The sequence below is a fragment of the Silurus meridionalis genome, chromosome 17 (assembly GCF_014805685.1).
Source record: "Silurus meridionalis isolate SWU-2019-XX chromosome 17, ASM1480568v1, whole genome shotgun sequence".
In the NCBI taxonomy this organism is placed as follows: Eukaryota; Metazoa; Chordata; class Actinopteri; order Siluriformes; family Siluridae; genus Silurus; species Silurus meridionalis.
The window spans coordinates 22,787,092-22,909,495 of record NC_060900.1 but is presented as its reverse complement, the minus strand read 5'-3'; the positions used below and the strand labels follow the sequence as shown (position 1 = coordinate 22,909,495).

The window sequence follows — 122,404 nt, the reverse complement described above, 5'->3', positions numbered from 1 at the left end:
TATTATTGCTTAACTGATTTGTCATATATTTTATAATTGATCAGAAAAAAAAAAAACTTTTATACAAAGCACTTAATTCCGTGCATGTTATTGATTTATATGAATCCTTTTTATGGAAATATTTCCCCGAGTGCAAACATTTTATGCAAATTCGCACCAATTTCCGTGACTCATTTCAAGCACAATCCAAAAACTTCGACGTCGGAGCTCATCACATTGAACTAATGCTTGACGATTCAGCTGCTGATTCTAAAGTTGTTGTTTTGTTTCTTTTTCTCATCATTGTGTTGAATTGTTAGTAAGGAGCTGCTGTGGCTTTATAGCTGCCAAACGCATGCAGAAACAAAACTGTATTTCCCGCTGCCTGGTTTTTTTTTTTTGTTTGTTTGTTTATTGCGATCGCTGGAGCAGCAGCTGAATTGGTCCTGCTTTTCATTGCGAGTGAACTGTGAACAGCATCATCTCGCAAGCTTCCCCGATCTGATCTACTTCCACAGCATTCTGACGTGGCTGTAAGTAAAGCTAGTGCGAGAACAGTTTCCTCGAAATAACAGTGTTGTGATGTAACATGCTTTAAGCTGTGTGTAAGGAAATTTCCTGCTTGTACTCATTGTATGTTAGATATTTAACATAGGTTTTGCAATATGTAATTATCGGTGTGTCAGTCACGATCCATTCACTCCAGTTTTAAACAATAAAAATCATTTCCCCAGAATGTCCGACTCATCGCGTTTTTCTTTGTGGTTGTATTTTCTCTCTCTCTCTCTCTCTCTCTCTCTCTCTCTCTCTCTCTCTCTCTCTCTCTCTCTCTTTTCTCCTTCCTATTTGTTGTTTCTTTACCTTTTATTACTCCTTTAATATTTTCCCCTCTTTTCCATTTCTTTATTTTTATTTAGATGTTTTTTAATAGTTCCTTTCTGCCATACCTCTCCTCTCTTCACTTCATTCACTTCTTTCTCATCCTCTCGTCTTCTATTTTCTTCTCTTTTCTGCTCTCATCTTTTCTCTTCTCGTCTCCTCTGTTATTTTCCTTTGCATTTCCCAATTCTCTTGTTTCTCATCTTCTCTTCTCCCTTATCTATTTTCTCTTCCCATTTCTTCTCTATCTCCTCTTATCTTCTCTCTTCTTTCCTTTTTCTTCTCTTTTCTCTCCACTATTTCCTCGCTTACCTTATTTTCCTCTTCTCTCCTCTGATCTTTTCTGTCCTCTCCTCTGCTCTTATCTTCTTCTCCTCTCTGTTTGTTTCCTTTGCTTTTCCCACATCTCTCTTTCCTTTTCTCGCATTTTCTCTCTTCTCCCCTTTCTTCTTTTCTCATTTTTACTACTTTTTCCTCTTCTCTTATCTCCTCTTTTCTTCTTTTGTCCCTTCTCTCCTTATCTTCACTTCTCTTCTACTCCTCTCCTTTCAGCTACTCTTTTCTTTCCATTGCTTTTACTATATTTAACTTTTTCTTTTTATTCCAAGATGATGATTGCTTCTCTAAATTAGAAATTATTTTTCTATTTACACGCTACAAAAATGTATGCAATAAATGTAGTAAACACTAGATGGCGCCAGAAATTGATGGTCATAATACAGATCTAATCTGCAGCTGTAAAAAAAAAAAAAACAGTATCCTTTACACACACACACACACACACACATATTGTGTTTAATACGCCTGAAATGTAACGTTTGGATTAACTTTGCAACGGATTTTGTAATCAATAGGTAATGAACACTGACTTCATATCCATAATCACTCATTTAAGTAGTTTTGGTGTCATGGGCTGTGTCCAAATTGCTGCATTCTCCTAATCCAAATGGGTTTCAGTTAAAAAATTCTGCCTCTAATATCGCTTTATAATTTTATTCAAAATCGGACAAATTCCAAATGACTTGTGTGGCTTGAATTCTGGTCTGGGCCAAACCCTAAATTAATCCAAGTATCAGACTTTGATTTCTCAATTCTCCTTAAAACCATCACTTTCCTAAAGACAGATCAGTGCCCCAATAAAGTCACTGTTCTTTATTTTTTTTTATACAGAATTGAGTAAGTGTACCAGAGCTCCTAATGGAGGACTGAAATGAGGAAACGGAAAAGCCGAAGCTCTTCTCCTGTAATCTGTTAATCTAATTAAGGTGGTGAATGGCGTCAGGACACTGTAACTGCTGTGCACTTTTGTAATCCAAACAAATCCTATAGACAAGACTAGGGCTTCCTTCTGACAGCTGGAGAGGTCTTGAGTAGATCACAAGTTCTTTTTCTTGCTGCAGGCTAGGTGTCAGTTGGATTTGGCATGGAGGAGAAAGCGCTCCTGCTGTTCTGCCGCTGACTCCCCAGGCTCTGACCTACTAAAGCAGTTCCAAAGATAACCAAAGATCTTAAAAAATGTAAATAGTGTCTATGAAGACATAGTAGAGGACGTACCACCATGGATCGGGTGATGACCCGCTGCCACTACCAAGGCTGGATGAAAGTGATTGGTAGGTCTGAAAATTTTTCCCCTGACTTCTCAGCAGGGGGAAAGTCTTGTTTTATTCAAAGCTTTAATCAAGTCCCCGAACTGGATTCTGAATCCACTTTGGATCTTGTAGATCTTTTGCTGTAGAAAATAACTAACGCTTAGTAGACTTGTGTATGTATGCGCTTCTTCCTCAAACTGTTGACTTTGAATGTGGTAGCATTCAATTTTCCATTCATTCAAACTAGGAGACCCAAACCCATTTTCTAGCATGCCTTTGCCCCAGCTCCTTTGAGATATGGTTTATTGTGGAATGAAAGATCTTGAGATGCCTGCTGTAGAGTTCTGACCTCAGCCCTGTTGAACACCTTTGGGATGAATTGGAACACTGACTGCACCCCCCAGGCTTCATCACCTCACCAACCTTGTGGTTGAATGAATCTCAAGAAATGTCAACAAGTGCACTCCCATATCTAGTGGAAGATGTTCTCCGAACTCAGAAATACCATTATTAAGTCACGTACACGTTTGCGTTGCAGATATGAGCGGTTCGTCTGTGCACTGGATTTCTCGTGGGCAGCCGCTGATGGAGCCCGTGAGCTGGAAGGTGAAGCTTTGCCTCCTGACTAAATGTGAGCTGGTGCTGTTTGACAAAGCAGAGGTGGGTGGTCCATGATTGTATACGTTTCTCTTAAGGAAGTGCAATAGGGTGAAGGATCCTGAGGATTCGGATTGAAGTGATTGAATGCATTGTTTGCTAAGAGTGAGTTCTTCATTCATTCATCTGATTATTCTCTATTCAAGAGGAGGTTGAAATTAGCAGGAATAAAACTGAAGATTTCAAGATTGTAGTGAAACTTGGTGTTATTATAGAGAAAAAGGAACATGCAACACTTTATGGACATAACTATAAGATGTCAAAATTTTCAAAGCTTGTAGCTGATCATTAGAACCTTCAACGCTGCTCTAAATGTTGATGCTCGTGTAATAAAGTGCATGTGATGCTTTTGTACTCTAGGGGGCAGCAGATCTTAAACTGACACCTCAGCAAACTAAGCGATTAGCTTCTCCTTGAGAAACTGAATAAAGAAGTGATGTTTCTCCTAATACCTAATGTTACACCTTTTCGCAGATCAGCTGGTTACCCCTGGGAGAGCGACCAGCCGAGTTGTGCACAATGTGGCTCCTGAGACATGACCCCAGCACCTCAAAACAACGACAGCTGTGTAAGGATAAGAGCACCCAAACCCCACATAGAAGTGAGTGCATGAATCAGACACCTCAAGCATGCAAATCCTAAATCTACCCACTTTCGCATCCCGCTGATGGAAAATTCAGTGTGTTTGCTCAGTCAGGACAAATAGTAGCTTGTAAAAGCTAGTTAGCAAATTGTTTTCTAATGCTTGATGTAGTATATTAAGTTAATGCTGTTAATAATTGATGGGTCAGGACTGTTTTTGGCAATTTCCATAGGAATAAACAGGAATTAATGGGAATAAACTTGGAATTAATCAAAATAAACTGGGAATTTACAAAATTACAGGTGACCGAGAACTTAAATGTATTTGAAATAATTTGATTCGTTCTTGCGATCTCCTGATGATGATAAGTTCCTCAGGAGCCTGTGATTGACAGTTACTTACATAATCATATGTGAAAAGTAAATTCTTTGTAAAAAAAAAAAAAAAAAAAAGGTACAAATTATTTGGACAATTAATAATCTAGAATTGGTCCCCTGGTGGTCTAGTGGTTAGGATGCGGCGCTCTCACTGCTGCGGCCTGGGTTCGATCCCCGGTCAGGGAACCGACCCCAGCCACTCTTAGTGCCGGTCCCAAGCCCGGATAAATGGGGAGGGTTGCGTTAAGAAGGCGTAAAATCCAGCATAAAAACATGTCCCAAATCAAACATGTGGATGATCCGCTGTGGCGACCCCTGATGGAAGAAGCTGAAAGAAAGTTTTTTCAATTAATAATGTAGAATGCTGTTTTATTGACTACACTAGGACACACAACAGAGTGTGTATAAAGGCTCCAGACAGAGTGAATGCTCTGGTGCTTTCTATCTGTCTAGTTGGATCTCCGGCCGGCCAAAGAGCTCTAATCTGGAGTGGGTGGAATAATCACACTGCTGTCACAGGATGCCTTTGTTTAACAATCTAGCCTGCCTGCAGCGTTTCTCCGACTCTACACAGACTCGTCATTTTTTGAAGCGGCTCCTCTGTGAACCATTTGCAAAGCTGTGTCCAAGCTGTGAGCTTTTCAAATTTCAAATCGTGGATCAAGATGAATCAGTCGGTGCATGTGCCTGAGAAGAGCAAAGATTGTGAAACTGTAGATTCAAGTGAATATTCTCCAGCCTCTAAATAAAGTTTAAATTCACAGCATATAACTTTCACATATATTTTGATCCTAAGTAATGAAATCATCTAAAAAAAAAAAAAAAACACAAAAGCATGTTTCACACTATTCAGGTATAACATTATGACCACCTGCCTAATATTGTGTTGGTCCCCCTTTTGCTGCCAAAACAGTTCTGACCCGTCGAGCATCAACAGCATTAACTTCTTCAGCAGTTTGAGCTACAGGAGCTCGTCTGTTAGATCGGACCACACGTCCAGCCTTCGCTCTCCACGTGCATCAATGAGCCTCGGCCACCCACGACCCTGTCGCTGGTTCACCACCTTCCTTCCTTGAAGCACTTTTGAAGAACATCCCACAAGAGCTGCAGTTTTGGAGATGCTCTGACCCAGTCGTCTAGTCGTCTAGTCGTCTACTCACTCAAATCCTTACGCTCGCCCATTTTTTCTGCTTCTAACACGTCAAATTTGATGACAAAATGTTCACTTGCTGCCTGATATATACAGCACCACATACTAACAGGTGCCATGAAGAGATAATCAGTGTTATTCACTTCAACGGTCAGTGGTCATAATGTTATGCCCGATCGGTGTATTTGGGAAATATTATGATTTGCGCTTTACACACTCTGCACAAATTATATAGTTAATGTCTAACATTATTTAGGTTTCCTGGTGGTCTAGTGGTTAGGATGCGGCGCTCTCACCGCTATGGCCCGGGTTCAATCCCTGGTCAGGGAACCAACCCATTAGGGTTGCACAAGCCTTAGTGCCGGTCCCAAGCCCAGATAAATGGGGAGGGTTGCGTTAGGAAGGGCATCCAGCGTAAAAACATGTGCCAAATTGAACATGCGGATGGTCCGCTGTGGTGACCACTAATTGGAGAAGCCTAAAGAAAGTTTAATGTCTAACATTATTTATAACCATAGTATTCAAATATTTCTAGCTTTTACATTTTTTCATATTTTTATAGCACCAGCACACAATGACAAATCCCTTGTACATGTAACCCTTGATGCTTGGCAATAAAAGATGATTCCGATTCTAGTTAATGAGAAGCAACTGACTCTCTAATAATCGGTTTATTTTAAAGCAGCGATATGTTGTTTTTAGAGCTTGTGACCTGCAGTGCAAATTTTAACTTTAGAAGCCTAAAAATAACGAAAGTAGCCTGCTTTAGTGAAGGGTAATATTTTACCTCATAGATATCTTTAATGTGAGGAGATTATTACAGGTCTAATAACACTTTTAATGTTACAAATGGACGCTTTAATGCATAAATAATAACGCATACACTACCTCAGATTCAGTTCTTTTTTCCGAGGATTGAGTCTTGCAGCGTATTAATGCTTGCGGTTCGGGTTAAGGAGGTTGAGGTGAAGCGCGCGGAAAAGAAAACCCTTGGTTTTTATTTATTTATTTATTTATTTATTTATTTTTTAACGATCTCTTCGAGCAGGGATCTGATGCTTTCAGACGTTGGAGCTCTTAGAGATTTTATGTTATGAAAGCCATTTGCTGGGCCAGTCTGGGTAATGATTTGATGTGCACTCAGGTTGGGCAAAGATTCTGAGCTGATGTTGAGGCAACAGTCTGTTTAAAAAAAGTAAGAGAGGACGACAGCAAGCGATCGGGAAGGGCGAGAGGGAAGGAGTGTGGGAGGGCGAGAGGGAGGGAAGAAAAGTGAGGGGGAAAAAAAACAGGAGGCAGGCAAGGAGAAGGAGGGAGGTAGAGAGGGAGAGATAGAGAGAAAGGCAAGTGCTGTGTCTTTAAGAGTGCTGGTGCGAGAGTTAGGATAGAGAGGGCCCCTGAGAAGCGGCGAAGATCGGCCTTGTCCCAATCCATTTCCCTTTAACTGTCAGACGCAGCAGCTTGGTGAGTGGCTGAGCTGAGCAGAAGCTGAGCAGAGGCTGAAAGGAGGCAGCACGCGACCTGTGTGGATAAACAGACTTCTCGGATCACTGAACTGCTCCAGCACTATGTCTGATTCTCATTTCACACAGCTTTGAAGTTATGGAGCAGGTCGACACGGCCGTTCTGGACACCCACCATGGTAAGAGGAGAAATGTGGAATCACTTTTAATATGACCAGTGAACTGTTTAGGAGCAGGCAACGATGTGCACTGAAGTGTGTGAGTGAGCGTGTGTGAGCGTGTGTGTGTGTGTGTGTGTGTGTGTGTGTGTGTGTGTGTGTGTGTGTGGGTTTAGGTCAGTAAAAGAGCTCACTGGTGCAGTTCAAGCCTTGTGCTTCTCATGCGAGTTTCTTTTGTCTCGACCAGAGTAACATTAGTTGGCTGCACGCAATGTGTGTAATTACATCCTGGTCCTTGTCGAGCTTTTACTGATACTGTATGTCAGAAAGATCCAGGACATGATGGGAATGTTGGGGGAAAAAAAACCCACCGAGAACATTTTCCTTGTTCTCATCACTCTAAAAGCAGGTTGGGTTCTAACAGAGCACTACATGTTCCCTAAACAAATAAACCTTCCCTCATAACTTTCCAGATCTTAATATTTGGTCTTCAGGAGAGCCATAATCATGGGGTACAGTAGGCATACAGAATAAAAACGATAATTTCAGACGATTAAAAACGTTTCTTGATACAAAGTAAAAAAAAAAAAAGAATAATTTTTTTTTTCCCCAGATGATCGTATACATGGCAATAGATTTATTACTATTTATATCATGTTACATTTTTTTAGGATTAACGTTTAAATGTTGGCACATTAAAAAAAAAAAAAAGTTAGCATTTTAATGGAAAGGAAAAAGACACGTGGAAAAAAGTACAACATTAAATCTCATGTTAAATATTTTAATTGTTTGCTGTTAATGCACTTACAATGAGCCTCAAACTTCTTTTTTTTCCATAATTCCATAAAAATGGTAAAAAAAAAAAACTTTGATTTTATAGATTATGGATTGTGGAACAGAAATATAAAAACTCAACTTAATAGACGTTTGTATGCGTCTTTGGAAGCTGAACAGCTGCAGTGGCTGAGCCACGCTATTGGAAGCCTTAGTTCTGGTTGGTATACGAAGACGGCGAGACAAAGGTTTCCTAATGGGATGGTGTAAAATGAACCAGGATTGGTTTTGAATCCTTTCTGTGATCTGTACGATGCAGCATGCAGTGATAAAAGAAACTTTTCTGTGGTCATGCAGTAGAAGAGTGACGTCCTTTCTTTTAAAATGCCACCATTGAATCACTGAGTGTTCTGTGACGCAGGAAAAGGTCAGGCTGGTGACAGTCATGAGGATGGACCACCAATTTCCAGCTCACAAACAAACAAAAAACATCATCCCAACACTGACTAAGCTCCTCAGCTGATATTTGAACAATTCCACAATTCATGTTCTGTCAGATTGTACAAAGCCGTTCAGCATTTTCCCCTCACCTTTTCTTCTCATTAGATAAATGTTCTTGTAAAACGGTGGCTTTAGCCTCTCTCGTTCTCTGTCAGTATTTCTCAGCTACAATATCGGAACAAAAGTATTGGAACTTTTCCAGCCATATGTGGTTCTTCCTCAAACCTTTGTCTTTGGATGCAGTAGCAATAGATTTTCCATTAACATGAACTAGGAGACTCAAACTAGGAGTGCACAAAGCCAGCTTAATGAAGATATGCTTTACATGGGTTTGAGTCGAAAATCTTGTGTTTTTTTGTGTTTATTTTCCCATTATACCATAGCATTTACTATTGCAATTGTTTACTAACAGCTCTTTTTTCTTTCTTTTTGTCTTTTTTTTTGTCTTTTATGATTAGGTTTAGTGTTGATAGTGTCAAAGGTGTAAAGAACATCAAGTTGGTTCCTAGTTCACAGTGACTATAGGAAGTGGTATCTTCATGGGTAATTAATTGGACTTAAATCTGAAAGTCTTGAGTTCAAATCCCAGCCACACCAAGCTGCCTCTCCAGGGGCCCCTGAGCAAGGCCCTTAACCGCATAGTTGCTCAGTTGTATGAATTGAATCAGTGTAAGTCGCTCTGGGTAAGGGCATCTGCCAAAATGGCATAAATGTAAATGTAAACGAGCTATACATTTCACAACTCAAATTTTGTATTTTATTTTATTTTATTTTATTTATTTTTCATTTATATCTGAATTTAATAGGAAAGTTTCCTAGTTTGTATATGGGTTCTGGTTTGGACGCTTTACTGATTTATCTTACTTGACTAGCACTGGAGACTCCTTTCATAAACCATAGGATTGCCTTATAGGAAACTTCATCATATTAACAATAGTTTAGTCCCAAACATCCAAAATACACTTCCCTGTGAGTGAGCTGTTACAACAGAAACAATGATATTTGAATATAAACACACTTATATCAGAACTGCTGTTATGTTAGATTATTATACACATTATGACAATCAGAATGAAGTATAGAGCAGCACTGTGGTGTAACATTATGATTAATTGTCACCAAACAGAAGCAAGTTGATTAACCCTTAATAAGCCAGATAGTGGTGGGGTATTATATTTAAAATTGCGTATTAATTTATATATTAATAAATAGTAACATTAAAATTATTAAGATTAAGGACTAAATCTGAACTAAAACTGACATCTGTATACTTTTTCATTGTTTCATTAATTTTTTACTTTTTTATTAGATTTTATTTATTTAATTTATGATGATTTTTTCTACTTTAATTTATATTCTTGTTTATTAATAATAATAATAATAATAATAATATTTTATATATATATATATATATATATATATATATATATATATATATATATTTTTTTTTTTTTTTTTTTTTTTAACACATATTCCATTTTATGTCACAGACCAGCCTTAAAAACATTAAAGGTTTCAATTAAATGGCTGGTGGAGTTTAAACAGACTCAGACGATCTTGCCTTTCAACTCTAAAATGTTTAGTTTGATTAAATAATTAAATGGATGTGTTCCAGAGATGTGTGGCATTTACAGAAATCCTCCTGTGGCTCAACGTCTCACTGAACCAATCAAAGGAAGTGCAGCACTGCACAAGTACTTTTCTTGGAGTTTAAGAATTTGGCAATAAGGTGTTGAAAGCTGTTTGTGCCGAATCTTGTGGAGATTATAATCCCAGACGGGAGCTTCAGGATAGTCTGTAATCCTGATGGCATGGAGATGAGCATAGTGGTAGTGTAACATCAACCTACACTTTGCTTATTTCCTCTGTCCTGCTTCTCATTTAGCTCTTAATTCAATATAAATACAATTTTACTTGTATAGCAATTTTAACAATGGCCATTGTCCCAAAGCAGCTTTACAGAATTGAGTAAATTTCCAATATACATTTTAAAATATTTCCTTTAAATTTGTACATAATGGGGGTTTCAGTGGTGACTGTGACAAGGAAACAATCTCTGAGATGACATGAGCAAAGAACTTTGAGACTCGACCAGACTGCGTTTTTATAAGGAAATCCAGCAACACTGTGTCTCATTGGTTGTCCTCTACAGAGGTGGTAACAAATCAGCATGAATCGTTGTAATGTTTGTGGAGTGGAGTGGCATTTTTCAGCAGAATTGGATGGCTGGGAAACTCTATTCATGGTGAAAGCTTGGATTTTTAAGAGAGCCTGAGTCTGGGCACTTAAACGTAATTACGTCTATTATGACCGTTTTATAACAATGACTTGGTCAGGTAGAGAATGTGTAGAAAGAGGTATGGTTTCAATTTAGGAGTATTTTTTTTCAATAGTGTCTTGTGCAGAGTTCTGACAGAAGGAAGTCTGTCAAGATGTTTTAAAATAATAACGAAATATACAGTATTTAACAGCAGCAAAGTGGCAAGTCTTGTTCTTACACTCAAACATGTTATTTTAAACCCACTGACTCTGGTTAGATGGTGAAAAAATACACACCCAGGAAATCACATGCTATACAGTTGTTTAGTTTGAGTAAAGTAAAGTACTTTAAAGTATTGGACTAAAACTACACTATATGCACAGTTTTGTGGCAACGTGGCTGTAAGATTGTGGAGATTTGTGCTCATTCACCCGCAAGAGTGTTAAAGTCAGGTACTGATGTAGCATGAGGAGGCCTGGGGTGCAGTCAGGGTTAACATTCATCCTGAATGTCTTCAGTAAAGGTTGAGATTAGAGTTCTTTACCAGGCCACTCAAGATCCTCCACTCCAACCCATGTAATCTATATATTCGTAAAGGTGGTTTTGTGCACAGGAGCATTGTCATGCTTGAACAGGTTTGAGTCTCCTAGTTTAAATGAGGGAAATTTTTAAAGCTACAGCATCCAAAGACCTATTAAACAATTGAGTGCCTTCAACTTTGTGGTAACAGTTTGAGGAAGAACCACATATGGCTGTGGAAAAGTCAGGAATCCAAATCCTTGTGTGTAAAAAGTGTAAAAGAAAAAACTCCCAAGAGAAATTGTTGTGAAAAGAAGGAGGAAGACAGTGAACTTACTTGGTCGGCTACTGTTTAGATACAAGCCATTGTAACGCGTTGAGTCTGGATCATGGGAGAGCTCACTAACTCCAGTTGCAACAGAAATCATATAAGCACAGACAGGTTTCCAAAACTCGTGCTTTTTTATTTTTCTTGGCAACAGTGTTACGGGTTAGTCAAAGAAACTTAGAAATGAGCATCAGAAAATAATAAGGACATATTCCTCGTCTTGCACACATGCAGTAATACCGGAAAAATGCAGTGCAGCATGCAGCAGGCTATTCCCAAAATACGGCTATGCTCCTAAAGGAAGCGCAACATATTTCACCAGTTACACCGTGTGTAACGTGTCTTTCGTTAAAGCCTGTGTAAAGTACATTAGTGTAGACGCCTGCGGTTTACAGACAGGTGTGGCTTATTTATGTTAAAAATAAAAATATTTGTAAAATTCAGTGGGTGCGGCTTATATATGGGTGCGCTTTATAGTCCGGAAATTACGGTACATAGGAAAAAAAGTTCTTCTGCTGATTTCATAAAGGATTTGAATAAAATCAAGTTTGAGTAAGCGAGAAATGAGTGTGCAATGGGATGGTTTCAATAACATTTGAACTTCCTTCCTCTGTAGTTATTACTTGGCACTCGCTCAGTACCCTCTGTATATCAAGTAAACAGATATACAACCTTCATCTGAGAGATTTGGACACGTTCCGAAAATCACATTATGTCCTTATAGTCTACTAAAAACCTTATAAATCATGGATGGATACATTTAAACCCTGTTGCTCAAATTGCTGAGAAGTGGTGGACAGTGTTGGACAAAAGTCCTTCATCAACTGGGTAACAAAAGTGCTTATAAATCTGTAAGAACTGGTTAATGTCGGGAATAAAATATAAATTATTTATTTATACCACAGCAGTATTTTAATGATGCCAATTAAAAAATAAAATAATAAAAAATTATTTGCACTTTTTATCCATTTAGAGGTACAATCAACACACACTTTATTACTTTGATTCCAAAAGCTAAAAACTGTCTTATTAAGTTAATAAGACAAAAAAAAAACACCACCACATAAACATTAAACTATTACAAAGCACTGACACTGGAGACTCCTTCCAACAAATGCTTACTAAAATAACACTCTACTCATATCAAACATTTGGAAATGTTTTCGATTCGTTCATGTTTTGTTTCTATAAACGATTTGTTATTATAAAAATGGTTGAAGTAGAAAAGCTTGAAAATAAATCAATACCTTCTGACCAATCAGATTTGAGAATTTAGATGCGATACTGGATTTTCTTTGTCAGGATTCAAAAGTATGCTTGTAGGAAACGCTTGTGTGTGTGTGTGTGTGTGTGTGTGTGTGTGTGTGTGTGTGAGCATTATTTCACAGATCATCCCTGATGTCATTACTGTGCACTTTATTGTGCACTTTTGACTCGTGCTCCCTTTCAAAAAGTCATTATGTAACATTATCGATTCCTTGATCGCGACAGTCTGCTCTTCATCCAGCAGATAAACGATCTTTGCTCAGACGCTCGCGTGATGATTGCACGGCCACGTTTCCTGTGTGCATTAGCTCCGGAGTACTGCTTTATCTTTAAAGCCACTGTCGCGGCTTCCGTCATTATCCGTAGCAAGGACTGGTTTCATTCGGATATAAAATGATTGTGCAAAAGTTTACACAAAAGTTCACTTTGAAATGTAAAACAATTTAATAAGTATGTACGCTTTGCATTATCGAAAGAATGAAAATGTGTGGGATGTTGATTAATATAGAGTGGTTGGTTTAATACAGAGCAGGTGCACACATTTGGGCAAAATACCTTAGACAGGACAATTCAAACTCAATTCAGTTTGATTTGTGTACTGCTTTTAACAATGGAAACTGTCCCAAAGCAGCTTTACAGAAATAAAGAGGTTATATGAAATGTATGAGTTTAGTGCCTATAAGTTTGTTTCTTAGAAGTTTATCTTTAATGAGTAAGCCAGTGGTGACAATAGCAACGAAAAACTAACTGAGATGGCATGAATAAAAAACCTTGAAAGGAACCAGACTCAAAAGGGAACCCATTCTCATCTGGGAAGCACCGAAAATCCATTCATTACAGTTCCATCATTGTTGAGGTGTAATGTTCAGTAATGGGCGCTACATGGAAAACAAATTGCATTCCGAAGTCATTCGAACAGACGGTTGATATATCAGGACAGGAATGGATACCGGAGGAAAAATGAAGATAAATGGCACAACAAACAAAAGCACATTTACATTTACCGCATTTATCCAGAGTGACTTACAGTGGGGGAAAGAATTATTTGATTCCCTGCTGCTTTTGTGAGTTTACCCCCTTACAAAGAAGTGAACAGTCTAGAATTTTTATGAGAGAAAGAATTTTTTAAAAATCCAGAAAAAAAATATTCACTATTATATATAAATTAATTTGTATTTGATTGAGTGAATTAAGTATTTGATCTCCTACCAACCAGCAAGAATTCTGACTCCCACAGACCCAAATTATTCCTGTGTCTTTTAAGAAAGTTCTCCTAAAATCAACTCGTTATGTGTATAAAAGACACTCGTCACAGAATCACCCTTTTCCATTCAAACCTCTCCACCACCATGGGCAAGACTACCACCACCATGGGCAAGACCACCATGGGCAAGACCAAAAAGCTGTCAAAGGACATCAGGGACAAGATTGTAGACATGCATAAGGCCGGCATGGGCTACAAGACCATCAGCGAGAATCTTGGTGAGAAAGAGACCACTGTTGCTGCAATAATCTGGAATGGAAGAAGTACAAGATAAGTCAATCGTCCTCGCGCTGGAGCTCCATGTTCAATCTCACCCTTATGAGGTAAGGATGATTCGGAGAAGGGTGAGAGATCAGCCCAGAATTACACGGGATAAACTTATTAATAATCTTAAGGCAGCTGGGACCACAGTCACCAAGAAAACCATTGGTAAAACACCAAGAACAAAACACACTAAGCCAGAACACTGAAGATGGGTCGTGGATGGTCTTCCAGCATGACTATGAAAAAAAATCGTACGGCCAGGACAACAATCTGATGGTCTTGTAGCCCATTCCAGCCTTGTGCAGGTCTACAATCTTGGTCCATGGTGGGGGAGAGGTTTGAATAGAAGAGGTTGATTCTGTGACAGTTGTCTGATATTCACATAATGAGTTAATGGAGATCTTTTCTAAAGGCATTGCACTAATTTGGGTCTGTGGGTGTCAGAATTCTTGCTGGTTGGTATGGGATCAAATACTTATTTATTAAATGTTTTTTTTATGGATTTTTAAAAAATATTCTGTGTTTCTTTCTGTTAAAATTCTAGACTGTTCTAGACTCACCAAATCAGCAAGGGATCAAATAACCTTTCCCCCACTGTACATTTATCTCATTCATACAACTGAGCAGCTATGGGGTTAAGGGCCTTGCTCAGGGGCCCAGGAGTGGCAACATGGTGTGGCTGGGATTTAAACTCTTGACCTTCAAAGCAAAAAATCCAATGCCTTAACCACTAAGCATAGACAAAGAGCAAGCTGATACAGCATTTTCTGAGAATGGATCTGCTGTGTGATGTGGAATTCATGCCGCATTCATTTTATAATGGTGGCCTTAAACACATACGAATGTTTTTCATTCTTTCTCCAGTTCTCCAAAAGATAATCCAATTCCTATTGTGAGAGCTCTTCTTTCCGATCTCATTCACTTTTGACTTTGCGAGTTTGTGCAATGTTTGTATCCAACATCCTGATATTCATGGTTTATAGCAGGTCACAAACATATTCAACCCTTCGAGTTTTGTCAAAAAAAACAAAAACAATAATGGATTAATTACAAGAAAAATATTTGAAATTAATCTCGTTTTGTAGAAAATAAAGGGAAGCGCATACAAACTTTTGCACTTGATACTGTACAAAAATTGTACAATATTAATACAAATGTGTATGTATTTCTATTTGATATCAAGTCTCGATATAGTGTGTGGGTCAACAGGCCGTGGAGACATAAACAGCACATCGGGGTTGAAGGTCAGTGATGCGTTGTCTCTCTCAGCCCTGTGACATTTAAGACTGGAATTCTTTTTTCCCGGGGGCTTTGGTTCCAGCTGTGTGTCAGAGTGCTGCCGCTGTGCTGACCTCATACGCTGCACACGAGTATCTTTGTGTGAATCGCAGCAGCTGTCCAAATCTCCAGATCTTCGTCCTCTCTCTGTTGTGGAGGACTCGGATGTTTAGGCTAGTGCACAGTACAACCGGTCATGTTTCACGGCCGGCTGAGCGTGTGATCGCTTCATCAACGTCTTCGTGACCTCGAGAAGCGAAAGAGCGTTAGGAGAAAAAGTGCTGACTTTTGTGCTACTCTTTCCACGCCCTTAAAACGTAGGTAACCTTTCGAGAAGGAACGCATCGTGGCTTTTATTCTGTAAAAATTTGTGCAACCTCAACAGCGTTCAGGTAAGGAGCAAAGTGTGAGTGTGTGGGATGGAACCTTACATGAAGCAGAATTAGGGTTACTATCATTTTCTTCTTAGACCAAATTTCTGCCAGTGATGATCATTGTAATATATTAAAACACATGTCAGACTTCTTATTTATTTACAGGTATATGGACAAAAAGTATTAGGACACCTGTCCTGTGATTTTCCCCATATTGTTACCACAAAGTTGGAGGCACATACCGTATTTTCCGGACTATAAGCCGCTACTTTTTTCCCCACTCTTTGAACCCCGTGGCTTAAACAGTGAAGCGGCTAATTTATGGATTTTTTCTGGGTTTTTCCCGGTTTCACAAGCTTCATGCAAAAAAACTGATCCCCATGAAAAAACGCACTTCACCTGTGTTCTGAGCTGCACAGCATCAGGGGAAAAGCTTTACCGATGGTGATTTTTAAGCGCATGACGATGCCAAAAGAAAAACTCCCGAGAGAAGTTGTTGTGAAAGGAAGGAGAAAGACAGTAAACAATAACTTTCTTGGTAGGCTACTGTTTAGATACAAGCGTGTAACAGACACTGTCTTTTGTTAAAGCCTGTGTAAAGTACATTAGTTTCAGTGTAGACACCTGCGGCTTATAGACATGTGCGGCTTATTTATGTTCAAAATTAAAATCTTTGTCAAATTCAGTGGGTGCGGCTTATATTTTGGTGTGCTTAATAGTCCGGAAATTACGGTAATTGTAAAATGTCTTTGGATGTCTTAGAATTACATTCTCCCTTCACCTAAACTAGGAAACTCAAACCTGTTCCAGCATGACAATACACCTGTGCATAAAGATATGGTTTACATTTGTTAATCAACCTGATTTAAAAACCTTTGGAATAAATTGAAAGGCTGACTGCACCTCAGACCTTCATACCTCACCTACATCAGTGACTTTACTAACACCCTTGTGGCTGAATGACATCATACTCCCCATAAGCACACCTCTCCATAATCTAGTGGAACAGCTTTTCAGAAGAGTGGAGGTTTTCTAACAGCAAATGGGGACTTAATGTGGTATTGAATGTTCAAAAAGCACATATTCATCTTCAGGTGTCCACAAACATTTGTCCAAATAGTGTTGTTGATCTTTATCGCTGTTATCATGTTACTGATAAACTGCAAAACTGTATATATTGTTCCTCTCAAATCATTAATAATAATTAGAATGCTTGCTGTTACAAAGCGCTGATCCTGCACATTTTTTTCCATTAATATCAAACAAATATCTCGATTTAGCTCAATAAATTTGTACTCATTTTGCAGTCATTTTATATGCCACAGGAATTCCTGTGTAGTTAAATATAGAAATGATCCCATTATTAGAACAAGTGTATTTTCCTCAACAGCTTGATCTACTGTACTATTGTATTATAACAGTCTGAACAGTTTAAAAAACTGAGCAGCACTGTAATGTAATTGTTTTTTTTTTAAGGTTGACCTAGAATGCACGTCTGCGATCTGTTGTTCTGCTAAGCTCCTCCTTCCTAACCGCGAGTCACTGAAGCTTCCTAACTGTTGCTAGGATGTTCTGTGCCCGAGGCTTTTAGCACTGTGGAAACTTTGTTTTGACTGTTGTGCGTTTATGTGCTTCGTTAAGACTGATGGATGGTTTTCATTCTGGTTAATGTGAAACAGGTGTCACCTGTTTATGCTTCCTAAAAACACGCTACACGTCACTGGTGGTGCCTGGTTATGAATTATAGATGACATGAGCTATTGTCACAGAAAGATGCTACACATGATGTAACGGTTCAGGTTCCTTAAAGCAGCGCTGAAGAAGACGCTAACCCGTTAAAATGCTATAGCAGCAGCTTGTTGAAATGAAAATGGAGGAGCTGAAGTTCATACCCAAACTCCATTGCAGGTCTGGGTGGAGAGCATCATCACTGCTGGTTTTCATTGTAGAAATAATAGCGGACAATTATTGGAAGCTATTTACTGTAATTCAGGCAGGACATAAAGCAAAACAATATAGTATACACAATATACCATGTTTATATCATGTAGTATATGTAATCTAGTTGATGTTTTGCTGAAAAAAGGCCACCTTAGGTTCCTCAGCTCCTGTATAATTAAATAGCGACCGATTACTCACTCTTTCAGTTTAAGGAGCGTGTAAATCTCGAAACAGGAAGTTAAATGACAAGCTCAAACAATCCCATTATTCAACACTTAGCCCCCGTAACAGATCATATTTATGCATGATTTATTCTGCAACAGATTTCACTTGGAGAGAATCCCAGACCAAGTGGACCAAAGATCGGTTTCCTGTATTTAAAGCTAGATTCAAAAACAACTTCTACATTTGAATAAACAGCACAAACTGCAAGTGTGTAAAAATGGCTGTAAATAGAGTTTCTCTCTCTCTCTCTCTCTCTCTCTCTGACACTGCAACCCCCTTAGTAACGGACCTAAACGACTCCCTAGTAACCGACATAGCAACTTCCTAGTAATTAATTCAGATGCTTCCTAGTAAACAACACAGTGAAACCTCAGTAACTGACATAGTGACCCCCAAGTAACTGACATAGTGACTCCTTAGTAGCTGACATAGTGACTCCCTGGTAAATGAAATAGTAAGTCCTAAGGAACTGACATAGTGACTCCATAGCAACCGGCATAGTGACTCCCTAGTAACCAAAATAGCGACTTCTTGGTTACTGACGAATAACTACTTAATAACCAAAATATCATATGACATATTAACTCTTTAGTAATTAACATTAATAGAGCCTTATGTTCTACTGGGGTCAGTGATAACAGAAGCTAAATGATTAAGTATTATTAAAAGTTTTTCAGATTTAATTTGACAGTACTCATTGATTTGTTCGGCTCTGTGGGCATAAGGTTCAGAGAGAAAGATGTTTTTTGAGTCTCCGGGCGCATGCTGAATGAAAGCTGTGGCTGTTTGGGCAGTGTGGCTGTAGTGGTGTGTGTGGTTGTGGAGGTTCTTCCACATTGTTGGCTGATTAAAGAGTGGGAGAGCAGGCTGGGCCTCTGTTCACCACACTCCACAGAGCCAGCACTATGATTGGCTAACATTCCTGAGGAATTCAGGCCGCCAAAGTGGCTCGTCCTCAAAACAAAAGGGAGACAGAAAGAAAGCTGTAACCAGGTCTCCTAGTTGGTCATGAAGGAGGGAAAAAAATTTGCCACTTTCCCTCTCTCTCTCCTGTTCTTTCAGTCCTTTTATGTGTCGAGAGGGAGGGCCGACTTGAGCAGCCCTGAGCCGAGGGCACACTTTGGGGATTTTTGTGGTGCACACTAAGGCAGGACACTGCCAGCTGTGGGCTTGAAGAAGCAGGCTGCTTGTGTTTGTTGGCATATCTAAGCCTGACATTAAGCTTCTTTCAAGGAGATCTACCTGAATGGCCTGCTTGTAAATCTTCCCTGGTGTAGAACTGATCGGGTTTAAACCAGTTTCCGGCATCCTGCAGGACATCCGAGGTGAGAATCTACTGCTAGAAGCTCAGGTGAGCAGCTTATTCTGTGTGAATACTGGTTTTGGAGGAAGAAAGAACTGTAAAAGGTGCAGTGGTATATATGCTTGCATCCTTTTTGCAATTAAAACTCTTTCTTCCGTGCTGGTGGAGGACCGTAATTGTGGTGCTCCAGCGTGCGGTGAAATCATGATCCATTTTAAGGAGTTGCATTCTGGTCTTTGAGACAAGCCACAGAAATGTGCTGGAGTCGCCATAAATTTGTGGTTAAACATGGAACAGAGTCGCCAAGCTTCTGAGCTGCATCAGCAATTAGCACTTTTTTATTTAGATGTTTTGCTCTGGCTGGTGAATAAATTAGGTCTGTTTGGCAGCTGTTTTTCATTTGTTTTTTTTCCCCCCTCTGGCTTTTGTACTTTCTCACGCTCTTTCTCTCTCAACCGTCATTTCTGATTGCAGGTATTCCCAGGCACAGCAGGCTAAATCTACATTGGCTGGATGATTTATTTATTTATTTATTTGGTCAGCCAAGAAAAGAAATGAACTCTTTGTAAACCCTTCAGGCTGAAATCTGTGGATGAATGCTGCATCATCCCTCACACTGTTGCTAATCTTTTTTTAAACAAATTAACTGTAAACATTGTCTCATAAATTTGAGTGAGAAATGAGAGATTTTTTGTGCCAAACCGAACTGTATGATAAAGTCCCTGTAATAACGGGTTCTCTCCGGTTTTTTCTTCCTCTGCTACATTTCTCTTTTGAGTGCAAAGCGCTTTTCAGTTTTCGGCTTTTAAACGCGCAGCGACGAGGCGGCTAACATAGTGCTTTTATTGATCTTTTCTCCAGGCAACATCACATGACGGCTGAATAAAGGACAGAAAATAGAAGCGGTACTCGACCAACGCGCCTTCAGAACAGTTAAATACAGACTTGCTCCGGCCCTGAGTTTTGTGTTCTGGCTATAGTGGCCTTTTGCATGGCAGCGGGTTCTCGGGCCTCAGACAGTTTCTAGGTGCTATCGTTATGCTAGTTTGATATTTGGTCATGGTATTAATTCAATTAAATTCATTTTAATTTGTATACTGTTGCACTTTTAACAATAGGTATTGTCTCAAAGCAGCTTTACACAGGTAATGTGTTAATAAATAATGAATAGGATTGTTCTTTATAATTGTAAGTTCGTCCCTAATGAGTGAGCCGGTGGCGACTGTGGCGAAGAAAAGCTCCCTGAGATGGCATAAGGAAAAAACCTTGAGAGGAACCAGACACAAGGGGAAACCGATCCTCATCTGGGTTGCACTGAATGTCCATTGATTACAGTTAAAGGTTGCTGAGGTGTGCAGTGATTGTGATCAAATGCAACCTGTAGTCCTGAGTCATTGCAGCACACTTTTGACATTAAGGACACTCCAAATCCATCCTCAAAGCTCAAAAGATGATATTAGATGTGGAAATCAATAGGGGGATTCACTCTGTATAATACGTTTCTGGCTTAACTGTCACTAAGAGGCTGCAAGAATGTACAGTCCTACTTTATATCATTCTTATCGCCATTAGTCGCGTTGTTGCGTTTGGTTTTGCAAAGGTTTACAATAATCCACAAATAGTCAAAATTCCAAAAATGGAAATGACTATTTGTTTATTTACTTTTTTCAAATTCTGTCCCCTGCTGTCTAGGGATATCTAATCATAGAAGGCATCTTAATAACAGGACATGCCTTCGATCTCTACTCACATAAGGATCTCGTACAGCTTGGCAGGACTTTGCGCTTGGGTTCAGTCTGGCTGCGTTAATGCAGCTCCTGGCATGCCTCAGAAAGCTGCTGGAGGGAGCAGGTGTTGTTTGGCACATTTCATCCGTGACACTTTGACAGCAGTTCGGTGGCCCATTGTATGGGCAATAAATAAGCAGAAAGGAAAGAGAAATGTTGTTCTTTATAACCGAGAAAGCAAGGCTGCTGAGAGTGTTGTGTGGGTGTGTGTTTTTATGCTCTTAGTCTGCCAAAATGCCACGTAACTTAACTCTGTCTTCATGCAAAGTCACTTCATCTATTTCAGGGCATTTTTAAATGTGGCTTTTTCTACCAGATTCTAGGCCCATAGAGAACAATGTCACCACATGTTAATGGATTCCTAGTATGTACTTTTTCAGGGATGATATGAACCTGATTGCTGAATCTGTATATTGTGAAATGTCCCGTCATTGGTTTGTTGCCTGACTGTGCTCACCTGTTTTGTGTTTAGTTCGGATTAGCTTTACACCATGTTGTGTCAATGTCTCAAAGTCATTACATGACTTTATTTGTTATGTCCAATCCTTGTTTTCTTTGTTGTTTAAGTTTCTGTATAGTGTTTCTTGGTATGTGTTAGCATTGGTGATTATGACTACTGTGTGTGTGTTGTCAAAAATTTTTTTTTTCTTCACCTTTATATACACAGATAGTCCCCGAGTTATGAAGGTTTGACTTATGATTTTTCAATCTTACCAGCATTATATATATATCTATGAACAATTACACAACATTGTGACACCTGACTTTCTGAGCCATACAGTGGCTCTTGGTGGTACACAAATGTATAGAATATATAGGATTTGTATATTGTATAGGATGCGGAGCATTAAATTTACCCTTCACAATAACTAGGAGAGCCAAACCTGTTCCAGCATGACAGTGTCCAAGCTAGCTCCATGAAGATATGCTTTCTATTGGTTGGAGTGGAAGATCTTATGTGACCTTCTATAAAGATCTGACTTCAAACCTATCGAACACCTTTGGGATGAATTAGAATGCATCTAAATTTAATAATGTGACTGAAGGAGCAAAAATCTCCACACCCACACTCCAAAATCTAGTGAAACATCTTTCCAGAATAAAGGAGGTTATTATAACAACAAATAGGGGACTAAATATGTAATAGAAAATATAAAAAGCAAAAATCTTATAGTGCATTTGTACAAAGACATCAAGGTTTCCAAGAGAAACACATCATGTGTGCAGCTTAAAGAGGCAGAACTACAGAGAAAGCAACGACTGCTGATTAGACCTAATTACCTAATTGTAGGATGTTCTTATTATTTATATAAAAATAGCAATAAGACTGCCTGGCAGTTACAGTTTCACTGAATGGTAATACATTGTATGCTAATGTGGCTCAACAACACTAATTACTGAGGTCTAATGGATAAAGACTGAGACTGGAAAAAAATGTTTTAATAGAAATGAAATAATCAACACATTCATGAAATCTAGTCCAGAGTTTGTGATTGCTGTTGAATATATATTCACCCGAACAGTGAATACGGCTCTGGTATTTATTATAGTAACAGCAGTACGGCATCTTAGAGCAGAAAAAACGCTTGGCTATGATTCCAGGAAATTAATATTACATAAAATTGGGGTTATGATATATATGGTGGTGTGGCAGCTGCCTGGCGGTTATGGATATGTGGTGTTGATCAGATTTTGGTGTCTGCTTGGCACACGCCTGTTGTTAGAACAGTGCTGGTGTCGAATTAGAATTGAATTCGAATTTATTGATATAATAAACTGTTGCAAACTTATATAAAAATGAACTAATATTTCATTAAGATTTTACTATGGTACTTTAATAATCCAATAAAGTTCATAACCCAGAGTAGATGGGTGTGAGATTCGTTGGTGTCTGAATGCAGTATATTTTCCAAAGAGCAAAAAAAGAGCGATTCAGGAAAATGAGCCTCAGGCTGCTGTTTTTGAAACAGAACATGCAAAATGCATATGAATCCAATACTAGTACAATAATGGAAACCTAATCATGACAGCAGTGTTTTCTAAAACTTATATACTAACACCTGTTTTTTTAACTCTATGTACAACATATAAAGAATAATTCAGCATATTCCTAAAACCACTCCCTTAGAACTTAATGGTATAAACTTACTGTACCGAACCTTTCAGTGGTGTGACGTGGAAATGGGTCGTGTCTGAAGAATGAAGCTTTTTAAAGCTGTAAATGTGCTTTTGAATTCTACTGAATATGAATTTCCAAAATGCGGCAGTGATTTCTTTAACCTTGATTGGTTCATTGAGGAAGAGCTGTGAAGAGTTTGCTGCCCGTGTGTGTGTGTGTGTGTGTGTGTGTGTGTGTGTGTGTGTGTGTGTGTGTGTGAAAGCATGAAAATATATAAAAAAATAATAATAATACAATTATATATACACATACATACATACTTTTATATATAGGGTTTATTTTGAAGGAAGGAAGGAAGGAGAGAGAGAGAGAGAGAGAGAGAGAGAGAGAGAGAGAGAATTTGTTCAGTATTTTTCAGAAAATATTTCTAACTTGCCCCAAAGCCCAAACTGTTTATTCCACTCGACCTAACATGTTTATTTTTCCTTCTTGGCTCTTTCATGCTTGCTTACTTTTTTCCCTCCCGCCTCCTGTTTTTATTCCAGATCCATTTCTCTTAAGAAGAGAAGCGTGTGTGTCAGTCTGATGCAGTAATAAGAGGTAAAGGGCTGCCGCTGACACGTCTACTGCTGAGTCGTTTTGCAAAGTGATTTCAGCTGCCTGTTTTTGTTGGTGTGATGAAATAATAACAGGGTTTGTCTCTAGCGCTTGATAGCCTGGGCGGAGGTGGGCAGCCTCAGAAACGGCAGTGTGGCCTAAAAAACTGCAGGGATTGATTTTGAAAGAGTTAGGGAGAGGTTGTTCCTCGGCTGCAGGTACCTGCTAGTATTCACTGGGCAGGTTAGTGTTGTGAGCTGATAGCAGTACTGTCTGAAGGGATTAGGGTTTGGACTGCATCTGCATGCTTCTTTCCACTGGTTGCTGTGTGTTTAAACTTGTGTCCTGTTCACTACTCTGCAGCCGAGGTTGCAAAAGTATCCAAAATCTTTAAAGCACATCGACTAAGTCATTCCTGTGGTGAAAGTTGATGTAATGCTTCAAATTCTTTCGAAAGTACCAGAAAAATTTGCTGAAGAAAACGACCTCTGCTTCAACTCCCGCACTGATTCGCAGATACGCTTTTACTGAAAAATCATGCTTCGTTTACTAAAAGGACAAAAATGAAAGGAAACATTAGCTACGGCTGAATCTACAACTAGGGCTCAATAATGCTGGAGGGAAAAGGTGTGTAGTCACAAGTACCAGTTGATTTTACTGCACAATCTTCAGTTGGCATTCAGATATAAATAGAAAGGAGCTTTTACATTTTAGCCCAATAATGAACTCAAAACGTACATCCAAATCAACACAAGAGCGGCTAATCTAAAAGATGATCAATGTTTTTAAACAGCTCAGGCAAAGCCCAGACCCTAATCCAATTTGAATTGCTTGGCGTGACCTGAAGTGGGTTGTGTATTTTACATTTCTGGTATTTGGCAGATGCCCTCATCCAGAGCAACTTACAATTATCCCAAGGGCCCAACAATGGTGGCTCGGTGATGTTGGGATTTGAACTCTCAACCTTCCGATCAGAAGTCTAACAGTTTCCACTGAGCTTCCACCTCCTGCTGGTAGCACTTCCTGCGCACAACAGAACAGCCTTACAATTTGTTGGGTCTAGAATGTTGTTGCATTAGAAAATAGGGAAAATTATAACCAAGTCAGCAGAGACTCTTCCCCCAAAAGACAAAGTGGGGTAATAAAGGAAGCTTTAACGAAGTACCGGTGTATTTTTCCATTTAAAAAAAGCTACAGATTGTGTTTCACTTTGTGGGAAAAAAGTTCTGACTTCGATTTATGATTTTTCTCGGTTTCATTATTTACCGGGAAAAAAAAAACATGCCATTGTAACAGGGCTGTGTAAACTTTTCATATCCACTGAAAGTCCTTGAGTTTCATTCCCAGCTCAGTATTCTGCGTGTGCGCCTGCTCTATATGCTGTTATTGTTTGCTTATGCTTTTTATAAATCCTGAATCAATCAAGTAGCATTCAGCATACTCAGCTATTTTCAGTATTTTACACTATTAAGCAGAGTACGGCTCTCTGTTTCGGCAGAATCGCGATCATTCAATGTCGCTTGGATTTTTATCACGAAGGATTGGAAGATATACGCATATCTTTTATAAGGAGAAGTAGTTTCACGGTGAGTGTGATAGATTTTGTATATTCGTCTATGTGCACTGTACCCAAATGTATTCCTGTGGGATATTAATCAATGTGAAAGTTTCCAAACACAATTAATCACACTATATAAACAAAAGATGGGACACCTGAGTTTTTCAGCCAAATGTGCTTCTTCCTTAAAATGTTTCCATAAAGTTGGAGGACACAATTATATAGGATTCCATTTTTCATTTTTAGGAGACCCAAACCTGTTCCAGCATGACGATGCTTCTGTGCACAAGCCAGCTCCATGAAGATCTGGTTTAGATGGATTGGAGTGGAAAATTTTCTCTGGCCTGCTATAGAGCACTGACCTCAACCCTATTGAACACATTTGGGATGATTTGGAATGTTGACTGCACCCCCAGGCTTCTTCAACCTACATCAATACCTGATTTGACCGGAGCCCATGTGGCTGTTGAGGACTAAATATGAAATGGGATGTTATGGTCAGGTGTCCACAAACTTTTGTTTTTATAGTGTATAACAAACAATATGACCTGAATCAACCTTGAATTTATTTTGCCAACTGTATGCTTTCACTTCTGTACTACTGTAGCAACACTATGCAAAGTATCACAGATTGTGAGCACATGATACGTCTTTCTCTCTTTACTGCATCTCAGTTTGGGATGAGAAGCTTAGCATAACCTGATCCGTCATAATTTGGTATGATTAAATTAAATATTGAATATATATTGTTTCTATTGGCTGAAAAATCCAGGTGCCCCAATACTTTTGTCCATATAGAGCAGGGGTCATCAATCCGGTCGCCCGCAAGGACCACAATAGTAGCTAGTAATAGCCTTTTCTCACCAGTGAGCTGCATCACATTTTTTTTTGTTGCTATTCTAGATAGATAAAACTTATACTGTAACTAGATATTTTCACCTATGTCAGCATTTTCTGTAGAAAATCTGGCTTTTCTGGTTTGTTGGAAATTCATTCTAAAACACTATCATGTATGTTTCCATTGCACGTGTGAATCCATCATGCTGTGCTGTTTATTCCTGAATATGTGTGTGAAGTAAAAATGAAAATTTTTTAACACAGGTCCCCAGAGTCCACAGCTTAGGAAAATATTGTGGACATGGACATTTACTGGACTTGAGTAAACTTTTCATTAGGTTTTTTTAATTTTGGGATACTTTTCCTTAAGTACATGTTAATGTTTAGTATCTGAATGATTACTCCAGTGTGTTTCAGACTCAATATTATCAGTTCTGATTTCTTATTAATAATCAATAAACGTTAAAAACTGACAAAAGGTGTGTATTTTAATTATCATCTCTGTTTTATGTTATTTATAAATGAGAAAAATATAAAAAGAATTCTTAAAATCAACTTTAAATGAACTATACATAAAATTTTTCCTTCGTGTCACTGAGCGTAGATCTCGCTGGTTGTGTGGACTTTAATGTGATGCGCAGTTCCTTCATCAGCCAGAAGAGGGCACTGCTTGTAAGCCTTTAACTCCTTTAACGTTCCTAAACCAGGATTAGGTAACAATCATTGTTGAGTTTCGAAATAAATGGTAAACTCATAATTACAATATAAAGACCGTATTTAAGGTTACTTTTTAATTACAATACGTCTAATGAAATCAGGAAAGCATTAAGATTGATGATTAAAAAGTTCTGTAGAAAGCATATTTCAATATGCATTCGAAATGGTCCTGTTCATGACCCTGTTGGTGCTCATCATCACAGCAGAAACAAGAACTCAGGAATGTTTGCTTGTATCGCTGCAAGTCCCACAAGCCAACACTCATAATAACGTAGACGTGTTTTTGTGCTCCCAGCAAAACAACAGCTCTGAGCTGAAACCTCTGCAGCTCATGAGGCGATACTTGGCATTATATACCCACAAATACATGCATACATACATACATGCATACATACATTCATTCATTTATTCATTCATTCATACATACATACATACATACATACATATCTCCTAAATCTGATTGTCTGCTGGATGAAACTTAATTCAGTTCTATTTGTGTGCTTCCATGCTTTTAACAATGAACGTTGTCCCAAAGCAGCTACGTTACCAAACAGATTGAATATAAATATTAGCAACATAAATTAGCTTCTATAAGTTTATCCCTAATAAGTGAGCCAGTGGCAGTAAAAAAAAGCTTTGAGACGTTATAATGAGAGGAACCGGTGGTCAGTAACGAAGTAAATGCAATATGTTACTGTATTTAAGTATTTTATTTTTCACGTATTGTACTTTTCTGAAGTTAAATATCGTATTTTTTACTCATTTCGAAAATCAGTGGAATTTATAAGCGAATAAAAACTTAACTGGTCAAACACGCAACCTATAAGGGTAGAGCGCACGCTCTGTTTTAAACTAGTTTAGATTGTTACTTGGCAGTGGCGGTTCCATGCACAAAAATAATAATTGAATCGCTCATTTGCGCGGTCGCATCAATCATTATATCATGTCAAGGTCAATGAACGTGGTCAGGACTCGGAGTGTTCACCCACTGCCCGTTCCCTCACTCATACACTCAGAAAGGAGAGGCGGGAGTTGGGTGACATCACATCACTAAGGAGAAACTAATCAACGGGAGGACGTCGGGCCGTGGCGTGGTTCACCCAGGGCCTCGTTTAAACTAGTGGTGTATTTACTTATCACCAGCATACAGTTCAGCATCAGTTCAGCAGCAAGCAGAACACCTAGAGAGGAATAAATGATGGAAGAAACTACCGACTTGAACTTGCAACAACACCCATGGCCTTATTTGCTTTTTTTAAATTTAATTTAATAGATATCAATCAGTGTTTGCCTCATTAATATCATCAGATTGGTGTGCTAAGAGTAACATTAGAGTCACATTAACTGAGGTGATTAAGCAGCAATCCTATGATAAAAAATTCCAATAAAACATTATAGCCATAATGAATCATATTACTTGGATACTGAAGTACATTTTAAGGCAAATACTTACTTTTACTTGAGTGATATTTCACCTAGTGTATCTTTTACTCAAGTACATGCTTTGTGTACTTCATCCGCCACTGCTTAAAAGCAGCCCATCCTCATCTGGGTGGCACCGGATGTCCATTCACTACAGTTCTATCATTGTTATCAACCGATCAAAATCGTTCATGCCAAATGTAGCCCTAAACCATTGTAGGAAAATGCACCTGTGGTCTACATATAAATATTCCTGTAGGTATTCCACATGTCCTCAGCTTATTGATAAATATTGCCATGTTGCTCATTTCAAAATCCAACACAACCTCCTACGCCTAGCACTTACGCAGGTGCTAAACTGTTCATGCACCACAGGAGCTGGCAAAGAAAACATCCCTTCAGTAAATCATTGCGCTCTACTTAAAGAAAGCATTTTATTTTCTTGTATTCATCCGCCACACCTTAAAGGCCGGTTCGTGAAAATAGTGTCTGACATTAAACCGGTCCGTGGCACAAGAAAGGTTGGGGACCGCTGGTGTAAAAGGCTCTAAACATGCAGTACATTATGGTGATGGGATGAATATCCGTGAGGAAAAGTTATGGCTCTTTACTGCCTTCTTGCCTCTGATAAGCATTCAGGCTGTTTAATGTTAACTCATTGGTTAAGTTGCTGGTTTCAACAAGCTGCCACTGCTGGGCCCTAGAGCAAGGCCCTTAACCCTGGAATAGGAACTCACTCAATTTTTTAAACTCATGCATGAGGTCGGCAGTGAGGTGGACTTCTATTCCATCAAGAATACTGGAGTACTCCTGAGATACTCCAGTGTTATTGTAATACCAGGACCTCCAGAAAGAGCTAATTGAACATCAGGACTTATATCTGTTGATATTTTTACTTGCCAAGATTCGTTTGGTTTGGTTTATTTAGTTTTAGGGGGTTTTTTTGGTAGTGTATGGAAGTGTAAAGGAAGCAGATGCAAGAGCTCAAAAAGATTGTTTTATTTTAAAAAAAGAAAAGCAGCAAACGAAAAAAATTTAAAAAGACCGCCTTTACTGTTTTATATATTTATATATATATATTATTATTTTATATTATGCAGCCTGAAACTGCAATCTTTTTCTCATTAATCTACACTCAGTACTCCATAATGACAAAGTGAAAACAAAATGTTTGTAAATTTATTAAAAAGAAAAAAAAAAAGAAAAATACCACCACAGCATGATGCTGCCACCACCATGCTTCACTGCTTTTGGGAGGTGATGAGGGGTGCCTGGTTTCCTCCAGACATAACGTTTAAAATTGAGGCCAAACAGTTCAATCTTGGTTTCATTGGACCAGAGCATCTTGTTTCACACAGTCTGAGGGACCTTCAGGTTCCTGTTGGCCTGTTGAAGGACCTGATGGGAACTTTGTCCCATCTCCACACACTTTTAGGAGCTCACAGTGACCATTGGGTATAAAAAGTCATGTGACATGACATGTCAGAGTGCAGTGGCTTGTGGGATATCTATCCCATATATGTGTTTTCATTTTATTCTATCATTTTATTGTATTTTAACACCTATGAAGTGGCGAGAATTTGTAGTTTGGAGGAAAGTCTGAGGAATGGAAACATTTTAATACAGCTTGTTTTTCTGTTTCTGTTCTGATTAAGACTTTAAGACAAAAACACTACAGGTTGAAACTATTTTTGTCACGTCAGCTGTTTTCAGATTGTTTCTCAGCATCCCATCTCCCTCAACACATCATTTTTTAAACTTTAATACAAATATCTCAAACCACAGAAGAGCTTCTTGTGCTGTTCTTGTCTATTATCATATGCTATTTTTTTATAGCAGTGTTAAGCTCCGCCCACTTTGCAAGTCCACATCCCAAACCTCATGCAATCCACATAGCTATAAGCAATAGAGTACAACACTATATAATATTAGTATTTTCTTGTACTTGTGTTGTTGTTGTTGATTTGGAATGCAGCTTCTGTGACTTCTGTTTGTTTGGTTGGTTGTTTTTAATGGTAGTTAACTGTCCGACTTCCATTTTTACCCCATAGTGATGTTGGAAATTAGATCGAGTGCTTTTTATGCTTTTGGGCAAGCAGGTTTCATCCAGAACTACATGATAATTCTGTTATTAGTCATCCATTCTGATATGAGATTTGTTCCCGAGCACCTCGTCTCCATTCCCCGATTCATTATTAACGATGAAATCGAAACATGGGTGAGTCCAGACTCTGATTGGATGCTGTCTGAGGCATTTAAACACATCATCTCTGCAAAGGCTTCTTTTAGATCTCCTTGTTGTTTGTCTTTTTCTCTGTTTTATTATGATATAACATTCACTCCTGTTACCATGAGCTCGTACTGAGCAGGATGCAGCCGATATGCCGAATATGCAGACGCTTTGTATTAATGTCCGCATGCAAAGCAGGATGCTATTCGAATGGCCGCTTTCATCATTGCGAAGGCGGCAGTCTTTTTTAGTCCTCCACTGATGCTGTCCTTTAGCTGCATTCGGAGACTGAGGTGGATCATGTGCACATGAGCAAAAAAAAGTGCAACGTTAACATCTTTTTTTTTTTTTTTTATGTCTCCTATCTCATATTTCAAGCGAAAATGTCTAGCAAAAACATGGTCATCATTAGGCGAGTTTCGCTTCAAATATCTGCATAGAACTCGAAAAAATGGAAATAAAGCATTCGCTGAATTCATTTATTTAAGTAAAGAATTCAAAATACGTTATATGGGCAAAAGTACTGCGATATCTGACTTTTTCCAGCCGTAACAGATGTTTGGGTGTGGTAGCATTAAACAATAAACCTGTTCCAGCATGACAATTCCCCTGTGCACAAAGCCAGCTCCATGAAGATATGCTTTACATGGATTGAAGAGAAAGAACTTGAGTGTTCTTCTATAAAACTCTAAACTCAAACCTACTGAAGCTTTGGGAAGAATTGGATTGCTGACTGCACCCCAGGCCTTCTCACCTCACCTACATCAGTATCTGACTTTACCGACTCCCTTAAGGCTGAATGAGCAAACACACACTCCAAAATCTAGTGGAACATCTTCTTGGAAGAGTGGAGGTTATTATGCAAATGAGAACTAAATGTGGAAAGAGTTCAAAAAGCACAAACTACAGTAATATTATAGACTAATTTTGAGGTGTCCACAAACCTTTTGTCCATATAGTGTATTTTGGCTTAGGAATTAAGTAATCGATCACCCGATTACTTAACTACTATTAGAAATAGAGGTGTACTGGGTTGTCCGATTAAAAATTAGAGGTGCAATTAAATATTTACAGTTCAGTTTAATTCATTCTCACCAATTGGTTTGGTATGATTTTATGGATATTTTTGGGAAAAAAAAAAAAGAAAACAAATCATGATAAAAATACAAAGACTTATTATTTTTTTTATCTGTACTACAAAATATACTACAGGTTCAGCATATCTTAAAAAAGACATAGCCAGAAGTCAAGCCGAGGTAAAGTATACTACAGTGGCATTGTTCTGGTGTCATTTGAAAACTTCTGCAGAGCAATTTTCCACAGGTATAACACTTATATACCTGTATAACCTTTAACAGTGTGGGTCACTACACATGTGCAGGTGAATCCCAGTATCTTTGGATTCTCCCAGTCAAATAATGTGATCATGTGACCAGTATTCTGTCTATAAATGTGAACCTAACAGGGTGCAAAGATGGGGACATTGGGAACGTCATAATGCTTAATTCCTATGTGGAAAGTGAAACAGAAATTCCACAATATTAATTGGCATGTTCCACATCGCACAGCATCGCACTTCCATCCCATAATAAGCCATATGTTTTTGCCAGAAGTGGATCGTGTCTTGTATTAATACATGTGGAACTGTCATCTGAATTATTACATATTTTGCGGGCAGCGATGTGCCGCCGATGTGTCTCCAAAGTCTCCATAATGAAGTTCAAGATCGTAGGTAAATGTAACATATGCTGTACAAATATTCGCATTGTATTTTTTTATATTTGGCCAGTGTGAATACTAACACAGCATTGCAGAAATGTGCAAATGAGCTCATTAGCTTTATTGTACTTTATGAATAAATTTTCCTGTCCTTCTTTCAGTGGAGGGGTTGTCTATCTGTCTTTCATACTTGCCAACACGTTCTTTACTTGTTCTCTTTCTTTTCATTCTCTACATCTCTCTACGTTTAATTGTTGTTTTTTATGACTCTCCATCCCTTTTTCTGTATTCTTTTTGTCTTTGCCTCTCTCTGTCTCATAATTTCTCTTTGCCTCTCTCTCTCTCTCTCTCTCTCTCTCTCTCTCTCTCTCTCTCTCAGGGGGTCATGCAGGGGTCAGGAATCTGACGCTGTGAATGAAGCCGGCTTATGCCACTTCTCTTGACATGCAGAATTGCTCAGTCATAGTTACAAAGGCACAGCTTGCCACACTGCCGTGCTTTTTCTCTGAGAAAATATACTGCCACCTGACTGCTATTTCAATAACACAACCCTCTACTGTCATCCATCAGTTCCCATGCCACTCTCTCACTCTTTCTCTCTCTCTCTCTCTCTCTCTCTCTCTCTCTCTCTCTCTCTCTCTCTCTCTCTCTTGCTCCCGTTCTCTCTTTTTTCACACACTCACACTCTCTTACACACACACACACACACACACACACACTGCTGTTAGACTGTTTAATTATTCTCTGTAATCCTTGCACTCTGTCGAGCTTCAAGTAAACTGATTGGGGTGTAAAGTTTTCGCAGCTGAGCAGTGAGTCAGTAATGCAGATTTTTTTTTCTACATACTTTATACTTTTACTATACTTTTATACTACTTATACTATTATACTATACTATTTACTTTTAGTTTTTATTTATTTAAATTATTTATATTTTATTTATATTTCTATTACATGTTGGACAGTCATAAAAGCATTTCACTACATGTCATACTCTGTATGAATGTGTATATGACAAATAAAATTATATGTGATTTAATAATCAATGATGATTTTGAGGTCACAGAGAAATATTGATGACCAGGCTTGAGGTTATAGGGAAATAATGAAGGATGAGACTTGAAGTTATAGTAACATAATGATTGACAAAGCTTAATGTTATAGAAAAATATTCATTGACGGGGGTTGAGTTTATAGGAAGTTAATCAGTGACCCAGTATTGTGATACAGCCCAAATTAGAGTTACTGTCTTCACCCTGAAGTTGGTCATTTTTCTATAAGAGCACAGCCAGAAGGGTTTCTTATTTTTACACCACAGCAATTTGCCAGTAAATACCTCACTAAATAGCAGTTGACACATCTGTGTGATCTGATATAAAACAAATCTTCTGAATGGTCACATTTCAGATTTACTGCTGTAAAAACTAAACAAAATCACCATGAAATCAGAAACCATTCAAATCCTATCATAGGACACTTCATGTGCTGTCTCAATTAGTCAGAGGAAATTAGCCAAAGCAATACTTTAATTGTTACCAGGACATTTTTTCAGCATAGAAATCTGTTAAAGTAGATCTTGTTGCCAGATCAGTGCAGTGGGGTTTGTTGATCGTGTCTGTTCTTGTAAAGGTAGGAGATTGCCAGGGCCGGCTCAGTTGTGCTCCTGGGCAGCATGTAGCGTGTTATGCTATGCGTTATAGCTTAGCGAGACCGAACTTGCAGTGGTGCTTCACAGCATGTTTCATCTCTATGTAAAATCTTTTATCCATGGCATGAAGGTATGATAGTGGTCAATGGGGCCTTGAGTTTAGACTTTGTGCTGTCCTCTAGCATGTTTGAGATTTCTGTGATTTAGTTTCTCTCAGGAAGGAAACCGAAGTTTTTTCTAACATTAACTTGAACTAATGCTGGAACCTGTGAGGAAACCTTGTTTAGAATCGAAGTGTGTTTGAGTCACCAATAATTAGACATAGCCATTTTCTTTGTTTTCAGCAGGTGTGTTGACCTGAAGTAATGATGCCTCTAAGTCAAGCTGTGCTAATAATTTAATTTATTCATCTTCTTTAACCATGTTATTCTGGTCAGGGGTCATGGTGGAATCGAGCCAATACTGGGAACACTCAGCGTGAGGTGGAGATTATTTCCAATCCACCGTGCACACATGACAGGGGCAATTTAGAATGTCTAGCATGCTTTAGGAGGGCAAAAGAAAGAGGAGAACCCATCTGTAAATTAGGAAAACCTAAATGACTCCACACAGACAGCAAGCCGAAGTCTAGATTGAACCTTATCGGACTTGGAAACTCTGAGGCTGCATTCTACCTGCTTTGGCATCATGCCAACCTAAAGTAATTTAATATATTGACATTATGGGAATCATAAAAACACACTACAAGAATGTTTATCTTTGGAGAAGTGATATTATCACATGCCTGTCATATTCCAGAACACGCCTTGTAATTATTATTATTATTATTATTATTATTATTATTATTATTATTATTATTATTATTATTATTATTATTTTATTATTATTATTATTATTTGAATGTGCTTGCTCCAACATGCTCTTTTTTAATTGTTATAGTTAGTATTCCTGGATAGGATCCAGATACACTATATTTTCCAAGTATTGGGTCACCTGGTCTTAAGTATGGTACTGTATGTGATTTTTGAACATTGCAGTCCACATTTAGTCCCAATTTGCTCTTATAATTCCCTCCACTCTTCTGGAAAGATGTTCCACTAGATTTTGGAGTGTGCTTATGTATATTTGTGTTCATCAACTACAAGGGTATTACGAAAGGCAGGTACTGATGTAGGTGAGGAGACCTGGGGTGCAGTCAGCTTTCCTGTTCATCGCAAAGGTGTTCAGTAGGGATGAGATCAGAGCTCTATAGCAGGCCACTCAAGATCTTCCTCCCCAAAGCATGTAAACCAGATCCTTCAGGAGCTCAATTTGTGCACAGGGGCATCGCCATGCTGGAACAGGTTTGGGTTTCCAAGTTCAAGTGAATGCAAAATTGTATTATAGCGCATCTAAAGACATCCTGTACAATTGAATGCCTCCAGCTTTGTGGTAACAGTTTGGAAAAGAACCACATATAACAGGAGAGGTCAGGCGACCCAATACTTTTGGAAATATAGTGTAACTATTCTCATAATCTCTCATAATTATTTTAGTGTTGGCTTATTTAATAATCAATAAAACGTAATGTTTCTACTACAGAATTGGTTGTGTTTACAATACAACATGACCGTTTTGAAATGTGCTGCATTCTTCAGCATTGCAGGTGTTTTGTTCATCTCTAACGATTATCCTTCATTCTTAAACAGCCTGCTTTTGCATTTATCAAGCTTGGAACAAGCTGTTTCTGACTTCTTAACTGTCTGTCAGTGTGTTCAGTAGTCATTCTCAGAGTGCTGTTCGTGTGAGATAAGTGTAACATTCCAGTATCATTAGTAAATGTGTGTACTCGCATGTGTACGTAAAACACAATGGCGACATGCCTTAAAGGCCTGAGTTCCGATGTCACAGTAAAAAAATAAATAAATAACACGTTTAGTATTCAGTGTGTGTGTGTGTGTTCTTCAGTCTAACATACCACAACAGTACAGCGTACATTTCCTGTGGTTCTTCTCTGCTCTGACTCAGCTCATGCTGGATTTGATTTGGGAAAACACTAATTAATACTGATGAAACAGCTCAATAAAGCAACCAGATGCTAAAACTGTGTGTTTATTAGTGGATTTGATATAAGGATTAGCACTAGGTTAGATAGCCAATAATCTATAGAGTCCTAGAGCAAACCTGGAAGCAAACTTAACATCTAAGAAATGTATATATAAAGCATAATAAATTATCCTGACTTGAGTGTAGCTGCAATTTTAAGAAATGCATCTGGTTTAGTGAAAAGCTCAAGATGTAATTGCTCGAATAAATGAATTCGAAGGCTACCTGATTTAATACGATTGAGTTTTTTTCTCTACATAAAATTAAAATACTCTGCAGTGATGAGGGTAACTATGAAGGGATTCACTGGATGCAACTGTGAACCAGTTTTATGAGTATTAAAACCATTTATTAATGATTCAGTAAATTCTTTGTAATTCAGTAGATTCTGTAATTCTCAGTAAATAGAAAGATTTGCTCTGAGGCCGTGCATGGTAAATGAGTAGCGCTTTACATCTGTGTATACATCTTGAAAAATCTATTTATTAAAAGACAAATAAATATTCAGCCATGGTTGTTGTGGGTCCATCCAATCCGAACTAATGCTTCATTTGTAAATAAACCACTGATTTTGCAGCTAAATATATATAAATAGGGGGCTGTAGTTTAAAAGTCAATTTTAAAACTTTTTTGCTTACCTCACGATCACCATCGATTATATTTCATAATTTAAGGGTGCAGAATAATTAATTAAATAATAAAAAATCTATAATTTAGTCCAATTATGAACTGGAGTGATGTAGCTGAGTTTGAGGAACTGTCGCGGCTAGAACTCGCGCACCACGAACCAACCACAGTGCTGGCACTTTCCACCGCGACGGTTTTTGTGATTCCAGGGGGATAGTTGTAGTTGTGAATCTTGATATTCCAAAGTTGTAAGGGAACCACTGATTGGTTTTGCAGCTGTAATTTAAAAGTCAATAACCATCAAATGTTAGCCAACTTTCGAACTTTTCCGCTTACCTCACCATCATCGCAATTGATTCTTTTAATTACTTGAAAGCTCCAAAAGTTGTGTTGCGATGCACTTTTCTTTATTAGAAGAGTTCACAGAGGAAGTGAGTGCTGCATGAGTTGTTTGTATTTTTCAGTCCTATTGTATTTGTTTTTACTGACCTTGCGCATTGTCCTTGAAAAGGAAGAGGAAGAGATAGGAAAAAACAAAACAAATGCTTGGATTAAACATATTTGGAAATGATTTGAGGCTTTTGTTAGCGATTGCATGTTAGTCAGAATGTCTAGTAGAGTGTGACTCTGCATTACACACACAGGTTCATGGAGTGATTTATGACCTTCCTGGAGTTGTCAAGAGCGCACCAAATACCTCTCCCTCGGGCCTCGGCTTGCAGTGGGAGGAGTAAGCGTTCCTCTCATCTTCCTTTCTTGTCTCTCCTCGGTTCTCTCTGTGATACAGGAGCAGTTCTGACTTGCAGGAGATCTGAGGTGTCAGGTGAAGTGCCACAGTAAGCTCAGAGGTTTTTATTTTTTCTGATCCGCTCTGGAAAAACTGGAGACTGGGCTCCACTGTGCTAGGGTGAAAGAGAGTGAAAGTGTGTATCTGATTGTGTGAGATTGGAAAGGCCATGTCTGCGGTGGTGAGGAGAGCACTGGGGAGGAGGTGTCACTACTACGGGCTGTTGGCTCGCACCAGGCACTGGAGGCAGGGCCGCTCACGCAGCCGTAGCCGAGCAGCCAACAAGGGTAAATAACGCTTTAGTCATCCTTCCTGCTCCTCCTGGAAGCTAGCGTACACTACTGATCTATAGTGCACAGGAATAACAATACACATAGCAGCTTTGAGTAGACTGTATGTACTTAGTTTTGCTTCCAGACTTCATAGATTGGTTGCAGGATGCAACAAAAGACAACCACAAGTCTATATATCTTTCTAAAGTGTGTATATGATTTATAATAGGTCCAAAATCTCTCCCATAACCTAAAGTCAGTAGATCATTGTTGGTTGGAACTTGGATTTTGGTTGGATTCTGGATAACGTTTCATTAGTAATGAAGGTTTGATTCAAGCCTATGTCCATTTCATTATGCAAAACTTCTCTAGTTGTGCAGCATGGAAGAACAGCTTCTTCAATTGCATTCAGATGTAGCTTGAAATGTTCTTGACCTGTTTGCCTTGATTCTGTTCTGTAGAACGGCCAAGAGCACTTCTTCAACATTCCCTAGTGTTAAGAGTACAAATGCTTAAATGATCGGTTGATTTATAGTCTGGCACACATCCTTTTAAGTGCACAAAGACTGTTTCATCAGGCACCTGTCAGTGATCAGCAACTGGGTTCTAAGGGAAAGTTAGCTTGGGATCTGGATCTTCAGAACCAACTGAATTTCGGATTTCAGTTGGAATTACATTGCATTATGAATAAGCTTAAATCCTCTTTTGTTTTATTTCTCCTTAGTTTTTACAATGTTCTTGAATTATTCTTGTTTTCTGGTGCTTCTCTTTTGACTTGCAATTTGTTAACATTTCATTTGAGATAGTACAGTTTTCTGCATGTACTGGACAAGTGTGCACATGAACTGTATTTTGCATCTCTCAGAGTTGCAATAGAAGATTAACTCCACTGCTTCGAGTCTACAAGTTTATAGTAGGATTTGTGAGATATGGTAGTATGCAGAGATAGCATGTAGCATTATCATATAGATCTACAAGGATGCAGGATGATACATAGCGTTAAGTATTTCATTCATATACAGTGTGAATATATAATTTAAGTACCGTACAGATAAAAGAAAAATCTCTTTTGCCAGAATCAAAGACTTCCCTTGGCTGATCTACAAAAAACCTGATCTACATGTTCACTGGAGGGGGAAAAAATGGATTTATACTGTTTGTGTTGCTGGATTAATTTATAACAACACCTTTCTGATCAGAGGATCTGTTTGATGACACTATAAAGCACTTCTGTAAGTCACTCTAAATAAGAAAATCAGATAAATCAAGTCTGAAAGTTGTAAATTATGGATGTGACCAAGTACGGTTAAAGGATTGAACAAATAACGTGTTCTTAACAGTTGCAAAAACAGTACAGTAGAATTGGCTTGTCTGAAAGGTTTACTTGTAATCTGGATTAGACTACATTTGTGTGTTGGAATGTTGCCCCAAAAAAAAGTCATGCAAACTAGAGGTATGGTCAGATATGAGGCTTGAAATTCCACCATGTACACTATGTATAAAGCATTTCACTGCATGTCGTACCCTGTATGTATGTGTATGTGATGAATAAAATTTGATTTGATTTGATTTGATTTGATATGTGAGATGGTCCGTAGCTGCTTGTTTGCATGTATTTTGAGAAATAGAACCAGCCACATTTGTTTGAAAAGCACAGACAAAAAAATGAAAAAAATGTTTGTGAGAAAAAAAAAAATCTCTAATTAAAACCAATTATGAACTGGAATGATCTAGTTGAGGAACTTTCCCAGCTAGAACTCGCACCTTTTAAATATCTACTAGATGTTCATTCATTCTATCTTTACACAATACAGTACAGTTTGATATTCCAAAACCATGCAGTGCAGTTATTTTGACTTATCCAATAAATGTTTACACTTTGTACTCAGTGGGACCACGTGTTAGGAGTGTATTACCAAGTCCACAAATTCTACCCATAACCATAGTGACTAAAATAATAAATAAAAATTCATATAAATAAAAATACATTCATAAGTCCTATTGATACTCATGTAGTTTAGTCGGAATTTTTTGTTGCCCGATCTTTCCCACAAATTCCTCCCCTTAAGGAAAGCACCTAATCAGTGGGAAACCAGATTTGGTGGTTGCAGTAGAATGTAGTGTAGGAGGTTTTAGCATGCAGGAGGACTCTAAAGTGGTAAGACTGGATGTAGCATGCATAGTTTCTAAAGTTTTCCTGTAATGTTGGCATTTCAAAGATGTTAGAACAGTGTGAGAATTACCTATGACCTCATGTGTTTGGCTGTTTGCCATGTAAAAAGAGAACGAAGACGTCATGAATCCATCAAGATGAATAGATGTATCTTCAGCCTACATCACTTAAGTGAATCTTTTGGGAATTTCACAAACAAACAGTCTCTCGAGTTTAACTACAATAGTACAAAAGAAAGAATACAAAATACTAAAGAACTACTTTGCGCACCAACTCTTTACAATCATGATGTGTATAAAAGCATTTTAGATTGCATGACACATTAGAATTTGAGGCAGACAGGACACAACAGTGACAGGACACAACAGTGCATTGGCGTTCTATATTATAAATCACAAACAATGAGTCTACACAGGCTTTATTTCATGAATTGCAGAAGATTAGACTTTGGTACCTTGTAACCACAACATAATTACTTGTTAATTTTGTAGTGAATTAGCTCACATTAAAGAAAACACCCACAATGTTACTCCAGAGACCATTTTTGCTCAGTTGTAGGTTTGTTTGTTATTTTGGCTAGCTTATTTTCCCCCTCAGTCTGTTTTTTGTATTCTTTGAGTGTCTCTCTTCTCTCTCAGCACACCATGGTCTCTTCTGCTGAGACTTAAACACAGCTCCTAAGAGTCTTGCTTTCCTCGTCTTATCACCTCAGGGGATACATTCTTTTCAACAACTACACTGATTAGAGCTTTCCTCAGCCATTGTGTCTGAGTGTGTTTTGTGTGTCTGTGTTTCATACACTATGAGGCAACAGTTGCGCATGTACAATACTGAAAAATTATTTTAAACTTACCTTTGATTTTAGTTTAAATACACTGCATGTGTCAATTTAAACAAATAATGTAAAATAAATTGCTGTTTATCTTTTTGTGAAGTCGTCCTCTTCCTCCAAAAAAAAAAAAAAAAGCTTTATAAATTGCTACACAATGACCTTTATTAAAAATTCCCAGCTCTATAAATATACAGGAATGGGCACTGCAGGTCCTGGTGTCCCAAATACACTGTGAATAGCAGGATTGAGTTAGTCAGCTTAGTTAGATTGAACTGTTATATACATATACACACACACACACACACACACACACACACACACACACACACACATATTTAGATAATACACACACACACACACACACACATATATATATATATATATATATATATATATATATATATATATATATATATATATATATATATATATATAAAACCATCTTCTCAGAATTTCAAATCAAATGAATGTAGATATCTAGACTATGAAGTGAATCCAGTCCAGAATGTTCCAATATACCATCATATTCAACATTGCATTTGCCACTAACATTAGCTATTGTATATATAGACACAATTGTATAGGATGTCTTTGTGTGGTGGAATTGTATTTTCCCATCACTTGAACTAGAAGACACAAAACCAACTAGGAACATATGCTTTTCATGGGTTGTAGTGGAAGAGCTTAAATGACCTGCTGTATGGCTCTGACCTCAAACCCTATTTAACATGAATTGAATAATATGAATTGGAACGCTGACTGCACCCCAGTCCTCTTTACCCTACACCAGTACCTGACGTTTCTAACGCCTTTGAATGAGCACAAATTTCTATAAACACAGTCCAAAATCTAGTGCTTTAAAGCTTATGAATTATATTGTGATATCTACCTAAAATGCAAGTATATATACATTATTCCTTCCAAGATTAAAATTAAATGCCATTTTAATGCAATTTCTCCTCTTCTTAATTGACTCTGATCCCTCAGACTGTCCACACCCCTCAAAGATGAATTAAAAATTAGATTCATTTCCACGCTTCATAACACACTCCCAATGCATAAAAACATCATTGTTAAACCTCACCAAAAGTTCCTGCACTTTTTAAACCTGATGAAGACGTTTGGAAGCGTGTGTACTGTATACAGTAAAAGAACGAGGCCTAATGACTGACGAGAGCAGACGTCTCTTTGATGTTAAGTAGTTACAGTGCTGTATGTGATCGAGTGAGAAAATAGGCCAGATCCAGCTGGAGTAATTGACTTTTCAATGCTGCGTTCCCCATCTGCTCGCTCTGCTGCACTGCTAATTCCAGCTGCAGGGAGCTTGCACTCACTACGCTTGTTTGTTCGTAAAATTGCTTGTCTAATGACACTGTACCAAATAAAGCTCTTGTGTGTGAAGCCAAACACTGCTAAAGGACTTTTTAAATCAACAAAACAGTTATTGTTCTTCAACATACCTGTTATCACTACCGGTTATACCACAGTGGTGTTGTATTTGCAATCCTGATTGATCATAAAGGTGTCAGTAAATTCTAGATAATTCTATATAACTCTTTTTAACCGCTCTGATAGTAGTTTCACTCTCTCCAAAACTCATACATTTATTAAATCCACATTCGAAGGGCTACTGTTCATCCGTACATAATAGCATCCTTTTATCAAACAGCCATCTGACATCTTGCATTTCAACAGTTTTTTTGCTTCTATATTGAACCGTAAAATTTGCAGTGTGGAGGCAGTTACTTTTTCACAAAGGCCAAGCAGGTTTGGACAAGAATCACAATTTAAAAATTGCAAATTGTATTTAGTCCGGTTATAAAAAATAAAAATAATAAATAAATAATACATAATAAATAACAAATAAAAAAATCTCTCTCTCTCTCTCTCTCTCTCTCTCTCTCTCTCTCTCTTTCTCTCATATATATATATATATATATATATATATATATATATATATATATATATATATACATTAATCTCATGATAATAAAATGACTTAAAATGGATTTGTGTTAACGTGTATATATATATATATATATATATATATATATATATATATATATATATATATATATATATATATATACGTTAACACAAATCCATTTTAAGTCATTTTATTATCATGAGATTAATGCAGCCTGCATTTCTGTTTGACCATTTTTATTATAAATATAAATAAATAAAAATATAAGAGCCGAAATTCAAACCTTCAATGCAACACATATTCATTCACATTTATTCAGATATATAAGAAATGAAAAAAATGAAAAAATATTTTGCTTTACTGATCAGCACCAAAATCCGCCATGATGCGCACATCCGGCAATTTAAACCGTCTGTGTGGAAACATAGCAAAAGTTCCGTTTGATGTCCCGATGATTAACATCAGTTAAAACACCATAATTACGTTAAAACATTTACAAAATTATTTTGCCTTCATCCTCTATGTTGAGTTTGGTTTCACTAATAATAAACATACATCATAAAGCATCAATATTTGTCCATGGTCATTAAAAGAGTATTAAAAACCTTTAATGTAAGGTACATTTAGAATGGATAAAAATGTACGTTTAAGTTGATATTAATCACATATATATATAGCCTGTTTTTCTTCTACATCTTTTTTTTCTCACCATCTTAGCAGCAATGACTCCCACAAGACAAGTATATTTGCTTTCTTTATTTGCCGTGTGCTGCAACAGCTGTGCCTGTCCACAAGGCAACGTTCCTCCTGCCTAAGCGCCATCCCTCAAAACAATGTGCTGCTTACACTGAGCTGTACTCACATCACTGCAGCACCCATCTGCTCAATTCTTACTCATTCTTCTTGCCTGCTGCATTCACTGCACTGGACTAGAGCTTCTTAACCGCTGTGTTGTGATGGAGTATGTGGACAATTCTTCAGCTCCAAATGGATAAGCATGGGTATTTCTGCTTTTGTTCTATCCCATACCAAGTGAAACTTCACCATGATCTTTAGAATGACCTCCTTATATATCCAGGTAACACTGGAGACTATTACTCATCTCCTTCCAGAAAACCTCAGGTTATTAAATTTTCATTCTTAAACAGGAGTTTGTTTATCAGTTAGTTCTTAGACTTCGGTTGTGCATTGGCTATACAAATACCCATGCACATATTTACATCATAAATCGAATCCCTTAAAATCATATATAAACCAATGGCATTTTTGCCTTTGAAAGAGAGGCCATGTGCATTTAAGTGCAATGAGCCAAGTGTGAGCTATGGCCTTGTTGGGCAGCCGAATCAGGGCATGTGACGTAATTGCACTGCAATTATTTTCAGAATGACTTGACCCTTGCTCAGATCCAGCATGTCCTACTGCACACTTCCTCTATACGTCTTTCTCTCCTACTTCTCTTGGGTCATGCGTCTTGATCAGAGGAGATTAATGGGCTTCTAGCAGCAGGCGTTTGTGCTGCTGTTTTCTGATGGATGGCTCGCGAAGCCGCCCGAGCTCGGCGTGATTAACGCGTGTGTGGCATTACTCGCTCCTTTGTTCTCACACACTGTAATTGCGACATGTTTCTACAAAATCTTCGGAGAGGCAACGTGGTTCGTCTCTACCAAAAATGAAAAGATATGAACAAATGAAGACAAAGGCAGTTTGTCTTAAAATAAATTCTTTTTTTAATTCATTTACCACTTGGAAATGATGAAATGGTGAGAAAATATTTCCCTTGAAGGAGACAGGCTTTTCTTTCTGAGACATCATTTATCCCTAGGAGAGATTTTATTATATATATACATTTAAATAGCTTCAAGTGAACTGTAAGCATAGAAGATGGAGAGCTCAGTAATGAAGCGTTTGCATTATTTTATTAATATCAGAAATTTTTATTATTCATTGTGTTTACATTATAAAAAAATCGAATGGACCTCTTCTATGATACCTATTTGCTATAAGCAATATAAAAAGAATTGGTAAAAAAAGAAACTTTTATTTGAAAATAATGAGGATGGAAACCATATTACTAATATAAAAACTCTCACACGCTTCTCCTCAAACTTTATACACCACAGATCAGTTTCACGGAGCACGGACCAGACGATACGATACATTAAAGATACATAAGCAGTTTCTGATGCGATGCGATTCACCAATGTTACGATGCAGTGTGATCCAATTTCGATTTGATTCAACACAATGCGATTCAATGGAAAAAATACAATGCTATGAAATTCAATACGGTACAGATAGTTCGCTTTTATTTGATTTGGTTCAGACAGACAGTAAATCCTGAATTTACTTTAGTGCCTTTTGACTTCTTACACATGACCCTTTCACAAAACAAGCCTTTGTAGTGTAATGAAAACTAAAACAAAGATTAAATAAAGCCATTTTTTTACTGTTTTGTCTCCAGAAAGATGCAGTTCTACCTCTGCCATGTTAATCTGTAGTCCATGTGACTCTCAGGACATGCCTCGGTCTTCGTAGTTATACATCATATTTACGTAAAAGCAGTGGTGCTTGAGAAATCGATCTACATAGAAAATATTGTTCAATTTCCAAAGTATACCACACCTTCTAATAATTATATCTAAATATAGATTTTACCGATGCAAATATGTTAAAACAATGGCAACCGATGCATCATAGTGCAACTTTTCCTGTGTTGTCAGCATGTTTGATGTGGGTAAACATGATGTAAGCTGAGAAGAATCGCTTTACCTGGGAGGAAAAAAAACAAAAACATTTAGACACCGTTGTATCTGCTTATTACGCGAGGAAGCTTGCAAGTACTCAGTGCCTTATCCTGCTTCTAATTGCCCTTTAACGATTCACATTTGCACAGAACTTTATCTGTCTCGACTGAGAGGCTTAATGACAAAAGAACGGTGGAACCAATTAAAGCCGTGCATGCTAATATCGGTGTCACGCTAATCACACGGGAGCATGTAGCAAAACATCTGCAGCATGGTTAGATTCCTGTGAAATCTTGGACACGTGTGTATACATGCTGGACATTCTTTCTCAGCACGTCGCGCAGTCTGGAATTTAATTAAAGTGCTTGGCTATTTGCGTCGTCCCGACGAAATGTTTGCAAGTGTTTCTTCGCTTGTTCTGAAACGTCATATTTGTGCGAACGAGCGTTTCGTTATCGTTTGATTGCATTCAGGCCCAAGGGGTGCCAGACTGGTCATGACACCACACTGCGCATATGGATTAAGATGTTGTGATAGCAGCCGTGCTAATTAAGATGATAAACAAGAGTTGTTGCTTGGCATCTTCTTCCCATGCATTTCAATCTGTTCGTGTACTGAAAGGAAGAATTGGGGAATGCTGAAAGAAACACACATTCACACAGTACTATGACAGAACAGCCTTGCCATGCAACTCATGCAATATTCTACAGCTTTATAATAGCTATAAGGGCTGGGTATTTTTAGACTGCACTGAGAACATCTGTACTGTACCTTCTTCAGTGTTCTCCAAAAGAACTTTCAAAAGTCAATACAGAAAGCAAATTACAATCAAGAAAATTCATTTTATTCTAATCATAAATTTATTTATTGATGTGAAGTGACGGATTGGGTGCACTACATTAAATCATTTATTAATTTATTAATTAATTAATTCATCCAATCATTTCAGTTGTTCAGTAACAAATTTATCCTGGTCAGGGTTTGTGGTGGATCCAGAGCCAATCCCAGGATCACCCCAGATAGGAGGCTAGTACATTTCAGGACTTCCCGAATGTTCTTTGGGGGTCAGAACAAACCAATCAATGAAAAGGGAACTCATTCACACCAAAGGAGTATGTATAAAACTCAACAGAATGTAACCTACACTCAGGATCAATCAGGGAGTCATCAGTGTTCCCCATTGTGTCACCTCTAATACAACAAAAAAATTATTTTACCAATAGCTACTAAGCAAACTTCTGCATCGGTTTGAAAGACAAGTCACAGAAGCTTGATTTCAAAGTTGTCTGCTTGTCCTGACAAACAAAATGTTTTATTGTAAAAGTTATTAGCAGGATTTACACTGGGTGTCTGCTGTGAATATTAATAACTTACACATAAAGAACATCTTATTCATTCTTTATCACCACATTATCTGTGTAAAGCTACTTTGAGACAATGTTCATTGATAAAAGCGCTATACAAATAAAATGAATTGAATTAAATTGAATAAAAACGGGCACAACCCAAACCGGCAGTGAAACGGAAAGGCTTAGTACTGGGAATACTTTCTAGGAATATAAAAGGATTTTGTATAAACATCTTGCCAATGCTAGCAATGATAATTCTTATTATCACGTGTTATAAAACCAATAAACAGTTATTGATGCATCGTCCTTGTTCCTTGTTTCTTGTTACCAACACAAAAAAACAGCATGTGATTTTCGTGAAAACACGAAAGGTAAAACCATTCATCCCAGACTGTCAGAGAAGGTTACAGCTTGATCTTTAACTTGTTAAAATATATTGACACTCGTGTTAAATAAATTTCTTTTCTCACAGAAAATGGCAACATGTTAACACTTTTTTCTGTAGCCCATTTATGTGGAGCATCCGTTACCTGTTACTATGGAAACAGTAACGTATTACAAGTAACAAGTGAATTAATTATATAAAGAAAACCCTGCGATTTCCCTTGCAATTCTTTAGAAAATTAATCAGCACATTATGAATGTTCAGAATTGAGAATGCGACAGAATTGTGGTATAAATACCTCTTGGGTAAAAAGCATAAAAACTGTGGACAGATTTTGGACAAATTTTTCCAAACTATCAAAACTTCTGAACCCCATAACATATCTGGAAAGAGCTTGAGGTACACAAGTCAAGTCCTTTTACAGTACATATATGACATTTGGAAGACAGCATTATTCAGAACGAGTTACATTTATACAATTAAGAAGTTGAGGGTTAAGGGCCATGGTCAGGGCCACAGCAGTGGCAGCTTGGGCTTTGCTAGGCTTTAAACTCAAAATATATAAAATCTTCTACTCAGAATATCTTTTATATTCCTTACTCTTGGTGCATCACTTCTTCTGTTCCAGTGTTAGTCAAAACAATCCTTCTTACAAGAGAAATCGAGAGCGAAAGCCAGCATCACCCCAGATAGGAGGCTAGTACATTTCAGGACTTCCGAATGTTCTTTGGGGTCAGAACAAACCAATCAATGAAAAGGGAACTCATTCACACCAAAGGAGTATGTATAAAACTCAACAGAATGTAACCTACACTCAGGATCAATCAGGGAGTCATCAGTGTTCCCCATTGTGTCACCTCTAATACAACAAAAAAATTATTTTACCAATAGCTACTAAGCAAACTTCTGCATCGGTTTGAAAGACAAGTCACAGAAGCTTGATTTCAAAGTTGTCTGCTTGTCCTGACAAACAAAATGTTTTATTGTAAAAGTTATTAGCAGGATTTACACTGGGTGTCTGCTGTGAATATTAATAACTTACACATAAAGAACATCTTATTCATTCTTTATCACCACATTATCTGTGTAAAGCTACTTTGAGACAATGTTCATTGATAAAAGCGCTATACAAATAAAAATGAATTGAATTAAATTGAATAAAAACGGGCACAACCCAAACCGGCAGTGAAACGGAAAGGCTTAGTACTGGGAATACTTTCTAGGAATATAAAAAGGATTTTTGTATAAACATCTTGCCAATGCTAGCAATGATAATTCTTATTATCACGTGTTATAAAACCAATAAACAGTTATTGATGCATCGTCCTTGTTCCTTGTTTCTTGTTACCAACACAAAAAAACAGCATGTGATTTTCGTGAAAACACGAAAGGTAAAACCATTCATCCCAGACTGTCAGAGAAGGTTACAGCTTGATCTTTAACTTGTTAAAATATATTGACACTCGTGTTAAATAAATTTCTTTTCTCACAGAAAATGGCAACATGTTAACACTTTTTTCTGTAGCCCATTTATGTGGAGCATCCGTTACCTGTTACTATGGAAACAGTAACGTATTACAAGTAACAAGTGAATTAATTATATAAAGAAAACCCTGCGATTTCCCTTGCAATTCTTTAGAAAATTAATCAGCACATTGTGAATGTTCAGAATTGAGAATGCGACAGAATTGTGGTATAAATACCTCTTGGGTAAAAAGCATAAAAACTGTGGACAGATTTTGGACAAATTTTTCCAAACTATCAAAACTTCTGAACCCCATAACATATCTGGAAAGAGCTTGAGGTACACAAGTCAAGTCCTTTTACAGTACATATATGACATTTGGAAGACAGCATTATTCAGAACGAGTTACATTTATACAATTAAGAAGTTGAGGGTTAAGGGCCATGGTCAGGGCCACAGCAGTGGCAGCTTGGGCTTTGCTAGGCTTTAAACTCAAAATATATAAAATCTTCTACTCAGAATATCTTTTATATTCCTTACTCTTGGTGCATCACTTCTTCTGTTCCAGTGTTAGTCAAAACAATCCTTCTTACAAGAGAAATCGAGAGCGAAAGCCAGCAAACTGTAGTCCCCAATCTCATTAGTGTCTTATCTCTTGCAGTGGGGAAGTCAGCGGGGCAGAGCAAGTTTTTTGAAAATCTGCAGAAAGATATAAAAGGATAAATTGTATAAATCCTGGTCTTTGGAATGGCTTCACACATTCTCACAATTTTTTATACACTTCTGTGTAAGTAATTGCTCTTACTCTCCTCTTGTTCTCTTCATCCCTACCTAAAGAGTCAAAGGCTGGGCGGACTTAAGGGACAAAAATAGCATGATTAGCCATTATTGATCAAGTGTGTAGCCTGCAACTGTTGTGTAACTATTAGGAGGTTTTTGAAGTTTAACCTGTAAACAAGTGTCTATGATGAAGCATGGCAGAGAAAAAAAACATCTAATAATGTAGCCTTACTGAATATTACAGTTCAAGTGCTTAATGCAAGGAGGACACAGTTGCTAGGCAACTTGAACTTATAGAGCTGAGCATAAGACAAGTCAGAAAGAAAGAGAGCATTTTGTTATCTCATCCACAAGTACACTGAAATGGATTGCTAGGTATATCCTAGCTTGTTAGTATGATGGGGTCACAGCTCATGGTCAGCCATGACAAGGTGCTTATGGAGTACAGATGGTTCTTGAGGCTTACAGATGAAACCGACTTCTTGGCATCTTGCTCTAAAGTACCATTACTATATATATTATATATATAATACTGTATATATTTTAAAATGTTGTTTGCTGAACTGTAAGCCACAAAATGGGAAAGTTAAAAAACATACACTTTAACTGCTAGCAAAATATGCATTCAGAGTATAAGCTAAAACATGACTGCTGCTAAAAACTTAGCTGGAAAGCACAATGTAAAGGTGCAGTGACGTCGTAAATAGGACAGATTCATCAGGAATATCACAATTTTTCTTGCTAAATTACAGGAAAAGGCTCAGTAGTATGTAAAAAACACACTCTAATGTAACATAGCATTGAGTGCTAGCTAAACTTCCACAGTCTCTGCTATACTAAAAAACCTTGATTAAACTGTTCACCAAACCCAAGTTGGTCAAGTTGATTGTGTTTGGTTTTATAGAGCTTTTGAACATTCACAAGCAGTTTGTTCTAACTAGTCAGGCTAGAAGACCATTTTCGGCTAGTCGAATCTGGTTTCATTATTGATCTCTTTTCATTTAGCTGAAAGCAATGTCCTGTATTTTAATACCGAATAAAAGAAAATACACACGTTTATTTGATTAATATGAGTATGTGTTGTTTTAGATTATGTCAGTATGCTGGACACAGGTTATAACTATATAGTACCCTGTAAAGATTGTTTACAGTTCAGGTAATAAATGCAATATATTTTATTATTTTACATTTGTTATGCTTAGAATTGCAATTAGGCTTCTAACTTTATTTTAACCATTTTTGCTAATAGCATAATCAATTCCACAGAGCAGTGTTTTCTTTCATATACTGTACAGTATAGGTATATAACTAAATAATGCATAAAATAGAGGAATTGACAATTTTTCTCAAATTTTAGAGTCACCCTCTGAACGGTTGGGCCGTCGGCGCAGCATGCCTGGCACCACCACAATGGATAAAGCTTCATCCACAATTGAGGAGGCCTCCTCTGCAGCCCTGAGAGTCACGGTAATCCTACAAACACTGTTTAAAAAAAAACATTTGTTGCAATGTTGCATTGCTACCCATTCACTGCTCCCCCCTGTGCATTCTTTTAACACAAATGTTCACACAGAAATGGTTTTACAAAACAAAATCCCACTATGGCATTATAGGAGTACTGTCTGTCCTGCAGCACCCTGTACAGGGTTTTTCGTGATTTTTTCCTTGTTCATGATGATATGTGACCCTGAGGGCAGTGTGTGTGACTTATAGGCTTATACCTCACCTGGGTTCACATGAGTGAGCTGCAAGGTTAATCCCTGCAGATGTGGTGCATCAGGACAATGCAGGTGTCATAAAACTCACAAAGCCAGAAAACAGACGGTCTTTTATGGCCTTCACATTTTATGTCCCTCCTGCTGTGAGCCTACTCTGCTCTGAACCCCGGGACTGCCGGCTTTCAGGTTGAACCCAGCCTCAGCTGGTCTCAACAACCCTGTGGGCAGCCTGAGGGGCAGAAATCATTTGGTGCACTGACAGCCTTAAAGGCATAGTGCAATTGAAATTCAATTTGTGTGATAAAATGGATCAGAGGAGGCAAAAGTATCCCTCGGTTAGCATGATGTAAATCACTGCAAGTGGGGTTTCATTCGATTACATTGTGGTATTATATCGTTTATAATGCTACGCTTATTACATTGTTGCCCTGATATCATAATAATTGAGGTCATATTTTTTCAGAACCTTTTTGGATTGAGTGTTTGCTCATTTTCGCTTTAAAACTGCAAACAATATTTGGACAAGTGAATCTTAAATACTATCTTGAATACTGATAAATATAAATTTTTACCTTCATTATAAGATTATTATGAAACCAAAAAAAGATTAGATTAGTTGGAACATAATTTTAAGCTTAAACGGAGGTTCTTTCAGCAGACATTCTTGTTCTGCATTCATTTAAACGAAATTAAAAGCAAAATGATGAACATGCTAAATTATGCATGATGTCAAAGACTTCTACATATAATGTGGAGGTCAGCGTGTAGTTTTACCAAAAGGCTGTATAATGAGGGATTTGTAGTGGAATAAACACAAACGTCTGATTTATTTGTCTTAATGCAAAATCTCCTGTTAAGCTCAAAAGCTTGTGCGTCTGTTTTTAATTAGTTTTTAATTCGCGTTTACATTCCTTTTTTTGTCCACTTTTTTTGTTGCGTGCCAAATAAAACCCTTTTAACATATTGAACATCAGAAATCAATGCTGAACAACACAAACGGAGAAACAGAGGGTGATCTTTATTTCACACTTCCTGTGACTCGATTCACACTGATGTTATTCATTTACCCGAGAGAGAATCTTCATTTCTATACCTTTTTATTTCAGATAATAAATATTATAAATAATTATTATTAAAGTCAGATTATTACCATATGCCTTATCACTGTGTACTATCAAAATAAACTGTCTCAGCTCAACAGACTAAAATGTGGTGCAATAAGACACTTTTTTTATGAAGTGGTTTTAAAATGAGTTATTATTAAAGTGATGCATCACTGAACAAGGAAAGACCACTGGGGAGGGTCTTTAAATGAGCAGATTTATTGAAAAACATCACTGACATCTGCACCAATGTTTATTCAAATTCTTACAAAATAAGTATAATAATATAATGTGAAAGTCCTTTTCTTATAAAAATGTTAAAAACGAAAAATTCAATATCAAAATTTTATTTAAATAAAAAGATTCTGAATTTTTATATACTTACCAGTCAGATTTTAGACATTTGGTAGAAACTGAAATAAAACCCTTTTTTCTCCTTTCATGAACCGTATTTCATATAAAATAGAGTGCGTCTCAGCATTATGAGAGAACATTATAAAATTATTGCATTATAAAAAAACATTCAATTGCTTTTCAGAGTTTTTTCTTGCCACTGTTGCCAATGACTTGCTCATTAGGGTCATATTTTTAGGCACTAATTTATAATGCAAAAATTTATAGTCACATTCTATTTATTAGTGTAACACAGCTTTTCTATCGTTAAAAGCACTATACATAAAAATAAAAATAAATAATAATAATTGAATTAATTTTAAAAGTTTTTTATTGCGTTTATTTATTGAGTTATCAATTTATTTGTTTGTTTGTTTGGTTATTTATTTATTTGTTTTTGCAATGTATTCCTGGTAATATCAAGCTTTGTATTTACACTTCCTTGCTCAGGTATTTGATTCTCTGTAAAAAAAAAAAAAAAAAAAAATCTGTATATGCTTCTTAAGCTCAGTAAATCTAATTAAAAAATATATATATAATGATTTATTTAGAATATATAAAATGTCATATATAGAACAGAATCAGTAATTAGGTTTTTGACATTTGATTTATTTAATGCTATGTTTGGGTGCAATGGTTATATTTTATATATTTATATTATTCAATATATTTGTATTATATATCACAATAAGAACATTATTAGGTATTATATATGTGTGTGCGAGGATATGTGATGGCTCAAGGTGTTTATTTAAAAGACACTCGGATTAATTGTTAACCAGATCATTAAGGAGAGCTACAAAATCGTTTGTGTAGAATGTATACTTGAAGACTGCTGCTGTTTGTTCTGCATGAGTCAATAATATTTAGAAGCATTTTAATTCAAGATATTTTAGGTAATTTCCATTTAAATGGAATTTATTTAAAAATAATTTTATAGGCCTAGAAAGAGAGCGAGAGAGAGAGAGAGAGAATATATATATATATATATACAGTATATATATATATATAAAATGTGCACAGCTGGTTGCCTGCCTTTGCTGCTTGCTTTGTCTTGCTGTCAGCAGCACGTCCTGCTTTTATGGCCTTCTGTCAGTCGTACCCATCAGGATGGAGAGAAAGCCGGATACTTAATTGTGTGTGTTACGTAAGACTGCTTTTTGAGTGAGAGAGGGAGAATGAGAGCGTCCTGCATCACAGTTGGTTACCATGATGACAGTGTGGACAGATTTGTTTCAGCTTCATTTGTCATATATTTGTGCATTGTGGTCGGTGCCACAATAACCAGCTGAAATCATTTTTCCTTTTTAATATATATTTTTTTGAGTTATTAAACAGAATTTCACATGCTGCTCTTTAATTTCCCTGGATGTCTTTTGTTTTTGTTTTTTTTCACATTCCAAAAGCTGAATGCATTTCTCTGGAGTCCTTCAGAGGCATTAAAGCGGCTGAGGCATTTTTGCAGTTATTGTGTTTGCTCTCTTCCTGTATTCACAGTCTACCCTGCCACGGTTGTGCTATTTACCCTGCGGAGGCTCAGGTAAACAAGCAGCCTATTCAACCCCATGCTGCTCCTAATTACACAGCCAAACTAATGGCAGGATCCATTAGCAGACGCCAAGCCAATGGGACCATGTGTGCTCTACATAGGCATGCCGACAAGGATACGCAGGGCGCATGCTGATAAGGGATGTGGAGATGGGTCTACCAGGTTTCTGTGGGGCTCTTGGGAAGCACACACATCTGCACACACATCTCCTGGTTCGCATTAACAGAGCAGGATCTGGAGCTATTTCGGGACGCCCGTGGTGGCAGGAACACGCCGATAGTCGCAGAAAATTCCTCAAACAAACATTGATGAGATGTACTAGTGATGTTAGGTTAGGGCTTTCCTTTCACCTAGCAAGTTTAAGACCTGCTCTCATGCACTTTCTATCTCTCTCGCAATCACGCACGTACATAAATAGATGAGTCCGAACCCGAGCCAGACCAGACAGTCTGGCTTCCGGCTGTGGATAATGTCTTTAGATGGATTGTCTCCTCAGTTGCTCAGTCTGATGCAGGCTTTTAGCAAAGGCGTGCTGTAGATTACAATCAGCTCTAAAGCGATATTTGATACGGAATCCTTTTTTCAGGCACAGGTAGACGCTCTAATTGGTTTAGAACAATTCGTAGCACTTTTTCCCGGAGCCGCCAACTGGGGACGAAGTTTATGGAAAGATTTTCATCAAGATCATCTTTTAATGCTCGTGTGAAATCCACTATTAGTAGATATTAGTAGATGAAAGAGCTACTACACGAAGTTGTCTTTATTTTTACGCAAATGTTTGCCTTAAAGAATTAGTGCAGCATTTGATGCATTTATCCGCATGGTTACTCAGTGGTTAAGGTTTTGGGTTACTGATCGGAAGGTCGGGGGTTCAAGCCCCAGTATTGCCAAGCTGACGCCCTTGAGCAAGGCCCTTAACCTTCTGTGCTCCAGGGGCGCTGTACCCTGCACTCTTACCCCAGCTTCTATGCAAGCTGGCATACGAAGAAAGAATTTCACTGTGCTGTAATGTATATGCCTTTTTTATTCTACGTGCATTTTTCCACACTTATACAAATGGAATACAGCTGACATAGTGTCAAACATTTCTTAGTTGTACTTTGGAGTCATACACAACAAGTAGTCATAACATTTTCACATATAAAATTATGACCGGTGAAGTGAATAACAATGATTATCTCTTATCTCACAGATGCTTTTATCTAGAGCTACTTACAATTATTTCATTTTATGCATCTGAACAGTTGTGGATTAAGGCCTTGCTCAAGAGCCCACCATTGGCAAGTTCCAAAGTCTTAGCCACTGAGCCTCCACATCCACTCATGACCTAATTAACAAACAAGGCAAAACTTTAGGTGGTAAAGATTTGTAGTGATATGTGCCTATAGACAGTGCAACAACCCTTGTCAGGCCAAAGCAATCCTTTGTCTGTAGCATACCTGAAGGATTGGAACAGTCTTGAAAGTATAAAAAGTTACATGAGCAGAACCAAGGAGCAGAACATTGTGTGCCCTTGGTGATGTTATTATTTAGAATTAAGTGAGGGCTAAAAGTGCATGTGTGAGTCCTGGACTACAAATAGCTTTTATCCTGACACAAATATAGCCTTGGTTATGCTTTGGTGATGTTTGTTAAGGTGCTTTAGAGAGTTTGGGTATGACTGTGTACATTTTGTGTTCCAGGACCAGGATGTTCCCTGCTATAGTTTTTTTGACCGAAATTCAATGGACTTTTGTAGCGATACTGGTGAAGAGTCTTAGTTGTTGTTTATTGTACACTTATACAGCTGCCTGGCAGTGAACAATAAGACTGGAAATATTTCTCATAATAAATTGGTGATTTCATTTGTTGCTTTAAAAAGAAACAGAACAATGTAACGCAATGAAAGAAGGTCAGGAACCTTCGAATTCCACACGTAGTCCCCATTTGCTGTAAAAACCCTCTTTTTTAGAAAGATGTTCCATGAGATTTTTGAGTGCGATGGTGGAGGTTTGTGCTCATTCAGCTGCAAGGGCATTAATAAAGTCAGGTACTGATGTAGGTGAGGAGGCCTTGTGTGCAGTCAGCATTCCAATTCATCTCAAAGGTTTTCAGTAGGGTGAGGTCAGAGCTCTATAGCAGGCCACTCATGATCTTCCACTCCAACCCATGTAAACCTTATCCTCATGGAGCTGGCTTTCAAAGATAATTTATACAGTTGTGTGCCTCCAAATTTGTGGGAACAGTTTGGGGAAGAATGATGAACAATTAATTGGAAAGTCAGGTGGTTCTATATATATATTCATTATTCTCTCTACTGTTATATAATAAATAATTCTAATAATGGTTTGTGAGTGTACGGTAAGGCAGTAAGGATCTATCAAGGAAGCTGGGTGTCTTTTTCATTTATTCATTTATTGGTTCATTTAAAATTGGTGTAAAGTTTACAGTGAGAGGAAAGAAGTGAAAACTATTGCGAGAATGAAAAAAGGGCAGTTTTAGCAGCTAGGCATGAGAAGAATTTGGCACATAGACACAATTGAGCTGAAAGTATGTAGCGAGCTGGAGGCTAAGCTTTTGACAGGCAGGGGGTGGCGGCATGAATAAAATACCTTTTTTTCTCTTTACTTCACACATTCTGAACATTTCTGCTGAATTTACTAAACATTTATGAAATCGCTTTAGGATTCTTCACATCACTATGGCAGAGTTTTTGCTCTATGAAGCACATGACCAGATTTGCTTTGTTTTCATCCAATTTTTGATCACATCGTATTGATTTTGCAGTAAGTAAAGAAAAAGATGAAAGATATAGAGACATAGACCCAGCGTCGTGCTGTAACTTTTAGCTCAGCACCAGGAGCTATTCATTGCTGAGACGAGTCGTAATCAAACATCCATCCGTCCGCGTGATTAATATTTCCACCTGGAGGTTACACAGCAAATGCCATGGTATTCAGATTACTCTTAAAGGGGTGTTAAACCACAGCAACAAGTTTCAATTGCAGCCCTAAGCTTTGCCTCTGTGCCTTGTCAAATCATTGTTCCTGACAGGGAGCAAAGTCTGAAAAAAAGGCTGGAAGTAGGGGGTTTGACATTTTCTAATGAAATTTTAAGTGATTAAGAGTTTATATTCATGAACCCCTGAAGCTCACAGGCTTCAGAAGTTGTCAGATGTCATGGTATGGTATTATATGGTGTATTACAATATCTAGGAGTGTGTATATGTGTGTGAATCAAATAGTTTTATATATTGAGTTTATTAATAATAATTTAAACATAAAACACGACAAACTACAGAAATGGGTCACAAAAACCTAAAACTAATATGCAAAAAATCAACTGTCAAAGAGAAAGCAGAAAATAAACAAACAAACAAATAAATAATAAAAGCTTGAATAAAAGCCCCACACTATTTTCTTATTAAATAATTATGCCCTAGGCCAAATCAAAGTCTTCTCCCACTTTTTAACATCTCTGTTTTTCTCTGTTTGCTCACAAAGCAGTGATTCTATAACAACACTCATTAAGAGGGTTTGTTAAAGCCAGTCATCTATTCATTCCCTCTGATTCTACACACACATACACTCACACACACGCACACACTCACACGCACACACACGGTAATTATCCCAGTCAGTAATTGCATCTCTGGTTCTGTGTCTTTAATAAAAACGTGCAGTCCTGTGCTTTGTTTCTGTCAATTTCTATTTGTTTATTCATCTGTATTTATTCTGTTCTGCGTTTGTGAAGCTGCACTTCCGTTCTTTTTTTGCCATCCAGTGCACCGGTATTTTTTTTTTCCTTCTCCTGAACATCTCTGTCCTTCCATGCCAACCCACAGTTTCCATGGTAACACTGACTTTGAGGGGCGTCTCACATCAGCAGCATGAGCAGATGTGAGTGTGCTGCGTGAGTGAGTGTGTGTGTGTGTGTGTGTGTGTGTGTGTGCTCAGTCTGCACGGCAACCCACCTTTCAGACAGACGCCACGGATGAGAGGAACGATTTGGAAGGACGGGAGGAAAGAAAAAGAAGATATATTTACAGAAGTGGCGGATTGGTTGCCAGTGTATTTTTTTTGTTGTTTTTTTTGTTGTTAAAGAACGCATGAGCTGAGTGTTTGCCTCTCTCTGCCGCTTCCTGTCCAGGGCTTCCTGAGTCGAAGGTTGAAAGGCTCCATCAAACGCACCAAGAGCCAACCCAAGCTCGACCGAAACAGCAGCTTCAGGAACATCCTCCCGGCCTTCAAGAACGCCGACAATGACAGGTACATCAAACACATACACGCACACACCTATCTTTCTCTCTTTCTGTCTCCCTTAAATGCCGGCATGTGTGTGTTTATTCAGAAATGGGTTGTATTTAATGGCTGCATAAGGAGCTCAGCGTTTCCTGAGGATGAAGCAATTAAGCATCACCACCAGATGTTCTTTGTCTCTTGTAACTTAATGTGGATTATTATTATTTTTTTAATCATTTAGAAATTCACTGACATATTGAATAACCTGCAAGAGATCAGCAGATTAAAAATGGTATTGATTGAGCTGTTAATAGAGTCCTCTTATCCCTTTAGATTCAAAACCTTCATAAAGAAATATTAGTAATAAAAAGCTGACATTCAGTTATTCAGAAAGTTTCTTCTGCTTGTTGGGATGCTAAATACCTTTTTTTTCTCTCTTCTTTTTTTCTGTGCCATGTCGACTGAATGCTGCACATTAGGCCCAAAACATTGAGCATCTTTATGACTGCAATCTTTAGAATGACTTATTACAGCAGTAAACCCTTTGAGTCATCTCACGCATTTAAATGTGTATTTGTGTGTGTGTGTGTGTGTGTGTGAGAGAGAGAGAGAGAGAGAGAGAGAGAGAGAAAAGTGGGAATCAGAGGACTCTAAGGATGAATGGTCCAGCTGCAGTCTAATTTGTGTGAGATTGCCTGTGAAAATATGTCTCTCGCTTCTCAACTGTACCCAAGAGCTTTGGAGAAGAGTTGTGACATGCAGAATTTCGTATTGTGTAGTCGATAAGATGCTGAATTACACCTGGAGATTTCTGCTCTTGTATTATGTCCTGTTTTTTCCAGTTTTCAAAAAAAAAATCCTAATCTGGCTAACAAAGAATATTCTGATGATATTGAGTGTTTTACTTTGAACATTATAAATGTTCTCACAGAACATATGATAGATTCATTATCCCACCCATCAGGCAGGTACGAAGCTCCAGTGTGCTGCCCAGTCATGTGTTTTTGTTGCCTGGAAACCCAACCATGTTAGCTAGCATGCTGGAATACTAATGTAGCATAACAGCATAATAGCCAGCTAAATAGCTAGTCAAGCGTGTCAACACAAATAAAATGGTTTACCTCATCATTTGAAAACTTTTAAGGAGTGATGTATGTATATGCATGAACAAAGCAACAAACTGTATAGTCAATGTTATACTACTTGATCACCATAATCACAATGTTGATCACAATATTCCTATGTGCTTTTTGAACAGCTCCTTCCACATATAGTCCCCATTTACTGTTATAATGATCCCCACACTTCTTAATAGATTTTCCACTAGATTTTGCAGTGTGCTTGTGAAAATTCTTGCTCTTTCAACCACAAGGGTGTTAGTAAAGTCAGGTACTGATGTAGGTGAGGTGAGGAAGCCCTGGGTGCAATTCATCCCAAAAGATTTTTTTCAGTAAGGTTGAGGTCAGAGCTCTACAGCAGGCCACTCATAATTTTCCATTTCATAAGAGTAAACCATATGTTAATGGAGCTGGCTTTGTGCACCGGGGCATTGTCATGCTGGAACGGGTTTTTGTCTTATAGTTCAAGTGAAGGAAAAATGTAATGCATGCTTTGTGGTAACAGTTTGTTTCAGAACCACATATGGCTGGTAAAGTCAGATGTATTTATAGTTTTGTCTATATAGTCTATGTCTGTATGCCCATTGAATTAAATTAAATACCTCATAACTCGAATGTAGCCATGTTGATTTGAAGGAACTTGCTGGAAGTGTTAGTGTTACTTGCTTGGAACTTGCTTGAAGTGTTACAACCTTGAGTCGAATGTGACAATAGTACAAATTTGACTTGTATTTAACTGATATATTGTAACATGATGCATTTGTGACAAAGATCAACAAATCAATGGCGAACGTTTAGTTCTGGAGACACAGATTATTGTTTGCTAGCGTGTTTATTTTCTTGCAATATGTCGAGGTTGCAAACAGGAGAGTTAAACGATGGCCCAAGCTTTGTAAATGTTAACATAAAACCACATGGCCTTTCCACTGTGCATTCCATTGAATCCTCTAGTAAATGTTTTCCTGTCAGTCAGCTTGTATCTCTTGGCTGATGTGTATAGTGCAGCAGGTGGCAGGATTTCGGAAGCACCATTTACATAGTAAATAAATCATATTAAGAATCATATTATGTTCAGAAATACAGTTTTCTTTCTCTTGTTTAAAGGTGCCAACCAACTGTGAGTAAAACACTACTAGTACAGACTTGATATCTGCTTATTAATGCTTGAAAAATGTCCAAAGATCTCCAACATATCTTGCAAACATTTACTTATTTGTATAGTCATTCATTTTTGGCAACATCTAGCAACATCATAGCATCTTTTATCCTGTTCATGATCAGGGTTGTTCCGAAGCTTATCTCTGGAACACTACGCTGGACTACAATTTGGATCAGATGCCACTTTGTCACAGGATACGATGCACGCACATATTTACACACCTAGGGCCACGTTATCATAATGTCCTCCATTTTGCCTTTATCGATGGAATGTTCAGACAACCAAATATTTTAGGAGCATAACATTTAGAAAAAAGTCCTACTAACCAAAATAAAGGTTAGCTGGAAAAACATCCAATATCATGTTGGAAAGCATATACACAGATCAGCTGGATTATATTATTAAAACCACTTTCCTAATATTGTGTAGGTGCCCCTGTGTAGAACCCATCGAGTTCTTCACAAGAGCTATGCAGGTGTGCTGTGGTATTTGGCACCAAGACGTTAGCAATAGATTTTTTTAAGTTTAAATGTTGCGAGATGGGGCGTCCATGGATTGGACATGTTAATACCATGGGAGGTGGACGTGAGTCATTAGACTTTAAATCTGAAGGGCATGACTCCAAATACAAAACCCTTAATCTCATAGCTGCTCAGTTGTATGAATGAGACAAATGTAAGTCTCTCTCTATAAGGGCGTCTACCAAATGCCATAAATGTCAAATGTCCAACATACATGTGATCATATTAAGATCCAAGGAATATGGAGGCAAAGTCAACATTTTTTGAAGTGTGTCCAAGTTTTTTGTAGTCTCCAAACATTTTATTAGGAGAATGGTAGTTCCATCGAAGTAACATCCACATTAATGCCAGAACCCAAAGACTCCCAACAGAACATTGCTCGGAACCTAACACTAGCCCTAGTGGCATCTCTTCCTCGGGTAAGCAGTGCTCACATACCAAATTGTCCATGTGATTCCTCAGACCAGGTCATATTTATAGTTTTTATGATTACATGCCTATTGTAGGAGCTTTCTTCCAGCTACACAGTCTTGTCTTTACCCTTGTACTGTAAAAGTACAAGCAAGCAGAACATTTAGAAAGGAATAAATGATGGAAGAAACTCCTGACTCTAACTTGCCATAACACCAGTGGCCTTGTTTGTATGATTTTTTTGAAGTTGTTGAAAAGGAGGTTTTGGGCTCATTAAAAATTGGAATAGATATCAATTAATATCTATGTATCTTTTTTTACATAAACTGAGTTAATTAAGCAGAGTTTTGGTATAAAAATTATAAGACATTATAGCCACAATAAATCATAATACTTTAATAATTAAGTACATTTGAAGGCAAATACTTTTGTACTTTTACTCAAGTGAAAGTTTAAAGGGACACTTTTACTGGAGTAATATTTTATATAATATCTCTACTTTAACTCAAGTACATGCTTTGTGTACTTCGTCCACCACTGGTGTTAATGTTATAGCTGATCTTCCCATACATCCTTACCAAAGCGCTGTTTGTCATTATGATTGACTCCAGGAGCCAACGTTGACTTAGTATTAACGCAACCAATTGAATATAAAGTCATAAACTTCTGGGACGTCTATTAAAGCGTTTCACTGTGTGTCACTGTCTCCACAAGCATAGACGAGTCCAGTACTGGAGCATTATTTATTCAAGTGTTCAGAAGCAGATCATCAAATGTATGACTGTTCAGAAAGCTTAAAGTAGGTCACGTTCATTCAGTGCAACAGAGCCATATGAATCGCTTTACACTTTTCCACCTTCACACATTTAGTCCAGCGTTTAGAATGTTTGCTGCAGATGTTTAATTACAAAATAAAGCCTGCTTTAATTATAGTAGTGGTTTGTTGTTTTATTTCATTTATGTGACAGGTTTTGTAATGTGCTCCCTTTATGAAGGATGTGAAGATTTGTAAGATGAATTATTTTTACATTCTATATTCACATAGAAGACTTTATCCATTCATGGTACAGAATTATCTCTGGAACCCTAGGGTAGAATACAATCTAGATGAGATGCCATTTTGTCACAGGATACGATGCACGCACATTATTCCACACTCATGCCTAGGGCCATGTTATTATAAGTCCCCCATTTTGCCTTTTTTGACGAAGTGTCCAGACAACCAAACATTTTAGGACTACTGTATACATTTAATTAGAGTAAAGCGTATCTTTATTACATTTACATTTACGGAGACACCATTATCCAGAGCAATGTACAAAAGTGCTTTGAGTCTCTCAATAAATAAATGAACACTGGTTCGCTTGATTACAAACTTAAGACACCATCAGCCGTTAATCTCTTGAGAGAATTGTTTTTTCATTGAGCTGGCTTTATACTCAGGGACATTGTCATACTGGAACAGGTTTGGGTCTATACTGCATCCATAGACATTGGATACAATTGTGTGCAAGTCCAAGTTTGAGAAAGAACCACATATGCATGGAAAATTTAGAAAAGTGAGATTGTCCATATGGTTTGTACTATTTAGACAATGTCCTACACATTTTTTGTTTTATTTTCTTAACCAAAACTAAAGCCCTGTTCTACCAGATGGAAACATTTCTAAAACATGCATACTAACAGTGTAATTGTATCAGTAACAATAAACAATACATCAATATGCTGCTTGTAAATACGATTTGTATTATAATGAAATATACAGAAATGTACAATATGTAGGTCCTCATTAGTCTTTCCAAAATTTTCTTTGGTGTTTACATTTTGACTGTTTCTAATATTCTTCAAATAGCCCTGCTAGCAGACAAGTTTTGGTGCATTCTTCCATTAAAGCGTTATTTCTGCAGGATGATTTCCAGATACAGTACCTTCTTGTAATCCGTCTGGACAAGATATACAGTACAGACCAAAAGTTTGGACACACCTTCTCATTCAAAGAGTTTTCTTTATTTTCATGACTATGAAAAATGTAGAGTCACACTGAAGGCATCAAGGGCTATTTGACCAAGAAGGAGAGTGATGGGGTGCTGCGCCAGATGACCTGGCCTCCACAGTCACCGGACCTGAACCCAATCGAGATGGTTTAGGGGTGAGCTGGACCGCAGAGTGAAGGCAAAAGGGCCAACAAGTGCCAAGCATCTCTCGGGGAACTCCTTCAAGACTGTTGGAAGACCATTTCAGGTGACTACCTCTTGAAGCTCATCAAGAGAATGCCAAGAGCGTGCAAAGCAGTAATCAAAGCAAAAGGTGGCTACTTTGAAGAACCTAGAATATGACATTTTTCAGTTGTTTCACACTTTTTTGTTATGTATATAATTCCATATATAATTCCACATGTGTTAATTCATAGTTTTGATGCTTTCAGTGTGAATCTACAATTTTCATAGTCATGAAAATAAAGAAAACTCTTTGAATGAGAAGGTGTGTCCAAACTTTTGGTCTGTATTGTATATCTACAAAGTGTACAATGCAGATTTTATATAAATCAATAAATAGATAGATAGATAGATATATAGATAGATAGATAGATAGATAGATAGATAGATAGATAGATAGATAGATAGATAGATAGATAGATAGATAGATAGATAGATAGATAGATAGATATTTTGTTTAGCAATTAAATCAGATTTTTTATAAAAATGCACAATTTTATGCAGTGTGTGTGTGTGTGTGTGTGTGTGTGTGTGTGTGTGTGTGTGTGTGTGTGTGTGTGTGTGTGTGTGGAGGGGCTGAGTGAGAGTGTGAGAGAGAGAGAGAGAGAGAGAGAGAGAGAGAGAGAGAGAGAGAGAGAGAGAGAGAGACACTCCAATCTTTTCATTTCTCACGCTGAACAGTCAGCAGAGACACAGTGGAAGATGCTGAGAGGTGCGTCTCTAATAGAGATTTGTTAGATCTCATCTGTTTTTATATGAATAGTAATGGCAGGAGGCTTGTCACTGTCAGGAAGGAGAAGTGTGTCAGCTTTCAGGAGAACAGAGACAGAACAGAGGTCTCAGTTCACCTGCAAGGAGGAGAGAGCGGCAATGTGTCCCCAGATTTCATCCCTCATTACACCTGGACTGGGAATATGACAGTTGAAATTGTATGTGTGTGTGTGTGTGTGTGTGTGTGTGTGTGTGTGTGTGTGTGGCACACAGGCTAATCTGTATGGCATAACATGCATGTGAGTGTGTGTGTCTGGATCTCTTGCCAGACATTTCTAGCTAACATGCCATGTTTGGACTGAGTCATGTCAATGTGTGCATGTGGGTGTAGTGGATCTCAGTATTGACACATTGACCCTTCTGTGGGAAGGGAATGACACTCCCTGTATCTCTGACACCATTAACTAACAGACTGTTTAATGAGCCAGCTGGTTGAACCCTTTCACACATCGTGTTCACAGAAAATATAAGATGTGAAACATTCGATTTTGTATACACTTTATATACTGCATATAGCTTGTATAGAAGTACAGATCTACTATCCTGTAAAAATTATTCAACATACAGCCATTATTATCAAAATATTAATGACTGGCAACAAAAGTAAGTACACCCTAAGCGAACACGTCACACGACAGAATGCAGCATTGTGAGTTCTCTTTTTTCAGAAAATTCTGAGTTAATGCTGGTGCTGGTGATTAGAATATATTTGCACCACAGTGCTGATTGTTTTGGTTGTTTATTTTTTTTGGTTACTGGTACAATGCTCCTGTATTGTAAGAGCATGTTAATTTATATATATATTTAGTGGTCACAAGCTTATTATGGTGAGGTTTTGCGTAGAAAACTTTTAGAAGGAGTCTCCAGTGTCAGTGTCAGTGAAATGTAAGATTGGATGGTAGAGAACTTTGCATATTTTTTGCAGTAAAATCTTTCTAAAAACAAATGTTTCAAATATGCAAATGTTTCCACAGGCAGAATAAACACTAAGCTAAAAAATAAGTATAAGTAACCAGAAATATGCCCAGGAATAAAATATATGTATGTGGAATTTGCCTATATTCCATTCCAATTTATTTTAATTTCTAATATATAATTTTTAAACAACGTTATTGCTATGTAACTAACTACTGTTTGCTTGGATGGTTTTATTTGATTAAGCCAGGCCTTCCTGTCATAGAATCTTGTAAATCATGAAACATTATTTTCGAAATAATCCATTTGTGGTCTATTGTACATCTCTCCAATTTTTAGTGCCAACATGCTGATAAGGCTATTAGAATAAGCCACACACATACAGTCAGTGTTGGCATTCTGTAAGCCACATTTGAAATATAACTTCCTGTCATCACATACGGGGATATGTGTGGCAGCATGCAAAAACCACTTTGACATTTTCTACTATTTCTATTGCTACAGGATTTCCTGAACGCTACTGCTCATTCACAAGCAAGGAATCGGATTACCTAAAAAAAAAAAAAAAAAACACAATGGAATAATTTTATAAAAATAGTATATATATATATATATATATATATATATATATATATATATATATATATATATATATATATATATATATATATATATTGTTTTTTTTTTCTTTTTTTTTTTTTTTTTTTAAAGCCTGGTACATGATTTGAAGCTGAATGAGCATGATTTGAGGCTTCTATCTGTTTCATAAAAGAAATACACACTAAAGTATGAAGCTGACTAAAGCAAGACATTAAGTGTGGAAGGAAATCCCCGTAAAAAAAAAAGGTATTCCCTCTTTTATTTGGCTACATATATAATTAAGTTTTCTTATATTTTAAGTAATAGAAAATGTTAGATTTTTTTTTTCTGTTGTTGTTTTAGCTTGAATTTAAACACTGCAATGTTTATGCAGCATCTACTTCATTTCTGCATGACTCCACATTAGGGGTCACCAACATGGTGCCCGCTGGCACCAGGCAGCCCGCAAGGACCACATGAGAAGCCCGCTGGCCTTTTCTAAAAAATAGCTGTTTCCTACTTTGTTAAATCATTGTTGATAATTATTATGAATGAACATAGATAAATATCATTAATTATTAATAATAACATATAATAAAAGGTAAATTGAGCAAATTTGTTATTTCAGATCAAACTGAAAACTGTGTGTATTAAACTGGTAGCTCTTCACATTAATCAGTACCCAAGAAGTAGCTCTCAGTTTCAAAAGGTTTGGTGACCCCTGCTCCACATACATTATTAAAGTTCAAGCACAATATTGGTGCCTCCTCAACCTAAATCAGTACCTGATTTTACTACCAATCACTGCTATCACTAAGCCCAATCTAAAATCTAGTGGAACATCTTCCCAGAAAAGTGGAGGTAATTATAACAGCAAATTGAGACTAAATGTGGAATGTGATGTCCAAAAAGCATGTTTTAAATCCGAACACTTCTGCATTGTAACCAGGTCAACAATACTCAGCATTTAGTTTCATTCTCTGATATTTATATTTTATCTCTGTTAGTAATGCAAGTGGACAATATAGTTTTTGTTTGCACTGAAACACATTTTTTTTTAACAAATCTTAATTTTAAATGATTTCCCACTGAAAATTGATCGTTTTATCGTTTCTGTACAGTTACTGACATCTAAAGTTCTTCTAACCTCTTAAACACATGCCAGTAGGTGGACCAATAACTGGACGACCTACCTTTAGTTTCTCCAAATCGAACGTCACACCCACACAAAAGTTTCGAAACCTACAGAAATAGGCTTTGAGTTCCAACAGCGAGAAACAAAAAGCCTAGACGGACACAGTAAGGTTTCCAGGTCACCGTCTCCTGCTGCTCTATGGCCCAATTAATTACAGACCTGAGAGTCATGGAGGCCAGCAGAACACATGGCCACACTAATAGCAAGAGACATGCTCGCCTAGGGCCTCACACTGCTCCCCATATTATCCCTCCACCCCCAAAGGCCTGTCTCACTTAATGTCTGTTTTGCTTTTCTGGATGTGTAACTTATTTGGTAAGTGTGTAGGTGTGTGTAAATGTGAAACTGTGAAGCGAATGAGAGACTATGAGCTGATTGTTTATTGCCACGTAAGCCGGGGTCAGTTTATAATAAACACTGGGAGTTGGCATTTATTGGTATACCTTACATCCATCCGTTAAACTCTGTGAACTCTTGATTGCTGAAGATCCGTCCGTGTCTGAGGGAGTTATAGGTTTTTTACAGTCACCATTTAGATGTTGTTTTTTTTTATGAACAGGGAGGCATGTGTGGGGGTGTGGTGAGATTGGGAGACTGTGAATGAGTTTTTTTCTTTTATGGACAGAGAGGTAGGTGTGTGTGTGTGTGTGTGTGTGTGTGTGTGTGTGTGTGTGTGTGTGGGGTTGGACAATGGGACTGTAAATGAGTGATGTTTACTGGGTGACGGTGAAAACCGTGGCTCTCTGCCCACAGTGGCTCGGCCTCATTAAATCCATTCCTCCTAAAGAAACCCTACAGCGAGCATATGTGTCCTCGCACCATTCTATCAGTCTTTCTCTCTTAATCTTTCTCTCCCTCTCTCTTTCTCTCTCTCTTGCCAGCACTCATCCAGTGTTAAATCTTTGACTATTTCCACCTGTTTTTCACTATAATGCACATTATCACAAAAAATATCTCCCGAATAACAGCAATAACAGCAAGCCTGTCTGAGCAACACTGTAAAGAAAGTGACACATTTCTCAGAGTTTTAGCCAAACAGGACGATTAATTAATTACGCGCTCAAGCAAAATGATCGGTAGTCGGAAGAAAATAATGTCACCGCTCCAACCTCGCTTCAGCAGCCCCACCTCCGTCATGTCATTGATGGAAGTGCAGCTTGGGCACTTAGCAATTTCAGGAAATGAGACATCCAATGACGGGTGACTGGATTGTGCTCCGAGGGTAAGCGAGTTTTTTTGTATTTTGTACAACTGCTAACTATCAAGTTAAGAGAATCAACTTTATTGTCATTTGAACCATATACAGTTGGCATAGTACACAAATGAATCATTTGACCAAAGTGGCACAAAAACAACATGAAATAATACTAAAACTAACGAGAGAAAACAGGTCAAGACTTCACAAGGTGTACATGAGCAAACACCGATCAGGCATAACTTTATGACAGTGAGTGAATGACACTGATTATCTCTTCATCATGGCACCTGGAAGTGGGTGGGATATTATCAGGCAGCAAGTGAACATTTTGTCCTCAAAGTTGACGTGTTAGAAGCAGAAAAATGGGCGAGCGAAAGGATTTGAGTTTGACAAAGGCCAAATTATGATGTCTAGACAGAGTCAGAGCATCTCCAAAACTGCAGCTCCTGTGTAATTTTCCTGGTCTGCAGTGCTCAGTATCTATCAAAAGTGCTCTGAGAAAGCAACAGTGGTGAAACTGTTCTTCAAAAATCTTCAAATCTGTATGGTTTAATATTTTCCATGAATTTTTTTTCTTCTCCTGAATTCAGAATGATATTGTGCTTTACAGCTTGACTCACTTCGCCAAAAGCGAACAATATACTAGAACTATAGCGTGTGCTACTCGTCATGAATCCAAACACCTTCAGGCGGATTAATTAGCGTGCACTGATGACAGATGACAGATTTATGAATCAGGAACACACTGGAAATGTTGAAATGCTGATGAAACTGAGCAAAATGTAAAAAAAAAAAAGTCCAGACAATAAAGCTGTTATATAACTGTCCTGCCTGCTTTACACATGTCATCTTGTGGTTAAAGACAAATAAACTTTTTTTTATTTTCCACAATGCAAGGATAGAACATCACTCATAGCCAAAATGACACTGCACTTTGTCTTGGCACCATTGTTGCCATGTGCTTTGAAAAAAAACATACAGTCTGATGCTTGCTAATTGTCTTCCCAGCTTTTTATAGCATTAGATGTGTCTGAAATTCTACTTTGAGTGACCATACTTTCAGTTTCACCACCTCATTTTATAAGAACATTGTCATTCAGTGAACATGATTCAGGCAGTCTTGCATGTCCTGAGGTGTCTCTGTGTTTCAGATTCAAGACAAACTCAGTGTTTATCTTGTCTAGGTCTGTATAATGTTAATAAACCGAATTATGTGAATACTTGCAGCATTTTTGGCTTAACCATGAAGAACGGTGCCAATTTTAGATTGAGCCAGACTAAAAAAAAAACATGCATATTTTCATGTCTCAGCTCACTAACATTCCATTAGAAAAAATCATAAAACTAATCATTAATTTGAATAGGAATTAGTATTTACAAAAAAAGAATGTTGTTGCAGCAATTGTTATAAAGCAGGAAATCGTGCGTATGAAGGTCCGGTGCTACTTTGTTTTCCTCAAGCCGGGAAAGATCGATAAGTTCGATCATTACAAAGGCGAGCATTAATGAGTAAACATATCAGTGACACCCACACCATCTAGTGCATCTCATTGCAAAGCCGATTGCTAACGTGAACACGTTGTTGACCTTTCAATGTTGCTCTTGTTGTTTCCGATTCATCCCGTCCCCCGCACGTTATTGTGCTGATATTTTCCACAGCCCATAGTTTCCACGGTCGTGTTGTCCCATTCTGACCCTAGACACCTCTTATTTATTGACAAGCATGCGTCTCAACTTCATTTGTTCACCAGGCCATGGTAGATTATATAAACCATGCCCGGGATGATGGAGAGTAAATAGATTTGTTGAGACATGCTGGTGTTTGTACCAGCTCTATCACAAGTTGATTTGCGATTTGTAATTTTTTAAACTCGTCTCCTTCTGAAGCCTGGTTGATGGTAGGCCGAGTCAAAGGACATCCTCACCTTCCTGTTACGACACGTTCCACCGGCACGATGTCCTGAATTCCAATCTCATCGACCCTGACTTCGAAACACCGGGGTTGCTGTTGAATATTTCAGAGAAGGTGATTCATTAATGAATCAGCTCGGAGGTGGTTGGTAATAATTGAATTTTGCGCACCGCGCTATAAAACGGTTATATAAAACAGCGCTGCTGTCAGAGAGAAAAGCTTCTCTGTATCCCGATACTCTTGCGAGTTTGGATTGTTGCAAGCAAACTTGGTGCATTGTTTGGCTTGCCTGTGGTCTTAATCCGTGAAAGAAGCACAGTGACAGCTTCGGCGTCGGGAGGATGAGATCTGTAAGAGCCAGACTGTGAAAGCGTTGCATTTGAATCGCACCCTTTTTTTTTTTACACAAAATAACTCTCTTCAGTAGCCAGTACTTTTCCCATCCAATGCTGACAGAACGACTTATTCACGGATCTTTTTCCGATCAGCCCCTGGTGGCGAGATTTCGATTGAAACGGAATAGGTGCGTTTGCGATTTGCATTTAAAAAGCGCCATCAGCTTTGTACAGTCCCGATAAGAAGAGAAGGCTGTTTAGGTTCCATAATGGCTCTTTCTAGCGTGACCTTGTGCAGACCTGATTCAGTCCATGGTTTTGGAATTAAGCGAAAGTATGAGGAGAAATGGAGTCATGGGAACGCTAGCGTTCCTCTCTTGTTAGGACATTGTAGCGTCAGCTTTCCATGTTCCTGCAGACATCGGGTCGTCCTGAGAGTACTCCTCTCTAACTCTCAGCCAGAAACCTTTACAAGTCCTTCACATCTGCCGGAACTCTCCATCACTTTCAATCGTGACTCCTAACTTTTTTGCAAAACTGTATGTCAGTCGAGTCTATTCCTGGCAGCGTGAGTCAGACAAATTGCCCCTGAATCAAGATAATCCACCAGGTTGTTTAACATTCCGCCAGATTCCTCGCTGCTATTTTGGATGAACGAGCTGACGAACGACCCAAAGGAATACTAATGTTGCTGAGTTTTGATTCGGAGCATATCTCTTTGTCCCATGCCCACCCGTTTCATTTAAAGTGTGTGAATCAGTTTTAACTTGGCAAATGCATTCCAGCTATAGAATATTTTTACGTTTCCTACTTAAAGCTAGGGAAACTAGGGATGTGCATATCCATAACTGAGATGGATGCAATTCGCACCTCAATGTATAGCCAACGATAGGATACATCAGAGATACATACTGTATAAAACAGCTACCGATGCGATATGATAAAGATATGATTCAGCCATATTACAATGCTGTGCGATCCAATTTTCACTTCGATTCTGACTTCGAAAGCATTGCTCTTTACTTTGTAGTGCAAATAAAAAGAGGAAAAAGTTTAATAAAACCAGACATATTTTCCTGTTCAGACTCGAGGAAGATGCAGCTCTACCTCTGCCATGTTAATCTATATTCTATATATATATATATATATATATATATATATATATATATATATATATATATATATATATATATATATATATATATATATATATATATATATATATATATATATATATATATCTATATTATCACAAATTATTAGTCACTTTCTAAAAAAAAATAATTTTACATTCTTTTTACATTAACATACTTTTTTGTGTCCCTAAACAGTCTAAGAATACAGTTACTTAAGTCACACATCCAACAGCAAGTGACAAAATCTCACTTTCTTTAAAATCTTCTGAATAAAATGATGTTACTTTATTGTATTGTAACTTTTTTATATATGGGCTAAACAGAAAACTTTGAAATTATAAAACTGTTCCCCAATTAGAATTTATATTATGCTGTTATGGCATCCATAATGTCCACACGCTAATAATGTTGGATGCTAGATACCATACTATGCTAAAAATGTTCCCACTTATGTAAAAATAAAACTCAGGCATCTTGAGGAAAGAAATTTGCTAAAGTAGCTACCCTTTTATAGTTAAATGCATGTGCTTATAAATTCAACGTCAAATGTGAAGGGCTAAATGTCACCACAGTCTGTGGAATCGGCGATTCAAGCAGAACTCATTTAAAGCATTTGGCAGACACTGGTATCCAGAGCAACTTGCAACTGAGCAGTTGAGGGTTAAGGGCCTTTCCAAGGGCCCATCAGTGGTAGCTTGGTGGGGCTGGATTTTGAACTTGTGACCTTTTGATCCAAAGGCCAATGCCTTAAGCCCTCCTTACAGAACCATAGCTAACGAGAACACACTCTTGACCTTTTGTATTTGTGCATATCATTTCAATTCATTTGGATCCTCACAGGCTACTGTGCTAATATTTTTTCCACATTGTTTCCAAGGTCATGATGTCACATACTGACCCTGATGCCTCTGATTGATTAGCAGTAATCAGAACAGCCTGTTGTATTTTTGTCTTGCTGTCTTGTATTCAGATTGCATATAAATATACTTATATAACTTCTATAACTTACAATGTAACTTATTAAAATAGTTCTAGACAGTCTAAGTAGTTCGTATGTGCTTTATGAATGATTCATACTTTTGCTATGTGGTACGCAGATTTCTTTTGGTGATGTCTTTAGCTCAGTGGTTGAGGCTCTGGGTTGGTATCTGGAAGATTGGGGTTTCCAGCCCCTGTGTTGCCAAGCTGCCACTCGTAGGGCCCTTGAGCAAGACCCATAAACCTCTGTGCTCCAAGGGTGCTGTGTCATGGCTGACCCTGTGCTCTGGCCCCAGCTTCCTAACATTGCTGGGATATGCAAAGAAAGAATTAACTGTGCTGTAATGTACATGTGACAAGTATAAAGCACCTTTCTTTATAAGAAATGAGTTATGGGTGATTTGTGGGGGAGGGGAGGTTACATGAATCAGTAGTCAACAGCAAAATTCATAAAAAAAAATGAAAGGTAAACACAATCACAGGATAAATTTATGGTGATAGAAACAGAACTCATGGAAACAATACACTGTAGTGTTTTACCACAGCAAAAAAAAAAACAAGCCGTTACACAGCACACGGTAAACCAGTTGAATCCTATGGAGGTAAAACTGTTGACTGAATGCATCGTCAGATGCGTCATTTTCCAGGAACAGCGGAGACCTACTTTACCTGCATAGAGTTGCTATGGTAACAATGCAACGTAACAAATTAAATGCCGCTTGTTCCGCTTTTGGGCAGCATGGAAGTGCAGCAGGTAGCAGTTGTGTGAGACCACTTAATGTCTACCTGAAGCTTCTGTAAATTTCTGCCAAGGTCTCTACTTTCTTCCCAGATCTCATCAAACAAATGCTATTCAGCTACATGTCCAGCTTCCTTTGTTCATTTCAGTGCAACTGGGTAATAGAAGCTCACATTTACTCTTTCTGTTCACTTCTCCTGGCACTCTGAAGCAATACCTACTGTGTGATGGTGTCATTTTGAACCTCTTCTGTAATCTGGGCGTTTATTTCAGTGCAAACAGGTTCTTGTTTCAGTAATGGCACGGCCTTATATGTCCAGAGAAATGGGTCAGTGCAGTGAGTCTTAATACTGTAGCCCAAGAGGCAGACGGTGTCACGGAGGGACAGCGTTGCTCAGGGTGCCGTGTGTGTGTTCTGTTCACAAGTGTTTAATTGCTTCTAAAGGAACAGGAACATTGGTTTAACTGTTGGAGGTAGGAGGTCATCTCTGCAGATAAGGGGCCAAGGCTCTCAGAGTTTACAGACTGTGGCATAGTGAGTCATTACTGTAGTTTCGCAAAAAAACAAAAAACAAAAGAGGATACATGAAAAGATAAGAGAGTGTTAAGATTGGACATGCATCAAGTAACACTGTTTTTAGGTTAATAGTTAATTCTTTGGTTGTTTTTTTGCACAATTTTGACCAGTTTTGACCCATAAAATATAATGTGTCCATTACATTTGTATATAAAATGTGTCCAGTTTTGGAGAACCTTATGTCCTGTGTAGCCTCAGTGTCTTGCTCTTGCCTGCCTCAAGTGATATCAGATTTTCTAGATGCATTTCTGGTCAAAATGTGGTTATTTGGCCTTCCTCAAACTGGTCCGGCAATTCTCCTCGAACCTCTAAACATTACCAGGATTGTCCATTTGTTTCAATCACTGGATGTTTTGTGTATTTTTATTTTTTTGCGCCTTTCTATTCAAAAGAGTTTTCCAGCTATTTTGATTTGCTAATTGTTTTTTTAAGTGTTCTTGGATGGATGCTTCGCAAATTGTGCTTATTTTAGCCTCACTGTTTCTTTTGGGAACTGTTTTTTTTGTGTGTGTGTGTGATTAAGTCTTACCAGTTTGAACCAGCTTGATCAGCTTCCCCTTGATAGGTGTGAGCCATTACAGTAGGTTAGCCATCTGCATGACAATGAATTGGTCTTAGACTCGCATACATGCGCATAGACAGCCATGGTTTGAGAACGGTGCTGGAAAATGGATCACAGGCTCGCTTCAGGGGAGATTGTCAGTATGAATCTTCTCGCAGCTCCCTGCTCCCTGCTCCAGTTGCCACATGATGGAAGAGCCCACTGCTAATTCGTAAGCGGAGCGTGAATCGTGCGTTAACTTATTTCCTGTACATTATATTAAAGAATGAACTCTGCAACGAGGCTAAATGGGCTAATATGGAAATTCCTCTCTCGCACTACACATCCATCCCTGGGATTATTAGGCATACCTCTGCATTATTCAGCTCTTTAATGAATTCCGCTCTGGAAAGCCTTCTGAAATATTCCACACGGAATGGACGTGGATTGGTTGTGCAATGAGCATGAAACGGAACGTTCAGCTCTAAACGGCTTGCTTACTTTTCCCTTTCTCTGGAAGCTGAACATGGTCTGCTACATCAGTTACTAGTGTATGACAGAAAATAATTTGACCTTGATGTCTAAGCCCTAAAGGACAAAAAAAAAAACGGACTTTTGTTTTATTGAAGCTGTCTCAATTGCTTTATAGCGCCGAAATAAAAGCAGTTGTGAGACTCTGAATATATGGACGGATTTCTCTTTTTGAACGTGGAATATTGAGTGAAGTTGAAAGCAGAGAGATGTTCAAGACTGACATTTTGCACCAGAGGCTTTTTGTTATCTTGTGTCTCCTTTTTTGTTTGTGTAGCAGTGCAGAGCTTTTTGAAATGTGTGGTTCATTAAATCACACGTAGTGATCTTAGGGTTGTGTTGTTATACAGACATGATGTTATATTATACTAAATTTATATGCATAGCTATTCAGACCAATATTGGTGTCCATTGTAGCTTGAAATTCCTGTTTTGGCTGACAATGGTACCTTCTTATGTGGTCTTTTACTCTTGTAGCCTGTTCATCCAAGTATTTAGTGTATTCTCAACACGATTGTAAAGTAGTTATTTGAGTTACTGTAGATTTTCTGCCAGCTTGAACCAACCTAGCCATTGAAATACTCAAACCAGCCCATTTGACATCAACAATCATGTCACTCAAAAATCAGTCAATGAGGTCACATCCCCACCCCTGAGTTTCATGTTTAATCTTGACGTTCAGTAAAGTTTATGGTAAGAGTATCTCTAACGTACTGTATATTGATAAACAAGCTAAAATACTTAGAGATATTTTCAATTCTTTTTTGCCTATATGTGCCTTGTATTCTCTAGAGACAGCAACCTGAGCACAGTATTTTAAAGACAATCTAAAATCCAAACTGACCTCCTATATATGACACTGCACTTCTATAACATTTACATTTGCGGCATTTGGCAGACGCCCTTATCCAGAGCGACTTACAACTGAGCAGGGAGGGTTTTAGGGTTTTGCTCAAGGGCCCAGCAGTGGCATATTGGTGGTGGGATTTGAACCTGTGATCTTCTGAGCCAAAGCCCAATGCCTTAACCACTGAGCTACCACCTCCCTCTCTATAACCCCATTTAGTTGTATACATTCCAAATGAAATACTTGTTCGATGTGCCTGTAAGAATTGAATGATGATTTTCTTCAGAATTTGTTGTTTTGCAAGTTTAAAGCACTTAAATACTTCCTATTTGTTTGGGGTTTTTTTACTTTCTTTGTATACATCGTTTAGTGTAGCAAAAATATATACATATATATTGCATTATAGCATTCATACCAAACCATCGTTTCCTCATTTGAACCTCTAGATTGTTAATAATAACAGTTGCATTATAGTAATACTAATGTGTTAGGATAAAAAAGACGAGATACTGTTGTGTGAAAACTGATGTTGGTAGCAAATTAGCGTAATTTTTTTGTTCCATCTCTAGAATGAAGTAATTAATAATTTTTTCTCATTTGTATTCAAAGCTCTTTGTATTTTTTCATTTAGAAAGTGATGTGCTTAAAAGGCCAAAACAGATTTCTAGTTGCTTGCTTTCAATTTAATATATTCTTTAAAAAAATTCCCTCTGAATGTATTGAAACAGCAAGGACAGGTATTTTCTTTGTTTTTGCTATACAGAGAATTTGTTCTCCAATAAACTTTATGTTGGTTTATGCATTTAAACCACGAACACAGTTTTTACTGGCAAAATTTAGCGCTCACACCAAGACATTCAGAGATATTAATGGGTCAAGACATCAAATCTACTGTGTGTATCTGGGCAACAGGTAACATCCATAAGACGCTTGTTATTTGTATTCAATTTTTTAAAAAGTTGTCATCGCATCCGGATGAAGGTTTTTTTGACTGTGCTTATTTATTTATTTTCTAAGTGGCAAAACTCATTTAGTTCTTCATCCATCTATCAATCCTTTCACTCATCTACCAATCCATCCATCCCTCCATCAACCAATCTATCCGTCCATCCATACACCCAATTATACATTTATCCATCCATCCATCCATCCATCCATCCATCCATCCATCCATCCATCCATCCATCCATCCATCTGTCTATTTACATATTACCCATACATGCAATTACTCATTGATCAATTCATTTAATCAACCCCACCCATCCACCAATCCATCCACCCACTCATCCATCCATCCAGCCATTGTCAGAAGGAATCACACAACAGCCATATATACAAATACTAGTAGAAAAATATTTTCCTGTCTAAGATCTGTATATTGTTCTCGCAGGCTCTTTAGATTCAGGTTATTACATTAATATCATGTAACTGCTCACGTTAACAATGCAAATCAGGAGCGTGTTAAGTAACACCAATTTAAAAACCTAATAAAACCCATATAACCATTATCAAAACCCAACTAGATATTAGTGATGTTCTTTAATTTGAAATGTCGTGCAGCCTGATTTCCCCCATGCTGAGGAAGCATTTTATCATCACTCCCAACACACCATCAGTAGTTTTGAACTTTTTCTTTAAGGGACTTTCCTGCTGGGTGTTTTATAATTGCAGGAAGAAGGGGCTGGTCCCAGTGCAGGGCCGAGACCATTGTATGACAAAAGGAGCACAGGACAAAGACCACACACACACACACACACACACACACACACACACACACACACGCAAACACACACACACACATATACAGCAGGCTAGGGGGCAGGGCCAGCTCACACTGTGCTGAACGTTCCTCAGCATACAGGAACAAACAGGAACAGTAGTGAGAGAAAAGAGAAACATGGTGATAGAAAGAGGGAGTGATGGAAAGAGAGGTTGATGATGAGAGATCTCCTGCTTGGTGCAGCTTATAGCGTGATACAGGAAGCGAGGAAGTTGTGGCCCACTTAATAGAGAGGGGCGGATCAGATCAGAGCTTGCTCTCTCTCTCTCTGAGAGTGGGGGAAAACGAGGAGGCTGGACCAAGCACAGAGAAAGAGGGGTGTGTGTTAGTGCGAGCAAGAGAGCGAGTGAGAGAGCGACAGAGAAATCTGCTTGCACGTGTTCTCTTCTCCTCTCCATCATCACCACCACCACCACTACCTCATCCTCAGCTGCGCACGAGCATCCGTACAGAATGGCAGGTAAGTGTTTCGATCAGGACGCATAGTTCTGCACGTACAGTGCAGCGGACCAGAGAGAAATGTGGACGACTAAGGTTTAGGGAGCGAATGAGGAACAATGGGAGGCTGCTGGTTGGCTGAAGGCCAGGCATGAGGAAGGAACGAAACCGGGGGCCGCGATTGAAGGCGCAGAGCATCCGCACGCTCTGCTTTGTGCGAGCAGAGGTGCTGCGAGAGCGATGCAGATGAGAGCAAGATGTGCTATCTGTAATATCTGCACCATGCTGAGGGAAGGTTCATCGGGAGGGGTGGTGTTGAAGCATAGCTGTACCTCACGACCCCCCTCTGAATCTGGGTGGTGTCAGCAGCGCATGCTGATGAACGAGATGTAGAAGAGAGATTCAGGATGTAGAATATGCCCATAGGGTTCAGGTTTCTCCAGAGGTAAATAGTTTTTTCTGGTGCTCCTTTTCTTGCTTCCGTGCCTGTGTTTGTGACCGTATAGTGTGTATGCATAAAAAATCACACGTGTTCGGAAGTGTGATTTTCTAAAATCAGAAGATTGATGGAAATGTTCATGTGGGAAGAGAGCACATGTCAGGAGCACATGCATAAGGATGAAGATTCAATGCTATTTATGGTATAAGAAATGGACCATTATAAGCACCTTAATCTTTGATCTTTGGTTTTGATTTTATTTTTATTTTTTGACAAGCAACATTTTGACATGACAATAACATTTGTGGATATCTAAATTCTTACAGGAAAAAAAAAATTCACTGTAAAGCATGTTTGTACTTTAAAGCATTTAATGGTTTTATATAGAGAGAAATATACATTTTCGAAATGCAAATTGTTGGGCACCTAAACAAAATAATTTGGTGTGCAAATTTTCAAGAGGCCCTTTGATTGATGGTTCTATAAGCCCTTATTAGTTAGTCACAATTGAACACTATTAGAAATTTTGTAATATATTGTTGGCTCTTTGCAGCTGGAAATGGTTGGTTAGTTAATTGTGACTCCTGCTTGCTACATAAATAGATGAATGACATAACAGATAGATTTTGCTGCCATATATAAAAATTCACGAACATATTTTGTGTACATTTGCTACTTTTAATAAAATATTTTATCGAAGTTTACACAATCTGCAGCTGCAAATCTGCAGTTCCATTTTTCCAATCTCTTTATACCTTTATTCAATATCTAGATTAATCAAAACTGTACATTTGCAATATTTCTATAAAGCTAATCTGGCTAGCTTCTTTATCTCAGCCTTCTGTTTAGATTTTCTGGCCTGGAAATAAGCCCCTGCCCCCATTCCCCCTGTCCCCCCCAGTCAAAGCAGATCAGCTTTGATCCTTACTCGCTGAAAGGTTACTCAGGAGGCATATGAGGTTTCACCAGAAAGGGGTGGGTTCATTCGGAGAGAAGGAAAATGGCCTGCTAAATAAAATAGCTGCTGATTTGAGATCTTACATTTCTGTGATTTTTATTTTCCCCTTGTGTTTATTTCGAAAGAAATTTCACAGTCGGTCGTTAACATTTTTTGCCATTTCGGCACGCACAGGTTGTAAAGATATGCAGTCGTGCGTTTGCATTTGTCTAGCGAATCAGGTTCAGATGATCCGTCTGGTTCGGCTTGTTTCCTGGCAGGTTTGGGATGAGACCTGCCATGGCTTTAGACTGGCATGCAGGAGAGTAAAGCCTGTCTGGCCTTTATGGCCTTCACTGTTGATTCCAAGAGGAATAAATTGGGTGGAAAGGACTCATAGTGAGTGAGAGGCGAAAATACATTTGCGGAGCACACCTTGGAGATTTCTTTCTCATAGATCTGATGTGATTTCTTCACATCGCATTATAGCCATTTTGGCCTCATAAACAAATGGCCTGGAAGCATGTGAACTCCAAAAGTCAGAGTGAGGTCTTGCTTCATCAAACACTTGGCCGAGGTTAGTAGAGATATGGCAGTGCATTTTAATGGGCTCCCTGTAGACAAAGCTGTGCTTTTGCTGTTGCTTCTGTTTGAGGTACTTTTTTTTTTTTTCAATAGACCATGAGAAAGAGAAATAAAGTTTTAGAGCTCAGTTGAGCATATTTTGTATTGGGATGTGCAAATGTTTATATTACGGTCATGAGGATTGATTTATATGTAATAGATTTGTCTTAGAATGATTGACACATGAATAATATAATTGTTTCGCTTTAGAAAAGCCCTATTACAGCTTCTTAGATATTGAATTACTGTACAGCTGGTCATTTTAAAGCCCTGCATTCTGCCACAGCAAATGAGTTGCTTTGAGAAAGAGGTTTGTCAGTTTAAGGGCTGACCCTGTCAGTACAGTAGCTGGTGGGATTACGTAAGCTGTCTGGGTGAGTAATAAACTCAGCTGGCTTCAGAAGAATTGTGTCTTTATTATCATGATGTTTTGGCTCAGCACTAAGTGGGGGTGCTTTCATCGAATTTGTTTTTGATTCGACTGAGTATTCCTGCACGGCCCTAATAAAATACACAATTATCATATTCATCTTAAAGCAAAAAATAAGACGTGCAGTTTTGTGCTTTTTTTAATTTTTTTTATTGCCAAGTTGTCTCTCCTTGTTTGAACACTCCCTCTTTTGCCCGTGCCACCGATTTCCTGACATGCAGCCTTTTTTTTTTTTTTGCATGGCAGTCATTTCCGATTTGAAGCAGAGCTCTCGAGGGAGGCACTCACTTCCTGTCAGTGAGTGTGGGAACCGTTCGGATGTGGAGTGCACAGCGCTCTGTTAGAACGAGAGCCTAGGACACACGTTCAGTCATGAGAGTTTAATTAGATGGCACACAGGTCCATGTCTCGCTGCTCGCTCTCTAACATTCGACCCATTGCTCAATTTTGTCCTTTCGTATAATCTAAGAAAGTCGAATTCTTTTTAAATTATAATTGTTTGATGGATGTTATCTATTATTTAATGTTCTCTGGTCATAAAAAGGCCCTCAACAGTAATGTTGGCTCCATTTGATTCAAACTAATGTGCCCCAGGTCATACAAATCCTCACACACACACACACACACACACACACCCCAGGAATGACCAGCACATTTTACATATTTCCCACTCAACCAAAATACCATGTTTTGAAAATAGAAATGCTTTGGGGAGAAGAGAGAAAAAAAAGGGTGTGTTCAAGGCTCACAGGATTGTTCCCTTGGGACACTCCGAGTCAACGCTGCACTGCAACCTGACTGCTCTCGCCAGTGTTTGAGCTCTGCTATTGAACATCATCATCACAGAACCACCGAAGAAGAAAACCGGGGAACATTGCATTAACGTATTGAACCAGTCCTTCGGTGGTCAGGTCCGTGTTTCAGTAGGATCATGGCCTATCGCTACGTTAAACAGTAAGTACTGTAAATGTGGCGCTTCTTCATGCTCTGTTTCTCTCTGTAGACGGCTGCAGCTTCTGCAAATGATGTGGCTCTGGTTAATAGACGAAAATAACTATTCAGTTGGTTTGATGAGAATCATAGTCTTTTAATAGGAATGTGAGGAAAAGGAGTAGGCTGGAATATAATCTACTGTATAGGCCATAAATATATCAATGTAGAATGCAGAATTAAATCTGTGCCGATTCACTTGTTGTGCATACGATTAGTATTTAGTATCACAGTACCAAAAAGACCCTTTCTGTTTCTCTGCAGCTGTGGTGACACCACCAACGTGCAGCCTTTTAATGACACCATTAAGCTGGATAATAAAATAATTAATGACTCACATCGAGCTCATTTTATAGGAGACATGCCCCACAGTGTGCATGTCTTTCAGTCAGGTTCAGATTGTCCTTTCCTTGTTGTTCTGCCTTCTTCTGCATTGCTGTGGATGACAGTGGCCCAGAAGTACCAATCACATTAACATACCAAAAACACAAATGCAACAGAAATACACATCAGCAGTATTTCAATGGCTCAGTTCTAATATTGGCATGAAAATGTTTGCATTCAAGTATCCATCAATGATCAGTTTGGATTTATATTGAACGGACATTTGATGTCATACAGATAAGCGTGTTTCCGTCTGAGTCTGGTTCCTCTCAGGGTTTCTTCTCAGGAAGGTTTTTCTAGCCACTCTTCTCACTGTCTTGCTCATTAGGGATAAGGCCGATAGGGACTATTTCTAATACTATTTGTTTCATTCTGTAAAGCCTATTGTCTGGGACAATGCCCATTGTTAAAAATGCTATACAAATAAAATAAATGTAATAAAGTGAATTGAATTGAACAAATAAAATGAATTGAATTGAATTGGATAAGAAAACCAAAGCTCCTTATTAAGCATCGTGTTTTTCGAATGAATATTATGTAAATGCTGCTTGATAAGAAATGAGCATACCCATAAAATTCAACAACAATACCTAAAAAACATGAGGCAGAAAAAAAATCGTATTACCAATAGCAGCAATAGCAAGAATGAAAGTAAAATCTGTGTATTGGGAGAATATGATGTTTAATGAGGACCTAACCCTTCCATTTGAAGTAAATGCAATTTTTGGTTACATTGTTGGATTTTCTAAATGCTGTTGTGTTTTTGTGTCCCATTTTAATTTTTATTTTTTTTGTCATGTTATCGATTTTGTTCGTATCATTTTCATCCATCATGTATTCTTTTGTGTATGTGTTTTTTTGGTTTTGGTTTTTTTGGAGTTACATTTTTTTCTTGCATTTTCTGATTTGCTATTACGCCCGTGGCGTATATTTGTATATTTTATACACGCTACTGTAATGAATATAATCTGTGCACGTAAACCTACAGCCGAATAACTCTGAGTCATAACCAGTAAGTCATAGCTCTCGTCCTGCATTAGTGTATCGCAGCAGGAAGGGAGGGTTTAGGAGGATTACGTTATCTCGATGTGCCGTGATCTCAGCATGCTGCATTGTGTGTGTGTGTGTGTGTGTGTGTGTGTGTGTGTGTGTGTGTGTGTGTGTCATATCCACGCCACTCCTGCAGGTCACATCGCTTGTGCTTAATGTTTGCTGGTGAAATTAATTCAGCGAGCAACAATTCAACACAAAATATTATAATAACCTTTTTATTTTAATTATTTATAATAATGTATTCTCATAAACTAATTACTAACAAGCAGGGTTTGAGTCCTTCAGCATTCTTAGACACATTGTTTAATCATACAAATGCATGAGAGTCAAATGCTCATCTGATGTTGGAGCCACAGCAGTTCTGAGCGCTTATGTACGAACGACTGATCAAAGGCTTTGTTTTGTTGTCGTTGTTGTTGTTGTTGTTCTGATGTACACTGTCTATGCTGATAATCACCATGAGGCTGTTTAACATTAACGTATTGCACATTTCCTCTGAGTCAGCAAGTATTCCTGCTTTAGAGGACAAATGAGTGTCTGAGATTGTGTATGATTTCCCATGGGGCTTTGGCGAGATCAGCAGAGAAAGTCGTTATTTTTTAATATCAGCTGTATGTCACGAGTTGTTTGTCACACCCTCAACTGCACCAAAGCAATGGGAAACAGGGATATATATCGAATCAGCGTTATGTATAACTACAAAAACGATGATGAGTTGTGCTCAGGATATCAGCGGTTAATGTTGCACTTTGTCTGGAGGGGTTTGATAGAAAGTGGTCTTATTGCTTTCGATCAGCACTGGGGTCGGAGTTGGCATGGTTTATTCCGAGCTTTCTCTAGCCATAAGAACTGTTCTGATGATGTCCCACAAACATGAAATCAACATATCAAACTGGACGTTTCATGTTTTTGGTGCTGTTCCTTTGAAGAGCTTCAATCTCGGGCTGATATTTGATGGCTCATAATCTGACCACACTTCTTTTTCCATCTCAAGGGTAATAATAGTGTTTTTGTTTTTTTTCTAATTTCTGGTTTTGCGTGGTGTTAGAACCAGGAAAACAAGCTCACCCTCCTACTGACAGATGTTAGCACTAACTCTACCTGAGGCCTTTTTTTCTCTTCACAGTGGATATCTTTAATTCATAGCTGTGATGGAGTAAGTGTGCACAAAGCCAGCTCTCAGCAGGTGCTTAATTGCCATGGTTTACTCTCAACATTGATTGGGACATGAGCTATTGGACAGACTCTCTATATTCAGCAACATAGCTGGCCTGGAAATTGGTGGACAGATTATGGATAAGTATGGGAAATCTCAGTCTAACAAGCATAAGTTTTAGTTTGGTTCTATTGCACCAGCTAGGAAATAGAGCAATATGAAATTAAAATACGCTTTTCTCATTTGCTATGGTGTAAAATCTCGTTTTCTGTAAAAGTCATTATCTGCAAATTTTCTGCATAACCCATGGGTGTTTTTAACTCCATAAACTGAAAGAGCAACTGTGGGTAATACCTCCAAATCCCAGTTGAAATAGAATAGTTCTAGGAAAGCTCATGACAGTAGTCTAAAAAAAATGTCTGGTAAAAAATTATAATAAATGTGTTTTGAACTTTGGCAATGTGCAAAAATGTCCATTGGTGGTCCATTTCCACTGATTAATGAAGGACAAGTGTCATGAGATTAATAAAGGTGGTTGATGAAAGTGTTTATTTCTTCGACCAGGTGATAGTCACATATCTAATTCTAACAAAAGCTTGACAGTGAAAGATACAGAGACCATACAGTACTTTAAAAACGGTGCTTAAAAAGACATAATAAGACACTGGAGATGGTGACCAGTGATGTGACAGTTGTGGCATGCAGAGGGTTGATAGGTAATGGTTGATGGTTAACGATTTTGCTGTAATCCTTACAAAAGGAAGGAACTGGGCAATACTTATTAATCACAGACCACAAGAAAGCATATTGAGTGGCCTGTTTTGACTGTAATTCTATTGAACACTTTTGTGAATTGGAATGCTGACTGCTCTCTAGGCCTCCTCACCCTACATCAATACCTGTCTTTACTAATGCCTTTGTGGCTGAACGATGACAAATCTCCACAAGGATACACTCCAAAACGTAGTGGAACATCTTCGCAGTGGAGTGGAGATTATTATAATGAGCAAATTATTCGCATATGGGGAGTAAATGTGAAATAGGATGTTCAAAAAACACATACAAATCTGATAGTCAAGTGTCTGTAAAATGTTGTCCATGTAGTGTATGAACATTTATGGCATTTGGCAACTGAGCAGGGTGTTTTAAGGGCGTAGCACAAGGGCCCAGCAGTGGCAGCGTGGTGGAGATTGGGTTTAAACTTCTGATTCAAAGTCAAGGTCTTAACCAGTGAGCTACTAATTCTCCTATATATTAATGTGTTTATATACATATAGCAGCTTGTGCTAAATAATCAAACCTTTATCAAGTTGTGATCAAACCAATAATATCTATAGTCTCTTTTCCTGGTGTGATTATTTGGTAAGGACCTCATTGGTCCTTATTAGTTGTACTACCAGAACCCTGCTACACACAAAAGTTGTCACTAGCATCATTATTTCTCAATACAAAATACAAAACATCAAGTATTCTGGCTTAATCTTTTCTTCTCTCTCCCCATCAGATCCCATCTGATGCCGAGGCTGAAAGAGTCGAGGTCTCACGAGTCGTTGCTCAGTCCCAGCAGTGCAGTGGAAGCTCTGGATCTCAGTATGGAGGAGGAAGTGCTCATCAAACCCGTGCACAGCAGCATCCTAGGCCAGGACTTCTGTTTCGAGGTCAGTGGACTGAGCTCTGATCTTCAACCTCAACATTATTAAGCATTCAATCTAATATGTATCAATGAGGTTGGGTTGCACTCACTTGCTTAGGTCAGCACCATCGACAGGGCAGTTTCCTGGCACACACCAATATCATGTACTGAATGTTCGAGTGGGTTGCAGAAAAAGTGGGATCGACCAGGAAATCATTTGCATATGCTCTGGTTTACAGTAATACAAGGAAATATGTGGGAGATGAACAAAATGATTTTATCACTGATATATCAGTGATTGACATTTGCATACATGCTAACTGTAGGTCTGTTTATTGTGCCATAAGCAAATAGTTTGCTGGGAATTTGATCTGCTTATTAAATGTGTGTGGAGTATCTCATGCACACTTTCTTATAGACTGGCCTTTGATATAAGAAACCACATAATGTCTTAGCAGAACCCAAAAAAATCCAGTTTAAGTGATATAGGGAAGCAATGTGGTGGTTTAGGTTTGATCATTATTAAAGGAATTCTCTAGCATTCTCAGTTGCTCTGAGTACCCCTTAGTACCCTTTGTATAAGTAAGCATTGAGTATCCAGTTTTTTCTTTAATTTTTTATTTCATTTGAGTATTACGTTAGATCAGGGGTCACCAACCTTTTTGAAACTGAGAGCTACTTCTTGGGTACTGATCAATGTGAAGGGCTACCAGTTTGATACACACAGTTTTCAGTTTGATCTGAAATAACAAATTTGCTCAATTTATGTTATTATTAATAATTAATGATATTCATCTATGTGAAGACACTGATCCTGTTAATGATTTCTCATAATATTTATCAACAATGATTTAACAAAGTAGGAAACAGCTATTTTTAGAAAAGGCCCGTGGGCTACTCATGTGGTCCTGCCTGTTGCCCGCCGGCTTTAGATATTACGCTTAGACAAAAAACAAAGAGAATATCTGGCAACGTCAGTGCGAATCTCTTTGTCGCTTGGCTTGGCGCAGGGCTGCAACCTTTTGTCCGAATTGCCCCTGTTTTTGTCCTGATCACTACTCAGTGGAGCTGAGCATGGCCCAGATTGCTGACATGGTCTCAGTTACACCCTGGCCAGCTGGCAGCTGGATGCCTCATACCAGAAAGAGGAAGGGAGAGAACAATTAATAGCAGGGTTTTTTTTAAAAGTAAGTAAATTACAATATATATTATTAGAGGGGCACTAATATGTACAGTATATATACACATATATATATATATATATATATATATATATATATATATATATATATATATATATATATATATATATATATATATAGTATTTCTTCTTCCGTATATGATTAATTGGTACTATTAATAATCACTACTGTAGAACAAGTGATTACAGGGGTAATGGGAAGGGAAGAGAATCTAATCAGGCTATGTGGATATTACACATATTATCTCCTACTAGCAAAGACTGATACCCCGGTCTTTAAAACCCAATGAATGATCACAGAACTATTATGTGCCCTGCACTTGCATATTTTAAGCCATATCAATGTAATGCTCTAACATTATTACAATGCACTGTACTTTATTGGTAATATGTCTAAAAGTATTTAATCTAGTGGTAGTGCATTATATATATATATATATATATATATATTCCAAATTATGTTTAGTTCAAGCGAAATCCAAATGATTTATAATTACATCAGTGCTCTAAACCCAGAAAGGCATGTCACTGTTTATACAATGAAAGTTCTGTGTATTCAGAAATGGGTTGTGCATCTGCTTAGGTTGATTTTCTGGGTTATTCAGATTATTGTTATTCAGATTGTGTAAATGGCCTGGGTGTAATTTTATGTAATCGGACCTTTACAAAAACTGAATACATTTTTATCTAAAGTACTGTAGAAGACTGAAATTTTTCAAAAATGTTTGCGCTTTCATTCATGACATTCTAGTAGGAGATTTTGCTTTGTAAGCATTAGTATATGAAGAAAGCCTGCAATCCTGTTAATGTAATGAAAATCCACTACCGGGGGCTCAAGCACCGTTGTTAGAAGTAGAAAACGATCCAAAAAAAAGGTGCAGTGTAACAATTTTCTTTCCCCAATCGATTGCAATGGAACCAATGATGATTTCATGATTTGAGTTTCTCCCCACCCTCACTCTGGGATTGCATTTAATAGGAAGAAGTGCATTTAATAGGAGTGCTTTCTGTGTTTGGGATATTCGATCTCACTATACTTTGGCCAATTGTGATTACTCCCCACTTGAGGGGACCTTCTTCAGTGGATGAGAGCTGAGTACACAATGGAGGATAACTTGAGCTTAATGTCCATTTACCCATTTCTTTGCTCTTAACTCCTTTTATATTAGCATTGCATCCACTGTGTAATTACAGGTAACTACATCAACAGGAAGTAAATGCTTCTCTTGTCGGTCGGCAGCAGAGAGAGAGAAATGGATGGAGAATCTCAGGCGAGCCGTGCATCCCAACAAGGTAAGTTGACATGGTGAAGTGATGTGAATAAAGGTATTTTAAAATGTAATTTTATGTAAGCTTTGATTGACTGAGACTCTTGATTTGATTGTGATGTTTTATACATTTGTATATTTGTTCAGGACAACAGTCGTCGGGTGGAGAACATGCTAAAATGTTGGATTATTGAAGCCAAGGACTTGCCTGCCAAGAAAAAGTACTTCTGTGAACTGTGTCTCGATGACACGCTTTACGCTCGGACTACCTGCAAGCTCAAAACGGACAATGTTTTCTGGGGCGAACACTTCGAATTCAACAACCTGCCATCGGTCAAGAGCATCACTGTGCACCTGTACAAAGAAACAGACAAGAAGAAGAAGAAGGACAAGAACAATTATGTGGGGCTGGTCAACATCCCTGTTGCTGCTGTGACGGGACGGCAGTTTGTGGAGAAGTGGTACACGGTGAGCACTCCTAACCCCAGCAAGGGCAAAGCCCCGGGGCCCATGGTGCGCATGAAATGTCGCTACCAGAGTATGAGCATCCTCCCCATGGAGCAGTACAAAGAGTTTGCTGAGTACATAACCAACAACTACATGCTCCTCTGTTCAGTCCTTGAGCCAGCAATCAGTGTCAAGAGCAAGGAGGAGATGGCATGTGCACTCGTGCATATTCTTCAAAGCACCGGCAAGGCAAAGGTAAGAAAAAATGGGTCTACTCTTTGATTAAATCTCAGCATACCTCTGAGGGATTTGTGAAAGTGCATTTTATTTTGCATCGTCTTTAATGTGAGAATTCATCTGAGGGAGCCCTGTGTGGAATCCTACAAAATTAATGGGGGGTTTTAAAGGGTAGTTACGCTTTGGAGAGGAAGAACCCATAATAATTAAAAAGAAAAACCTTTATGGCAAGTGGCAAGATTCATTTGTTTCATAAGTCAATTCTAGAATCCTTGGTTTATACTGAACCTTACAGTCTATGCTGTCTAGGCTATATTCCTACCCTGTCCCCAGAGGGTCTCTTGGATAAGCAGAGAGTCTCAAATCTATGAAAGTGAATAACGCTTACCTGTAAAAAAAAAACCCTCACAAAACCCATTCTAAAGATTTAGCTTCATTTGAATTATTATGCTTGTTTTTTCGTTAAAATATTTTCTAGTGTGCCAACTATATCTTGTAGTGCTCCTCTTTTTTCCACAATTTACTTATCTAATGTTATGTCGGATATGGAATTATGTCATCTAAATTGAAAAGTTGCTGGATGAAGCCCATGGTTGCAAAGTAGACATCAACTAATCGGTTTAACAGCTTTTAGAACTGGACACCTCAGCAGAATCTAGCTTTTTCTCATCCTTATTCCAAGTCTGCTGTCTGACAGCAGGGTCGATAGATGAAAACAATGGAGATAGGCCTGACGCTTTTCATGGAATTGTTGGAGGCGTGAGTGCTCTTATTGTCTTCATTAACTCGAATGCGCAGCGTGTTTTGGCACTGATTGTCTTCATAAATCAGTTCGGAATGAGGTGGCAACACGTCCAAAAGCTCTCAGCCTCATTCTGTATCACTCATTTCACTTCATCGATTCCTCTTGGCGAAAACAGAGTGGCTTTTTCTGCCACTCTCAGAAATTTGAAACATTAAACTAAAGTAGATTTGAAGGAGCTGGCATGTCGTATGACTATCCCCACTGTGGTCTACTTATAAGAGCTGTGTGATACGATTATATCACATGCTAAGCTTTTAAGACATAATTTCCCATATGGCAAGTTATCCAGTAATATATCCAGTAAAATGTATGATATAATTTAAAATATATTAGAATATTTAGCGTACCACCTGTTCCCCAGCAGTCTGGCATGAATATCGCATAAAATTTAACATGTGGCAATAAGGACATGTACTCAAACATCAAATCTGTAAAATTACATAAGTATCTATTGACCATAATGATAAAGTTTATTATTTTCATTTATGGTGCCACTGAATACTAGTGGTTTGAATGTACACCATTTGCCCAAGAGTTTCTGAACACATCCATACGTGGTCCAAGCCACAAAGTCACAGCTATACAATTGCCTAGAAAGTCTTTCTATAATGTAACATTACATTTTCCTTGAAGTCTCCATGAAAATGTGGTGTGCTTGAGTGGAGCTTGTGTGTCCTGCATAGACCCTAAAACTCAAGCCCACCGAACACCTTCTGGATGAACTGGCACACGGAATGCACCCCAGACCTCCTCACCTCAGAATCAGTGCCTGACCTCACTAATGCTCTTATGACTAAAGGAACACAAATGACAGCAGCCCTGCTTGTAACTGTAGCCTTTGGAGGAGAGTAGCGGTTATAGTGACATCAAAAGATGGTCTTTATCTAGAATGGGATGTTCAATAATCAGATTTGATGATGGATTGACAAAATTGTAAATTGAATGGATCTGGCGGTAGGAATATTATTTGCAACATTAGCTGCTTTACCAAATATGTTCATCACAAACCAAGAGTTTTACAATAAAATAAAGCAAGAATTAAATAAATGAGTAATAATAATAAAAAGTCATCAATAAATTGGCATAAAACAGTTTTAGCGTGTTGGATTATAAAATTACAATAAAAAAGAAATAAATTCATTGGTGTGCTGTTAGCCTAGGCATTACGAAAATTCAAATCAAAAGATTACTTATTGATTATAAAAGATTATAATCCCATCCTAATAGCCATTAATGAGGTTTTGCATGTTGCTGTGCACTGTGGAGTTTTGTTTTTATTCAAATTCTGTTCTTGTCTTCATGCCCAATGAAAGACTTTTATTGGCCACAGAACTTGTAATCTATCATTTCTGGGCCGGCTAAATTGCTCAGTGGCGGTCTTAGCCTGTCATTAGTGCTGAGCTATATCAAGTCAGTTATGCTATGCTCTGTCATTATACACAGCATTAGTCAGGGAGTATATTGGGAGTGTATTGTCTTTCATTAGCAGAGGCCGGAGCTGGTCAGCATCCGTATTGTCTTTCATTAAGCCGTGACATGGTTACCATAAACAAGGTCAATCAGGGTCACCTCGCATGCCATTGGCTTCCTGGTTTTGTCCGGAGGTCAGCGAGCAGTCATGAATGAGGGGAAGTTTGAAGCCAGATTGCATGAACGATGCACATTGTGGTCAGAGTGGATTTCTATTTTTATGTTTGATGTTTTCAAACTGTAGACATTATGCTTTAGGCTTTAGACGGCTTTTGCCATATAATAAAACTTTCCCCTCGCATAATGGCTACATTTGCACAAGCGGGAGAAATAATATCTCAGAATATCGATACCATGAATCTAAAACCAATTACAACAGAGGCAAGTCTGACACAGGATTAAAGAACTATTGTGTTTGTGGAGTGAGTATTGATCATACTGGGGCAGGGTCATTGGTCATTGAATCAGTTCCCTGTGGAGGTCTGATGGAGTGTGTGCACAGTGCGACTGAGGTGGGGATCCGGAGCCTCTGCACCCCTGCTAATGAGCTCTTATTCATGCAGCCACAGCTGAAGGGGTCTCACTGGAATTCGCGCAAGAGTGATGATGTGTGGGTGCGCATATGCAACTGTCTGTATGTGTGTGCACATGTGTATGTGTGTGTGAGTGTGCAGAAACTCATTTTTCTGCTGGCCCATTTTGAGAGGCTCAGGTCATTAGTCAAGAGCCTGGGGCTCTTTTCAAGCACCCAACCCCCACCACTTACACACATACTGACACAGTAACCCACTCTTACTGCCATTTTAACAACTTCTAGATACCTACCGTAGCGCAACCTGTCATCTGTGTCGCTTCTGGAGGTTTGATAAAATGCCACTTCAAACCATAACCGATAAATTCCATTCAAACTCTTTATTTCGTCTTAGTGGTATGATGGCAATAATTTGAAATGATAGAGGATTAAAGCTTGATAGATTGGTTGATTGTTAGAATGTGGTTTCTCTGTTCCATTGTTTTTCCCATAGCACAATGTTACACAGCAGACATCTGTATTTCTCTAGAGAGGTTTAGTCCTTAAAGTTGCAGGTTGAAGTGGTGAATCACTGTTAGAAGCCTTATAGTTCATAATAATCATGTATTTTCAGTCTTTGCATTTTTCTAGTTTAGAAATAAGCCTAAAGTATAATATTTGCTATGTTGAAGTTTTCTGTAAGGAGGTGTAGTTTCTGTCAAAAGTACACACATAATCTTTTTTTTTTTTAGCATTTTTGAGACATATGCATGTTTCCTTTGTTTACATGCAACAAACTAGATAAAAGGATTGGACAGTGAATGACTGGAAGAAAGTTTCCAGGACAGTTAAGACCAAAGTTGACATTTGTGGCTTTAACAGAAGAACCTATGTAAGATGCAGAACATGAGAGAAGATGTTTGACTGCCTCACACCCACAGTGAAACGTAGAGCTGAAAGCTTAATGCTTTGGAGTTGTTTTGGAGCAGGGAAGGTTGTAGACTTTCCAGGTGAAACTGAACCAACATGGCAACCATTCAAAACAACTCTATGCAATTCCATCAGGACTGCAGCTAATTGGAACCAAATTCACCACACAACAAGCTAATGACCCGAAGTATACCTCCAAGCTCTGTAAGCATTATTTAGAGTGAAAACAGTCGGCTGAAGTGTAATATATGATTGATTGGCCTGCCCAGTCTCTGAACCTAAATCTTATTAAACTACTCTGGGATGAACTGGTTCGCAAGATCAGAAAGAAATCTCCAACTAGTGAAGAAAAGCTTTAGAAAAATTTTACAAGGTGTGTAGAGCTGTTATTCATGCTAAGGGAGGTTTTTTTTTTTTTTAAACATCTATAAATTGATTTATTATTATCTTAGATCTTTATACTGTTTTAATACTTAGTTTTTTGCATATAAACAAGAGGAACATGCAGGTGTCTCTCAAAAACAATAAAACACTAGGTGTTTCCAAACTATTGACAGATGCTGTATTAATTATTGTTGACTCTGTTTATTATCTACGCATACATTGCCAGATAGCTTTAGCTCATCTGGATCATAGTGCTGTGATGCAATTAAGTGTGCATACACCACTCTGTTTTCCTGAGTCATCTGTGCTGCAGCTTCCAGCTCAGCTCTTTCAACTAATCAAACCCACCCCGTGTTTCGACTGTGCATCGATGCTCCTTCCTCGCTGTGGCCTTTGCTCAGCGTGCTCGAGTCCTCTGACTGCTGATGATGCTGAGTTAAGTCTGGGAGGATAGAATGCATCTGGAGTGTTGAGAGCTTAGCAGATTAGCAGCAGGGCTTCGGGTCAGAACCTCCAGGAAGCTAGAGCCGAGCCGAGCTGAGCCGAGCCGAGCTCACCAGATTAAGCCTGGGCGGCTATATTGATGCTTTGAGCTTTGAGCCCTGCTTAGGTTGCGAGGTTCTCTGAAAACATGTTATCTATTGACTAGCATGATGCAGTATATATCTGATCTCAGAAATGGGGAAAATAAACGGTAGCTGTAATGTGCACTTGACAGTGTCAGTGATTGCTTTTCAGTCTTGTTCACTCAATAACATGGCACCAAATGGGATTCTCTAAATGCTTTGTTTATAATCTGATATCACCAACATTCTTTTCAGGTCACACACAAAGCATTTTTTAAATTCGCCAATCCTAAAACAATACAGTACAAATTAATTTTATTTACTGATTTTTCAATAGTTCAGATAGATTAAAGATCTAGAGAGTCATTTCCTGTTCCTTTAAACATTACCTAAAGAGACCAGGTTCAGAGAACCATCAGATCAGACTGCATATGAAAATTGCAGTATATCACCTTCCAGTGAATACTGTCCAGTCCCCCAGTATCAAAAGCTGCTGACTGATCACAGAACAAATGTATTTTGGTTTGTAGTTTCATCTCATGACCTTTGACTTGACCCTCTGAAAGCGTAATGCATGGTTTAACCGATACACCAAAAGTCATATAGATTTTAATTCTATTAAACAACTAATATATTAAACAGTTGGGTGGCCACCAATACACAAAGTAATAGATTTTCCTATATCCACACATTAATTAATTAGTTTTTTTAACATATTAATATCATTCATTCCCTCACCAGTCTCTCTTGAAGCCACCTATTTTACCAATAAACTGCAAGACCCTCAATCATCAGAGATACAGCTTGACATCTTACTGTTATAAGGCACTAACCTTCCAAAAATGAAACATAATCTCACAGAAAAAGATCACAGTATTAATAAATACACATTAGAAGCTCTTGTTGTTGAGAATCCTTCATTACAATCACAATATGTGGTCATTATAGAAATACAAAATTTTTATGAGGGCATTAATATAAAGCTGAGAAGAAAAAGGGCTGGAAGTTCTGTCAGAGCTGCTGGTAGAGAAAATGTATTTTTTTATTAAACTGCATGGTCCATTCATGTCTGCATTGAATATTGTGATATTTTATTATAAATGCCATTGTGTTATTTTTCTTTTTTTTTTTGTATATACGCAGGACTTCCTGACAGATCTGATGATGTCTGAGGTCGATCGATGTGGCGACAATGAGCACCTGATCTTTCGGGAGAACACGTTGGCTACCAAAGCCATTGAGGAATATCTAAAACTGGTAGGCCAGAAGTACCTGCAGGACGCTTTAGGTAAGATCTGATCTTTGTTTTAAAGTTCATTTCTTCAAAGATTTACTGATGAAAGCTTTTATGTTGTTGTTGTAGAAAAGAAAACATCATGTTTACTGTGACCTTCAAGCTAGTTTTATGACTCTAGTGGTGTACAATCTAAAGTAGATAAAAATCAGGAATTCATTCGTTTTTTTTTTTTTCATTTGTAAGTGCCTGTGTTCATAGCATTATTTAATTGTTTAATAGATCAGTAATTTCTTAAATGCTTACTGTTTAATGGTGAGATGGTCAGCAACAGGAGGGTTTTGTGCTTTTACTATTTTTGTTATGATTGTTTTCTGTAAAAGAAGGTTTTCATTTCGTTGATATCCACAACTTGGAAAAACATCAGAGAAACAAAGATTGAATTGTTCATGTTTGAATTTTTGTCATAAAATACCATGTATTATATGAATTATATGGACAAAAGTTGTGGGACACCTGTCCAGTAATTTTTCCAGTCTAAAGTTATGTTTTCCTTCAAACCCAAACCTATTCGATTATGGCAACGCTGCTGTGCATAAAATCAGCTCCATAACAATCAAGAGGTTTAAATAGGTTTGAGTGGAAGATCTTGAGTGGCCTGCTATAGAGCTCTGACCCCAACCCTATTGAACACCTTTGGGGTGAATGTGAATGCTGACTGCACCCCAGGCCTCATCAATTTATATCAGTGTTTGACTTTACTAACACCCTTGTAGCTGAATGAGCACAAATCTACAGAAGTACACTCCACATCTAGTAGAACATCTTCCCAGAGGAATGCAGAATATTATAACATATAATAGGGTCTAAATGTGGAATGGGATGTTCGAAAAGCAATACAAATCTTACAGTCAGGTGTCCACAAACTTTTCTTTATATAGTGTATATCTCTTGGAAATCTAAACATCTATGCTGATTTTGTTTGGACAAAGGATTTACATTTAGCAAAACATTTTTGCTAATTCATTTTCAAAAATTCTGTTTTTACGGATTCGTTCTGCTCATTGCAGTGGTCTGATTATTCAAATTACACAACATTTGAGTATGAAAAGTGAATTTATTTTAACATTTGTATTGTATTTGATGGCAAGTTGACAACCATGTTAAAAAAATACAATACAACATTGTTTTACAACATGTACGAGCACTGACATAAAGGAGTTGAATACCAACAAACAAATACAAATATGTGGTTTGCAAAGTAATACATTTTATAGGATTTAAATTCTGTTATTAGTCAATTGTATTGCCTACATCATTTTATATGAACATAAAGGCATTGTGTATTAGATCTATTGTTTTGCATATTAAAACAAAAATATATACATTTCTTTACATTCTACAGTCCCTTCTCAATAGCCCTAAATTTGCTATTTGTGGGTGTGTTTCAGGCGAGTTTATCAAAGCGCTGTATGAATCAGATGAAAACTGTGAAGTGGATCCATCGAAGTGCTCCTCCAGTGACCTGGCTGAGCACCAAGGCAATCTGAAGATGTGCTGTGAGCTTGCTTTCTGCAAGATCATCAACTCCTACTGGTAATGTGTTATGCTCCTGTCTGTACATCTGTACCAGCAATATTAACTATGCAGAGAGAACACAGAGAGGAATAACCAAAAATATCCTTTTAATTTATTAGTCCGGGCATGATTTTTTTGTAAATAGGTACAAGCTGTATCATTTGTGTGTGTAATGAAAAACATGGGATGTAAAATTGAAAATGGAAATGGAGCCATTGGAGGTCAACACAAAATACACTTTATGAACAAAAGTTTGTGGACAACACGTGTTTTTTTGAACATCCCGTTCCACATTCAGTCCCTGTTTCCTGTTATTATAACTTCCACTATTCTGGGAAGATGTTCCACTAGTTTTTGAAGATTTATTCTCACTTAGACCCAAGGGTGTTAGTAAGGCGAGCACTGTACCGTATCCCCAAATTCATCCCAAAGCTGTTCAACAGGATTGAGGTCAGAGCTCCAAAGCATTGCACTCGAGATCTTCCACTTCAGCCCATGTACAGCATATCTTCATGGAGCTGGCTTGTGCACAGGGGCATTATGGCGCTGAAACAGGTTTGGGTCTCCTAGTTGAAATGAAAGACAAATGAAATGCTACTGCACCCAAAGACATTTTATAGAATTGCATGCCTCCAACTTTGTGTTAACAGTTTGTTGAAGAACCACATATGGCTGGAAAAGCCAGGTGTCCCAATACTGTTGTGCTTGTAGTGTATAAGTGGGTTGTCAGTAAGGAATTTGTGCCAAAGTTCACTAAATATCTTAATCAAAGCCAGTGTTAACCAGATAAGCTTACTCTTCATAATATTAAATCCTTCAGAGAATAGGTAACTATGCTAACATCTGCATGGATGATTTTCCTTTTGTTTATGTCTTTGTGTCTGCCTCAGTTTAGCAGTATAATTCTGAAGGTCAGCTGTTTGTCCATGTATGGTTGATTGCCACCTGCTTCTTAAATATCCTTTTTTTTTTTTTACACTGAGTTCATCCACACTCCTGTTCATTAAAGCAGCAGGGCTGTAGCTCACTTGCAGACTAGTGGAAGCTTAGAAGATTAAAGAATGAATTATAATGTGCTGTCACAGCAGCATACTCCATACAATGACTTGAATCTCAAAGCATTGTTTAATTGCTCTCAGACTGGTGTGTATTTCAGTGTGTCTGATTTACCATGCTTGCTTAGCATTCCCACCAACATCCACTGTGCACAATGACTCCGGCAAGAGTCAAGAGCGTAGCGAAACCTCTTCCCCCAGACTTTGTAGGAAACAACTATAATCCAAGTTATTGCAGAAATCATGCTGAGTAAAAAAATTGGCTCTGCGTCCGTCCGCTCGCGCGACTTCAATTTCCTCTGCCGTTGAGGGGAATCTTTATTTGAGTCCAAGTTCTGACTTAGATAAGCGATCAATTTCTAACTGGGCCACAGCTATTCACTACAGACTTTCTTTTAATCTTTTCTTTCTCTTTTTTTTACACTTTATCTCAAACTGCACTAGACAGTATATTAGGCCTTATTAGATGCCTAAGCAGGAGAACAAGGTCATTATAATGTCAATAAGAAAACTGAAGCCCAACCGGACTGAAGGAAATAAAGTGTTTACGGAGAGGGAGTGTTATTAGGGTTACATTATAAACTGATTCAATACTGGTTAAATACAGTCTGATAGGGAAAACAGTTTTTTACATTATATGTAAAATATACTGATGCCAATTATACACTGATGCCAATTTCTGCTGAATGTATGTTTAAACCTTGTAATTCATGGTGAACTAGATGTCCCAGTACAATAGGTGGAGTACAAAAGGCGTAATCCCCCATTCCTCTTTTTATCCCTGCAGTGTTTTCCCACGTGAGCTGAAGGAGGTGTTTGCGTCCTGGAGGCAAGAGTGCAGTAACCGCGGCCGGCCAGACATCAGTGAGCGTCTGATCAGTGCCTCGCTCTTCCTGCGCTTTCTGTGTCCTGCTATCATGTCCCCGTCGCTTTTCGACCTCATGCAGGAATATCCTGATGACCGCACGGCACGCACGCTCACCCTCATCGCCAAGGTCACACAGAACCTCGCCAACTTCACCAAGTGAGTGCCAGTGCATGGGAGGTGGACTGGTTTCAGACTTTCCCGCTTCAATATTTTATTATTCTGAGCCGATAATGAACAGAAACAGAAATGGAAATTAAAACTGAGCCACATCCATCATTTCTTTATTTTAGACAAATATACTGTTTTCAAATGTATTTACAATAATCACAATCTATAGTAGTAGTTACATATTATATATATATATATATATATATATATATATATATATATATATATATATATATATATATATATATTTGTGGGTATGTGTATATTTTTTATTTATTTATAACTTTTTTTGCCCCATTCTACATGTTGGGTTTTCTAAGAAAGAAAGCTAATAATAAATGTACACCAAATATAAAATAATTAATATCAAACAGTGAAGCCCTGAACATACAGAAAGATCTCATCAGTGTGAGAAATTTCTGCGGATTTTATTAGTGGTAATCTGCCAGCAGTAGGCAGTATGTTTTCAAAAACCGACTGACTGAATTCCAGCCAAAACCTGTTGTTTATTCATGTTTGATGCTTTACAATATATGAGCCACTGACACTTCTAATGCCACAGGTAATTATGCTTATTTATGCTAGTCAGCCTGTGCACTAACAATCTCCTGCCAAAATTGATTATTTTTTGGACATTTTTCCAAGTTATAAATGAATGGTTTGCTGAAAGGCCTCATGAACCTTCCCAGAGCAGCAGGATTCTCAGCATGTGTTGTTTGTGTGGTTTTAGGTTTGGCAGTAAGGAGGAGTACATGTCCTTCATGAACCAGTTTCTGGAGCACGAGTGGACCAACATGCAACGCTTTCTGTTGGAAATATCCAACCCAGAGACCATCTCCAACACAGCAGGCTTCGAGGGCTACATTGACCTAGGCCGAGAGCTTTCCACACTCCACTCGCTTCTGTCTGAGGCTGTCGCTCAGCTCGATCAGGTGTGTATGTGTTTAAACTTAGAAATCTTTTATTTTTATTTTATAGAGCCAAATCCATATGTATTGTATCGTTTTTTTTTCTTTTAATTAAGCTGCATATACAGGTGACTCAATTCTTTTATTTATTTCAACAACTTTCAATAATTAAAAGGAAAAAGGAAGCACAGCTTCTTTCAATGTTCTTGGTAGCAGAATGCCTCACACCACGTAAAGAGGTTTATTAAAACGTTTAATCTTAATTCCTCCTGTTGTGCTTGAGCCTGTTGTTTTATCAGTTACATGCTGGGTTCAATGGCAGCTATGTTTATGTTTTCAGAGCACAGCAACTAAACTGGGACCTTTGGTAAGGATCCTGAGAGACGTAAATGTGGCCCTGACTAACCCCACTGGAGCGCCGCTATCCTCCCCAACGGAGCGTGTGGGTTCTCCCAGCATGCCCGGCTGCAGTGTTTCAACCGGTCTGCACAAGCTAGTCATGGACTCAGAGCTCAGCGGGTAGGAAAAGACAGTTTCAAATGTAACATTGGTGTTCTGTTCAGTAACTACTTAGCGACGAACATACTGTCCTATCCACATGGACAAACACTGTTTGGAAATTTATTTATATATTTTTTTTTTAATTTCTGAAGGTAACAGAGATTCTTGAAACACAATCATTCTGAAACCCAGAACCCTGAAACCTCTTTTTAACAAAATTATTTTGTATCCTTAATATACACCAATCAGGCATAACATTATGACATTATAACAGGAGCGGTGAAGTGAGTAACACTGATTATCTCTTCATCATGGCACCTGTTAGTGTGTGGGGTATATTAGGCAGCAAGTGAACATTTTGTCCTCAAAGTTGACGTGTTACAAGCAGGAAAAATGGGTGAGCGTAAGGATTTTAGTGAGTTTGACAAGAGCCAAATTGTGATGTCTAGACGACTGGCTCGAAGCATCTCCAAAACTGCCACTCTTGTGGGATGTTCCCGGTCTGCAGTGCTCAGTATCTATCAAAAGTGCTCCGAAGAAGGAACAGTGTTCATTCAGTGACCAGGTTGTTTTTAAAATCAGGTACTGCAGTAGGTGAGGTGAGGAGGCCTGGGGTGCAGTCAGAGTTCCAATTCATCCCAAAAGTGTTAAGTTGGGTGGAGGTCAGAGCTGTATAGCAGGCCATTCAAGATCTTTTACACCAGCCCATGTTAAAGATGCCTGACACAAACCTGTTATTTTGTGATAGATAGATAGATAGATAGATAGATAGATAGATAGATAGATAGATAGATAGATAGATAGATAGATAGATAGATAGATAGATAGATAGATAGATAGATAGATAGATAGATAGATAGATAGGTCAATGTAAGAAATTTAAATGTGATTTTTACTATTATTTATGAACATAACATGGAGCCACAGTGCAAGACTTTAAAAGCACATACATTTTTGTCTGAAGTTTTAGGCCCTTGTTGCTAATTATATTCTGTCCATGGTTATTGCTATATTGCGTCCTTATAAAGCAGTAAATCGATGGGGGTTTTGGTGATTTACATTGCATTCAAATTTTGAGACTCCTCATGGATGCATACAGTGCACTATCATTATTATAAATGACAATAAAGGCCCATTTCACTTTATTCAGCATACTTAATACACAAAAGTGGCCAAACACTGCAGTGGACATGATTTCATTATAAAAAAGTATTTGTTACTACAGAGTGTAAAATAAAGGAATTTTTTTAAAAGTCACTTAATAGAAATTAAAGCCACACTCAGCGTGAAGTTGTACGGAATTAAGGCTTTCATGATTTCATTAGAACTTTTATTTGATGTTATAAAGGATTTTTATTATCTCTGCAGCCCCAAGCAGAGCTCTTTTTCAAACATCACAGGACTTCGTTAAAGCTGCTGACGGTGCATTGTTTTGTAAAGTGATTAGTGTGCACATTCTTCAGTATTCGCATTTTCTCAACACTGTTGGCGCCCAAAAGGATTCAGCTGAAATGGGAGAAACATATTGCTCCTTGCTAGCTGATGAATGCACAAAGAATTCATATATACATGCAGGTATATAGTGCCAGTGGAAGCATCTTCCTTGTATGTCTGAGTTTTGAGTTTAATTTTCCTAATGAAACTTTGACCACAAAAACTTCAATTTATTGACTGCCTACAGCATTCCATTTTATTCATATTGATGTGTAGTATTAGCCTATCTGGATTTGCATTCAAAAAATCACTTGCTCAATCCCAGTCTTGTAGTAGCCGAAAAGTTTTTTTGTTTTCCCTGCTCCAATTCTCCTAATCACCTAATTGAAGTCGTTTCCTGAATTAATATGGGTGGGAAAAATCTTAAATGTGCATAAAAGGTGTGCTCTAAAACTAAAATTGGTAACGTTTCTCTACACTATCGAGGTCTATTTATTACCATATATATCAGCCATGTTAATGAATGCAATCAGGCAGGTCCTCAGCTGAGCCGTGACTTAATTAATTTGCAGGTTGGTGGATTTTACCCGACTGCCCTCTCCAACTCCTGAGAACAAGGATCTTTTCTTCGTGACCAGGGCCTCGGGAGTCCATGCATCTCCAGCTCGCAGCTCCAGCTACTCAGAAGCAAATGAGCCAGACATGCAGATCTCCAATGGCAGCAAGAGCCTGTCCATGGTAGACCTACAGGACACCAGAAGTGTTGAAAGCAGCGTCAATACAGTGTCCAGTGACCCTACTAATGACACCCAGGCCACCGGGGCATGGGTTGCCCGTACTCTAAAAAGTGGGACACCTGGAGGTCCTACCCTGAGGAAGAGTGGGCAAACACCATCTACACCAGGCATAGAGAGTGCACCAGGCCGGCCCCAGTTGTTAGCTCCTCTCTGCTTCCAGAACCCTGTGTACCAGATGGCAGCTGCTATGCCAGTGTCTCCACGTGGTACTGCTGATTCAGGTTCAGAATGCCAAAGCTCAACTGGCTCCCAGGGCAATCCTGAGGATGTTGGCACACTAGGGATCAAGCCTACATTTATCACACAAGCTAGCATGGGCACAGGGTCCGGAGGTGGAGGAGCAGGCGCAAGTAATGGTGACGACTTTGCAAGACGCTCTGGCGAGTTTACACGAAGACAGATGTCCCTCACAGAGACCCAGCACCAATCCAATGTCCCGAGACAGAACAGCACCGGCCCACAAAGACGGATTGATCAGCCTCCTCCACCCACAGTCACTCGAGGACGAACTCCACCCAGCATGCTCAACACTGCCCCCTATCCACGGCCCTCCAGTGGCAGCATGATGTCATCATCATCTCCTGATTGGCCCAGCAACGGAGCCAGGCTCAGGCAGCAGTCCTCATCCTCTAAAGGAGACAGTCCCGAGACCAAACAACGCACACTGCACAAACAGGTGAATATAACAAGCTGCATTCCTGTAGTAAAAAGTGGTTTGTCCCTCTGCAGGGGACCTTTAAGGGTTCTTTGTAGAATGATGTAACACAAACATTTTCAAATGTAACATGCTGCTAATTAAACCGACTTAGCTTAGTCAGCTTCTGAAGATATAAATGAGCCAAGCATAGAGATCTCCAAAGGTACCAAGGGTCTGTTCATTGTGGACCTACAGAACAGCAGAAATGTTGAAAGCAATGCCAATACAGTGCCCAGCAAACCCTCACTAATGACACCCAAGACACTGGGACATAGTTTGGTGGTAATCTGAAAAGTGGCTAAAATGAAAGGCTACACCAGGCATAGAAAGCACACCATGCCAGCCACAGCTGTTAGCTCCTCTCTCTGCTTCCAGAACTCCAAAATAGGTCTTTGGTTTGTCCCGCCAGTGGAACCTTCAAGGGTTCTATATACATTTATAACAGGAATATTAACCAATGTAATGCTCTGCAACAAACTAACTAACTTAGCTAATGTTAGCGAAGATAATTGACTAGCTAACTCAGCATATCTAATGATTCTTTGAGCTCTTGGCAATATTAGCTCAGGATCATTTCGTTTCTTTCCCTTTCAACTTTCAAAGTATTAACTTAAACATATAAAATGTATTCCCCAACACTTTTGGATTTTGTAGAAAGACACCTCCTGGATTTTGTAGAAAGACACCTTCTGTATCAAATTGCATCATCATGTATCTAGCATGCTAATTTTAATATCCTTCTTACCACTATTTTCACTTGCAGCATGACAACTTTTTTGCTTATTAATGTAAAAATGCAAGTTTGGCTCTTTAGTAAAAATCCAAAAAAAAAGGTTACCAGTGTGGCATTTAGCTTGCAGCTGGACAAGCATGCGGGAATGAAGCAGACAGGCTGAATTAATAGCCCGAGCAAAGACACGAAGCACAGTTGATTAAATGACTGCACAGATTGGCCAAACTGTTCGTCTCAAGTCTGACAGAATAAATCTTCATTAAAAATTGATCAAGCATGCCCGAGCCGGCCCGAGTGCTCTTGTCACCTTGAAAACTTTTTAAGACAACATCGAATGGCTTTTTAAAAGTGAGTGCCTGTGTGCAGGTACGTGCTTCAGAAAACAGAGTGTTGAAATCAGCAAACAAAGGAAATGTTAATCAAACATCCAGCATGAAGACATTGTAATTAGAATGATAACTTTTAGTTTACCTCATAGACTATGTTTATCTTGCTGTGTCCTGTGAGATCAAGAACTAAGAGCATAAAGAATATTAATACTACAGAGTTGAACCTTGGTGGTCATATAACAGTCCCCACTTGGTTAGAAATTATGCTGTATGGTATAATTGCCCCCCCAATCTAAATGTGTGCATTGGGTGTTATTGAACTGAAACAGGCCCCGTCTCCAGTGAATCCCAGCGCTCTAGACCGCACTGCTGCATGGCTGCTAAATATGAACGCTCAGTATCTGGAGCAGGAGGGAATTGACCCAGATTCCAAACACAGGGAAGACCTCCTCAGCAAGGATGAGCTCAGCCAAGCTGAAAAGGTAACACCCACTACACTTACGCACATAATTAACCATGGCGGCTAAACCTCTTACAATCCAGTCGTATGGTTCAGTTATTTATCTTTTTAAAGCGCAGGAACTGCTGTGAAATTAATACGAATGCACTGCAGGTAGTTGAAAGAGTAAGGACTGAAATACTGTATTCTCTGGCAAGTCATTAAGTTGAACTTTATGTTCATATATGCAACTGTCAAGTTGCTAGTGAAGCAAGGCTTTAGTGGTTAGTTTAGTTTTTGTTTTGCCCAGCATTTGTTTGTAGTTCTGATGGGAAATGCTATTAGTTTAACGTTTATCACACAATTTAAATTGTTCATGTTCATTTATTTGGTTTGTTTCATTTGCATGTTTTGTATGCTAGGTTTTGGCAAACAAACTCTAACTAGCTAACTCTAACTACATATACTCACCTGATGCATCATGCACCTCTGTTACTTCCTTCCTTCTTTCCAAGCTAAATTTATTTACATAACTCTCTGACCTAGTCTCTATTTTTTAACTGTCGCTGATATCTCAGCTCTATGTCACACACCAGGCAAATGAATGGCCATCTGCTCTTCCTCACCTGCCAGTGTGAACGTATGGTAAAGGATTAAGAAGGTACTGTAGGTACCTGGAGGTGCTAATGACTTACAGTAGGGGTTATTTTGTTGTGTGAACACTCAACACCTACAGGGTCCAGTTGTCTCCTGATGCTGATATTATTAGCTCTTCTCTGGAAGGCACTAGCTAATTTCACAGAGACCGATGCAAATTTGAGTTTGAGCTCTACAATGTATAAAGGATGAAGGAGTTTCCTGATCATTTAAAACAGACCCGGTTTAGTAGGTAGACCTGAATAGTGTACCTACTAATCGGGTCTTTCGCTCTGAAAAATTTCTATTTTTTTGCAATGAATTTTTAAAAAGAATGTTAGAAGTGAGTGACCTTGATGCATGAATACAGTGAAAGAGGGCTGATGGGTTATTTTCATCGTAGCTGGTTATTTTCTCCTGGCCTTGCTCAGAAGGGTGATGGAAACAGTCTTTAGCTTATGTTCATTTTTTATGTTCGTTTTCTCTCTCTCTCTCTCTCTCTCTCTCTCTCTCTCTCTCTCTCTCTCTCTCTCTCTCTATCTGTTTCTGTTCGGCCTGGTGTAACGGTTCTGTAGAACTATGCAAAATGAATCTTTAATTTATTACTTGAATTTAATGAAGATGAATTTTCAAACCGAGTGCTATGACCAGAACACAATTCCATCTTTGAAAGTGTTTGGAAGCCAGAACTTGCATAGACAGAGCATATTTATGAACTAATTCCATTCAAGTAGGAATTAATTTACTGTCAAACTGCATACAGAAAAAGATTCAATTTGATTGTGGCCTGTTAAATATTATGTTATAGATATATAGATATATATATAGAGAGAGAGAGAGAAAGAGAGAGAGCTCATTCATACAACTGAGCTTAGTAGCTTGGTTTGGCTGGGATTAGAACTCATGACCTTCAGATTCAAAGTCCAATGCCTTAACCAATAAGCTACCACCTCCACTACCATAGATACACAGCTTTTATAAGGGAAAACCATTCCAAGAAGGAACTTGTATCTGAGATGTTCTACAATGTTGAATTAAATTTTTTTTTTTTTTAATTGAAAACAACTATACATTAATAAATGAGAAATACTAACCACTGGCCAATGTGCTGTTTGTGTATGAGAGGAAAAATCATATTAGGGCATGTTGTTATGGGAAAATACTCAGATTATGAGTAACTGGTGTAGGTAGGATGGACGGAACGAAGGAACGAACACACAGCTTATCATATTACAGAAAAACCGCAAAGCACAAACCTTCTCTCCTAAAGACTTTCCGGTGGCAGAAAAGCAACACTGACACTAGAGACTCCCTCTATAAATATTAAATAAAGCCTCCTTACCAAATGCTTTTCATGCTGTTTGTCCTTTCAGTGTTTTTTTTTTTTCTTTGCTCTCCATCAACCTCTTTTATCAAATTTTATAGTTGAGAGCTTCCCTGAGCAATAGCTGTCACGTCTGTTTACTGAAACGATTAGAAACTCAAGCTTCTGTGTGCAGTTGATATCAGCAATAAGTATTCCTCTGTCTGAAATAAAGAACTTCTTTCTTTTTGAGATTACATTTAAGAATCTGACAACAATAAAAAAAATCCATATCCGTTCTCTTTCTCCCATTTCTTCCAGTATCAGCATGAGATCAGCATGCTGCAGGAGCGTCTCCGGCTGGCCCTGAAGAAACTCGAGGAGTACGAGTCACGTCTGCAGGCCCAGGATGATCAAACGCAAAAGATGCTGCTGGAGTATCAGGCTCGGCTGGAGGACGCTGAGGAGCGACTGCGCAGGCAGCAGGAGGACAAAGAACTGCAGATGAAAAGCATCATCACCAGGTGAACACAGAGGAACACGGAGATCTGACAGTCCTGTGATTTGTGAAGACTCACAGTCACAGTGACTACTCGAGCCACGCCAGATAACCTCTTATAGCTTCTAGGATGATGTCCATTTTTTTTTTTTTTCCATTTTGTGATAAGTTAGACACAAGGCACACATTTCTCAAAAGATCTCATTATAGTTACGTCCTTGAGTTCGCTCAGGGCCTCGAATCTTTTCTGTATGAGAATTTTTCTATTCATGTCGACCAGCATGTCTAAGGCTCAACTTATTAAAGTTTGATCAGATAACGAGATGTTGGATTTATTTAACTTTTTCTTCTTTTGGGTTTTTGGATTGCAGGTTAATGTCGGTCGAGGAGGAGCTGAAAAAAGACCATGCAGATATGCAGGCCATCGTTGACTCCAAACAGAAGATCATTGAAGCACAGGTGAGCACATTCAGATGAAGTTTCCATAAAAAGTTTTGGGAAATTTATCAGAAATGTTCTGTCCTTTTGCAACCCTGAGAGAATGGAAGTGGCAGCTCAGTGGTTAAGGCTTTTGGTTACTGATCGAAAGGCTGGGGGTTTAAGCCCCAGTATCACCAGCTTGAGCAAAGACTTTAACCCTCTGTGCTCCTGGAGCTCTGTATCATAGACCCTGTGCTTTGTCCTCAGCTTCCCAACATCACTGGGATATGTGAAGTGGATATATTTCACTGTGCTATAATGTACATGTGATTAATAAAAGCACCTTTAGCCAAGATTTATTTACAAAAAACTGAATCATATTGAAGACCTGAACTGAATGATGTAGGTGGAGTAGTGGAACTTGAACATATTGGCACTGAATTATATTGGATTAGACCTAAATTAACTCATAGCTTCGCCAAACCAAATGCATAATCATGGTGCTTGTTTAAGTAGCTAAGCTAAAGCTACATGCTCCATGGAAAATGTTTTGCTCTTCTTGCAGGATGATTGCTGACTGCAGTTGCGAAACTGCAAACCATGTTATAAATCATGACAAGATCATCCGAAATGAGTACTGATTAGTGTTCACCACACTTATACACACGCATGCGCACACGCCATTTTGACTGTGATGTTTACTTTGGAAAAACTCTTCACAGATCTGAGATGGAAACATTTCCTTCTCCCTGAGCTCTCAGTTCAGTGGAACGCCGCAAGTACAAGCACTTTAATGGCTGCTAAGAAATCACTTTTGTATGACAGCAGCACCCCCTGGTGGTCATCCGAAAATGGCTCCAAGGAAAAAAGCAGCTCCCTTTATGAGCCTTAGGAAAAGATGACACAAGCAAGTCACAGCCACAGAGTCTGCGAGGTTTATTATACTTCCAGCTTTTAATGGATTTCTGTAATTGTACTCATGCATGTGAATGCTTATAATCACTTATGATTATTGCTAAATGTTGTTGCTAATGTGAGCCATGAGAGCATCTGTTGGCTAGGCGTGGACCTATTTTTGATTCCTTCAGTGTCAAAATGCAATTTGTTTAGAACATATGCATACTAATGAGCTTAGAAAGCTCTGATTACGTTCTTTCAGTTTATTGTTACTGTTTTATTTAATTACTCATATCAAAGCTTTTAGTATGGTATACTGAAATACTGCAATACATGTTCACTGCCCCATAACGATCTTTTTTATTTGCTGTACTTTTATTTATATGTTTATCTACATTTGTCAATTTGTCATATAATCTACTAATCATGATATATTTTCTCAATCACAGTCCTTAAAAAGCGCTGTTAAAACCCCATGTTTATGTGTAGCGTAAGTACAATATATAATGTATATATGTATGTAATTTGTACGGAATAAACCATGTTACAGAAAATAATTAGTTAATCTAAAGTTGATTATTTTCCCATTACAACATGCCCTAATATGATTTTTAGCACCCAAAACACTGGCCAGTGATTACCATTTTCCCCCTTTTTTTTAACTAATTATTTATTGATAGTCGTATAATGCTGTGGAACATCTCACACTCTCTCACACAAGTTCTCTCTTGCGATGGTTTTTCCTAGTAACAGCTACCACTTGTTCCCTCACTAGCCACTCTCTCTTTTTCCCTTGTGACGATAAGACTGACAAGACAAAAAAAAAGGGGATTGAGTGCACAAAGACTTCTGTCCTATGGCAAAAAATGATGATGCCTTCCTTAAATTCTAAATATAGACCATTTGGACCAATGTATTGGGACACCTGACAGCTTTCTTAAACTTTCTAAAGCTGTTGCCACCAAATTGAAGGCAACCACTTGTATAGGATGCACTAGAATTAATAATTCCCTTCACTTGAACTAGAAGACTCAAACCTGTTCCACCATTACATTGCCCCTGTTTACAAAGCCAGCTCTATGAAGGTACTTTGGGTTGGAGTTGAAGATCTTGAGAAGTGAACACCACTGGGATGAATTGGAATGCTGACTGCACTCCAGGCCTGCTCACGCCATGTCAGTACTAACAACCACCTAACACCCTTGTGAATGATTGAACCACAAGCACACTCCAAAATCGAGTGGAACATCTAGGTGTCGGGTGTCCATATAGTGTATGAGAGTTATTTCTGGATCTTTTTTGTATAGAAAATCCAAACATGTGCATAAGAATGAGCTTAGGAAAGTGATCTTTAGCACCCAGGAGAGACCTGTTACCTGATGAGATGAACACATTGTTTGGGATTAGCAGATGGTATTCTGTGTCACTTGACATTTGCCTTCTCATTGATATAACCATTGCACCTGTACACCTTCTTCAGCTGTTCCCTTCTTCAATCTCCCTTTTGTCTGTGTGTCTGTAGGAGAAGCGAATCACATCCCTGGATGCTGCGAACGCTCGTTTGATGAGCGCTCTGTCTCAGCTGAAGGAACGCTACAGCATGCAGACTCGCAACGGCATCTCCCCCACCAACCCCAGCAAACTGCAGATCACAGAGAACGGCGAGTTCCGCAACAGCAGCAACTGCTAACAAACGAACACAAAGGAGAAAAAAAACCCTGTCGGGTACAAGGGCTACGGGTAAACATGAAGAAAATATAAACAAACAGTCGACAAAATATTCGGGACTCTATGGACTACAACACTTGCTCCTAAATGTAAAGGCAGGAGGTGTTTGGCCTGTAGAGTTCAAATGAAATGTGTGAAGGACAAGGTTTAGTCTGTTTTACAGGTGTTAGTAGTACAAAACAAGCAGGTGTGTGAAACCTAGCGATCAGATCGGCTTTTGTAGTAGACATAACGTCTGTTGTACACTCGTTCACTTGCCTATGTTTTTATGAACAAGCAAATGACAAACTGGATGACTGGAGCCTGGTGGTTGTGCTCTTGAATTTGAAAGTTTGCTAGAAGCACGCTAATAATACAAATGTATATTGTTATTATTTTTATTATTTTTATTATTTTATTATTATTTGGTAAAGCACTTTATTTAAGTGTTTTTGATTTATATGATTTCTGGAAGGCCAAATGGTTTATATATATATATATATATATATATATATATATATATATATATATATATATATATATATATATATATATATATATATATATATATATATAATGTACATGGTTATAATTTTTTTTTACTTAATTTTTTGTTGTGTTTTTTGCATGATTTAAAGCAGTAGCACGAAATCTTTTTTTATATAGTAAGAAGAGATTTAAACATTTTTTCCCTTATTTTTGTACATAGTTTAATTCTAATTGGTTTGTATTGTCGGTGTATATAAAATGTCCACTATGATTTTTTTTTTTTTTAATGCAGAGCAAGAGGGATATTTTGTACAGTGTATATTCCAGGTTTCAGTTCCTGTGTTAAATTCCTCATTTCTGCATCAAGGCGTGTTAAAGCTTCGGCTGTAAATTCAGGTGTGGCTCCTGAGAACAGGAGAGCTCTGAAAAACTTCTGCTCACACGTTCTGTAATCATGACTCTAATCCCGAGCTGCGGATGTGCTGTGGCGTGGATAGAGAAAAGTAACAAAAAACAAACAAACAACAACAACAAAAAAAAAACACTTAGCCATGTTGTTCTTGTGTAGGGGGAACGCAGAAATCATTTGTCCTGGATTTAATGCATTGCTGTTGAACCATTATGCACTTTGTAGCAGTAGAGGATACCTTCCTTAACCAAAAAAGAAAATCAATAAAAAGCAACAAACACAACATCCTGTACCAGAGACACGTGAAGAAAACGTGTAGTGTTGAATGTGAGTGAGGAAATCAAGAAGGCTGTGCATATCTTTTGTCCCCTTCCCTCTCAGGTTAGGCTTGTGTTCTTCCAGTCTTATGGACCCCCAGTTCTCACAGGTGTTTGAATGCAGAACACATACAGAGTTTGACTGTGTTAAGGTTTTAGCCAGAATGAACTGGGAGTTCTAATGGTTTTGTACTGGTATTTACGTATTTGTGTCTGTTTGTGGGAGAAAAATGAACAAAGTGGAAACAAACATACAAACAAAAAAAGAATCACATGAATTGTGGTTTGGATTCCCACAGCTTTTAGGGATTCATTTGTTTTAATTACGGATGAATTGTTTTAATTTATGATTTTTTATTTATCTCCAGGGTCATATTTTCTATTTATTTTAGTGTGCACTCAGTGACCAACCCCAGATCATTATAAATGTGATTTTATTGAGATGTGAGTGAATAAAATGATGGATGTCAGGAAGCTGAGATTCACAAAACACCATGGACTGTCAGTATTGCAGGACTCTCACTGCTCTGATAAGTGGTCTTAATGTTTCCCCTTCTGTTACAGAAAACGTCCGTGTTTCTCGCCCAACTTCTAAGCCTAATACTTGAATATTTTGTTTACAGAGATAAGAAATTGTGTTATATAATATATTATAAAATAATATAATATAATATATATAAAGAGCATTGCACATAAGCTTCCTCTGTCCTAGTTCTCTGTTGAAGGCAATAGTACTACACACACACACATATACAAACACTATAATGTATTTCAGTGATCCTGTTCTGCCACCTTGTGCACGGCATCTTCTTCTACAAGGTAAAGCAGGCCATATTGACACTTTGTCTATTTTCTGGCATGCGAAAAAAAAATTCATTTTTTTCCCCCCCATAACATCTCACAAAGCTTTTTATATGTATGTTATAAAGAGTCAAATTTGCTCCATGTAAATACATCAAGAGGAAAAAAAAAAACAAATAAAACATACTAGTATATGGAGAATCGTTTGTGTTAAAGAGAATGTTCAGTGCAATTCATGTACAATTGCCACTAGAATTATTAAAGTTTATTTAGCTATTTCAAAGTTCTGCCTGTGCCATTTTTTTATTGCAACTGAAAAAGTATTTGAATAAGGAATTAAATAGTGGTGTGTGCTGTTAAATAAGGATGTAACCAGGTGTACTCACATGTATAATATAGGGATATAGGATTGGAACACCTGACTTTTCCAGCCATATGTGGTTGTTCGTTTTGTTTGAAATCAGAAACTCAAACCTGTTTCAGCATGTTAATAACCCCATTCACAAAACCAGATCCATGAAGATATGGTGTACATGAGTTGGAGTGGAAGATCTTGAGTGGGAACACTTCAGGAATGAACTGGAATGTTGACTGCATGCCAGGCCTCCTTACACAACATCAGGACTGAAATAAGCACAAATCTCCACAAGCACACTCCAAAATATATCTAAAATGAAGCAAATGTGTGTGTTTGTGTGAATTTATAAATGAAATATCTAAATTATACAAATGTATGCATTTAAGAAAAAATGAATAAATCCAATAGAATATATGCATAAAGAATATTTAAATAAATTATAGAAATGCATAAATAAATAATATATGTATGGATATTTAAATAAATGTAAGTCACTCACTGTTACACATATAATTATACTCTGTAGATATAAACATGTAGGGATACTATTAAAAATGTGCATGTAAACAAAAGCCAGTGCGCATTGAAACATTTGTGTTTGATGCATTGTAAAGCACATTTACAATGCACTACTAGATGAAAACATGCACTACTATATATATATATATATATATATATATATATATATATATATATATATATATATATAAATTAAGCCAAATAATCAATATTTAATGTAGAAATTAATACAAGAAGTACTCAAAATAAGTATTTCAAAATGTACATGGAGAGAAGGATGCTTGAAAGTATGTAATGCAAGCAATTTCAGGGTCTTTTGCAAGGCTAGTAAATGTCTAGTAAATTAGTATGCATGCTAAAAAAATTATTATGGATATTATACAATGTGTGCACATAATTATAAAGTAAGCGTGCAAAGTAAACACACACACACACACACACACACACACACACACACACACACACACACACACACACACACACACACACACACACAGATTCAACAACAACGGGATCATGACGAAATATCAGATTACCCAGAACTTTATACTGTTCTATGTAAATTAATATATACATATTCTAAAAGCATTTATAATTATATTAATTATTCATGCTTATGTTTGGTGTGCATGTTCAGTGTTTGAGCATGCAAACTGTACATGTTTGTTTTGATATTTATTTTTATGGAGTGTATTTTATAAATATGCATATTTTATTTCAACTGCGCAAACTCAGCAAAAACACACACCATGAGCAGGACAGAGGACTGAATTGAGGTTCACACAGTAAAGCTGTTTACTCAAAGGAAGCTGCAATAGCAATATTTCTATTTGATTAAAATATGAATTCTCTAAAAGTATGCATCTCAAAAAATGCATAATAATAAAAAATAGATACACATATTTGCATACCAGATTTTGAGTATGCATACTTATTAAAATAAAGGCATTAAAGGAATTATAATGATATAAGATTATAATTATATTTCATGTTGTCATCACTGTAAAGTGAATTGAGTGTTTGAGAACAGCCTGGTGAGCAGGATAGAGAGAGCAGGACTGTTCAGTGTGTATACTTAGATAATAAGTATGCATACTCAATTTATAAGATGCATACTATGCATATTTTTTTTTTAAGTATGCATACTTAATGTTTGAGTGTGCATACTTTTTTTAGTATGCATACTTGATATTTTTTACATTATAACTCCATTTCTGGCATTTAGCAGATGCCTCCTTATTTAGAGAAACTTCTATTTTTATTTCATACACCTGAGCAGCTATGGGGTTAGTTATTTAAACTCACAACCTTCTGATCAGAAGAACAACGTCTTTATAACTGAGCTACCCCTTTCCATATAGTACATTTACATTTGCGGCATTTGACAAACACCCCTCTATTCAGAGCACCTTACAATTATCTTATCTATACAACCAAGCACTTAAGGGTTAAGGGCCTTTCTTTGGGGCCCAACAATGGCAACTTGGTGGTGCTGGTATTTGAGGTCATGACCTTTCGAGCAGAGGACCCATCATCTTAACTACTGAGTTATCACTTCCCTGAGCTACAATTTTAGATTTTGCATACTGTGCATACTTATTTTTAAGCATGCATACTGGATTTTTGAGTATTCATATTGTGCATCTTGTTCTTTAATAGCGCATCTGTTTTTTAGACATTGCCTTGGTTAAATTTGTATTTTGATATTCTCACATATTTACCAGAATCCACAAAACTCTACACAGTAATCTGGCATGCAGAATCCAGCAGGCTTCTCCTCAGTTTTGATGCAGGTCAGTAAGAGACAGAGGTCAGCATGGGTAAGCATGAGAGGAAGTGATGTTGTGGTGGTATATGTGTCGCTTTATTGATTTCCCATCATGTAAAAGTGATTTAAATGATTTGAATATTTATCTTGCTGTTCTAATCCACCAGTCATTTCACCAGGTTTCAGGATGATTATCCTTCATTTATTTGTGTTTGTAAGGTTTCAGTCAAAAGTTGGAAATTAATCAACAAGAAAGACGAGAAAGGAGTAACGTCAATTTCAGCCTTTAATTAATCCACCATGCAGAACATTCACCTGCATGACCTTCACCTGCATGATCTTCCAGCATCACTTCAGCAGTTTTAACTTTCTGTTTCAACAATGTTAATACAATGTTAGTGATGAACACAACAACTGTTTATTTATTATGTATGTATTACTATGTGGTGATATATACAGTGTTAAGAGTCCTTGGGTTTCAGAAATACAAAAAATGTATTCATGAACAAAATAATTAAACAAATAAACAAATGAAAAAAATTAAACATCCAAAATGAAGTATGCCTACCTGTAAAAAATACTGAATACTGAACAAAAAATTAGTATGCAGTTTTTATTATTAATCAAATGAGCACACAATCAGAGACACAAATAAATATGCATGCTATAAATATTCAGAAGTAGAGTGCATGTGAAATATGTGTAAATATGACCGAATTATCTGCAGGATCGCTTTAACCAACTTCAAAGTCAAGAATTGCAGAATAAATATGCACACTACACAATAACACTGCACACAAGGATGGGGAATATGCACTCTGAATAAATAAAAAATTTGATACACAACACGCACACATACACACACACACTGTACACACACGCACACACAAACTGTATACACACACATCCCAGACACTCGTCAGATTCAACAATACAGAGAGTAGGACGGAGTAGTGAAGAGTAGTAACTGGTTCACACAGTACAGCTTTCTCTACTCAAAAGAAGCAAAAATAGCAATATATTCATTTCATTTAATTATGCGTTAAATAATTATGCATTAATTAACGCATTTACACAAAAAAGTTTGCATACTAAGAAAAGAATTATGAATACTTTGCATACTTACAAAAAAGTGTGTACTTGTTTTTTATTATGCATTGTATGCATTTAGAGAGAGAGAGAGAGAGAGAGAGAGAGAGAGAGAGAGAGAGAGAGATAGTAGTGCTGCCGGAAGCTGGTACGCACTGTCCGCGGCTTGTGGTCGTAAAGTCGAATGGTCGTAAGTTGCATAGGTCGTAAGTCGATATATATATATATATATATATATATATATATATATATATATATATATATATATATATATATATATAATTTCAGGCATACCACCTGCCTAATATTCTGTTGGTCCCCCTTTTGCTGTCAAAACAGTTCTGACACGTCGAGCATCAACAGCATTACCTTCTTCAGCAGTTTGAGCTACAGGAGCTCGTCTGTTGGATCGGACCACACATCCAGCCTTCAATCTCCACGTGCATTAAGGAGCCTCAGCCGCCCATGACCCTGTCGCTGGTTCACCACCTTCCCTTCTTGGAGCACTTTTGATAGATACTAAACACTGCAGACCAGGAACATCCCACAAGAGCTGCAGTTCTGGAGATGCTCTGACCCGGTCGTCTAGACATCACAATTTAGCCCTTGTCAAACTCAGATCCTTATGCTCACCCATTTTTCCTGCTTTTAACACGTCAACTTTGAGGACAAAATGTTCACTTGCTGCCTGATAATATCCCACCCACTAACAGGTGCCATGATGAAGAGATAATCAGTGTTACTCACTTCACCAGTCATAATGTTATAATGTTAAAATGTTATGCCTGGTACATTATTTGGAGGCTGAAGAAGTAGTTTAATTGAGAATTTCATTACTGATCAAAGAAACGCTGCAAAGCAACTGAGACAAACTAAATTCGGAATATCTATTTTATTTAAAAGTGGGCATTCTACAAAAATAAATATGCAAACTCAAAAACTAAAGAAGCACATCATTTTTGAGTATGCATACTATTCATACTTAATTTTTAAGTATGCATACGATTCATACTTAATTTTTGAGTATGCATACTATTCATACTTAATTTTTGAGTATGCATACTATTCATACTTAATTTTTGAGTGTGCATACTTGTTTTTTAAGTAGGCATATTTTGGCTTTTTAGAGAACTAACACACAAGCTGTTAAAATATTTTTATTAAAACATTCTTTACAATTGACAGTTTTACAGATAAAAAGTAATATATGAATCTTTGATGTTTATGCTTCAAATCCTGATACAGTAGCTGCAGTTTTTTTCTGTAGTAGTCAGTGATTAATCCATAATTTTGTAGCAACATCATAAATTTTCATAATTCATTATATAATTGCTTAACAGCAAATGTACCATATGTGTGTGTACGTGTGTGTAGAGATGATCACGCCTTGGCACTAATGGCCTGCAGGTTGTTGGTCCTCTTAAGGATGTTAGGAACAAACAGAAGACCCGAGGCTCTCTCTATGCTCTCGATGGGCACCAGGAATCGTTCGAGCGGGATCTTCTCATCGACAGGTGCGTTAGGCATCACGTACGGTCGCAGCTCCACCTCGCCATGCTTCTTCTCCAGAATCACAACCTTAAAGAAGTGTGTGGGGACTGCCACATGGTTCTTCCCGATCACCTGATACTTCACATACATCTTTCCATCAAGCTCCTGCCTGCAAAAAAAAGCCAGCCAAAGTCTGGATTAATGAAACAGCATTGTATCTTGAAGGTCCTGCTATAGAGCTTTAACAAAGTGAACTCCATGAAGATATGTTTTACATGGAAGATCTTGAGTGGCCTTATGTAGAGCTCTGATCTCAACCCTACTGAAAACCATTGAGATAAATTGGAACTGCACCCAGGCCTCCTCATCTCACCTACTTTAGTACATGACTTTACTAACAACATTATGGCTGCAAAGATCTTCACAACCTCACTCCAGAATGTAGTGGAACATCTTCCCAGGAGATTGGAGGTTGGTATAAGAGCAAATTGTGTCTAAATATGAACTGGATATTAAAAAGCAATTATATGATTCTTATCTTAGGTGTCCACAAAATGTTGGTAATATAGTTTATGTAGAAATAAAGAACAGTTTGATTTTTGTTTTTGCTCCTTAAACTACTAAAAGCAGTGATGATGATGTGTTGAGGTTTTTTGCACGTACCTGGGCAAATAAAGCGGCCCCGAACACACATACACGTTCTCGTAGTGCTTCGTGAGAGAGCGGCAGTACTTCTCCAAATTGTTCCATGCGTTCTGGTTTAGGTGTGGATTCTGTTTAGAGAAAGGAAGACAATCATGAAAACCTGTTCTATAAAACGTCTCTCACTTCAACTTCTAATTTCCCATCATTACACGTGCGCATAAACAAAGGCTGAGCAAAATACCATACAACAATGATGCTTTCATTTTCTGAAACAATTATAAAAAATAAACAGTCAAGCAGGATTGTGAGCAATATCCAGGTTGACAAACGTTTCAAAAAATGCATGGAATAAAAATCGGTATGTGGGATTTGGAATTGTTTGTATTCTTGACACTACAAGGTATAAAACATACTGCATCTCAAAGGTTTTATTTCAGTCTGAAGTTCATCCACAAGATTTCTTTCTGACCTTGTGATCCAGTTCATCCCAGAGCTGTTCAACAGGATTTTGATGGGGTGATTGGGCAGGCCATTCCATGATAGATAACATGCCACCTGACTATCTGCTCTCTAAGTAATGCTAACAGAGCTGGGACATCTGCTTTGGGTCACTGTCTTTTTGTACAGTGAAATTTGATTAAATTAGCTGCAGTCCAGACGACTTACATAAGTTCTACTCTTAGAGCTAAAAATGCCAAATTTGGACTTGTGTGTTTTTGCTATTTACTTACTCTCAGCTGTTGTGGTTTTTAACACCACAAGGAGTCTTAAGAACATTGGTCCTTTTGAAAAGGCTGGTCTGGGTCTCACATCCACCAAAACTACTATATATATATATATATATATATATATATATATATATATATATATATATATATATATATATATATATATATATATAAATATATATATATATATTCTTTAGATTCAGAGTTAATTATCATCCATCTGAGCAGGAGTGTGTGTGAGCATGAACAAATTACACAGAATCAGAGCTGCCTCAGTGCAGAGGATCTCACCTGTGGTCCAGGAGTATCACAGTCATTCATATTACAGGTCGACCAATTCATCAGTTTTGCCAATTAATTGGCACCGATAGTCGATTGCTGGAACTATCAGAAAAAAAATATCCATACCAATAGTTTTTCTGGGTTGGTCAGTAGGAGAGCGGCCTCTAGAGGCGAATCACTGATGTGCAGTTTATTTGATGTCTTTTTTTATTATGCAATTTGGATGTAACTGTTTTCATTTATTTGCATTGTTACTTTTTGTTTCAGTTTGAATGCGTGCGTCATTTTATTCAATATTTATTAATAGAATTTATATATTTATTTCATTTAACACATTCGTATGATTCAGTATGTTAGACTGTTATAATTTTTTTCTAGCACCCTTTAAAATTTATATATATATATATATATATATATATATATATATATATATATATGTTGATTAATCGATTATCAATCTAGCTAATCCACTATCGGTCGACCTCTAATTCATATGTTAGTGTTCACCCAGAAAGACTAATTTGGCAGTGAGGTGTGTAAGGATCAGAGACAGGACACCCCAAAAGAGAGACAGGACATGCTACAGTCCAGGACAGAGATGGTTTCTAATGCTCTAGTCAGTTCATGGATAAGGCAGGACCTGTGGTGCTACGTTGCTGAGGTAGAAGGTGTCATCCATGGCTTTCTGGCTCCATTTATGATTGGCTGCGGCGGCCAGGTGACCCCTGTCGAATCCGCTCCCCCTGTAGTCGCTGTTTGTCGCTCGGTGGTAAACATGCACCGAGTCATCCTCCTTAAAGTCGCACAGCTTCCGGTCGGATGTCCCGCTCAGAGTGCCCGCATTGAGCTGCTCGATCACCCACGCCGGGGTCCTGTTCCGCGCGTCGTAACACGTGACATGGGACTCCCGTGATCGGATATGTGACAGAGACGGGAAGCCGTATTTCACCGCGGCGGTGGATTTGCTCGGGGTGAGCTGAGCCTGCGGATACGGGAGAAGTTCCGACGCGGCGTTCACGCTCGGTATCGGGATGACGGGGATTTTTCGGAGCAGGTTGTTTTCACCGTGAAAGCGGTCGGAAGCGCCGCTCAGAGCAACACCGATTCCGGTACCGACCGCCAAGGACACACCTGAGATGATCCACCTGGAACAAAACAAGCGCTGCATCGCTCTCCTTTACAAACCGCCGATTATTTCCTAATAAAATAAATTGCCCGTAAAACTGTTTTTATTGTTTTAATTGCGCCTATAAACGCGTTTTATCCGGTTCGCCTCACGCGACTCTTACATTAAGCCGGTACACCTCGTCGAGTTTGGGCGCACGCTTATGACGTCACATCGCTGCGTTAAAGTGATACAGATACTCTTTGATTTGCTTAATAACATTGTAATATTAGCAAAATATTTCATTCATAAATGTAGATTCTTTAATTCCCCCCCACTACTTATTATATTCAAAAATTACTTTTTTCAAAGCCCTTAATAAGATGAAAGGTCAGAGTGCTATGAAGCTGCTTTATTTATTGACATCATTTAGTTTATTGTGATACTGCCCCTAATATTTATCTTTATTTATAAAAGAAAATCTTTTTTTTTCTTTTACTCACTATTTAAGTTCATGTAAATTATAATTTCAGATTTCTATCTATTTATTTTCTTTATTTTTTCTAAACAATTTATCAGTTATACTGTGTATACTGTGTTGAGCCTGTAATACTTATCTACACTGTAAATGTATATTTGCCTTTGCTGATTATAGACTTTTGTATTCAATAAAAAAAAATAAAAAAAAGGATACTCTTTGATTTCCTTCTTATTAAACCCCCAGTTATGGCCTGTCACCTTTTTACAAAGATAATTTAATTTAATTCTTCTGGCTGTTTCATGTTATAAATCTCAGTCTTGGACTTGTCTTCAGAGCTTGGACGTATGTTTCAGGTCATTGTCTTGTTGTATGGTTAAGTTGGTTTCAGTTATCTACAGTTATCTGGACTTGCATGGTGTTGAATTATAAAATAGTAGTCATGTTGGTTCAGTTTTCCTTTCACCCAGAATAGGTCTAAAATCTTCCCCACTCCAAAACAACCCCAAACCATTGAGTTTTCACCTCCATGTTTGACTGTGGGTGTGAGGCAGCCTGCTAACATCATCTCTCCTGTTCTCCGTCTTTCACAAGTTCTTCTGTTTGACTCATCTGCTCACAGAACCTTCCTCCAGTCATTCACATCTAATTGTGTGTTTTTGCCTTTTACCTAGATTGTTGCATAAAAACAAAAACAACATGTACAGCGGTGTGATTTCTGATTTCTTTTTTTTTTTTCTGCATGTTTGTCACACTTTAATGTTTCAGATCATCAAACTAATTTACTATTAGTAAAAGATAACACAAGTGAACACAACATGCAGTTTTTAAATAAAGATTTTTATTATTGAGGGAAAACAAAATCCCAAACTACATGGCCCTGTATGAAAAAGTGTTTACCCCAAAAGCACAGCGACGACTCATCCAAGAGTCACAAAAGACATACAACAACTCATGTTCAGTGTCAGTGTCAGTGCTCATGACTCCTCCATAAGAAGGAGACCGGGCAAAAATGGGGAGTACTAAGACGAAAACCACTGCTGAGCAAAAAGAACATAAAGGCTCATCACAGTTTTGCCAGAAAACATCTTGACGATCCCTAAGACTTTTGGGAAAACAATCTGTTGACTGACGAGACAAAAGTTAAACTTTTGGGAAGGTGTGTGTCCCATTTTGTCTGGCATAAAAGTAACTCCGCATTTCAGAAAAATAACACCATACCAACAGTAAAACATGGTGGTGGTAGTGAGATGGTCTGGGGCTGTTTTGCTGCTTCAGAACCTGGAAGAATTGCTTTGATAAATGGAAACATGAATTCTGCTGTTTACAAAAAAATCTTGAAGGAGAATGTCCGGCCATCTGTTCGTGACCTCAAGCTGAAGCTTTGGTTCTGCAGCAGGACAATAATCTAAAACACACCAGCAAGTCCACCTCTGAGTGGCTGAAGAAAAACAAATTAAAGGCTTTGGAGTGGCTTAGTCAAAGTCCTGACCTGAATCCTATTGAGACGCTGTGCCACGACCTTAAAAAGGGGCTTCCGCTCGAAATCCCTCCAATGTGGCTGAATTACAACAATTCTGCATAGATGAGTGACCAAAATTCCCCACCGCGCTGTAACAGACTCATTGCAAGTTATCACAAAAGCTTGATTGCAGTTGTAGCTGCTAGGGGAGTCCAACCAGTTATTAGGTTTAGTTATTAGGTTTAGGGGCAAACACTTTTTCACAGGGCCATGTAGTTTTGGATTTTGTTTTCCCTTAATAATAAAAACACTTTTTTCACACCACTGTATGTGTTTCAAAAATGGTAAAAGACTAGGGGTTTACAAACTTTTGAAAGGCAGTGTGCTCCTTTTCTGTCTTGGATTCAGTCTGTTCCAATGTTTTGAGACTGTCAGATTATTTTTTTTTAATTAACACACTATGCCATTTGTTGGTAATCATATTTAGTTTTTTTTTTAAATATGAATTTATAAAACTACTTGTTTTCCTTTAAAACACTAAATTAATTTAGTGTTTTGGGGACACAATAAATATAAAATTTCTTATGAGCAATTTTTGAAGGGGGACACATATAATACAGTCAAATTGTACTTATAAAGACACAGTGTCCCCACAGTGAAAAACTTTGCTTTTATCATTATTATTGTAGCATGGAGACTGCGTCATTAGGGTTATTTTCAAAC

The 122,404-nt window shown here is 37.9% G+C and overlaps 2 protein-coding genes across 10 annotated transcripts; one reads left to right on the top strand and one right to left on the bottom strand.

Moving 5' to 3' along the window:
* Positions 1-2,203: 2,203 nt before the first annotated feature.
* On the top strand, positions 2,204-110,220 carry dab2ipa (DAB2 interacting protein a). 9 transcript variants are annotated; one of them, XM_046871285.1, is made up of 18 exons: positions 2,204-2,468; positions 2,986-3,107; positions 3,579-3,705; positions 50,550-50,659; positions 58,084-58,202; positions 85,590-85,743; positions 88,114-88,212; positions 88,335-88,889; positions 94,681-94,825; positions 96,223-96,367; positions 98,192-98,428; positions 99,171-99,372; positions 99,689-99,867; positions 101,856-102,756; positions 104,169-104,321; positions 106,539-106,741; positions 107,088-107,175; positions 109,556-110,220. In XM_046871285.1, exons 1-18 carry the CDS (start codon positions 2,417-2,419, stop codon positions 109,721-109,723), a joined length of 3,759 nt encoding a protein of 1,252 aa, XP_046727241.1. In that variant the 5' UTR covers positions 2,204-2,416; the 3' UTR covers positions 109,724-110,220. The 9 variants fall into 9 exon arrangements, with proteins under 9 accessions (XP_046727241.1, XP_046727243.1, XP_046727246.1 ...); XM_046871287.1 differs by lacking the exon at positions 2,204-2,468 and having other exon boundaries at positions 2,988-3,107; positions 3,584-3,705; XM_046871290.1 differs by lacking the exons at positions 2,204-2,468; positions 2,986-3,107 and adding an exon at positions 6,666-6,856 and having other exon boundaries at positions 3,605-3,705.
* Positions 110,221-116,631: 6,411 nt separating this feature from the next.
* Positions 116,632-120,183, bottom strand: endog (endonuclease G). Its single transcript, XM_046871448.1, has 3 exons — positions 119,277-120,183; positions 117,645-117,754; positions 116,632-117,150 (listed from the first exon to the last, which is right to left on the bottom strand). Exons 1-3 carry the CDS (start codon positions 119,802-119,804, stop codon positions 116,871-116,873), a joined length of 918 nt encoding a protein of 305 aa, XP_046727404.1. The 5' UTR covers positions 119,805-120,183; the 3' UTR covers positions 116,632-116,870.
* Between the last annotated feature and the right edge of the window lie 2,221 nt (positions 120,184-122,404).

What these genes read in the sequence shown, in the direction of transcription:
- dab2ipa (XM_046871285.1), top strand. Translation starts at nt 2,417, where the DNA reads ATGGATCGGGTGATGACCCGCTGCCACTACCAAGGCTGGATGAAAGTG. An exon ending in AAGAACGCCGACAATGACAG is followed by an intron (nt 58,203 to 85,589) that starts GTACATCAAACA and finishes TCTCCCCATCAG; the next exon opens with ATCCCATCTGATGCCGAGGC. An exon ending in AGCTCAGCCAAGCTGAAAAG is followed by an intron (nt 104,322 to 106,538) that starts GTAACACCCACT and finishes CATTTCTTCCAG; the next exon opens with TATCAGCATGAGATCAGCAT.
- endog (XM_046871448.1), bottom strand. Translation starts at nt 119,804, where the DNA reads ATGCAGCGCTTGTTTTGTTCCAGGTGGATCATCTCAGGTGTGTCCTTG. An exon ending in TCAGCAACGTAGCACCACAG is followed by an intron (nt 117,755 to 119,276) that starts GTCCTGCCTTAT and finishes TTCTCTAAACAG; the next exon opens with AATCCACACCTAAACCAGAA. An exon ending in GGGCCGCTTTATTTGCCCAG is followed by an intron (nt 117,151 to 117,644) that starts GTACGTGCAAAA and finishes TTTTTTTTGCAG; the next exon opens with GCAGGAGCTTGATGGAAAGA.